Source organism: Canis lupus, chromosome 37 (genome assembly GCF_048164855.1).
Source record: "Canis lupus baileyi chromosome 37, mCanLup2.hap1, whole genome shotgun sequence".
NCBI lineage: Eukaryota > Metazoa > Chordata > Mammalia > Carnivora > Canidae > Canis > Canis lupus.
In genome coordinates, this window is record NC_132874.1 from 1,269,751 (window position 1) to 1,413,929 (window position 144,179).

Sequence of the window (144,179 nt, forward strand, 5' to 3'; positions counted from 1 at the left end):
AGTAAGGTTACCAGACAGAGACCTGGTTCTGAACTCAGGTTCAGCTCCTTACAGCTTGAAAATCAGTACTCAGAGACAGGTGATGGTGGGAAGGGAAAGCTGGCAACCTGGGAAGATGGTGGACTAATGTCTCAGAGACCATCGTCCCTGTCCAGGTGAAGCTGGAGGGCAGTGAAGGGGCAGGCATGGGGATAGGGAGGCAGCCCACCCCCCAGAGAAGCAGGTATCCAGCCTGCTACTCTATGGGGACATGACCCTGCACAGACTTGTGGGATTGTGGCAGTGGTTTCCAAGGCAGTAAGACCTTGTCTTCTGAGAAAGCCTGGACTTCACTTCTCAAGGCCAGTGGTCTGCCCAAGGAAAGTAAAGTTATTTCTGCTACAGACTTAGGTCAGCAAGCAAGGAGCACATGTGCTTGAAGTGAGTTAACCCTTAAGATCAGTTGGAGTGCTGTTACAATAATACTCCAAATATTTTCCATACCTGGTGCCTCAAAAGTGTTCCCAGATTCTCCCCAGTTGCTGTATTTTAGTTTCAGAAGCATCACTTCATATATAGTATATGGACTAGCATAGTAATTTTCAAACCTTTTGGTCTCAGAGAGCCTGGCTGGCTTAGTCAGAAGAGCATGCAACTCTTGATCTTGAGGTTGTGAGTTTGAGCCCCAGGTTAGGTGTAGAGATCACTCAAAAATAAAGTCTTAAAAAGTGTTTTTTGAGGTCTCATGATTCCTTTTATATTCTTGAAAATTAATGAGGACCCCAAAGAGCTTATTTTTATGTGGTTCACATATACATCACGATTCGTTGTGTTCAAAATTTAAAATGAGGAATTAAAAAAATTACTCCTTAAAAAAAATTACTCCTTAAAATGACAGGAATATTCCCATTACATGTTAACTTAATATACCTTATGGAATTTAATTATATCTTCCAAAACAAACAGTTAGTGAAAGGAGTGGAATTATTTCACATTTTTGCGAATCTCTTTAATATCTGGCTTAACAGGTGGTTGGGTTCTCACACCTGCTTCCTCTTTAGTATCACTGGAGAAATTCAAACCTCAGGACCAAATGTGATAAAGGGTAAGAGTGAGTCATTCATTTAAGAACTGCATTTGGGGCAGTTGGAGATCTCCCCGAGCAGGCTGCTGAGGCTTTGTCCTTTGCCTACAGCTTAATACCCACTTTCTGAAACAAGTAAAAAGGCTCTTACCAAGCAACTGAAGCCTAAGAAAGAAGTATGGCAAATTTTGAGATGACTCTGGACCTTTAAATGGAATGAGGAGGGATGCCTGGGTGGCTCAGTGATTAAGTGTCTGCCTTCTGCCCAGGGCCTGATCCTGGAATCCCAGGATTGAGTTCCACATTGGGCTCTGTGTGCATGGAACCTGCTTCTCTCTCTGCCTATGTCTCTGCCTGTCTTTCTCTCTCTCTCTCATTCTGTGTGTCTCTCATCAATAAATAAAGTCTTCAAAAAAAATTGAATGAGGAGGAGGAAAAATAAAGATAGCATTGTCTAGAAGTGAAGTATATTGAAGTTTTCCACCTCAGAGAGAGGTCCATGTTTTGGTAACTGTGTAGCTTTCCAGCCTGTCTGCCTGCTCCCTGTTCATTTCCTAGAGGAAGGCCTGTCCAAGGCCTACATATGTCCAACCGGGATTGGGTCTTCCCATTGGGCTAAGACCAGCTGCAGAAGCAGCCTCCTACAACTACAGTGGAAACACATACTACCTACATTAACCAGCACAGAACTCTGTTCTTTTTTCTTTTTCTTTTTCTTTTTTTTGACTTTGTTCTTAGATATAAGTGACACCAAACATCAGAAGACACCTAATAAAATCAAGAGCCGAGAATGAAAGGGAAGGGGCAGTTATAACATACATAGAAACAAACAAACAAACATACAAACAAAAAAACATACATAGAAACAACCCAGGGAACAGAAAACTGGAGTAATTGTAAATAATGTAGGGGAGTAAAAGCTTTCTCCCTTCTAGTTTTTTTGGTTGGCCTAATAATTAAATCAACATAAGACAGACTAGCTGAAGGAAAAAATTTTAGGGTTGTTCATATGAGAGTTCATAACAATATGGTACTCAAGGAAGTGGCCAAAGCAGGCAGCTTTTACGCCTTTTAGACAAAGAAATAATAAATTTGAGAGGAATTCACAAGATAAAAAAGTCTCGCTTAGGGTAGGAAACTGGTAAAGAAGTAACAAGGTTGTTTATAAGGTCTCTCAGCCCTGAATTTCCTGTTTCTGGTGATGAGGACATCTCTTTATTGGCTGGGAGGGTACATTCCTCCCAATACATGGGAGATTTATTTTCTGCTTTCAGGAGGGACAAAGGAGGGTCAGAGTTTCCTTTTTGTATTGGCTGTTTTTTAGGTAATTTTAATTCAAAATAATCAATAGTCCAAAGTGGCATATTTGGGGGCAGCCTGCCTTGAACTCCATCATCAACAAACAGAAAAAGAAATGGGGAGGTACAGTTAAGTAACATCATTTCAGCTGTAGGCTTTGTAGATATTCTTATCAGATTAAGAACTATCCTTCAATTACTTAATTTGCTAATTTTGAAAATTATGAATGGATGTTAAACTCTATCACCTTTTCTAAAGCTATTGAGTGTTATATTATTTTTGTCCTTTAACATGTTAATATGAATTACATTGATTTTCTCTAATGTTAAGTCAACCTAGCATTCCTGGAATAAAACCAACTTGGTTATAATGTATGTCATCCTTTCAATATATTGGATTTGCCTGAATATTAGTTTTTGCATTTTTGTAACTTTTGTTCATTAGTGACACTGTCCAAGTCAAGTTTGGAATCAAAGATATGCTAGCCTCATAAAATGGGTAGAGTATAACCTGATCTTTGTATTCTGGAAAGGTTAATATAAGAATTATTTAATTTTTGAATTTTTAAAAAGATTTTATTTATCCATGAGAGACACACAGAGAGAGGCAGGCTCCCTGTGGGGAGCCTGTTGCAGGACTGGATCCCAGGATCCTGGGATTATGATCTGAGCCGAATACGAAGGCAGAGGCTCAATCACTGAGGCACCCAGATGCCCCTATTCTTTAGATGTTTGGTGGAAATGTCCAGTGAAACCATCTGGATTTGGAATTTTCTTTATTTTTCTTAAATTCAGTTATCCATGTAAACACCATGGGATCTTATTAACAATATCACCAATTTCCAGCTTATGCCATCTTGAGAAGCTTCCTTGATTTACTCTGATGAAATACAGACGTAAAGGAGAAATCATCAGAGACAGCAGATTCTCCTTTGAAATGTTGCTGTTTTCCATGACCATAACCACTGTTCTCAGTTCTAGTTACCTCATACCTATATGACTGCAGCCTTGAGATAGTCTTTATAACTCTATTCCATCCCAGATATGGTTATACTAGATTCATGTTCCTTAAGTATCATTATCATTCCTCCATCACTGACCATGAGTGGTTCCTTCTCTCCTTATCACTAAAACAATTTTAAACTTCTTTGTTTGCCTTTTCTAAATTATATTTTGAAAGATTAAAATAACAAAATATGATAAAGATTAGAATCTACGTGTATATAAAAAAAGCTGACATCTTTATCCCCAAATGCTATTAACTAGAATGTTGCAAGAAATTCTCCAAGGGAAAAAAAAAAAAAAAAGAAATTCTCCAAGGATTTTTCACATTTCTCCAAGTCTTCTGATGATTTTTCTTTCAGGTTGTCTTTTCATAGATGCATTTCCTTTTTTTTTTTTTTTTTTTTTTTTTGATGCATCTCCTTTTGGACCAGATTTACTTCCTGACCAGGATAAAGTTTCTTTTCTCTTTTTTTAAAGATTTTATTCATGAGAGACACACGCAGAGAGAGAGGCAGAGCCATAGGTAGAGGGAGAAACAGGCTCCACGCAGGGAGCTCCACGTGGGACTCTATCTTGGGTCTACAGGATCATGCCCTGGGCTGAAGGCGGCGCCAAAACACTAAGCCACCCGCGCTGCCCCTGACCAGGATAATAAAGATAATGCTTCATTCTGGGACAAGACTGGGCAAAGACTGGGGGCCTGAGGACAAGGGAAACATGAAGCTCACAGTGTTTGTGTCACAGTGTTTGAATCCTTTGTTTCTGTCACAGGAGTCTGGTGATTTCTACAGTTCAGGATTTGTGAATCTGGCAGGTGAAATTGTTAGCTTGAGAATACTATGAAGTCTTCACAATTCTAAGCTTGAGGGGATCACTGCTCAGGTTGGAGTGCATTCTTTTCCTTCACATGCAAAAGCACAGCATATAATTACATCTATATACACATAGTTTTCTTTTAAGAAATGTGGAATACATATTGTCCTGACACTACTTTTTCCAATGACAATTTGCTATTTTAATTGCTGAATAGTATTTTATTTATTAAGATTTTATTTATTTATTTATTATTATTTTTTTAATTTTTATTTATTTATGATAGTCACAGAGAGAGAAAGAGAGGCAGAGACACAGGCAGAGAGAAGCAGGCTCCATGCACCGGGAGCCCGACATGGGAACCAGGATTGCGCCCTAGGCCAAAGGCAGGCGCCAAACCGCTGCGCCACCCAGGAATCCCGATTTTATTTATTTATTTGAGATAGAGTGAGCACGTGAGAGAGCACAGCAGAGGGGATGGGCAGAGGGAGAGGAAGCAGCAGATTCCCCACTGAGCAGAGAGCCTGACTTGGGGCTCAATCCCAGGACCCCAGGATCATGATCTGACTCAAAGGCAGGTGCTTAACTGACAAAGCCACCCAGAAGCCCCCGAATAGTATTTTATTATATAATATGGCATATGTAATTATTCTCTTATTGATAGACATGTAGATTGTTTCCTTTCTTTCTAACATTAGCAACTCCGTGTTTACTGCCCTCTAGAATGTTCCACCCCCCCCCCCCATCTAATCGCTGTGACACTTCCCCCATACTCTCAAGTCAAGGATTTGTCTCACTGTTTCTTACTCATTCTAAACACTAGTCTGTTATTCGAATAACAGGTCTCTCTTCTCAGGATTTTATCAATCTATTTATCACATTCTATTTTATATTACTTGCTATTATTGCATTTGATCTTTAGAGTATAAGTGGGTGCCTGGGTGGCTCAGTCAGTTAAGTGTCTGCCTTCAGCTCAGGTCATGATCCCAGAGTCCTGGGATGGAGACCCACACCAGCCTCCCTCCCTGTTCAGTGGGGAGCCTGCTTCTCCCTCTCCTGCTCCCCCCGCTTGTGCTTCTCTGTAACATAAATAAATAAAATATTTTTAAAAATAGAGCATAATCTTCCTCATTTAATATTCTGAGATCTCTCTCCCACTTCCAACGCACAGTGGCCCTTAAACTATGCAGATATGTGATACATTTCAGACAGGAAAAATGGTTTGATTTGTCGACTAGCTAAATTTAATCAATCTGATTCACCTTCCCCTTTCTTTTTTATTAATTCCTTCCTCCCGAGATCTGTCCTCATTCATCCAAGTAACTACTTCTCAAGAGCCTACCTGTGCCAGGTGCCCAGTCTGGTGAGAGTGCTGAAAGGAGCACATATATGAAGCTCCTTTGGACAATGACCACAACCTTGTCCATTCGTCATGGCTTGTCTGTTACTCAAGTCCTGCAGTTTACTTTTATGGGGCGGGGGGGAACCAAAGTAGCCTGCCCTCTTAGCCTTCTAGGTTTTTGGCTGAGATACCCCCAACACCCAATAAAAAGACAGGTTAACAGGAGAGAAACCGGGCAGTAACAGGTGTACCTCCTGTGCAAGTGCGAGACCCAGGAAAACTCAGTGAATCCGTGAAATGGCCCTATTCGCAAATGAAGATTTCTGGGGTTGGGGTGAAGCACAGTCCTGAAGGACGGGATTGCTACACAGATGTGTTATCTTCTGTATGACAAGAGGTTCTGGAGGCCTGGAGTCCTTCCTTCTCTTCCTCCCGGAGACATCCTCACAAATGGAAATTTCCCCTACACATGTAAATATTTCTTACAATGAAGTAACTCTCACGTGGTTTTCAGAGCTCCAGTCGTTTGTTCTAAAAAAAAAAAAAAAAAAATAATAATAATAATAATAACCAGCCTAAACTGTCCTTACATCAAAGAGGCATATTTGGGGTGGCCGGTTTTGCTTTTCTCCTTCACTTTTCTTCCACATGAGAGGTGGCGGGGCGCAGAGGCCTGTCCCCACGGCCAGTCTCGGACCTCCCGTGGAACCCTGACGATGTGGCCCGCCCCACGGTCAAGGGGCTTTATGGGAATCTACCCCGCCGCCTGACCGAGCCCTCGGGAGCCCCCCAAACCCGCCTTTCTGGTCTCTTTCAGGCTGGAACCCGAGTGTTCCTGGCCTCGGGGAGGACCGAACCCTTTTCCCGGCGCTCTTACGACTGTAGCCACTTCCGGTTACTGGTAGCTGATGGTTCCGGAGCCGCTGGCTGGAAGGGCTGGCGCTGGGGGGGGAACAGCGGCGCTTCGGGCTAGGAAACCGGCCGGAGAGAGGGGCTGCTGGTGAGTGATGGGGCAGGGGGTGGCGGGGCGGGCCCGGCGCTGGGCCGGAGCGGGGCAGAACGGCGGTAACTGGGACCGTGACGGGTTATCGTTGGAAACAACCCCCAGGGTGACGGACCCGTGAAGGGAAGTCAGTGTGGGGTTGGACGCTCGGGGCCAGTGTGCCGCCCGGGCGTCCGGATGCGGCGCCCCCCACGCGACCGCCTTCTTCCGGGGCCTTGGGGTCTCCGGGGCTAGGCAGGGAGCTGTGCGGTGCCCCAGCGGGACGCATGCGCAGCCCCTGGGCAGCTGTGTCTGCGGTTGCGTTTGCGCACCGCGTGCTCTCGGCTCCCCTCCGTAGGGTATGCCTGCCTGTCGACGCACCACCAGGCACCACCAATAGTAACATTCTCTTGCACGTGTATACCACAATTTCTCTATCCATGCATCCATCAATGGACGCTTAGGCTGTTTCCGTATCTTACCTGTCATAAATAATGCTGCGGTGAACATGGGGGCACGTGTATCTTTATTATTGTTTTTGTTTTCTTTGGATAAATACCCAGAAGTGGAATTGCAGGATCATATACTTAGTTTTTTTGAGGACTGTCATACAGTGGTGGCACCACTTTACTTTCCCACCAACAGTGCACAAGGTCTCTTTCTCCACATCCTCATCAACAATTGTTATTTCTTGTCTTTTTGATACTAGCCATTCTCGCTGGTGTGAAGTAATATCTCCCTTTACTGTAACATAAGCTAATGGGGCAGAGATCGTGTTCCCTGCTATATCCTCAGTACGTAGAATAGGGTTTGGCGCTGGAGGGGAGGAAAATTTCTTCCTGTACCCTTCGTGGTCTTCCATTTGGACTAAGAATTAAGTTTATTGGAGACAGGTTAACAGGAGAAAAGACCAGATGGAAGCCCAATAATGAACTTAAGACCTAAAAATGACCAAGGCAGGAAGTCTTTAAACTTTTTAGACAAAGAGACAATATACCTGTAAGGAATTGAGAGGACAGAGAAAACTTAACTTTGGGAGCTTCAATCAGTAAGGAATTTTAAACAGAATTTGGGCTGGGGTAGTAAATTAGTAAACAGTAACAAGGGTTATCTATACAGCCTTCTGGGCTCTAAATTTCCCATCTCTGGTGCTAAGGATGTATCCTTACCTCCTGGTACCTTTCACATGGGAGATTTATTTTCTGCTTTCAGGGGGACAGAAGAGGAGAGGAGTGTCCTTGCACCAGCTGTCTTTCCAGTAACTTATGTAAATGCTATAGTGGTACCTCATTTTGAGGCAGCCCGTCCTTGTCTCCTTATGTTTTTAAATTTAATTAAAATTAAGTGAAATTAAAATTGTAGTTCCTTAGTTTCATAGCCATGTGTACCTGGTGGCTACTATAGTGGACAGTGCAGATCTCAATCAAAAGTTTTTGTTCTTAGTTGGGTCAGGGGGCAAATGAGAGGGTGGCACCATAAGTATGCCAGGGAGGGAAGAGGAGAGTCTTGAGTGCAGATTCCCCTGGTCTTCAACAGTGAGGTATGGCTTCCTAAAGCAGATGAATTCTTCAGCATGATTGCTGTTAGTTTAGGTACTCCGTTAATCATTTTTTGGGGTAGGAAGAGGGTCTAAGCAGTGCTGGTTAAATGTACCATCTGTAAGTCGAATCTTACTGTGTATAAGGAACAGTCAGAAATCAGATTATTTTTCTACAGATAAGTTGTTCTCAACTGGGGGCGACTTTGCCCCTCAAGGGGGCATTTGATCCACCTTAAAAATGCTTGCTTATAGTTGGTGTAGTAGCATCTAGTGGTTGAAAGCCAAGAATACTGTTAAATGCCCTACAATGCAGGGGACAAGACAGTACAAGGAACTAGGTCTGGCTGAAAATGTCAACAGAATCAAGATGGAGAAAACTTGCTCTAGGGGATTTGAGGAGTTCTGAGTTCCTTCAGAACTTCAATATGACTTCCTTATGGGATCAGGGGAGAACAGCTTGTTTTGTTGAAGTATGTCAAGGTTTCTAGTTTTCATTGTTGATGGGCTTTTTGATTATAAACAAATAATGTTATGGTCAGGGTGAGGGGTGAGAATGGATACTTGTTGGATAGAGAAATAATACATGCTGTGCTTATAAGACTCTGTACCTTGGGATAAGGAGTTCATCTGTTCTCCTTTGTATGGCTTGTATCCTGTGACCCAGTCTCAAATGTGATTGATGCCTGTATGAGATTATTTTCGTTCTTTCACTTGTACCCTTGCTTCTCTTTCTCTCTCTCTCTTTTTTTAAAAAGATTTTATTTATTCATGAAAGAGAGAGAGAGAGAGAGAGAGGCAGAGGCAGAGAAAGACGCAGGCTCCGTGCCGGGTGCTCGATCCCGGGACTCCAGGATTGCGCCCTGAGCCGAAGGCAGGCACTAAACCGCTGAGCCACCCAGGGATCCCCTGTACCTTTGCTTCTCATTTACAGAGATTGCCAACAGCTTCTGTCTTGTTTTTCAGCAAGACAAAAGATAAAGGGGGAAAAGCTATCCTTCAACATCTAGCTTTATTTTTAAAATAAGGATATTTCGGGATCCCTGGGTGGCGCAGCGGTTTGGCGCCTGCCTTTGGCCCAGGGCTTGATCCTGGAGACCCGGGATCGAATCCCACGTCGGGCTCCCGGTGCATGGAGCCTGCTTCTCCCTCTGCCTATGTCTCTGCCTCGCTCTCTCTCTCTCTGTGACTATCATAAAAAAAAAAAAAAAAAAAAAAAAAAAAAAAAAAAATTAAAAAAAAAATAAGGATATTTCTAATACTAAAGATTTAATACTTTACTTTTCTCTTCAGGACCATTAAAAATCCTTTGTTTCAGATGCTTTGAAATACTGCTCAGGTACTTCTTTTTTTTTTTTTTATAAAGATGTTGCATAGTTTATTTATTTTTAAGATTTTATTTATTTATTCATGATAGACATAGAGAGAGAGGCAGAGACACAGGCAGAGGGAGAAGCAGACTCCATGCAGGGAGCCCGATGCGGGACTCGATCCCGGGATCGCGCCCTGGGCCAAAGGCAGGCGCTAAGCCGCTGAGCCACCCAGGGATCCCCTGCTCAGGTACTTCTAAGTCATAAAAACAAGTATGAGACTTGATGGTTTAAATTTTTCTACCAGTTGATGTAGACAAAGTAAATTTACATTTTTTTAAAGCAGCATTATGTTCAATAGATATAAAGGTTCAGTTTATCTTTATGGTGTTACAAGGAGTGACTTAAGATTCATATTCCAGTAGTAGTGGAGACAGAAATGACAGGTGGTTACTTAGTCACAATACAGAATTAAGTGTGTGTAATTCCTGTCTTCAGGAAGAGATTAGATCCCTTCCTGCTTGTTCTGGGGATGGCTATTCCTAGAACCATTGATTCATGGTGGTTTGATGTGCTGGGCCTCTGGGCACAATTTTTGTCATGTTATGATATTCTCAAACTAGGAATGTAAAACTGTTGCAAGTACATGAACTGCTAATACATTTCCAAGCCAAAAAGAAAAAATTGGATTGAGATAATAAACTAAGAGTGCAAGTTTCTTATCAGCATAGGTATCTGATGGGTAATTAAAGCTCTCAATTTTTTAAAAAGATTTTATTTATTTATTTATTCATGAGAGAGAGAGAGAGAGAGAGGCAGAGACACACACAGGCAGAGGGGGAAGCAGGCTCCATGCAAGAGGCCTGACATGGAACTCCACGCTGGGACTCCAGAGTCACGCCCTCGGCCAAAGGCAGGCGCCAAACCGCTGAGCCACTCAGAGATCCCCTAAAGCTTTCAATTTAGATGAGGTTATTGTATTTACTTTAATAATCTTCAATCATCCAATTACAATACACTTTTTTTAAAATTAAAAAAGTGCTATAAAGTTATTACTAAATACCTTTTTTAGAGTGTTTATATTTTATCTCCTGTTGCTACTACAGTCTCTTCATGTGTCTCTTTTACTACCTTCCTGAACTCAGAATTACACAATACCTAAATTGGAAGACGCATTACTGTTGATCGATTAGGACAGCAATGTCCCAATGATAAAAATGTGCATTTGTGCTGCTTAGTTCAATAGCTGCTAGCTGCATGTAGCTGCTGAGGACCTGTAATATCACTAAGGAACAGAATTCTCTACTTTGAGTGAATTTAATTTTAAATTTATACAGCCATGTGTGGGCACTGGCTACTCCACTGGACAATGCAGTTCTGGACCAATCCCTCCCCATCTCTCTCTGTTTAGAGGGACCTGAGTCTCAGAAGAGTGACTTATCCTCATTACTGTCATCCCCGGTCCCAGCAGCTCCTACTAATCACTTAGGCTTTCCTTTCCACTTGAACGTTTTCCTTGCCCTGCTGTGTTTTCTGATAGTTTCCTCCTTTTAAAGATTTCATTTATTTATTCATGAAACACACAGAGGCAGAGACATAGGCAGAGGGAGAAGCAGGCTCCATACAGGGAGTCCGATATGGGACTTGATCCTGGGACTCTGGGATCACACCCTGAGCCAAAGGCAGTCGCTCAACCGCTGAGCCACCCAGGTGTCCCTGATGGTTTCCTCTTTTTTAGTGTAGGCAAACAAATTCTGCAAAATGATTATACCCCCTACTTTAAGATAAAAAGGGGATTAATATTTAGGTCATTAAATCAGTAGTGATGGAAAACAAATAGTATTGTTTTAGTTTTTTTTTTTTTTTAAGATTTTATTTATTTATTCATGAGAGACAGAGAGAGAGAGAGAGAGAGAGGCAGAGACACAGGCAGAGAGAAGCAGGCTCCATGCAGGGAGCTCGTTGTGGGACTCCATCCGGGGACTCCAGGATCAGGCCCTGGACTGAAGGCGGCGCTAAACCGCTGAGCCACCCGGGCTGCCCTTGTTTTAGTTTTTAACGTCAAAAGAAGCTTTAACTTAATACAACATACCTGGTAGGCCCCTACTATGTCCTCTACAGAAGGAGAAATGAAGGCAGAGAAAAATGTGAATGCTTTCCCTAACGTCATACACAGAATGTCAAGTGAAAAGGAAAGCTGAGAAACAGAATTCACTATTTTTCAACCAGGAAACATGGTAATTTTGGGCTGCAAGTGAACAGGCTGTCAATAGACATTTCCAAAATAACCCTTAATGCTTCTTAAGAAACTGAACTAATTTAGAAATAAAAGGAAATTTCCTCAGGTATATTCTCTGGTGCCAGAGAAATGTTTAATGACTGAGGATCATTGCCTACATTCAGGATACTCACAGTTCCTAAGGCATATTCTTTGATAACTAAGGAGACCTGAGTAGCTGAAGAACTTCTGTTACTTCACCATCTTAGTAAAGCTTATTTGCAGTATGAATTCTTTGATGTCTGATCAGGGCTGAACTTACACGGAAAGGCCTCCCACACTCATCACATTCATAGGGTTTTTCACCTGTGTGGATTCTCTGATGCTGAATAAGACCTGTGCGCCCACTAAAATCTTTCCCACATTCTTCACATTTATAGGGTTTCACTCCAGTGTGTACTCTGTGGTGTCCAATAAGATGGGAGCGTTGAATGAACGCTTTTCCACATTCATTGCATTTGTAGGGCTTCTCTCCAGTGTGAGTCCTCCTGTGCTTACTAAGGTCTGAGCTGTGACTGAAACTTTTCCCACAGTCATCACATGCATAGCGTCTTCTTTCCTTCTGTTGCCACTCTAATCTACCTTCACTTTCAGTAGCATCTTTGGATTCAGGATGCTGAAGAATGTCTTTGTTAAGTCTGTCATTTATCTTCCCAAGGAATTCTGTATCCTTGGGCCTATGTTCCTTCTGGGACAGAGCTTCATCCTTAATTCTGGTTTTATTACCTGTAACAAAGAGTTCACAAACATGTCCTAATCTAGGTTTGAGAAGCAAACCCTATGAAAGAAAGAACACATAAATGTTATAAATGTATTATAAAAAATGTCGGGATGCGTGAGTGGCTCAGTGGTTGAGCGTATGCCTTCGGCTCAGGGTGTGATCCTGGGATTCTGGGATCAAGTCCCACATTGGGCTCCCTGTGAGGAGCCTGCTTCTCTCTCTGCCTATGTCTCTGCCTTCTGTGTCTCATGAATAAATAAAATATTTAAAAACAAAACAAAACAAAGTCACATACAATGCACAAACTAGATATTTGGCACCATCAAAACATATATTGATATTATAAGGAAGAGACTAAGAGGCCAGTAGGGAAGACAGCAGCAGGATACATTATTTGGGAACAGACTAAGAAGAGAGGAAAAAGGCAATGATGTGGATCAGGGGGTTATAATCCCTTGCAAAGGCAGAATGGTGAGGGACTAAGAGGGACCGATGGGGATTACAGAATAGAGATGGGGCAGAGGTAAAAGTTTGGGAGAAACATGCAGGGGCCTAAAACACAGGTGATTAAGTGGCAATAAAACTGAGTAAAAGTGGAAAAGACTGGGATTAGGAATCTAAAAGGAATGCAGTGAGTGGGAACCATCAAAGGAGGGGAATGTGTAAATAATTAATTGAAAGCATACCAAGAGTATGTAGGTTAGGAAAATTAGCAGGAAGTGACAATGGATGGTCTGGTGTGCTGGGTTGAATACTTTTTTTCCCCCTGAAACTGATCTCCTCACTCTCATCTCTTCCCATCCAAATCCTAGCATGGTGGTTCCCTCAAACTTGACTGTGCATCAGAATCACTTTGGATGACTTATTAAAACAGAACGCCAAGCTTTCTGACCCCAGAACTTCTGATTTGAAAAAGATGGAATATGGGTTAAGAATTTGTATTTTTTTTTTTTTACATTTTTAAAAAAAATATTTCATTTATTTATTCATGAGAGACATAGAGGCAGAGACAGGCAGAGGGAGAAGCCGGCTCCATGCAGGGAGCCCAATGTGGGACTCGATCCTGGGATTCCAGGATCACACCCTGGGCCGAAGGCAGGGGCCAAACTGTTGAGCCACCCAGGGATCCCCAAGAATTTGTATTTCTAACAAGTTCCCTGGTGTGATAGATATTGCTGGTCCAGGGAACACACTTTGAGAACCACAGGCCTAGCTATTATGCAAGGTCCATCTCAAATGCTCTCTCCTCCAGGAAGTCTTCTCTAATCTCCTAAATTGGATGTGCTCTTTCCCTCTTCCTGCTCCCCATGTCCTCAACCCCAAGCTTAGCACAAAATAGCACACGATAGCAAGTACTCAATATTTGTTAAGATGAATTTTATGAAAAAATAGCTGTTCTGATGATTTTGGGGGGGAAGAGAAAGTGTCACCTATTTCATCATGCTGTGACCACCATTTCAACAAATCTAGGAATCCTAACTGTGCAACAGTTCATTTAATTACTGCTTTCAGTGGTCACTTGGCATGATGGAAGCAGCAGCAAGAGCTACCAGATATTTCAATGCCTGGGCTTGGGGTGGAAAACACTAGGTTACATGGCTCACTGACTGCCATGTTGTAAGTCTGCCCTTCACTGTCATCACCATATCCCCTTGCTATACCAGTCTTCAAATCTGTTCCTTCTTAACGACTTTTTTTTTTTAAACCAGGCAGTAGACTTTCTCAAAGTTTGGATATTTGCTCTAAGTTGACATTGTTTTGGAATCTAAATGCCATATTATCTTTGGCTAGAAATGACAAAGACTAAATTAGAACCAGGAGGTCTAGATTCCAGTCTGGGAATTATCTGATTGTTTAAATTTTGGCAGATGACAACTATCTTGGTTTCTTTCTTTCTTTTTTAAAGATTTTATCTATTCATGAGAGAGAGAGAGAGAGAGAGGGGCAGAGACATAGGCAGAGGGAGAAGGGAGCCTGATGTGGGACTTGATCCTAGGATCACGCCCTGAGCTGAAAGGCAGACGTTCAACTGCTGAGCCACCCAGGCATCCCTATTTTGGTTTCCTTATCACCTCTGTGCCCTCCTTTTTACCCATAGTTTGATTAGATGAGGGGATGTATGATAAAATGTTTGTGAAAGTATAATGTATAACAGAGTATTGCTGAGTTAATAGGGTAATAATGATCAAGTGAATCATGGAAATTAGAGACACTTTCATACCATTAAGAAAAGCGTTCTCAAACATCATCATATTGGTTCAACCACTTCTTTTATATATAGCTGTCACTAGTGGTTGGCTTTCCTGTGGCTTACTGAAGATGAATATTAAAAAAAAAAGAAACAAAAGGTTTATTCTAAGGTCAGTTCACCATCTTCAGTGTAATCTACTAGTCCTCAGGATGAGTCTTCCCCCACAATTTCAGAAGAAATCTAGAGAAAAATCCCACCAGGACTTCAAAAGGCTATTTTCTTTCTTATTTTGAATACAAGGTTGGTTTTTCATGGGTCAGCAATTGAAATGACAGTCCTCTCCCTTACATCTGTACAGAACAATGTACAGAATAATATTGTATGGAAATTGTCAAATGTAAGTTTTCTCATCTCAGAGACCTGTAGTCTACTTCTTGGTCAATTGGGAGTTTCAGAGCTTTATTTATATATCTAAGTGCCAGCTAGTCTCAGAGTCTCAGGCCAATAGGATTCCAGGAGACCTTCTTTCAAAGATTTCCTTATTTGGGGATGGTGTGATGGTGGGGGGCGGGGCAGGAGGGGGAGTGCAAGGGAGAGCTTAAGTGGGAGGAGGGACAGAGGGAGAGAGAGAATCTCAAGCAGACAACTCGCTGAGCATGGAACCCAACACTGGGCTTGATCTAATGACTTGAGCTGAAATCAACAGCTGGATGCTTAACTGAATGAGCCAACCTAGGTGCCCCTCGAGACCTTTTAGAGCAGATAAAATGAAAAATATTTGGATCTAAAATCTTGTGTACAACTTGCTTCACGGTCTAGGGGAGCAAGGACAAGGTTAAAAGCTGAGTGAAGTGAATCTGGAACAGAGTTAAGGAGACTTTTATTTATTGGTAATGGAGGATCAGTGTTGTGGGGAGTAGCATGTCCAAAAAGTTCCCTTTGAGATACTTTAATTTTAAAGTATTAAAAATTAGCACATTTGTGCTACAAAGAATTCTAAGATACTCTGCTCTCCCAAGTTTTTCTGTCATCTATGAAGATAATTCTGTATTAAGGGAGTACTACTGTTTTAATTCCCAGTTATGTTTACAGAGAGTAGTCCTATTACCCTAGCCAACAGCTAATACAAATAATACCTTACTGGTATGGATAAAATGAAATTTTTAAACCAGATATAGTGTGTAAAAGTTTATTTAATGATAAATTTATTTTTGAAAGATAGTGACTAAATTTTGGTACATTATCCTGATGGCTGTTAATGATTGTTCTGGACCAGCAGGCAGGAGCCCCAGGTTCTGACTGTAATCTTAGCTCTGCCTTTACTCTTTGGAAACAGACTAAATCACAACCACTGTGGGTATATTTCTTCAAATGTAAAATGAGGATTTGGACCAGACATTAATATGCTTTTAATAAAATTGAGAGACACGTCTTGAAATGTGTTATGATTTCTGCAGGGTTTTGTTTTGTTTTTGTATTGTTTTGGTGGGTTTTGTATTTTGCTTCTCAGTTGTTTTGGTAAGGGGTGTGTTGATGGTGGTGACACAGATAAAAATTGTGTATGGCTCTTGGTGTTGTACCTTAGGGAAAAAGTCATATTCATACTGTTCAATGCAGACAAATGTATTCCCTAAAAATTCTCAGGCCTCGTACGGTAACTACATTTCAGGAAGCACCTTTCAGTAGATTAGATTAAGAAAACGCCTGGGTGGCTCAGTGGTTAAACATCTGCCTTTGGCTCGGGTTGTGATCCCAGGATCCTGGGATCAGGCTCCCTGCAGGGAGCTTGCTTCTCCCTCTGCCCCCCCACCCCTTTCTTCATGAATGAATGAATGAATGAATAAAATATTTTTTTAAATAAATAAAATCTTAAAAAAAAGACAATTCATATTTTCCCTTGGAAAGTTATTTTAATAGCAACACAGGGCAGCCCAGGTGGCGCAGCAGTTTAGCGCTGCCTTCAGCCCAGGGTGATACTGGAGACCCAGGATCGAGTCCCACATTGGACTCCCTGCATGGAGCCTGCTTCTCCCTCTGCCTGTGTTTCTGCCTCTCCCTCTCTCTCTCTCTCTCTTTCTCTCTCTGTGTCCCTCATGAAGAAATAAATAAAATCTTAAAAAAAAAAAAATAGCAACACATATAAGCCTCTACAATTTTAGGTATAGGAACTGTGTATTTTTCTGAATTTGTAACATGCTGTAGAGTGAAACCAGTCCAAAAATATTAAAAAAGACCAAGGAAAGACCATCTAGAACTTAAAGTTTTGCACAATTAGTCATAATCAATAATTGTATGTTCTACACAGAATTTAGCATGTTGACATATTACATTATTGTGATTCCCCCTTTTTAAAAAAATATTTTATTTATTTGAGAGACAGCCTGAGAAAGCATGAGCAGGGGGGGAGGGGCAGAAGGAGAGGGAAAAGCAGGCTCCTGGCTGAGCAGGGAGCCCAACATGGAGCTCAAGACCTGAGCCTAAGGCAGACGCTTAACTGACTGAGCCACCCAAGTGCCCTATTGTGACCTATTTTACGACTGACTGCATGTCCTGTCTCCTCCCAAAAGCAGAGAGAAATTTTTCTTTCTTTCTTTTTTTTTAAGATTTTATTTATTTATTCATAGAGACAGAGAGGCAGAGACACAGGCAGAGGGAGAAGCAGGCATCATACAGAGAGCCTGACGTGGGACTCGATCCAGGGTCTCCAGGATCACGCCCTGGGCTGCAGGCGGCGCTAAACCGCTGCACCACCGGGGCTGCCTGAGAAATTTCTTATAATAGGCCTGCTCACAGAAAAAAGATGAAGACTCCATATAGTTAAGCTTACTAAAGCTTATTAAAATAGTCTGCATCTTTTACCTTTTGCCTTCTGAAACTATTTTTGACTACCATTAACTTCTAAATGCCAAATTCAGTGAGTTGATGTTTATCAGTTCTTAATCCTGTGTCCTATTAGTAGCATTGGCTATAGCTGGCTGGAATTCCTGGTGTCTTTAGTGACACCACCCTCTCCTGCTTCTCTTATCTGACAGTCCCTGATCTTTACAGAATCCTCTTCATCCACCCAAACTTCAAATGGTGGCATGCCTCAGAAATTTACATGTGGCTCTCTCTTTTTTAAAAGATTTTATTTATTTGAAGAAAGGGAGTGACTCCTGGGTGGCTCAGTGGTTGAGCATCTGCCTTTGGCTCAGGGCGTGATCCCGGAATCCCGGGATCGAGTCCCACATCAGGCTCTCTACACGGAGCCTGTTTCTCCTCCCTCTGCCTATGTCTCTGCTTCTCTCTGTGTCTCTCGTGAATAAATAAAATCTTAAAAAAAAAAAAAAAAAGCATGAGCAGGGGGACAGGCAGAGGGAGAAGGAGACTCCTCACTGAGCAGGGAGCCTGATATGGTATCTGGTCCTGGGATCATGACCTGAGAGGAAGGCAGACCCCCAATCCCTATTTGATTGCAGGTGTCTCTCTTCTCCTCACTTTATATATATATATTCTTCTTGGTAAACTTCACCTATAGCCATGTCTTCTATCATGTACCCACTGAGGAATCCCAAACCTCTTATCTCCTTCTATATCTTTCTCCCATATGTAGAACCATATTTTATATATATATATATATATATATATATATATATATATATATATATATATTTTTTTTTTTTTTTTTTTTTTTTAAGATTTTAATTTGACAGAGAACGTGCGCACAAGCAGGGGGAAGGGTCCAGGGAGAAGCAGACCCCTTGCTGAGCATGGACACATTCCCAATGCAGGGCTCAATCCCAGATCCTGGGACCATGACCTGAGCTGAATTAGAGGCTCAACTGACTGAGCCACCCATGTGCCCCTAGAACCACGTATTTTTTTTAAAGTTTATATATATATTTTTAAGGATTTATATTTATTCACTTGCTTATTTATTTATGAATGATAGACACAGAGAGAGAGAGAGAGAGAGGCAGAGACACAGGAGGAGGGAGAGGCAGGCTCCATGCCGGGAGCCCAACCGTGGAACTCGATCCCAGGACTCCAGGATTGCGCCCTGGGCCAAAGGCAGGCGCCAAACCGCTGAGCCACCCAGGGATCCCCTAGAACCATATTTTAATCTGTATTGCCTACTGGATGCATGTTTTAGGGATAGAGCAAATTCACATGTATAAAAGCTGAATCCATTGTTTTCACACACACGATATTCCCACCTTCTGATTTTCCTATCAATTACTGACACCATTATCTGCAAGTTGCCCAAGTCACAAACTTGGATTTTTATTAAAATACCCCCCACTATCAGTATCTAATCAGACCTGTTCATTAATAAATGAATAACAAATATCTCTTGAATTTTCTCTTTCCAGCCTTATTTGAGCACTGGTCTATAATCTTCTATATTTGAAAGTGGTCTCCCCTCAACCCCCTTTTGTTTATTTTCTATTTACAGCGGTGTCCTCGTTTACTTACAGACTTTGGAAAATAGAGAAGAATAAGTCACCTGTGATTTCATTACCTTCAAATAATCTTTGTCTACATTTGGAGATATCCTTCCAATATCTTTGTAACTTTAAAAAAGTAGAATCATGGATAGTGATTTTTTTTTTAATTTTATTTATTTATTCATGAGAGAGACAGAGAGAGAAAGGCAGAGACAGGCAGAGGGAGAAGCACGCTCCATGCAGGGAGCCCGATGTGGGACTCGATCCCGGGGCTCCAGGATCAGGCCCTGGGCTGAAGGTGGCGTTAAACCGCTGAGCTACCCAGGCTGCCCATGGATAGTGATTGTTAAACACCAATCTGTCATCCACTCCTCTATCTCTATGTAAAATAATGTAACGGGGGCACCTAGATGGTTGGTTGAGTATTTGACTTGATTTCAGCTCAGGTCTTGATCTCAATGTTTTGAGTTCAAGCCCTGTGTTGGTGTTGGAGCATGGAGCCTACTTTAAATAAAATAATGTAACAAACATCCCTGTGATAGGATGAAATTCTGTTTCCTCAGCATGGTATTCAGGAATACCATGGCTGAGCATCTGCCTTTGGCTACTTCCCTACTGGCTTTTGATTTTTCAAAATTCTCTTTATCAAAATCAAAATCAACTCAGAGCAATTGCTATTCTTAGAATGTTATGCTTTCATGCCAGCCTTCCCCTGCCCCTAGTGTTGTAGCTCTAAGTCACCAGTGTGACTGCATTTGGAAAAGAGGCCTTTAAGAAGTAATTAAGGAGGACAGCCCAGGTGGCTCAGTGGTTTGGCGCCGCCTGCAGCCCAGGTGTGATCCTGGAGACAGAGGATCGAGTCCCATGTCCGGCTGCCTGCATGGAGCCTATTTTTCCCTCTGTCTCTGCCTCTCTCATAAATAAATAAATACCATGTGAAGACCCAGCAAGTCTGTGAGTCAAGGAGAAGCCTCACCAGAAACCAAGGCTGCTAACACCTTGATCTTGGACTTTCCAGCCTCTACAACGGAGAAAATAAATTTCTGTTGTGTAAGTCACCCAGCTTGTGGTATTTTGTTCTGGTAGCTCTAATAGACTAATACAAGGCATCAAATTCTCCTGCTCAAAATCTAAATTTAAGAGAATTTAGAACTAGGATCACCCAATAACAAACAGAAATGTATTATTAAGTATTTAAATCCCATCCCCCCAATCATTGGGCCAAAAAGCAGCTTTTAAGTCTAATGAAAAACTAAAATTTAATTCTTTCCATGATGAGGCAGTGGTAAGAAGGGGGGGATAAAATCTTCCACAGTGAGATGGAGGATTAGCAAGAAAACTTGGCAAAGGAGAACATTAAGGGAGAAAGCTCCTAACACAAGGAACCACATCTTCCCTCACACATAAACTTCTCCTTACCATTCCTTTGGGGCTCCCCGGATTCCTGCTCCTGCTGAGTCTTCTTGGGACGGAGCTGGGTAGTCAGTGACTCATGGGGCCTTCCCAAGGGGGTCAACTTGTCCAAAAGCGTGTCCTGTCTTTCTGATGTGGCTGGGAGCTGGGAACAATGAAGTATGATTGGGCTTATAAGGCAGATTTTGTGAAAGAACTTAAAAGAACTTCAGAGAGAGGATCAAAAGAAGCATTTGCCAGGGACCAGGAACACAAAAGAGAAAAATTCTCGTTGAAGTGCAGAAGTAATAATGACTAAAAAAAGTAGAGGCAGAAACTAATCTCTACACCTCAGGCCACTCTAGAGTGAAATTCAGTGTCTCACAAAGATTGGCACAGGTTCAGGATCACGGTCTTCAGACTTGGAAAGAACCTTAAAAATTATCTAGTCCAACTGCCACCCAATGGGGGCATTTCTTCTCTAACTGCATTGTCCAATAGGATAGCCTCAAGCATGAAGTGCTTACAGAGCTCTTGCAAGGTGGTTAGAAGGAATGAAGATATGTAAAGTGTAAAACATACACTGAATTTTTAAAAACAGTACAAAAAAAGAATAAAAATGAGGTATTTTACCAGGTAGCCCATTTTTTAAATAGATAGCTATGAATGTTGGGAGAACGCTTAGTTTACTTCTGAAGCCTACCTGCCTTCCTGTAACTTCTCCCAGATCCCAGCCTTCCAAACTGACTCTGAATCCCGTTTCCTGTGTCTTTACTCAGCCACACTGGAGTTATTGGACACTGGCAGCTAGGTCCCTCCCTAAGCCTTGCTCTTCGCTAGGATAACCTACTACAGACCTTCAGGTGTCCTTTCACAGCCGAGTGTCCCCTTCCCACCTGCTTGCGCGGTTCCTCCAGCTCCCTCTCCAGGTCCTCCAGCACGGTGACCGCCTCCTCTCCTGTCCTCGGGTGGTGCGCCTGCACCCACGCTTGCAGGTCCCGAGGAAGAATGCTCAGGAACTGCTCCAACACCAGCAGGTCTAAAATCTGCTCCTTGGTGTGGTATTCCGGCCTCAGCCACTGGCGGCAGAGCTCCCAGAGCTGGGAGAGGGCTTCGCGGGGTCCGGGAGCGTCCTGATAACACAGCTTCCTGAAGTGCTGCCTGAAGAGCTCCCTCCTGTGAGGGCTGTGGTTCGCGGTGATCGCGTCCTGTGCCCAGGCGTGGTCTTCGGGCTTGATCGTCACGAGTCCTTCCTGTTCTTCGGGTTTCGGGGTTGCGGCCATTCTGGTTGCGTGAGGACGGTCCTCTCTGGGGCTGGACTCCTGTTACCGCAGAGAAACGACCAAGCTGCTGTGGACAGGACACTCACGAAGGGACCAGAGCGAGCAGACCGTCTTCCAACGCTGAAGCGGGGCCACGGTCTGACACCAGGCTCTCATTTAGACCACCTGGGAGACCCTCGGGTTTCTCACGCGACTGAAGCGGCGCGCACCCGTCAGCACCGAGTGACCACGCAGATTCCACGGCCCGCGGGGCGCAGCTTCCCGGGCGTCCGCTCTCATCCCGTGCCCCTGCACAAGCGCGGGACCACGCCGAGGGAGCCCTCCCGCCTCCCTTTCCCTGCCCAGGAGACACGGCCGACTCACCCTGACGCGCGCACGGACGCAAGCGCCACGGCGGCCCCCCTCGGCCACCGGAACAAAGACCGGACTCCGCCGACCAGGGCGCCCCGCCGCGGGCCTCGGCACTTCCGGCCGCTCTAGGAAGCCGCGCCTCGTTGGTGGCGCCCGGCTCCCTTCCGGCCCCGCCCACGGGAGACCCCGAGGGCAGCCACGTACACCGGCGCGCTGTGCGGGGGGCGGCGCCGCGCCTCTCGGTTCTCAAGAATTTTTTAGGTTTACTGATTAAATACGTAGTGTAGAAAAGTAAGACATTATCACAGCTCAATGTTTAAAAAGAATACGTGTTCTCCAGCATCTAGTGTTGCCCTCCCGTGTTCCTCCGGACACACGCACCTTCCTTCCCTCCTGCACAAACGGTAGCATCTCCGCGCCTTGCTTCCGCCTTCCCAGCAGCTAATACTGGAGACGGTGCATAGAGGGTTCCCTCGAGCCTGCTTTTTTTTTTTTTCTTTTCAAGCAATTGCGTAGTATTTTTCATATGTGCCATCATTTATTAATAATTACTTCACTGATGGCCATATAGGTTGTTTTCAATCTTTATTTTGAAACGCTGCTGCAGCAAATTACTGTAAACATAAATCTTTCTCATGTGTAAGGGTATTTACATAGAATATATTACCAGAAATAGAATTACTAGAGTACAGAGTAGGGACATTGTACTTTTGTTAGTGCCAAATTACCAATCATAGAACCTACTAGAGATGTTCATGTTTACCTGTCTTTGTCAATGCAACCTCATAAAATATTTTGATCTTTGCCAATCTGATGGGTTAGAAATGCTTAGTTTTTTTTTTTTTTTACCCCTCTTTCCCTTTCTTACCCAAATACTGATTATTCATCTGCTATGCCAGGCAATTTTTTAAAAGATTTTTTAAAAATTCATTTACTCATGAGAGAGACACAGAGAGAGGCAGAGACATAGAGGAGAAGCAGGCTCCCTGCAGGGAGCCCAATGTGGGACTGGATCCCAGAACTCGGGATCACGACCTGAGCCAAAGGCAGACACGCTCAATCACTGAGCCACCCAGGTCCCCCTATGCCAAGGCATTATTCTGGAAGCTGGAACTATAGTTTAAAGGAAAATAATACCCTTACCTTCATGGAATTTGTAATTTAGTATGTGTGCTTGTGTGTATGAGGTAAGGAGGCAGACAATAAACAAGAAAAATATATAGTGTGTTAGATGGTGAGTGTTAGTGCCAAGGAGGAAATAAAGGAAATACAAAGTTTGGGGTGAGAATGAAGTAATGCAATTTTAAATAGGGTGGTCATAAAGAATCTCACTAGTACACTGACATTTGAGCAAAGATTGAGGGAGATGAATGGGTGTATCATCAGGGGTGATATCGTGGATACCTGTCCATGATACCTGTCCAAATGGTATCATTAAAAGAAGAAGAAAACATGCACTTCACATGGTTCAAAGCTGTTTCAGGGAGAGGGGTAGCAAAGGCACAGCCTGGAGTGTAGAGTGTTTGAAATATTCTAGGCACAGGAAAGATGCTCGAGTGGCTGGAGCTAGGGCAACAAAAGGATGTTGGGAGTAGAGAGAGGGTCTCTGAGATAGGAGGGTCTTGGGTGAGTTCAAGGATATATATATATATATATATATATATATATATATATTTTTTTTTTTTTTTTTTTTTTTCTTTTTACTTCAAGATGGGAAGTCATTCAGAGTTTCTGAGCAGGGGAGTAACATGTTCAGGTATAGGTATTGAAAATAAATTTCTGACTGCTGTGTTAAAAATAAATTTGTAAGTCTGGGCAAGTACAGAAGGAGGAAGATAGGTTGGGAAGCTCTTGCTACCTCAGAGTGGGGAGGGTTCTAATCATGACATAAAACCCTAAAGACACATAACTGAAAACGTATAAAAAGAAGGGCAGCTACGGTGGCTCAGCGGCTTAGCGCCACCTTCGGTCCAGGGCGTGATCCTGGAGACCTGGGATCCAGTCCCATGTCAGGCTTCCTGCATGGAGCCTGCTTCTCCCTCTGCCTGTGTCTCTGCCTCTCTTTCTCTGTGTCTCTCATGAATAAATGAATAAAATCTTTTTTTTAAAAAAGATAAATGAAACTGGTGATGTAAAAATTTGAAATTTTAAATGAAGAAAATAAAAACTAAATTATAAGCTCAGAGTGAAATGTCACCCATCTAAAGACACAAGACTGATTTTCCCAATATACAAAGACCTCTTCCAAAAAAAAAAAAAAAAGAAAAATACCGCCAAACCAATAGAAAAATTGACAACTTACATTTACAGCACACAGAGCATTTACAGAACACAAAGAGACCATTCAAGTTCACTAATAAAGAATTTAAATTAAAACAATAAAATTTTCTTAAATTATTCAGATTACGAAAGATAAAAAGATTGGTCATATTCACTATTGGAAAGTATGTGAACATACAGGCACTCTTAGGTTGTATATTTTTGGAAGGCAAGACTTTTTAAAATTAGTATGTCTGTACCTCTTGATCCAGCAACTTAGCTTCTTGGAATTATTTATATAGAAATACTTACACAAGTGGCACCTGGTTCACTCAGCAGGTTGAGCCATGGACTCTTGATTTCTGTTCAGGTCATGATCTCAGGGTGGTGAGATCAAGCCCAACTTGGGCTCTGCACTCACTGGGGAGTGTGCTTGAGATTCTCTCTCCTTCTGCCTCTCCCCCAGTTTTTGAGCTCTAAAATAAGTAAATAAATCTATAAAAAACTCACCAATGTTCAAACATATACAAAATACATTATTTAAATTGGAAAACTCAAATTTTTGTAGAATAATTATCTTAAATGTGTTCTCAATTGGGGTAAGCTCAAAGAGAACTTGATTTCTATACATTATATACTTCTATAAAAGTTAACTTTAAAAAAAAAAGATTTTATTTATTTATTCATGAGAGACACAGAGAGAGGGGCAGAGACAGGAAGAGAGAGAAGCAGGCTCCATGCAGGGAGCCTGATGTGGGACTTGATCCCTGGACTCCAGGATCAAGCCCTGGGCCAAAGGCAGACACTCAACTGCCAGGCATCCCAAAAGTTAACTTTTTAAAAATTATTTTATTTTTTAAACATTTTTTAAAAGATTTTATTTGTTCATAGAGACACACAGAGAGCATGGAGTCTGACGTGGGACTCGATCCCGGGTCTCCAGGATCACGCCCTGGACTGAAGGTGGCGCTAAACCGCTGAACCCGCTAAACCCGGGCTGCCCTAAAAAAGATTTTAAATAATCTCTCTGCGCAAACATGGGGCTTGAATTTACAACTCCCAGGGTCACATGCTCTACAGACCGAACCAGTCAGGCACACCTATAAAATTTAACATTTTACAAAAATTTACTATGGGTGTAAACAGGAAAGACACTTGTCTTAAAACCTCATCTATTCTTCACAACCCACAAACAATTTCCCTGTTTGGGGAATGTTATCAATATCCCTTTCTGAAATTCTTTGCCTGACAGGTCATTTTGTAAGATGATGTAACTCCTTGAAGATGAAAATCAGATTCAACTTCACTGTGCTTCATAGGGCAAATATAAGTGGTCAAATAAACCTGGAGGTGGCACCTGGATGGCTTGGTCAGTCAAGCATCAACTCATGATTTGGCTCAAGTTATGATTTCAGGGTCCATGCTCAGCAGGGTGACTGCTTCTCTGTCTCTCCCTCCTCTGCTGTCTCCCAGCTCACACACTCTTTAAAATAAGCAAATCTTTTAAAAAATGAAAAAATAAATCTGGAGGGGTCATTTAGGAAACACAGAAATGACTTCCAAGTAAACTAGCCTTAGACAACTGTCCTCTCTGGGAGAGAAATTTAAAAACAGCATAACCTCTGCTTTTCTTCCCATTAGAAGTACATGATGGAAAGCCAACCCCTTCCCTTGACTGTGATGTAACACATCCTCATAGCCAGCTGAGCAAATTTAAACAGACAACGATCAATTATTCTCTGCCCCGCCCCTGCAGTGCAGTGCATTATCAGCATGTTTCTCCCTCCTAATCTAATGTCTTGTATCAAATTCTCTCCCAGGTTCCAAACATAAACCCTCCTCCAGGTCCTGAGGAATCCAGAATATTCTTCAGGTATGTCCCTAGCTTCAGGCAGCCATTCACTTCAGACAATCAGCTTGCCAGAGCCTTGGAGCACTTGGCTGTGGTAACCTGAGTGGTTGGATGTCAGACAGGATGAGGCTTCCTAGTGCTGTCACAGAGCCTGGAAAAACCCTGGCTCTGGTCCTTGTCTTAGTTACATCCTTCCTTTACCTGGATGGAGCCTCTCTGCTCTCACGATTGAGGCATAAGCAGGCAGTCCTGTGTATGACAACCAGGGACCTCTTATTTATCTTCCAAAGCTACCAAAAACAAACAAAAAACCACCCCGCAAAACCACTAGTAGACTATTTAAAAATAACAATACTTGATGGATGTATATTACTTGCTTTCATTATTTAAAAAGAGAGAAAATAAATGAACTAAGCATTCAAGAAATTAGAAGAAGGAAATCCTCAAGGAAAAGTTTAGAAGAGAAATAAGGATAAAAGCAGAAGTAAATGAATTAGAACATAGAAAAAGTAACATTAATAGATCTAAGAATGAAACATTTGTAAACAAGCCTATTAAAAACCACAAACCTACAGTAAATCCAATTGAGAGAAAACCCTTAAAAATTATAAATGACAAATAGCAGATGAAGTAAATATGCTACTAACGTTTTAAAAAATATCAATGAAATTGGTGATTTTCTGGGAAAGTACCTTTAGTTCCATAATTCATCGAAGTAGCAGGAAAATCTGTGGGGCACCTGGCTGGCTCAGTTGGTTGATCTTGAGGTTGTGAGTTCGAGCCCCACGTTGGGCATAGAGATTACGTAAAAATATTTTTTTAAAAGGTAGAAAACTCTAAATAAACCAATCCTAAAAGAAATAATTGAAAAAGCTATCAAAGAATCATCTCCAGAAAGGCTCAAGTGATTATGTAGTATTTAATTTTTTTAAAGTATTTATTACATGTGTATGATGAATTCTAACTTTTCCATTTGGAATATACAGAGAAATAGAAAAGGTGAGAATCACTCCCTTTTTCTTTATCTAAATACACTTAACATTTTATCACTTCCAACTTTTAATATTTTAAGTCTATTTTACAGAATTATACTCTAAAAATACTTTTATAGGCTGTTTAACATTTAAATGTATTAAAAGCTTTTCATTTTATTATAAGCCTTTCATGAAAATAAATTATGTCTATACATTGTTTGAGATACTAGTACCTCAAAGAAGAGTGGGAACATTTACATGAGCTATAACATGATTGCTACTGGACACAACTGGTGTTCAACAGATGGCAGCCATGATTGTCAGAGTTTGCAAAGGACTTTTCCTTTTGCTACATCATTTAATTAACTTATAATGGGTATTATTATTTTATTTTATTTTTAAGATTTTATTTATTCATAGAGACACACACAGAGAGACAGAGGCAGAGACATAGGCAGAGGGAGAAGCAGGCTCCATGCAGGGAGCCGGACGTGGAACTCAATCCCGGGTCTCCAAGATCACGCCCCAGGCCACAGGCGGCGCTAAACTGCTGTGCCACTGGGGCTGCCCTATTATTATTTTAGAACACACTTTTTCCTTTTTTAGGAGGAATAGGTAAATCACATGCTTCCCAGAGAGGCCAAGAATGTATTCTTTTAAAATACATTCATTTATTTAGAGTGGTAGAGAGAGGGGGAGAGAGTGAGCAAGTAGTGAGTGAGAGCCAGCCAGGGTGGGGATGGCCAGAGGGAGAGAGGGAATGTTAAGCAGGCTCCACGCCCAGCACCTGACTTGGGGCTTGATATAAACACCCTGAGATCATGACCTGAGCCAAAATCATGAGTCGGATGCTTTAATGGACTGAGCCACCCAGGGGCCCCACCAAAAATAGATTTTTGCTCCTGGGGGAGAATCCCTCTGGTTGGCTGATTTTGTTAAGAAGGCTGAGCAGGGTTGAACGGTCTTTTCTACACCTAAAGAGAGGTGTCCCGTGTCCCAACACTCAAGAGAGCCATGCAGGGCCAGAGTCCTGAGTGATACAAAGAAACAGCAGTCAAGTCAGGTTTGGGTGAAGGTCTTTCACATTAGGCATTTGGCCTACGCGGCATAGAAATGAAGGGTGGATTAACACTCAGTGCTCCCACCTCCAGCCTCTCAAACTCCACCTCCCATTACTTTTTTCTTTTTCTTTTCTTTTCTTTTTTTTTTTAAGATTTGATTTGCTTTATTTGCTTGAGACAGCATGCACACAAGGGAGAGTGGACTACCTGCTGAGCAGAGTCCAACTCGGAGCTGGATCCCAGGACCCCTGATCATAACAATCTAACTGAGCCATCAGGCATCCCTCCACCTGTTTCTTTAAAGCCTGCTTTCTCACTTCTTGTTTTCACTGCCTTTGCTTCAGCTTCCTGTTTTGCAGTTTGTTTTTCTGGTGTCTCTGGCTTTTCTACACTCCCCTTTTATGCCAGACTGTCCTGTATTCAAAGCTTTTTCTTCTTCTAAAGATTTATTTATTTATTCATTCAGAGAGAGCGAAGAGAGAGGCAGAGACACAGGCAGAGGGAGAAGCAGGCTCCATGCAGGGAGCCCGACGTGGGACCCGATTCCGCGTCTCCAGGATCACACCCCTGGCTGCAGGCGGCGCTAAACCGCTGAGCCACCGGGGCTGCCCCAAAGCTTTTTCTTCTCACCTCTCCCCTTCTCCCGTTTGGGCCTCATCTCACGGCCTTCCCACAGCTGCTCAGGTCACTAAATGCTTCTAATCTCAAAGCTTCTCTTTCCGAGCCGCACCTCTGCTTTCAGCCCCAGAGCTTCTTACTCCCACATTCCTGTCGACCCCTGCCACGTTTGTTATTTTCATCTCACCCAAAGAACTAGCTTCCGTGGGTTTGATTCAAAGCCATTAGAGTTGACTTTCAATAATTACCTCTACATTCTATCTAAGAAAATTTTAAAGTGACATTCCTCTACCTTTAGGTGCCCAAGTACACACTTTTAAATTTTTTTAATCGAAATCTTCAAACTGTTATCAGAAAGCTCTTTCTTCAGAGAGAATCTTATTGGGGGCTGGTGTGTAAAACTAAGGAAGAACTCTTGGTGGCAAGGTGGCCTGGAATCCCCAGACCCTGGAGAAGCCCTTAGGGAGGGGCAGGAGACCCCACCGGAGGCAGTGTGGCAGTGGACCATGTCTAAAAATACAGTGGTGATGATCTGTTACAGTCAATTCTTTCCTTGTGGGAAATGTGGCATCTATGTTGCCATGTCGTGCATTTTTGTAAGAGAATCTGGAAAGTCATATTTTATGTGAAATCCCCAGATTTTTAAAAAGCTGAAATAATTGGGGCACCTGGGTGGTACAGTCAGTTGGAGGTCCAGTTCCTGATTTTGGCTCAGGTCCTGATCTCAGGGTCGTGAGATTGAGCCCTGCATTGGGCTCCATGGCTCAGTATAGAGTCTGCTTGGGACTCTCTCTCCCTCTGCCCCTCCCCCCACCCCAAATAAATAAACCTTAAAAAAAAAGCTTAAAAAAATTGCAATAATTTTATATATTATTGAAAACAAAATACCACATGGGAAAAATGCCCATGCAGGCCACATACAGCCCACTGGCCTGTTTTGCCAACTCTGGTGGAAGATATGAAAAGTCACTGGAATGTGTGTAATCTATCCTCTTGCTCCACCCTACTGAACCTTCCCATCTACACAAATCGTTCATCCCAAATTATGGAGTGTTTTTTGTATTCACAGTGTTTTTAGTGTAGGTAACTGATAGGCTGGTGTCTTTTATCAAGTTAACCTAAAATTCAGGATTTTTAAAAATGTAGATGAGATATTAAGTCTAAATTCACACTTCAGACAAGATCATCACTCAACTCCAAAGAAAACGGGGAGAAAAAACAGCAGCCATCTCTACAACCTCCCAGTACATATCTCACGGATCACTGCAGTTTCTTGAACGGTGTGCTTGTTAGTAAGCTGTCAGGTGATCATCTATTTCAGCTTCCAGAAGTATTTTCAAATGACTGTGCAAACTGCAGTGGCATCATCAGGACTTCTCCCCAGTGTGGATTCCCTGGTGTACAATGAGGTGTGAACTCCACCGGAAAGCTTTCCCACATCCATCACACTCATAGGGCTTCTCTCCAGTGTGGATTCTTCGGTGGCCCAGAAGATGCGAACTGTAGCTGAAAGCTTTCCTGCACACGTCACACCCATGACGCCTCTCTCCACTGTGGATTTGCTGGTGTCCCACCAGAGCTGAGCTGTGGCTGAAGGCCTTCCCACACTTCTCACACCCATAGGGTTTCTCCCCACTGTGGATTCTCTGGTGATGGAAGAGGCCTGAGCTCTGGCTGAAGCTTTTCCCACACTCACTGCACTGGTATGGCTTCTCCCCAGTGTGGACTCTCTGATGCTGTATGAGATGTGAGCTTAGACAGAATGCCTTCCCACAGTCATTGCACTGGTAGGGCTTCTCTCCAGTGTGGGTCCTTTGGTGTCGAACAAGGCCTGAACTGTAGTGAAACGCTTTCCCACACTCAATGCATTGGAAAGGTTTTTCTCCAGTGTGAGTCTTCTGATGCTGAACAAGGTGTGAACTGTATGTAATAAAAGGCTTTTCCACACTTATCACACTGATAGGGTTTTAATCGGTTATGTATTCTCTGATGGTCAATAAGTTGTGAGCTCTGGATGAAAGTTTTGCCACACACATTACACGAATAGGGTCTTTCTCCAGTGTGGATTCTTTTATGTCTGATGAGGCTTGAGTTTTGAGTGAATCTTCTCCCATATTCATCACACTTATATCTTCTCTCAGTTGAAGTGTGTCTCTGATATCTTTTGTCCATCCTTCATGTTCTTGAATGTCTCCACATGCAGGGACCTCTCCATTGATTTGGCCAGATGACTTTTTTGGAGACTCCATCTCTCTAGTAAGCTCATGCTTTTGAATCAATTCTCCTTTCTCAATTCTAATCACATCATCTGAAACAAAAGGAGAGATTCCAAATGTCACTGAAATTCACTGAAATATATAGGAACAAAATCAAACTAGAAGTACACAGATTAACTATACCAACAAAATAGTTTTACAACATTTGAGGAAGAAAATGGGAGTGACAAGGGAGGAGAGCACTAGCAGTGTCTGGACTGGAAGGCCATGACTTGGGCAGAGTGGAGACAAGTCAGGGAGGAGTAAGTCAACAACAGAAAAAATGATCTGAGATGAGAGCAGGTTCCAAGGGCAAGGACAGAGCAGCATAGGGAGGAGAAGGGAAGCCATGGGGGTCAGTGCTGATGTGGAGCTGTGGAGCAGCTCTGTACAGGTGGCTCTGAAGGCCTCTGGGAGTACTGAAACAGGGGGGGAGTACAGAAAGTGCCCTATTTCCAAATATGCAGACCAAGGAGGTCAGAGTCTAATCACATGGGGCGCAGAAAGATATTATTATGTAGGAGAGATAGAAACAGATTCGGCCCCAAAGACACTGCTCTTCTTGCAAAGGAGAACCTGGGCATCTGTCAAGCCTGAAGCTACACTCTGTGGGTCACTTGATATTTCCCAGGCAGATGTTCATGAACACAGAGGAGGGGTTTTAATAGACCCAGACTCCTGGCTGTCCTTAGCCAAAGAAAGCATGTTCCCATAGTTTCCCTGCTTGTTGCTCCTACAGAGGTGCCTCTGAGCAGGGTTCCCAATACCTCCACTCCTCCAGGGTGGCTGATGTGGCCACTTCCTCAATGGTCAACAGTTTCTGAAAAAAAGTGAGACTGTCAAGACGTATTCTCCCTGAAGTAATTCCATTTTAGGACTCAGAGTAAAGGGCAGGATTTGTAACCATGTAAGAAAAATGCAGGGAAAAGCAATATGCTTTGTGTGGTTAAGAGACGTTAATTGGGGGTTATGGGGGTGGCAAGGAAAGACCAGTATGGAGACAGCTGAAGACCAGGAGGTAGCGTTTGTCAGACACACTGGCTGACTGTGCCCAAACCAGTCACCTTAAGGCCACTCTGGGAGGAGAGAGGGGAAGGAGCCATGGCCCAACATCAGATGTGAGCTCACTGAGTGTGGACGAGGTACAAAGCCAAAGGCACCCCTCCTGAGGAAAGTGACAGACCCCTGGGTGTCAGGGCTCCCATTATATGAAAGTGGAGCTGAGAAGCAGTGCTGCCCAGAGTGAGAGGAGCCGTTTCCCAGGTCTCCTTCCTCACCAGACCACCTTGCCACGCTGGTGAAAAAGTTCTGTTACTGGCTATGTAAGGTTATCTTAAAGTTTTGGGGCACTTTAAAACTTCATGTTACTGCTACCTCAGATACACTTGTGTGCAGAATTCAAAGGAAAATCACACAAAGTATACATTTATGCAAGAATATAGTCTTTTAGGGAGGTCTGGGTGGCTCAGTTGGGTACATGTCCAACTCTTGATTTTGGCTCAGATCTTGATCTCAGTGCCATGAGATCAAGCCTTGTGTGGGGACTCCATGCACAGCGGAGAGTCTGCTTGGGATTTTCTCTCCCCCTCCCTCTGCTCCTTCCCCTACTTGGGTGCACATGCATGCTCTCTCTCACTCTTTCTAAATAAGTAAAATCATAAAATCTAATATAAAAACGGAAAAAAAGAAGTCTTTTAGAGCCATTAGCAAATATAAAATGCACTGCAGATGTGATCCAAAACATTATTGTACATGTAATAGAACTAAAATTCCTATCAGCATGAGAAGAAAATTTACGGATTATTGAAAAATATAGCATAGAAACACAATTTCTAAAAGACTAAAAAAGGTTGGGGAAGGGGTGCCTGGCTGGCTCTGTCAGTGGAGCACACTACTCTTGATCTTGAGGTCATGAGTTTGAGACCCACGTTGAGTATAAAGATTACTTAATAAATAAAATATTTTTTTAAAAGGTTGGGAAAGATGGTGTACTTCTAGTCAGGATGGCACAGTGAATTCATATTCTAGCCCCAAATACATGGAGTGATAAAAGTAAAAATTAATCTATAATATGTCTGTGCTAAAAGAATAAGACAGTCATCTCTGTGGGCCAGAACGGAAATAAAAACACAGAATGGCAGCTATAGTTGAAGTTGTGGTCCTGCTACGCTCCAGAGATGGATGGAGACGGTGGCTCACAGGAAGATGGGGGACTGGTACCAGCTCACTGCTGATGCCAGAGTCTGGGTGCACACCCGCAAGCATGTGGACAGCTCTGTGACCAAGGAGCCTGTCAGGCCACTGAGAAGCTTGTGGTGACATTGATGGTCTGTGTGTTATCACTGGAGCCCTGGTTCTGGGAGTGGGGGCAGGCAGAGGTAACCACAGAGCTGCTCAGCAAGGAAGGGAAGAATATAAAACAGATCAGAAAGAACTCAAAATGAGCCCAGAGATGAAAATTTCAAAACACTTGAGCAGAATGCTAAGGAAGATGGTTAGCAAAATCACCACTTGGAACATGAATTCAATCCAGATGAAATTACCCTCATGAAAAAGCGTGGAAAGAGGGTGCCTGGGTGGCTCAGCGAGTTAAGCCTCCAACTCGTGATTTCGGCTCAGGTCATGATCTCAGGGTTGTGAGATTGAGTCCTGCATGGGCTCCACACTGAACATGGGGCCTACTTCTCTCCCTCTCCCTCTGCCTCTCCCCTGCTCACTCTCATGAGCTCTCTCTCTCTCTCTCTAAAATAAATAAATCTTCAAAAAAAAAAAAAAAAAGCCTGGAAAGATTAAAGATATCTAAAAAAGGTTAAGTAATGACATAGTATCCATAGCACAAAAGCAATTATGAAATAAAACCACTAAAAATGAAACAAGATGATATAAAAACTGAATAGACAAATTTTATTTTATTTTTTTAAAGATTTTACTTATTTATTCATGAGAGACACAGAGAGAGAGAGGCAGAGACACAGGCAGAGGGAGAAGCAGGCTCCATGCAAGGAGCCTGATGTGGGACTCAATCTCGGGACTCCAGGATCACGCCCTGAGCCAAAGGCAGGTGCTCAACCACTGAGCCACCCAGGCATCCCCTGAATGGAAATTTTAGAAGTGGATAAACTGGAGACAGAATAAACTGGAAGGTAACAGGACTCTACTGGGATGTACCACAGAGACAGAGACAAAGGATATGAAAAAGTACTTACATGAAATGAATAGATTTATAAATAGATTCTAACCAGTATATTCTGGGAGTCCCAGAAGAAAAAAACATAAGTAATAAAAAAAAAAAAAAAAAAACATCATGCAAAGAACCAATAGCTGAGAATTTTCTAGGGCTGAAGAAAAAACATGGGTTCTTTGCAACAGGGCATATATGAACCAACCAAGATGAGTAAAAATAAAACCCTATCAGGATACACTTTTTAGTAAAACTTAGGATCATAAAGGCTAAGAGTAAATATAAATGCTACTAATGAGAAAAGATGGAATCCCTAAGAAAACAAAAATGGTATTTGGAAACTGTAGTAGTCATTTGTTAAAGATTTTATTTATTTACTTGAGAGAGCAGGAGTGAGGGCAGCAGAAGAGGCAGAAGGGAGAAGCAGACTCCCTGCTGAGTAGGGAGCCCAATGTGGGGCTCAATCCCAGGACCCCGGGATCATGACCTAAGCTGAAGGCAGAGGCTTAACCGACTGAGCCACCCAGGTGCGGCTTAACCGACTGAGCCACCCAGGTGCCCCGGTAGTGACTGACTGACTGACTGATTTATTTATTTATTTATTTATGTATTTATTTATGTATTTATTAATTAATTAATTAATTAATTAATGATAGACAGAGAGAGAGAGAGAGACAGACAGAGAGGCAGAGGAGGAGGGAGAAGCAGGCTCCATGCCAGGAGCCTGACGTGGGACTTGATCCTGGGACTCCAGGATTGCGCCCTGGGCCAAAGGCAGGAGCTAAACCACTGAGCCACCCAGGGATCCCCTGGTAGTGATCTTTTAAGGGCACACAACAGAATCTAGAGGACTAGCTACTGGAAGTAGTAGTACCAGCAATACTTTCAGAATGCTGAGGAAAAAAAAGGTCAATCTGAAATTTACTCTAGCTAAACCGTGATTACAAAGGGAAGAAAGGTGCTCCTGGCTGACTCAGTTGGTACAGCAAGCAACTCCTGATCTCAGGGTCGTGAGTTCAAGCCCTGCATTGGGCATGGAGCCTACTTAATATATTAAAAAAAAAAAAAAGAGGAGGGCAATGTAAGTATTTTCAGACATGCAAAGACTAAGTGTACATCCAAAGAACCTAAGATAATCATTAAAAATATGAACTCCAATTAGAGTGAAATCTAGAGGAAAGGTGTTGGACTAAAGAATGATGCTTTAGTAACTGACAAAGTATGTCTGGAAATTTATTAAACTTACTATGAAAGAAAAAAATTGATTTCACATTTTTATAAAGAAACTGGTTTCTATGAATGACCAACTATAATCTAGAATTTATAGCGTTAATAGAGTCTAGTTCCCTAGAGGAGAATTTCCATTCATTAATTTTTCCTAGTTATAAGAGAATTTTAAAGAGCCCATGAAAATAATGGAATTTAAAATCTTCTAGGGATCCCTGGGTGGCGCAGCGGTTTGGCGCCTGCCTTTGGCCCAGGGCGCGATCCTGGAGACCCGGGATAGAATCCCACATCGGGCTCCCGGTGCATGGAGCCTGCTTCTCCCTCTGCCTGTGTCTCTGCCTCTCTTTCTCTCTCTCTGTGACTATCATAAATAAATAAAAAAAATTAAAAAAAAAAAAGAAATAAAAAAAATAAAAATAAAATCTTCTGATACTGCCTTCATTTAACAAAATAAAGTTTCAAGTCACTGTGCTCTCAATTTTAATGAATTCCAAGGGAGGTTCCCAAAAATGGTTTAATAGATGTATACCAATATTGACTTTGTTGCTACTGGACCTCTTTACAGAGACTTAAAGAGGAGGTTTATTCAAGAAACTATGCTCCTTGGTGGAACTTAGAATTCAGGTCATGGCAAACATTTATTTTCTAGGAGCTACAATGATCAGATAGCCCACACTATACCCAATTTCTACAATGGTTATACTGAAGCATGCAGTTTTGTATTGTTTGTCCTAAAATTTATTCTGACTTCACATGCCATTTGTAGATGGTACCTAATCATACTTATAAATTACCAAATTTTAAAACTGCCCAAGAACTTACAGTTCTGAATATCTATCTTTAATTTCTCCACTGAATGAAATCTAAACTCATATGTTTAATATACAAGCCCTTCATGATCCACTGGGTTTTTGACCCTCAATAGTTACGCATATGAATCACTCAGAGTTAAAAAAAAAAAAAAAAAAAAAAAAAGCCCATGTTTGGTCCTCACCCCAGTCCAAATGAAACCCAATTTCCAAGGGATGGCCTAGGCACTGATCGATTTTTAAAGTCATACAGATGAGTAATGAAGGCACAATGAAGGTTAAAAATGTCCCTGCCTACTTTTCCAGTTTTATTTCCCATAACTTTCCACGTTCCTCATTTTTATCTCCCATCTTTACTACAGAGTTAAGAACATAGGCGATGAAGACAAAATTATTTAAATGCCGTATCTGCCATTTGCTAGCATGAGAGCTAGTGTCATTTTAGGACATAAGCTGATAGTCCCTCCTACCTAAAAGTCTCCAAGAGCAGCAGTGAACTGCAGATCAGAGTGATTAATCATGATCAACTTACATCTTCAGGAAAAGGATAGACTTGTGTTCAGTGTGCTACAAGAATTTGTTATACTTATCAATAAGATGCCCATTAACTGGCTAATACAATAAAGTTCTGACCTTCAAACAGCAAGCTTCAGTTCTTTAAGAAAACCCTGCATGTCAAACACCTACATTTGGGAAACATGAATTTCCAAGTGATAGTAGGATAACCAGACACACTTGTACTTAAAAGAAGTATCCTGCAGCCATTAAAAGTCCTCCCTCAGCATAACAAAGAAGACAACAACAACAAAAGTATAACTCATATTGTTAAGATGACACTCTTTTTTAAAGAAGTAGGCTCCACACCAGCATGGAGTCTAATATGGGGCCTGAAATCATGACCCTGAGATCAGGACCCCAATTGGGATCAAGAGTCAGATGCCCAACCAAGCTACTCAGGTGCCCTAGGTGACACTGTTTCTAACGGTGACATTCTTCATTTTCTCTTGAGAAGAGTGGGCATCTGTTACACCCAACAGATGAAAAGAATATTCCAACTCTGAACTCTGGATCCCTTGTTTAAGCCAGGAGGGGAGTCAGAAAGAGCAACTCTGTCATCTTTCCAGTACTTTCTAGGGCTTTAGGACAAGTGATCTAGTTCTCTTCATCCTTCCCTTCCTCTCCAACACCATTCAAAACTGTCCAACTTTTGGCCCTTATAATGTCGACTTGGAGCTACACCAAGTCTTCAAAGTAGTCTCCAATCCAGCTTACATCAACTTACATGGCACATGTTAGTTCCTGCTCAAAAACCAAAAGACAGCCAAGTGGGAAGAATAAAAGCTTTCTCAGCCAAACTGACCCAACCACATTTTCCAACCACGATCCGTATGTTTCTGCATCATTTCTCTGCTTGGACTTCATCACTCACCTTTACTAAACATTTCCTAGGGCAGGGGTTCTCACAGAACCCAGAGATAGGTCTTATATACAGTGAAAGTTAAAGATGTACTGACTTCTTACCTGGACACACAAAGCCCTTGTGTTTTGGACCCTGCCACCTCTGCTCTTCTGCCCCCCTCTCTGTGCTCCGGTCACATCAGCCTTCTTTCTTTCTTTTCTTTTCTTTTTTTTAAAGATTTTATTTATTTATTCATAGGCACAGAGAGAGAGAGAGGCAGAGACACAGGGAGAGGGAGAAGCAGGTTCCATGCAGGGAGCCCGATGTGGGACTTGATCCCGAGTCTCCAGGATCACACCCAAGGCTGCAGGCAGCGCCAAACCGCCGCGCCACCAGGGCTGCCCACATCAGCCTTCTTTCAAACCCATTTCTTTCCCACCTGTTTTTGCACATGCTCTTAGATGCATTGCTTTTCCCTCTACAACTCACCTGGCTAATTTTTACTGGCCAATTTTAGGACTTTCCTCTCATGTTGCTTCCTCAAAAAGGCCTTATCTGTCTACCTTCTTCCCCCATAAACAATCTGTTATGGTACATTTTTCTGTGTATTTATTTAATGTCTCTGTCTCCAGACTATTGTAAGCTCCAGGAAAACAAGGCTCATATATGCTTTGTTCACTATACCCGATGCCTTGTGTGGTGTCTGGCACATAGTAAGTATTAAATATATATTTGCTAAATGATAAATGACCCTGAGGTCTCCAGGGGAGCCATATGATCCAAGTGTCAACACTAACCCCAATCCTGTTGGTGTTGAGGGTCCTGAGATATACCCTTCAGTTGGATCTCCATGGGTTGAGGCTGGAGAAATGTTGCTTCCTTAGCTGGATCCAGAGGCACTGATGTCTCAGAAAGCACTTCCTCTGTACAGGCCTGGGTTGAAACCTGAGAACAAGCAGGCTCATCTGGGCATCTGAACTGCCCACAGTATACATGATCCTGAGAGCCCACAAAGGATCAGCCTGGATGCCCACTCCCAACCATCCCCTCATTGAACACAGGCGCTCTCTACCTTCTGGCCTGGTTCATCCAATTCCTTCTCCAGGTCCTCCAGCACGGCCACAGCCTCTTCCCCACTCTCAGGGTGCTGCTCCCACACCCAGGCCTAGAGCTCCTTGGGCAGGATGGTCAGGAACTGCTCCAACACCAGCAAGTCCAACATCTGCTCCTTGGTGTGGATCTCAGGCCTTAACCACTTACAACAGAACATCCAGAGCTGGCTTAGTGCCTCACGGGGTCCAGGAGTCTCCTTGTAGCAGAACTGTTGGAAGCACTGGTGGAAGAGCTCCTGGTTGTTTGGGCTGCTCCACTGTGAGCCAGATCCCGGAACCTTGGCAGGACATTTTTTGTTGTTTCCTCTGATATGCCCCTCTGGCTCTTCAGGAGCCATGCCAGCTCCAACGGTCAGAGAAGAGGAGAGCAATTGTTATCTTTCAGGGTACACTCCTAAGGTTACAAAAACCACAGCTAAAAAGAGAGAGAGAGATACACACACAGGCTGATTAAATACTTGAACTAAATCTAATGTTTCGGTTTTTTTGTTTTTTTTTTTTTAAGATTTTATTTATTCATGAGACACACACAGAGAGAGGCAGAGACACAGAGGGAGAAGCAGGCTCCATGCAGGGAGCCTGGCGTGGGACTCCACGATCAGTCCCTGGGCTGAACGCGGTGCTAAACCAGAGCCCCCGGGGCTGCCCTAATGTTTGTTTCAAAGAGCAAGAAGTCTTGACCCAAAATTAAAGATATTTAAAAATGTTTAATGTAATTCCAACCTTTTTCCAAGTAGAAGGAATGTTGGCAGGAAAGGGCATTTTTCATGATACTGAGAATATTGTCAGATCCCTGCTTTCTAAAAATAAAACCAAAACAATCCATTGATGAAGCCAAGCTGAATTTATTCTTATGCATGCTAGCACTACCTTGACAGAGTCTCAGATACTCTCCCAGGGAGAAAGGCAAACTCAGATTAATGAGGTTTCAGGGGTTTAAGGCAGATCTTTTAAAGCAGGATACGGATTGGGCAAGGATCGGGACCCAATAGTTTAGAATTGACAGACACAACAAGGTGTTTTCAGTTGAGGGTTTCAAAAAGTCTGGATCCTATCCATTAAAGGTTGGGAGTCTGATATTCATTCAGGTGGATTTTTTGAGGGGTAATTTTGTGTTGAGGGGTAATTTTTGAAGCAAATACAAATATTTGCAACTTTATCTCCTAGAGCAAAAATTTCCTGGAATAGTAATCTCATGTTGATAAAGATAGTGGAAGAGTAGCGTCACATCCAGTATAGACGAATGAATAGTAGAATCACCTTAACCTAGGTAGACAGTAGGCTGTTTGGGTGTCGATGGTTTCAATCTTCCCTCTAATAGCAGACTTAAGCAGAGCCTTTTGGCTTCAGTAGATGTGGACTACCAACTCATCAGTATGGTGGGCCATGGTAAAGGACCTGTGCTATGGATTCCAGAAGACCTGGGCTTAAATCCCACCGTGTTCTCTTACGAGTAGTGGCTTAACCTCTCTAAACCTCTATTTCCCCCTCTGTAAAAATCTTACCTTTTTTAACATACTATTTTGAAGGAAGTTAAAATTTATTGTATTTGAAAAATTTTAAGGTTTTGTTTGATAGTGAGAGAGCACAAGGACGGGGAGCGGCAGAGGGAGAGAAGCAGGGCCCCCCCTCCCCCCCCCCACCAGCAGGAAGCCCGTTGTGGGACTCAATCCCTGGACTCTGGGATCACGACCTGAGCAGATGCTTCAACGGCTGAGCCACCCAGGCACCCCAAAATAGTTTTGAATTAAAGAAAATTTCCCCAAGTCCCTACACGGCTCCCTCGGCTTCCACTCGCGTTGCCATCCTACGTGACCACAGCACAACGACACGGGCGGGATGAAAATCGGTGAACTAACCCTTCTCTCTAGATTGTTCTGAGCTCCCGCGGGTGTGGCCTCAGTCCGGGCTGCGGTCCTCGCTGCCACCCGGTCATCTGGGCGCGGCCTCGGAGCCCTGCCGCGTGTCTGGGCCCAGAGCCCGTGGTTCTCTGTGCCCCCCGGCGCTCCCCGCACACCCCGCCGCCGCCCCGGCCGGATCAGGTTGGCGGACCGCGGTGCGCTCGCAGAAAGCCTGCTTCGGGGTCGCTCACGGAGACTCACAGCAGTTCACGTCCTCCAAGGAATGAGACTCACGGCGGCGCGGCCACCCGTCCGGTCACCCGGTCACCCGGTCACGGGAGCGAACGGCAGCCCGACTCAGGCGGGTCCGCAAGCCGCCGGGACTGGACAGGCCGCAGGAGGCGGGGTCCCGGGAGGCGCGCACCCAACGACTCTCCCCACCTTGCCTCGCCCGCTGGGGGTCCCGGGCGCGGCGCTGACGTCTCGAGTCCCACGGGGCCTGGAGAAGATGGCAGTCTCCCGGCCGCCGGCGGACGTGCAACCGCGAACGCTGTCCGGCCTGCGCCTCTTCCGGCCGCCAGTCTCCCGCGGCGGAGGGGAAGAATCCCGGAAGGACTCGCACCAGGAGGGGCCACGCCGGCACGCGGAGGGGGCGGGGAGCGTCTAGCGGGGCTCTAGGGTGCAACAGTTCTGGCAGCAGTGGAATAAATCTATTCATCAGCGCTTCAGACAGTGCTTTAGGTATTAACGTGAGCAGCAGACGAATGTCTAGGCCCCAGAAATCTCTGAGCGAACTCCAGGAACGTCGCTGTTAGTGGCTGAGGTTCAAGATACACATTAAGGAGCAGATTCAGGTGCTGGAGCAAGTCTTGACCTTCCTGTGCAAAGAGCTCTAGGCCTGTGTGCACGAGAAGCATCTACAATGTGGAGGAAGCTTTAGGAAGAGTTTGATGATCTAAGAGTTGCAATCTGGATGAGTTGTGAGGTCAAATGAAGATGCCTTTTGAAAGCATTCTACAGGGCAGCCTGGGTGGCTCAGTGGTTGAGCGGCTGCCTTCAGCCCAGGATGTGATCTAGAGACTTGGGATTGAGTCCTGCATCGGGCTCCCTGGATAGAAGCTGCTTCTCTCTTTGTGTCTCTCATGAATAAATAGATAAAATTGAAAAAAAGTGTTTTATATAGGTTATAACTCTCTAATGCTCTCATAGTTTTCACTGTAATCATTGCCAAAGATCTACCGATCTCATCTGTGTCCTGGATCTCTACTGTGTGTGTTATTCTCTTGAACTGACTGTTATCTGTGCTTGATTTAGGTTGATCCATAGTATGTAATCTGGGATCATGCTTAAATCATTCTTTGCTCTTTCCCTTAGGTGTCTGTCTCAAGTTCTATCTGTGGTCTGTTTACTTTAGGTTACAAAGTAGTACCAATAAGTAGTACTAATTTACTTCTTTGGTCTAAAGGAGTAAATATTTATTTATTAAGATTTTATTTATTTATTCATGAGAGACACAGAGAGAGAGGCAGAGACACAGGCAAGGGAGAAGCACACTCCATGCAGGGAGCCTGATGTGGGACTTGATCCCACATCTCCAGGATCACACCCTGAGCTGATGGTGGCGCTAAACTGCTGAGCCACCTGGGCCGCCCTAAAGAAGTAAATATTTAGAGAAATACACATAGGCAGTACCAGCTACATGATCTGCAGGACTAGTACAAAATGAAAATGTGCGGCCCTTTGTTCAAAATGCAGGAAAAACATATTGTTAAAAGTATTAAAATATAAAATCTATTTATCTCCTACCATAGGCTCTCTCATGACTCATCATTGCGTTTTTGTTCTTTGTCATTTAAACAAAAATTAAAATTTTAATTATGACTTTTGCTGTTCACCTTTATATTGTACAATACCAGTTTTAAATGCAAATATAAAAGCATTAGTGATCACCAAATTACACACAATTCATATTTTGTAGTTTTGTGCATATGTATTTCAGATCAGTGGAAACACTGTACAGGGTGACTGACAGCTTCTTGACAGGTACACATTCTGTCAACTCGACCTTTAGGTACTGATGAGTAAGGAAAAGGAAAAAGGCAGCAGTAGTGGGTTGCTCTCTTCCCTTTCCCTTCTGCCGTCATTTCCAGGAAATGGCTACTTACCACAGGGAAGTAACACAAAAAGAACATGGTGAGTTCCTTTTTCCTGTTTCTCAGACCCTGCCTTTTACCAGCTGAGTTATAAGGAAGCTCTGGTTCCAGCAAGAAAAGTATGGTCTCACCTGGCTGTCAGCACCCCAGCTTACTCAGGTGCAGATATAATATGCCTACCTTGTACATGTAGGGGTAGGAAATTTTCCCTTCTTCCCTTTCAGGTTCTTTGGGTGGTCTAATAAATAAATTGACATGACCGGCTAAAAGGAGAAAAACAAATTTATGTACGTATAAGAGTTCCAAAGATAGGAACTCATGGGCAATTTGGGCAATTGAGGTTTATATGCCATCCTAAGCCAAGGAATGGGATAGGGTCCTGGGACTTCCTCTTCCTGGGAGGAGAATTCACAGGATAAGAGAAGTTTGGTTATTAGATGTTTGCATGGTATTCAGTTGTCTTTCAGGTAAAAAAGTTATGTCTGGTAATAGGTCTTTTTCTGGTACAGGCCCCCTATATAAATTATTTTAGATAGTTAATGGAGAGGTAAATGTTTTTCCTGAGTCTTCTGGATCATGCTTGGCTTCAGCTCAACATAATCCACAAGCCAGAGTGGTGTACTTTGGGGCAGCCTACTCTATTCCTCTTCTTCTTCTTTAAATATTTTATTTATTTATTCATTAGAGACCCACAGAGAGAGAGAGGCAGAGACACAGGCAGAGGGAGAAGCAGGCTCCATGCAGGGTGCCTGATGTGGGACTCGATCCTGAGGCTCCAGGATCACGCCCTGGGCTGAAGGCAGCGCTAAACCGCTGAGCCACCCGGGCTGCCTCTATTCCTCTTTATAGTTAGAGTCTCACTGAACTCCCATGAGTCATGGGTCCACTGGAATTTTGTGCTCATGGGGGATTGCAAATGCTATATGTGAATGGGAGAGCAAGACATACCTTCTACTCAGGTGCATGCATTACTGTCCTGTCCTTCACTTATAAAACACAAGTTCAAAGAGAACATTTAGAATGTCAAGACTGTGACAACAATATTAAACAAGCCCAAGATCTTCTGAAAAGCAGGACCCCTCTGAGCATTAGGGCCCTGCGTGATTGTATAGTTAACACATCTTGGAAGCTAGCACTGCACATCTGGCCGACTCAATGGGGAGACTTATCAGGAAGGCAGTTGTGAAGTCTTCTAACAGACTGGTGATAAATGTAGGAAAAATTTTCCCTGGAATTTAAATCTTTAAACTCAGGAGAAAGTATACTGGACAAAAAACTTATAATTGTGGTGAGTATAGGAAAGCCTTTATTCAGCATTTCCCCCTTTCTGGACATCAGAGAACTCACTCTGGGGAGAAACTATCACTGTGGTAAGTGTGAGAAAACCTTTATTCAATGCTCTCATTTTTGTTGGTCACCTGAAAATCCATGCTGGATAAAGCCCTATAGACGTAAAGAATGTGAGAAAGCTTCCAGTGCAAGTACTGGCCTTATTAAGTATTAGAAAATTTGCACAGGAGAGAGAAACCCTATGAATGTAATAAATGTGGGAGAGGTTGCAAGGTTTCTAGGTGTGTTCAGTTCCGTTAAGGCCTCAGACTGCTCCTGTGGATAGGAAGTTCTAATAATGGGTTTTCTATTCTGGCAATTTCATTAAGAATTCAGGCCTTTTTCAACAGATAATATGTTTTGGAAAAGGATGCTATGGGAAAAGCATGAGAAAAGCTTCAAGGTGTTTTTCTCCAGACATGGTAAATTTTTTCCAACATCAGACCCTTGTATGGAAATGATCCCTTAAAATAGCCATTTCTATGTTATCTGACTTATGTGCAGCTGAGTAATGTATAGAATTGTTGAATCATGTTATACACCTGAAACGATTACACTGTATGATAATTATACTTGAATAAGAAAAATAAAGGGATATGAACTTTTTAAAAAAAAGCCTTTTCTAGTCAAACCCTCATATTCTTTGCAGTATGCTACGCACCAAGAGTTTAAAGGTTTAATCATGGCCTCTGGATGAATAACTATTGATCTGGAGAATCCTGCATCTTCACCTCCTAAACTTGTAACTGCTGACAAGTTATTTAACTCCTTTATGCCCAGATTTTTTTCAATGAAATTATTATTGGATAATAACTACTATTTACCAAGGATAGTATGAAGATAAAAGAAGGTAACAAGTGGATGGCACTTTGTGTGTGTGTTGCTTTTTTTTTCTTCTTTTTTTAAAGATCTTATTTATTTGAGAAAGAGCAAGAGAGAGCAAGTATGGGCAGGGAGAGAGGCAGAGGGAGAAGCTGACTCTCTGCTGAGCAGAGAGCCCAATGCTGAACTCGATCCCAAGACCCTGAGCCACCCAGGCACCCCAGGCATTTTGAACACATGTATTCTAAATACTGATAGAAGAATGCTGTACTACAGGTTGAGTATTTGCTCTGTCATATCAAAAAGACTAAAATAAAGAGTATGACTATGAGAACAGAAATAAACAATACATACTAAAACCTCACAAATATACCACCATTGTTTTTATGAGTTCAGCTTTTTTTAGATTCCACATATAAGTGGTATCCTACAATGTTTGTCTTTTTCTGACTTATCTCACTTAATACAGTGCTCTCAAATTCCATCCATTTCACAAATGGCAGGATTTCCTGCTTTCTCATGGTTTAATAATATTCCACTGTTTATATGTACTATGTCCATTCATCTATTAATGAGCTTAGGTTGTTTCCACATCTTGCCTATGTTTTATTTATACTTATATTTAAGTAGGCTCTGTGCCACATGTGAAGCTAGAACTCATGACCCTGAGATTAAGAGTTATGTGTTCTACTGACTGAGCAAGCCAGGTGCCCTACCTGTGTTTTAACCGAATTGTTTTTGTTATTAAGTTGTAGGAGTTCTTTATGTATTTTGTCTTAAAAAAAATTTTTTTTTAAGTAGGCTCCACACTCAGTGTGGGGCCTAAACTCACAACCCTGAGATCAAGACCTGAGATCAAGAGTCAGACACTCAACCGACTGAGCCAAACAGGCATCCCAAGTTCTTTATATATACGTATTTTGGGTATAAACCTCTTATCTGATAGATGGTTTGCAAATATTTTCTCCCATTCTGTAGGTACAGGATTGGGTGGTGAGGTGGGCAAGGAAAGATGAATAAAGCAACTATCAAAAACAGATATGCACTGACTAACAAGAGTTACAATGAATGTCAAAAGTGGAAAAGATGAAAATAAGCAGAAAGTCTGGGGATGGCAGTAGAAAGCAACAGAAAAATATTTTTAAAAATATTTTTTTTGAGAGAGCACAGGGGCATGGGGTGGGATGGGTGAGGGGCAGAGAAGAGGAAGAGGGAGAGAAGCAGACTCCCTGCTGAGTGCAGAGGCCTATGCTGGGCTTGATCCCAAGACCCTGAGATTATGACCTGAACTAAAATCAAGATTCATTCAACCGAATCACCCAGGTGTACCCCAATAATTTGTTTTTTGACTGACAGAACAGATTGAAATGTACTGAAGTTAGAGGGAATGGGGCCAATAAGGAGAAAATGCTGAAGAGAGATCATGATATTTTAGGATCATTTGTTACTTTTTAACTAAAGACAGCAGGGACTAAAGGAAATACCAGATAGGGTTAGACAGTCTGAAAGATTAGGTAGATGATGTAGCTTCCATTACAAGGGCACAGGAAAGAGGTACAAAAGGGCTTTAAATGATACAGGAAATTCAGAAAAGGTCATTTTAAAAAAAAATCTTATTTATTCATGAGAGACACAGAGAGAGAGAGAGAGGCAGGGGCACAGGCAGAGGGAGAAACAGGCTCCATGCCGGGAGCCGGATGCAGGACTCAATCCCTGGACTCCAGGATCACGAGCAGGGCCAAAGGCAGGCGCTAAACCACTGAGCCACCCAGGAATCCCCAGAAAAGGTTTTTAAATGAAGTTATTAGGAATGCACGTAGACAACTTTTTCCTGAGGCTGATAACAGGGAAGACAGCATTATGTTATTCTGTACCATGTCCTTTGTTAGTGCTAATTAAGTGGGACTATGGTACTTGAGAGGACATTCAGTCTGATTCAGCACGGTGTTTCTATGACTCACGGGTTCCTAATGCTTTTCTGCCTGGATACCTACCAGAACTTTCAACCATTCTCTCTCAAGATGGATTCTTGATGCTCACCCTGCTCATGAATGGCCTGGAATTCTGGATATTTCATGGACTGGAATAATTAGTGGCTTCTATGCTGCTTTGTGAGGAAATTCTGAATGTACTCCCATTCCACATGTCCTGGCTACAACCTGAAAACACTTAAGATATGATTGAGTTTGTGAAAAGCTCAAAGAGTGAACCAGAGTTAGTATCTTAGAAGGACACCTTAGGGGACAATTCTTAGGTCAACAAATAGAAAAAAATTGACATATAGTCTGTTCCATCTTCAAGAAGAAGTAAGAAACAAATCAAAAGGATGAGAAAATGAGGAAGGCGGACACTAATACACCTAGCCTGGCTGAGTGGACTGAAGCTTTGCAACCACGGTTGTACAGATGCTTCTCTCCCTTACTGCATGTTCGCTCATTTAATCACCACTTGCTGCCCTGTGTCATCATGCGCTCTCTCCGAGCCCCCCTCAAGGTGGCTGCCTCCTGTTTTTTGGTTGATCCTCTAACATTTACACCTGCAGCTCCTCATGCGGCATCCGCTACTGACAGCAACGTTCCTAGAGTTGGTACAGAGCCTCCCAGGGTCCAGGTGTCTCCTGGTAACAGAGCTGCCTTAAGTTAGGACCAGCAGCTGCCTCCTGGTTGTCTGAGTTCTCCCGCACGGCCCACGTTCTTGGCTCCCAGTGTAGTGCTCCCCGTTGGAGATTTAATAGCCTAGGCTGTGCCAGTCATGGACTCTGAGTAAACTTCACAGGCCGTGTATATGGCAGTCTCTGCTTCAAGGAGACTGGCTTGGGGGTGAAGTGAATGTTTTTGGCTCCTCGGAAAGCAAAACAAATCATTAACTTACAGATATCCAAAAGGCTGCCGACAACTTTTACTGAGGCTTACGCTGACTGGTCGTCTTGAAATCACTGAATGAAGCACTGAAAGATTAATTCCAAAGGAAAATGAGAATCCCGGTGAACCTTGTCGTTTGTGACGAAATGCACAAACCAGGTCAGTCAATACAACTGATAACACGGAAAGAACGTGAAGCTTTAACTACAAATGGCACGAAACGAAAATATCCCACCGAACATGCCGGTGTTTTCCAGCAAAAACAAATTCACACGTGAGCAATTAGCACAGTACTTATGAGAAGAGAAACTATGCGTTCAATATTACACACACACAGACACACACATAATGGGTCACTTAGATCCTATCAGGGCTTTTCTAGTTCAAGGTAATTGAGAAATGTAAGACATTTTTTATAAAGCCTATTAGATGATTTTGTACATTAGATTATTGTAAATCTACACAGGAGGTTTGCTAGTTTTCAGATAAAGACATATGCAGTGGGGTATTATTATTATTTTTAAAGATTTTATGTATTTATTCATAGAGACACACACAAAGAGAGAGGCAAAGAGGAGAAGCAGACTCCACACAGGGAGCCCGACGTGGGACTAGATCCAGGGTCCCCAGGATCACACCCCAGGCCGCAGGCGCGCCAAACCGCTGTGCCACCGGGACTGCCCTGCAGTGGGATATTAAACCTTACATAGTTGTTTTGATTCTCACATTAGGGAAAATGTGCCTCATCAAACAGGAAAACAGTACAGCAGGATTTGCCATATATCCTGAAATCACTGGTGGAGTGGATTCCTCTTTCCACTCTTCTCAGATAAAGACCTTCTCTACATTGTCTTTTCTGGAGAGAAGAGCATCCAGCATAATGAAATAGTTTCAGGACCTTTACTTTTTTTTTTTTTTAAGATTTTATTTATTCATGAGAGAGAGAGAGAGAGGGGGGCAGAGACACAGGCAGAGGGAGAAGCAGGCTCCATGCAGGGAGTCCAATTTGGGACTCCATCCCGGGTCTCCAGGATCATGCCCTGGGCCAAAGGCAGGCGCCAAACCAGTGAGCCACCCAGGCTCCCCAGTACCTTTACTTTTAATGCTAATTCTCTCAGCCCTCTTCCAGGATTGCCAGTAGCTAGGGAACCCTGCTTCTGTTAAGAGGGCTCCTCAGAACTGAAGTCTGTCCACTTACCCCAGAGAGGTGCCAAAACCCACGTATATATGGCAGTAAGATCCTAGTTATGTTACTGTCTCCCCTAAAGTCAACTTTAAGTTCAATGTGACCACCTTTCCTCACCACTAACCGCAAGTCCTCCCTAATTTATTTCTCTCCTCTCTTATTTGAATTTCTCTGGATTCTGGCCTCTTGCCTTGGATGCTTTCCTGGCTTACCTCCTGGTATGACCTCTGGATCTAGATTTTGGTCTGCGTATTAAAATGCCACCATTGCTCAAGTCCTCTTCTTTGACATGACTTTCTAATGTAGTTTGGTTGTCCTTCATTTAAAGGAATGTTTTGAAAGCTCTGTTGTGTATTTCCCAAGTTATTCCGCTTAGAGAGCTTAGACTACCTCTTCTTGTGGAGCATCATTTACTAGTGTTGATGATCAGCTTTACCGAATCCTCTCCTCTCCACATAGTAATCATGGTTACTTCCAAGACAGTCCTTTTTTTTCTGTATCTCCATTGCCACAGAGTAGCCTATTTATTAGCTCCCCTCTAAGTTCTGCTCTTGACTTCAGCAGTCAATGGAAGAGAGGCAAATCCTGTCTCACAGAAAGCCCCCTGCTCCCCACAGGTGAAGACCATTCACAGAACACAAGCCAGAGAATGAGAAAAGAGATCATAGTTTTTCAGTCATTCATCTCACTCCATATTTTTTATTCAATATTTTTCATGTTGCTATTTCTTTCTCCTTTCCATAAAAACTTAAGTTCTTTACATTAACAGGTTTTCCCTCTTGTGAATTCTTTGGTGTTGACGAAGGTGGGAACTCTGACTGAAGGCTCTTCCACACTCACTGCATTCATAGGGTTTGTCTCCAGTGTGGATTCTCAGATGTCGAATGAGGTGTGAGCCCACTCTGAAGGTTTTCCCACATTTACTACGTTCATAGGGTTTCTCTCTGGTGTGAATTCTCTGATGCAGGATAAGATGTGAGTTCAGACTGAATGCTCTCCCACATTCTTTGCATTCAAAGGGTCTTTCCCCAGGGTGAATTCTCTGGTGTCTAATAAGATCTGAGCTCCCCTCAAAGCCTTTCCTACACTCACTACATTCATAGGGCCTTTCTCCAGTGTGGATTCTCTGATGCCTGATAAGCTTTGAGCTATGTCTGAAAGCTTTCCCACACTCATTACACTGGTGGGTTTTCTCCCCATTAAAAATTGCTGCATGTTTAATAAGGTTTGGGCTCTTGAGAGATTTTCCATATTGGTGAATTCTTTCTCCAGCATAAATTCTTTGATGCTTAATAAAATCTGGATTCCATTTGAAATTTTGGTCATAGGTACTGTGTTTACAAGTTTTCTGGTGTACCAATTCACTTGAATTTAGGTTTAAGCTTCTCTCACATCTATCATGGCCAATTTCACCTGTAAGTATATTTTTGTGGGTAAGGATTTTATTATAACCTCCATCCTGAGAAGATGATGGTCTCTGAGACCCTCCTGATTCTTTTTCCCCACTGCCTCTTTAACCTGCCTGCAGACTTACAGATGTCTTGAGGCTCAGCAGATCCTTCCGACATGAATCCTGAAATTCTTCCTGATAGAATTCTTTGTGATTCAATTTTTTCACAAATGTCCAACTTTGGCACAGATCCATTGTTTTCACTTTCCTTATCTAAAAAAATGAAAAGACAAAGTGGTAAATACCTGTTTGCTGCATTGGAAGAAAAGAAAATTTTGAGATATACCCAAGACAGTTAGTTACATATTGGTACTTGAATTGGCCATTCTAAAAATGTGGCCTTTCAGGTGATAGGTGTGATGGACAAGGACACAAAAGAGAAAAGTTGGTAAAAGCAAGTAGAATGCCCATCTATCCAACCACCCATTTCTTCATCATCCATGACTGATCAAGTTCTGTAACCACTTTCAGCTAAATGTCCCCTGAATGCATCCCCTTTTTACATTTCTGCTACTACCACCCATTCTTATCACTCTTCCTATCTAGGAGACTGTCACAGCCTCCCACTGTTCTGACTCTGAGCTGTTCTTCTTAGGCATTCTGAATACCCTCACGAGACTAACTGTTGTTAATATTCTGTCACCTATATCCTACTCAGAAACCTTCCCTCTCTTTTCTTCCACAACACACCTAACTCCTCTGCCTGGTTTCCAGAGTCCATTTATGATCTAGTCTTCACAATTCCCGCCTTCTGGCTCACAAATTTATTCTATGACTACAACTCTGTATTGTGCTGCAATCCGGCATCCCCTGTTTGTTGTAGGATTTCCTTTGTCTAGAATATGGTAGAGCAGTACTACCGCTTCATTGGCACCTCTCTCCAAATCTTCCAGTATGGTAACCACTCCTCTCCACTCTCTGGATCATGTTCCTGTACCCAGGCCTGGAGCTCCTCAGGCAGGATGGTCAGGAACTGCCCCAGCACCAGCAGCTCCAGGATCTGCTCCTTGCTGTAGGTTTCGGGCTGTAGCCACTGATGGCAGAGCTCCTGGAGCGGGCTCAGTGCCTCTCAGGGTCCAGGGGAATCCTGGTAGCAGAACTGCCTGAAAAGCTGTCGGCACAGCTCTTGCCTGAGGGGATTGCTTCTCTGGAGGCAAGTGTCCTGCCTCCAGACAAAATCTTCCTCTTTTATCTTCACTATCACAAGTTCTTCATTCTCCTGAAGGTTCTGAACTGTAGCTGTTGTCATTTTGTGATGAAATGTATTACCAGGAAACCCCTTTCTGCTTTGTGAAGGGTCTTATTTAGTTTCAAGAGCTCTTCTAAGGGATGAGAAATAACTATTACTGTCTACGAAGAAGAAAGATCATACAATAGTAATTTTCCATTAGACAGAAGTGTAGTGGGCATTTATTATACGTAAAAGCACTGAAATACTTATTTTGTGGGATATAAGTGTTACAAAATTTCTACCTTAAAGCAGTTTAAAATTTAAATTTAAAACAAAATACAATAAATAAATAAATAAATAAATAAATAAATAAATAAATAAATAAATAAAACAAAATAACTTGGGACTCCCGGTGGCTCAGTCGGTTAAGCATCTGACTTAGGCTCAGGTCATCATCTCTCAGAGTCCTGTGATCTGGCCCTGAGGCAGGTTCCCTGCTCAGTAGACAGCCTGCTTTTCCCTTTCCCTCTGCCCCTACCCCTGCTCCTGCTCTCTTTCTCATTCTCACTCACTCTCTCTCAAATGGATAAATAAAATCTTAAAAAACTAAAAACAAAATACCTTTTCTTAAAGTATTTTTTTATTCATTCATAAGAGACACAGAGAAAGAGAGAGAGAGAGAGAAAGAGAGAGGCAGAGACACAGGCAGAGGGAGAAGCAGGCTCCATGCAGGGAGCTGGATGCGGGACTCGATCCTGGGTCTTCAGGATCACGCCCTGGGCTGAAAGTGGTGCTAAACTGTTGAGCCACCTGGACTGCCCCAAAATACCTTTTTTAAAAAGATTTATTTTAGAAAGAGAGATAGAGGGACAAAGGGAGAGGAAGAGAATCTCCAGCACACTCCTAGCCCATCTTGGAGCCCAAGTCTGGGCTAAATCCCACGACCCTAAGATTGACCTGAGCAGAAATCAGGAGATGGACTCAACCAACTGAGCCACCCAGGCATCCCTAAAAACAAAATACTTCAAAATGGAAGTATTTTGAAAATAGAATATAAGATTTAGGGACACCTTGGTGGTTCAGTGGTTTAGTGCTTGACTTTGGCCCAGGGCGTGATCCTGGAGTCCTGGGATGAAGTCCCACATCAGGCTCCCTGCATGGAGCCTGTTTCTCACTCTGCCTGTGTCTCTGCCTCTCTCTCTCTCTCTGTCTCTAATGAGTAAATAAATAAAATCTTTAAAAAAAGAAAAGAATGTAAGATTTATAAATTTAAGGCAATGCTTCATGTTAAACATGCTACATGCAATTAAATTATATGTAAGTCATAAAGACAATAAGGATCAGCATAGAAAAATGACAAAGTGCTTCATAAAGTTGGAGATACAAAGGAGCCTAGCACGTTGCAATGGGCAGGGAAAACTTAATTAATGGATTAACTTCTGAAGAATGGAAAGGACTTGATAGGATGTGGAAGAGAGAAAAATAGGAAATTACAAACAAGGAAACACCCTGAACAACTGGTTAATGGTAGGATCACAAAAGTGGGAAAGCAAAAAGTTTGGTAAGTTTGTATAAGGAAATCACAGAGGCAAAGTGCTACGATAGAAAGCCTCGAATGCCAAGATCCTGAATTCAGAGTTTATCCTTTAGGTACTGGGAAGCCAAGGAAAGCTTCTGAGCAGATGACCTGACAATACTGTTTGTGGAGTTAATATGTTGTTCATTTCTAGGATGGACTACAATATAAAAAGAGAAACGCCGAGAAACGTCACGTTTGTACTCAATACAAGTGTGAAGAAAATAATAAGGTTGGAATGATAATTATTAATTCAAAATCTGGAACTAGGATTATTTATAAATCTCTTAAGTAACAAGGGTAACTTTTCTTTTTCCTTTAGGTTTTGAGTAATCTCTACACCAAACGTAGGGATGGAACTCACAACTCGAGATCAAGAGTCACCTGTTCCACCAACTGAGCCAGCTGGGTCCCCAAGGCAACTTTTCTTGAGAGCCAGGGCTAACAGTTTCCACCAGCGTTAACTCATTCTTTCCTGAAAGGTTTCAAATAGGTTTCCTTTTATCCCAACAGTTCCTTCTCTACTTTCCTAGTTTTGTGGCTCAGTTCATATCTTGGATGATGTGGGAAACGAAGGCAGAAGAAAAATTATGAAATTTCCTTACTATCCACAGCCCAATGAAAAGTCCTAAAACAGCCTTAGTGACATTCGTCTAGGGACTCAGCTGCCTCAATGTTGATACTTTGCTAAGGGCAAAAGGTAATCGACCCCCAGGACCCTGTAAGTATACTTGAACATATAGAAATTCTTTTGGAAACTTCCTTTATCTCTAAACTCCCCAGAGATACATGTTGGCAATCATCCCCCAAGCATATAAAGGTCCCTGATACACATCTGAAGGGTTTCATGACTGAGTTTTTACTAAACAGTAACAAATGACCCTAACAATAGCTAGCCTCTGCAGGATCCTGGAAACCTTGTTTCCAAAATACCTTGGAGACTTGCTTACACTATCCCTAATGCCCTCCCAACTTCAAACTATATAATGGGCCATTCCTCAAGACCCCAGTGCAGCTCTTTCTGCCCATGGGTCCTGTTCTCTGCTTTAATAAAACCACCTTTTTGCACTTAAGACATCTCAAGACTTTTTTCTTGGCCGTTGGCTTCAAATCCTAATGTCTTTCGCATGTCATTGGACATTAAGTTAAATATAATAAACTGGCACCATGACTTGCTTATCTGTCTACTATGAATCTTGTTATTAAATACCAGTTCCTAGAGTTTTATCACACAGGAATGTCTGGTTTCTGCACTGAAAAGCTGAGTAACAGGAATGTAGATATGAAGCCCTAGAGTACAAGAGCAGAATGCAAAGATCTTTCAGGGCCTTCTACTAAACATTTCACCAGTTAACTGTTGATTGTTGCACTGACATGTACTTTATTAAGAATCTGAACACAAAGAGCGCCTGGGTGGCTTAGTTGGTTAAGCATCTGTCTTTGGTTGGGGTCATGATCTCAGAGTCTGGGATTCAGTGCCACATCAGCTCCCGGCTCAGCGGGGTGGGGGGTGGGGGGGCCTGCTTGTCCCTCTGCCCCTCCCTCTCTGCTCCTGCTCCATCTCACTTTCTCTCTGAAATAAATAAAATCTTAAAAAAAAAAAAAAAAAAGGAATCAACACAGTAAAGCTCTGGGCTAGAAGTTGTACAGCAATGGTTTCCAAGAAAGTCTGAGTTTGCAGCTGATTAACTAGATAATTAATCATGTAGAAACTGTTAGATTCCTGGGATGCTGTCTCGGTCAGTCTGGGTATACCTGGAAAATCCCTATTCTGATGTACAGCTGTAAGGAATTAAATGGTGCTTGAGTTTGCGAAATAGTTGGGGGGAAAAAGGCCATAGAACCCACGTGGATTAAAAGCATTTAAATAACTTAATACGGCATATTAAATAACTCACTGGGCACGCACTGAAATGCTGACAACGGAAGGACTAAACCAGCTGGACGGTTGAGGCATCAGTACCTCACCGGGTCAGAGCAGGGAGACCGCGTAGGTGGACGTGCAAGAGCAAATACTTGCAGGGATGGAGAGGGCTGAAGCTGGACGAGACAAAGCGGGAAGAACTGAGAAGAGGGATGACGAACACAGGACGCTCGCAGGGTGGAGTACTGGATGGGACTAAGAATTCAATTCCCCTCCTTCCCACGGAGCTCCTACAGCTCCTGACGCATGACGTCTGCGGACACATCGCCTCGTCCCCGAACTGTTTTTAGTTCTGGCGGTTCCTTCCAGGTCTCGGCCCCAGGAGGACGGGGCAGCGGTACCGGGCCGCGGGCACCACGGGCTCCCCTGCGTGGACGCCCGACAGCCGTGGGCCGCCCCGCGTCTTCCACGGAAAGGCGAGGACCCCTCCCGCGAGCAGCGCGCGTGGGACGGGGTCCCGGGAACTCCTCCGGGAGGGGAGGAAGCAGCCCCACGGGGCCAACGCCGCGCTCCGAGGCCATCAGGGACCCCAGCCCGGCGCCCCGCCCCCCGCCATGACGTAACGCGCGGGCGGGTAACCATGGAAACCGAGGCGCGTTTCGGAGTAGGCGGGCGCAATGCCGTCCGCACGCATTTCCTCGGGATGCCTCCGCGGTGCTGGCTACAGGACCTCGCTGCGGGGCGGCTGCGACCCCAAATAAAGTGGCAGGGACTGCAATGCTCGGAGGGGACAAAAGGTCGGACCCGTGGATCCTCAAGCCCGGACTCCCCTCTCCTACGGGATGGTTCCGATCGGACACTTCCGGTGGGGGGACCGCGCCGCGCCGGCTCGGGGACTTTGAACCTGCGCAGAAGGAGGCCTGGCTCAGGACTGTGACTCCCAGAAGTCTTGGCGTCTTTCTCGCGCCCAGACTCGGTTTCCCAGGATGCCTCGCCGGCTCTCGGAGTTCTTAGGGCTTCCGGGGCGGGGTCCTTGCGCCCGTTTGTGGCGGGAAACTGGCTTCTGCTGCGCCGACGCGGCCTCTCCCGGACATCAGTCTGGGAGGTGGAACGGAAGCGCATGCACCTCGCTCAGACCTCACCTGGGAATCCTTCCTCGGCTTCCGGGAATGAAGGTGTGCAAAAGGGTGTGCAAAACGTGGCTGGTTGTAACCCCGCCTCACAACGGCCCGAAACGTGGACTTTCCCGAGTCGGCGGGCGGATGTGTAACTACTAGGAGCTAACTGAGGTTTACTGCTGCTCTTTCCTCTCCCTGCCTCATCTCATCTGCGGTGTTAACCAAAATTCAGCTGAGTTTGTTTGAAGGTCTTTATTTTTTAATTAATTGATTTAAAAGATTTTATTTATCCATGAGAGGCACACAGGGAAAGGCAGAACGATAGGCAGAGGGAGAAAGAAGCAGACTCCCTGTGGGATCTCAGGACCCCAGGATCACATCCTGACCACTGAGCCACCCACACCTACCCCAAAGTATTTTTTTTGCATAATATCTACTTCTCATTTTCTTTTCATTTTTCTAAAAGCTGTGAATGGATTCAAACATTGATAAAAAAAAAAAAAAAACGGTAAACTTCATGCACACAACACCTAGCTTCTTGCACTTTTGACACTATACCCAATTTGTTTCGGATATATATTTTATTTTAACAATATTTATCTTTTTATTTAAGATTTATGTATTTATTTTAGAGAGAGAGCGCACGTCTGCAAGGGAGCACGAGTTGGCGGAGGATGACAGAGGGAGAGAGGGAGAAGCAGGCTCCCCACTGCGTGGAGCCCCGCCTAGAGCTGGGTCTTAAGACCCTGAGATCATGACCTGAGCATAAATCAAGAGTCAGGTATTCAACGGACTGAGCTACCCAGGCACCCCTCAGATATATATTTTATTTTTATTTTTTTTAAGATTCTATTTATTCATGAGAGATACAGAAAGAGAGAGACAGAGACATAGGCAGAGGGAGAAGCAGGCTCCATGCATGCAGGGAGCCCGATGTGGGACTACCCGGGACTGTAGGATCATGCCCTGAGCTGTGGGTCAACAGCTGAGCCACTCAGGCGTCGCTATACTTTATTTTTATTTTTTAAATTTACTTTTAAAGATTTTATTTATTTATTCATGGGAGATACAGAGAGAGAGGCAGAGATGCAGGCAGAGGGAGAAGCAGGCTCCATACAGGGAGCCTGATGCCAGACGGATCCCAGGACTCCAGGATCACACTCTGGGCTGAAGGCAGGTGCTAAACCGCTGAGCCACCCAGAGATCCCCTATATTTTACTTTTTAAAAGAAGTGTACATTGCAGGTGCATGAGACCTTCTCTGCATTTCTGCATTCCATCTCCTTAGCTCCATTCCAACATATATTCATTATTTAGCATTCCAATTTGGGTGTACATTTTGCCATAAGTACTTGTGTTCTGTGGATTTTAAATCTATAAAAATGAAAATTGGACTGCAACTTTCACCCTTGGTTTTTCATTCCACATTATAGTTTTGAAATGTTTAAACTTTTCCATATATATGTAGTTCATTCATTTTAAACACAGTAGAATATTTCGTTGTAGAAATGCATCAAAATGTAGCTACTCAGTTCAACCATTTTCCAGATGGTGTGCATTTAATATATATACTCTTTTTTCTTTTTGCTAGAACATGTATATGTTTAGAAGAGACTATACATAGAAGAGAAATACAGAGAATATACATAGAAGAAAACATAGAAGGAAAAAGTCCTAGGTCAAAATTATGCTTGTAATATTTGCCATTCATTTTCACTATTGTAGAGTATTACCTTTACATCTTCTAAATATGGAATAATACTCTACAACAGTATGAGTTTGTCTGTTTTACTGATAATGGACGTTAAATTGTCTTTGATTTTTGGACCACACAATCTGCTGTGAACCTTCTTGTATATCTTCCCTTTTGTTTATGTATGAGAATTTCTCTAGAATACATACCTAGAAATTAAATTTTGGGGTTTTAGAGTGTTAATACCTTCAAGTCAGTAATACTGCCAAATTGTTTTCAAACGTTGTATCAATTTACATTCCCATTAGCAGCATGTAAGAGTTACAATTATTCCATATCTTACTCAACACTTGGTTCTTTGGTTATTAATTTTTACCATCTAATATGTATGAAATGATATATTTTTTAAAGATTTTATTTATTTAGGGATCCCTGGGTGGCGCAGCGGTTTGCCGCCTGCCTTTGGCCCAGGGCGCGGTCCTGGATATCCGGGATCGAATCCCACGTTGGGCTCCCGGTGCATGGAGCCTGCTTCTCCCTCTGCCTGTGTCTCTGCCTCTCTCTCTCTCACTGTGTGCCTATCCTAAATAAATAAAAGTTAAAAAAAAAAAAAAGATTTTATTTATTTATTCATGAGGGACACAGAGAGAGAGAGGCAGAGGCACAGGCAGAGGGAGAAGCCGGCTCCACACAGGGAGCCCGATGATGTGGGACTTGATCCCAGGACTCCAGGATCACACCCTGGAATGAAGGCAGGCCCTAAACTGCTGAGCCACCCAGGCGTCCCTGAAATGATATTGTTTAATCAATCTTTGTGTGGGTTGCTTTTACAAAGATATCCTTTTGTTTTTTTTCTCTAAAAAGCTTGAAAGTTTTGATTTTCACATTCCTGAAGCTATCTGGACAGATTGGATAGAGATACAATTTTTTTTTTTTTTTTTTTTAAGAGAGAGATTGAGAGAGAGCGAGAAAGAGAGGCAGAGACACAGGCAGAGGGAGAAGCAGGCTCCATGCAGGGAGCCCGATGTTGGACTCGATCCCAAGACCCCAGGATCACACCCTGAGCTGAAGGCAGGCGCTCAACCGCTGAGCCACCCAGGCATCCCGAGATACAATTTTATATATTTAACACGTGGATTGTCCCAGTAATACTTATCAAATAGCCTAAGTTTCCTACTGATCTGGAAGTCACCCTTGTCATAGAAACTTTTTATGTATGTGTAGGTATGTTTTGGGTCTCTATTGTTCCATGGTCTCTCTGCCTATCCCAGAGTTAATACCATATATCTTAATATCACATAGAAAAAGCACTCCCACCCCCATCACTGTAATTCTTCCTTAATTCTTTGTCCTTTGCTTCTCCTATTACAGTTTAGAATTAACTTGGCAAATTCAATGAAAAACTGCATTTGGATTTTTGGCTGGAATTACAATGAAATTATAGATATTTTTAGAAGAATGGACGTGTTTTTGATATTTTTTTTCTATCCATGTATATGGTATGTTCAATTATTTACATCTTATTTGATAATCTTTGATGAAGTTTTATAATTAAACCCATAAAAACTTACAGAAAATATTTTATATTTATTCCTAGGTATCTTGCTTTTTTGGTTATTCTTTTCTTTTAAATTAAACGGTTTCTTTGCAAAAGTAAATATATTTATATGGCTTAAACATGAGAAGGCACATGGTAAAATTTTTCCTTTTACCCTTGCTCTTTTCTCAATTTCCAATACTTGTCATAGATCTCCATTCCTATTAGCTTGTTGAATATCTTTCTAGTGTCATTTTATGCATACCCAAGCAAATATACATTTTTGTTTTATCCAAAAGGTAGTGCACTATATACTGATGGAGAACCAAGGCTCAGAGAAATGTAGATAAATTTCCTTACAACTTGCAGCCTATTGACGAATGCTTGAGACCGGTAGAGAATGACATCCTCCAGGAACTCCCAACTGTCTTGATGTTAATGCTTTGCTAGAGGAAAAAGTAATGTTAGCTTGACAATAGTCAGGCCTCTAGGATCCTGTAAGTCTTCTTCAACAATGTGAAAATTCTTTTAGAAACGTCCTTTATCTCTGCCCCTCCCAATTTAAAAGGATGTTAATCAATCACTCCTCACAGGCCCAGAGCAGCTCTTTCTGCCCTTGGGTCCTGCCCCTGTGCTTTTAAAAACCCACCTTTTTTTGCATTGAAAACATCTCAAGAATTCTTTCTTGACCATTTGCTCCCAGACCCCTACTTCAAATCACATGACATACATGCTCAATTATATTTAAAGAGTAAATTCTCCAAAGGGAAATTGTTGAGTCAAAGGATGTATACAGTTATATTTACAGTTTGCATATCGTCTATCATCTGTCAATTTACCAATAATAGTAATTGTACCAATTTACACCATGATGATAATATATGATACATCTCTTCACCAATGTCTCACTGAGAATATCACAAGTTCATGATTTCAAAAAGTCTTACAGATATTCCACTGCAACTTGAACTTTCACTTTTATAAGTGATGCTGAGTATTCATGTGTTTAGGAGTCATTTGCATTTTTTCTTTGAATTGCCCACTAATATTTTTGCCATTTTTCTATTAGCTATTATTCTATTCTTTATCTACTTCTAGAGATTTTTTAGGCTTTTGTCTTTAATGTGAGATGAAAATATTTTGCATTTTTTAAAAAAGATTTTATTTATTTATTCATGACAGACACAGAGAGAGAGAGAGAGAGGCAGAGGGAGAAGCAGGCTCCATGCAGGGAGCCCAACATGGGACTCAATCCTGGGTCTCCAGGATCACACCCCGGGCCGAAGGCAGCCACTGGGGCTGCCCTATTTTGCATTTTTTGATGTTCATTTTGATGTATTTGCCATGTAGAAGTTATTTTTTGTTTTTAAAAAAACTTATGTAGTTAAAACATTATTTTGTATCTTTGTGCTCTCCTCTATTAATTAGTTTAGGTGGCAGTTTCTCAATCTTACTAATTGTTTTTAAAAGACACATCTCTTAAATAAAATATCCATCTTTTGGATTTATTTTTTAAAGTTTCCTTCCTGTTATCCGATTCATTAATTTCTGTCGGAGTACTTTATTTTGCTATCCTTTTCTAATTTTTCAGGTGGATCTTTAATTAATGAGATTTCTCTACATTCCATTTATTATTTTTTGCTTTATTCTACATTCCATTTAGATGTTTATGACTGAGAATTCTCCTCGCACATTGCTGTTCCCATGCTTGCTCACACATGGTGCTTTGGTTATCTATCTTTGATTATTCCAGATATTCTCAAATATTTACATTTCCTCTGTGAACTCTAGGAGGACAGGCCTGCGGGGGTTCTCTATTCTGTACTCCCCATGGTGTTTCTGTGCGATCTGAGCCATCTGGGAGTTCTTAACAATGCATTCAAATGTTGATTTCATATTTTTACTATGATTTTCAGGCCTGTGATTAAGTTACGTAAGAGAATGAAAACATTTCAAGTGGAGGACTTTTCTGTTTCTGAATGTGTCATTCATTTTTTGTTTTACTGAAAGGTATTCAGAGAATGTTGTCTTAACTATTTCATTATAAGTGGTGTCTGGTTGGCTTCCAAGAGAATCATACTCTGAGGTAAAGAAAAGTATGCAGGAAATTTGTATGTAGTGATTTTGGGATTAACACATGTGTGGGAATAATAACACCTGTGAGGCAGCAGAACTAAATAGAAGTTGGGCTGTGATGCGCTCAGGGCCAAAGCCCTGCTGCTCGTAAAGTACAACAATGGCCCTTCAGGGTTGCCCTGAATTGGTTTGAAGGGTAAGGTTTTTACATGCCCTCAGGCGACCAGTCTTTGGATGCACCTGGCCCCTAGGGAGGGGTCATTACCCTAGACCCACCTCTTCTTTCCAGCTGAAGGTGATTTCTGAAGGGGGCTGAGGGCTACCAGCCAGCACACTCCCAGCAACTGGGAGAATAAGTCTGTCAGTCCAGAGAGGGAGTCTGGGAGGCATAGCATAGTATTCACTACAGGGGAAATCTGAGGTATTCTCATTCTCAGCCGTCTTTAAACAAACTCTAGGTTTGACCAGTCGGATACAGCTTCTCTGCAGTTTGAATCCAGGATAGTGATACACAAACAGTAGCTGTGGACCAGGCCAGCTTAGGCATCCAGTGTCTGTGAAGGCAGCATCAGTGAGTCAAGTTGAACACAGACTGTTTAATGACAGTGATGTTGGTCAACTCATAGGATCTTTACACATGTTGATTTGATTGTGGTCTGGATGGGAGCCTTGGAGGCTGGTTCTCCAATGCTGCCAGCAATTTTATGAACTATCCAACTTTTACTAAATTCTTTTATAATTAAGCAGCATTGATTTCTTTTTCTTTGCAACTAAGATATCTGATGCATACAAAGATCTTTAAAGAGATAACTAATTGGGATTTCATTGTTCCATTATTGCCATTGCTCCTCCATCCCACCACGTGCTACTTACATTGGTCCTTAGAAGCTCCCAGAAAAGTTTTCTGATCTGTCTCATAAGAAAAAAGTAAAAAAACACAAGGGTAACTTGTAATCATAAACAAAACAAACAAACAAACAAACATATTTATAGCAGGATGTTTAAAAAAGAAAATCTTTTTATCTCTATTTCTGCCTGTCAGTTACTACCTATAAGAAAATGAGCAGGGCACCTGGGTGGCTCAGTGGTTGAGCATCTGTCTTTGGCTTAGGTCGTGATCCCAGGGTCCTGGGATTGAATCCTATACCAGGCTTCCTTCAAGGAGCCTGCTTCTCCCTCTGCCTATGTCTCTGCCTTCCTCTCTGTGTCTCTCATATCCTCTCTCACTGTTTTTCATGCATGACAACATGGTTATGTCACTCCTGTCTACTCTAGGAGGACAGGCCTGCAAGGGTTCTCTATTCTGTACTCCCCATGGTATGTTTCTGTGTTGATCTCAGCCACCTGGGAGTTCTTAACAATGCATTCAAATGTTGATTTCGTATTTTTACTATGATTTTCAGGCCTGTGATTAAGTAGCAAATTTAGCTTATCACCAAGTTTATTTAGGTATTTTGTAACATCTATGTAACATCTTTGTAACTGTGGCTAGAATGAAAATGAGCTAATAAGAATTTGCCTCCTGTTGAACTCCTTTCAGTCAGTAGAAATCACTGGGAGAAGGTTTTGGTCTGGCACACAGCCTTCTTTAATGCCCCTGTCAGCTCACTGTTCGTTAGACTGTATATGAAGAGATTCAACACAGGGGCTATGACCATGAAGACCATGTTGTGCCCAAGATCGCGAATCCGAGAAACCGCCAAGGAGCCGACACCGATGCAATCACACGAGGGTTTATTACAAGCTCGAGCCTGGGATCAAGTATATCCGACGTAGCAGAAACAGGGACTTGGACCCCGAGACTAAGAAGCTTAGCAACTTTATAGGGCCCAGTGGCCAATGGGATACACAGAAAGATGCACAGTCATGTTGGTCCGCTGAGCCGGATTTCCGGTTACAGTGTGCCCTGGTCTCTGACTAGGGCGGGGCAGTATCCCTGAGCCGTATTTCCGATTAGGGTGTGTCCTGGTCTTTGATTAGGGCGGGGCAGTGGCCTAAGTAATAAGCCGGTCAGCACAAGGCGGGTGCAGCCCAAAATAGAGTCAGTCCTGCTCTGCTTGTCCAGGGGTAGGGGATTTTGTTAAATTTCCTGGGTCCCACAGACCAGTGATGTGGCTGAGTCTTTTTCAGATGAATGGTTGGATGAGGGGCTCATATAGACTCCTGTGATTGCTCCGTAGAAAAAGAATGACCAAGGCAAGGTGAGATCCACAGGTGGAGAAAGCCCTGAGTTTTCCTTGGGCAGAAGGGATTTTCATCACAGAGGAGATGATGAAGCTATAGGATGTCAGGATACACCCTGAAGGTACCACAAAGATCAATCCCACTGCAGCCAGAACGATGAACTGATTGAGACTGGTGTCAGAACAGGAGAGGGGGAGGAGAGAGTTAGAGCAGAAGTGCAGACAGGTGAGCATAAGGGTGTGTAAGAAGGGATACAAAGTGGCAAAGAACCCAGGCACAGTCACCAGAGAGGCACAAAGGTGCTGAGTCATAATGGTGGAGTAACACAAAGGGTGACAGATGGCCACATAACAGTCATATGCCATCACTGTGGGAAGGAATTTGTCCATGTTAGCAAACATCATACAGAAATACATCTGCCCAGGCAGCCAGGATAGGAGATGGTCTGAGTCTGTGCTTGGATGTTCAGCAGCATCTTGGGGACTGTAGATGAAGGAAGGCAGAGGTCTACCACAGACAGATTGGCAAGGAAGAAATACATGGGTGTGTGGAGGTGGCAGTCTGAGACGATAGCTAGCAAGATGAACAAGTTTCCAAACAGCCCTGTTAAGTAGAGACACAGGAAAAGTATGAAAAGGAGAGCCTGTCACTCTGGCCAGCTTGAGAAGCCCAAGAGAAGAAAGTCAGAGACACTGATTTGATTTCCTTTTTCTATTGCTTGGAAATATCTGCATGAAAACGAAGAGTTGAAATATTTTTGACAGAAAAAAATTTTTCCTTTTTATTTTTTTGTCCATTCACCTAATCTTGTTCCATTTACTAAATATTTTCTTTTCTTGAAGACTTTATTTATTCATGAGAGACACAAAGAGAGAGAGAGAGGCAGAGACACAAGCAGGATCCATGCAGGGGGCCTGATGTGGGACTCGGTCCTGGGTCTCCAGGATCAGGCCTTGGGCTAAGAGTGGTGCTAACCCAGGCTGCCCTTCCTTTAGGCCATCCTACCTCCTCCTGATACTCTCTTCTAAGCTTCACTGACTGTGGGTATGTCTTTCCGTTTCATCAGCTGACTTTTTATTTATCCTCCCTTACTGGAACAGCACCTCACCAGGACTTTCAAGGGACCTCCAAACCTCTCCCCTCTTCCTATCAGTGATATCAATAGTGGCTCTTGTACATTCTGCACTTTGTGTGGCTGCCTGGCTGCCAGCTGTGCATTGGAACACATCTGTGAGTCTGACATACTAACTGACTCTAAGCCAAACTATGAGATTTATTTTTACTTTTTATTTTTTTATTTTATTTATTTATTTATTTTTATTTTTTATTTATTTATGATAGTCACAGAGAGAGAGAGAGGCACAGAGACACAGGCAGAGGGAGAAGCAGGCTCCATGCACCGGGAGCCCGACGTGGGATTCGATCCCGGGTCTCCAGGATCGCGCCCTGGGCCAAAGGCAGGCGCCAAACCGCTGCGCCACCCAGGGATCCCTATTTTTACTTTTTAAAAATATTTTATTTATTTGAGAGACAGCAAGAGCAGGGGGCAGGGGGAAAGGGAGAAACAGACTTCCTGATGAGCAGGGAGCCTGACTCCAGACTCAATCCCAGGACCATGACCTGACCTGACGGCAGATACTTAACCGACTGAGTCACCCAGGTGTCCCAAATCTCACTTGAGATTTAAGTGAGAAAATTATTCCAGATGTTTATCTAATATCCTATGAAGCATCCTTCTTGGAAACTGGTCAGACATTTGCCATTTTGGATTTATAAGAAGAAGATAAACCATCTTAGCTTTTTATGATTCAAAAGAAAAATACAGTAACACACCTGACAAGTGTAAAAAGTTAAGCATCCCCCAAATAGTTTACATGAAGACTATGAGGCACATAGGAAAATACTTACAAATAAGTCAAAAAGTTATATAACACGTGTAATTATATAATAATACATGTAGATAAAACTAAAAGAACTCAGAGAAAGTTATGTCAAAGTAGGGGCAAATTTACAAAATTCCCTTTTAACGGTTTTGTATTATTTTAACCATAACTACAAAAAAAGGGGTTCATGTTTATAAGGTATCATGATTACTTTGGGTGCTGCATATCTTGGAGTTGTAGAAAACGCAATGCAATGAAGAGTTCCTGAAACTTGGATTAGGATGTGTATGAAAAATACTATCATGGAAAACAATGAAGAGGACAAAATTCACATACACAGAAGAGATAGTTGCTCATGAATGAAGGGCTCCCTGAGAGATAGAAAAGGTCTTGGAGAATGTGGGCTCTGGTTGGCCCAGTTGGAACCAGACTCTATCACTTGTGGGCTGGGTGACCAAGGCACTTAATCACCCGAATCTTAGTTCTCCCTTGTAGGATGATGGCATTTGCCTTAAAAGTTGTTGTGAAAGTGAAACGAGTCAACATGTGCAAAACTCTCAGCAAATAATGATTACTTAATAAATGCAAGTTGCTGGTGGTAGGTCAAGGTTCTTTCGCAGTCTCCACAGCAGCTGTTTTAAATCTTCCCTTCTCAAACCTCAAGCATGTGCCTTCACATTACTTCTCTTATGTTCACAGAGAAAACAGAACAATGGTCAGATGGATGTGTTCAACTTCCTGCCACCAATGCGGGAAACTTACCTGCGCCTCCACTCATCCTTCCTTCTTTCCTTTCCTCCTGTTCCAGGTCTCCAGAGCTTTAGCTACTCCTTTTTTTTTTTTTCCAAATAGGTAAATTCTACCCCCAATGTGGGGCTCAAACTCACAACTCTAAGATCAAGAGTCACCTACTCTACTGACTGAGCCAGCCAGATACCCCCACTCTTCTTTCTGTAACCTAAATGTTCTCCTGTTGTGTAGGACCCTGACTTTCAGCTAAAGTCTCTCTCACCTTTGGCTCCCCTTCCCTATCTGTGTTTACCTCTGGGTATCCCCCTGATTCTCTCCCCACTGCACAACCCCTCACGGACTTCATTTCCTCACACCCACATGCCAATCTGCTGCTGCCCCTGCTGCCCCCAATGAATTGCTTTTTGAAGTCTTGAAAAACCCTATGTTCACTTCTTAGTCCTTATGTTTTTAGACCTCCTAGAATTTTTTCCTTGAGAAACCCTTCCTTGGATTTATTTTCAGATTTCGTCAAATCTATCTGGCCATTCTTTTTCAGCTGCTTTAGCAAAATTCACTTCTTTTGACAGCCTGTAAAATGCAGGCATCCTGCTGTTTTGTTTTTGTTTGTTTGTGTCTTATGCTTGCTTTTCTTTTCATCCTACACATATTCTTGTATGATGCTATTCACTCCCATGGCTTTTATTCTATTCTATTCATATGCCAGTCTCTCCTAAATTATTTCTCTAGTACAATTCTCTCTCTTCAGACTCATATTTCCAGTGCTCTCTAGATGTTTCTACTTGGAAGTCACAGGCATCCTATGTCTAATACTTTGCAAACTGATATTCTCCCTGCTCACAGACTGTTCCTCCCTCCATGTGCCCTTTATCAACGAATAGCGCCACAATTTGTCCAGTCATTCAAGAAAAGGAAACTTGTGAGTCAGCCCAGGACTTCTCTCTCCCCTTTACGTGTACATCCAATCAATTGTTAATTCCTACTGATGTTATTTTTTGAGACTCAGAATATTATTACTAAACAAATAGGTTTTTAACATCTACCACAACTAAAACACTGTTTTAGGCATTGGGAAATAGCAATGAATAAGAGAGGCATGGTCTCTACCCTTGAGGAGCTTTAAATCAAAGCCAGAAACTTCAGAGTCATCCTGGATTCATCGTTTATGACCAAGCCATATTGATATTCTGAATTTTCTCAACCTATACTGATTTTCTTTGTTCTTAATTATACTATGTCAGACTCTCATTATCTCTCGTGCAGATACTTGCAATAATCTTCATAACGGTCTTCCTTCGTACAGTCTTCCCCTTTCAATCCTCCTTCATACTTACTAAAGAATGATTCTTCTAAAACAAGAATTTCCCTCCTTCCCTTCTTAAAAATTTCCAATACTTTTCAGTTGCCTGCAACCCAAATTCCCAATACTTTATCATGACACACAAGGTTCTTCATTACCTCTTTCTTACCTGTCTAGTCTTATCTCTTGCTGTGACTAATTTCCCACCCTTAGAATTTCATGACACACACTGAAACTTTGTCTCTCTAGCTTTTCTCACTTTGAAATCCTCTGACCACCTTACTTAAAGCTTCCCTCAAGACATTCTCTGTTGCAGAGTCCTGCTTTTTGTCTTCATATTACTCACCACCTGGAATTTTCTTGTTTCTTATAAAGTAATTTATTTGTATTCTAAAATGCATCAATAAAGCATAAGGTGTACAAGAGCAGGAAACTTGTCTTTTTTTTTAAGCCACTGTATGTGTGGAATATGCCTGACAATACAGCAGACATACTGATCAACATGTATTTGTTGAATAAATGAACATACCTCTAAGAGACTCAGGAAGCTTTTTCTTAGATAGCAGTGTCTTCAATGTATACTTTATAGTGATGTTTATTCTAGGCTATATAGCATTTGAGAATACATATATAAATAGATATAAATATTTATATATTTACTTTTGTTTTGCTTTCATGATTCTTCCTTGCTTGCAAAGTTATTTTGGAGAACACATAGACTGAATCTTATTCATCTTTGCATAGGGAAACCCAGTTTTCCAAACAATGATTTATATATGCCTATGAAGACAGACTGATTTTTTGAATGGAGTGAGCTTCATGCCAGAGTATTCAAGGCAACACCATCTGGGATTCTATTCTTGGTTCTCCACCTAGCCCCTTGTCTTGTATCTTAGCCAAGGCAGTGGAGAGTCTGGTGACAGAAACTAAAGGAAATAGAGGTAGTCTGTTGGACTATTTTTTCAGTGATTGAATAACAGAAGTGTGAAAGGCATTCTACACACTAATGTGAATGAGCCCTGGGTTCTTTGGATGCAAAATGCCATGCCTTTCTCCACCCTACGCATATGTGGTACAATGCCTCTCTGCCTTGACACTTGCTGAAACCCCCAAGAGAAAATAGCCCCTGTAGTCTTCTCTCTTCATCCATCAAAGTCCTGCCCTGTCACTCCAGGAGCTTTGCAGATGGTTGGGGAGTGGCTAGGTGAAGCAGCTTAGTTTTTCAACAGAGGAGAAAGAAAAATTTAGAATTTGGGCTATTGCCATGTTCTCCTACATGGACTGAATAACAGAGGAAACCAGCCTGCAGAGAGGGAAGAATAATATAGATGCTTTTTCAGGAAAAGTGGGGAGTCACATAGTGCTCTACTTCAACTCTGACTCATTTTTTAATTGCTTTGTCCATCTAAAAGGATATCCTCTATTTATTTTCCTTCTCACCTTTGCACCTTGAACCTTCCTGACCTAGCAACTCTTTATAAACTTACTTCTGAAGACGCAGATTCCTTCTCTTTTTTCCTAGCTTGAGCCAAGTTCATACCAATTAACATTTCGGTCCTCATTTACCCAACTCTTTCAACTACAGATACATATCTTTCGAGTATTCTTTCATTTTGACCCATCCCTATTGTTTTTTTAAGATTTTATTTTTTAAAGATTTTACTTATCTTTTAGAGAGAGAGAGAGAGAGAGAGAGAGAAACATGAGCAGGGGAAGGGGCAGAGAGAGAAGCAGCCTCCCCGCTGAGCAGGGATCCCCGACACGGGGGCTTGATTCCAGGACCCTGAGATCATGACCTGAGTCTCAGGCAGATGCTTAACCAACTTAGCCACACAGGTGCGTGCCCCAATCCAAGCCTATCGTTAACTGTTATCCTAAACTTTTTGTATGATTCTGTTAAAGAACTGATCTGAATATTGAAACATTCATTTACAGAGAATGTACAATTCCAGAAAAGAAATATCTGGAGGCAGCAGAGTTTTTCAATAATCTATAGGAGATTATCCTCAGCTATCTATCAATCACTTTTCACTATTGGAAACTTGATAAAACAGTGGAAAGTAGGTGAAATCAGCTGAGTAAATTCTGTAATTGTGTAAAAATAATAAAATTTTCACCAAGGTAGAAAAACTATAAATACAAGGCTTACCACTATCAAGTATTCTATGCCACACTAAATGTTCTCATAATTTTCTATTTCTCATAACACCTCTGTAATATAGGTCACATATCCTCATTATATAGACACTGAGTGTTAGCAGAGCCAGGACCTGAATTAATTGATTTTAAATCTAGTCCACTTTTCACTAAGCCACAACGGAATCTATAAATTTTATACCTTCACAGAGAGGGCTCCCATTTATTAATCAAATTGTTCAGCCCACAGTTGGTATTAGGCACCTACCATATGTTAGACAATCCTGATGGCCTTGAGTAGAACCTGAATTTGTCTTATTTATCTAAATAGACTTGCTTCCTCCATTTTTCTCAAATCTGCTCACTTTCTACCACACTTACCAGATGCTCATATCAGGAATCTTCTGAGAAGAGACTTTAGCTTCTAAGTCTCAAAGGTAATGGGAAAAAAAAAAAAAAAAAAGGAATATTGCTCCTCCTCCAGGATGTACAAGGATGGCAGTTGGAATGCTTCTTGGGACAGGTATAAGTGGTACAATGAGAGCTAGAATGGTATAGTGAGAGCTACAGTGACCTCAGGACTCCTCAGTGCTAGAGTTTATAGCTTCTTTGCAGTGCTTGGGAACCAAATCTTATCAGGCTCTCTCAATTCCAGTGACAATTACTTTATCCCCTTTGTGGGTTTACCAATTGTAAACCTAGGGATAATGTACCTGGCAGATAATCCTCCAGAGAGATTCAAAGAATTAAAATATCTGGAAATTGTTCCCACAGGCTCACAGGAAGAGTTGTAACATATCTCCTCCTTCACCTTCCAAGAAGTCCCAAAACAACAAATATCAAACATTATACCAAAAACATATAACCTTTTCCAGCATGGGTTGACTTATTCTTTGTCTTCCTTTATTGCAGCACTCTCAACACCACCATCCTTGGGCTTCTGTATGCTTGATTTATCAATGTTGCCTGAGATAAGAGGGCCCATTTTTTTTGACAAAGGAGATGAGACAATTGGCGCATGATCAGGATTTGCTAGTTTTAACATGTACTCCATCCCACAAAACACTCAGCCCGATATAGCAGTGAAATGGCCTTGTAAAGCCTCAGCTAATATGTCAGGTTGGGGATGACACCCAGAAGTTTGGGGATGCTATATTCCAGGATGTTGTATACACATGGAAAAATGACCATATATGGTAGTAAGTCCTCAGTGCTACAACCTGTCTAGATGCCAAAGAGTGTGTGTCTGTTAACATTTTTCTATATAACAAAACTTAGAACTTAAAGTTTTAAAACTTAGAAGCTTAAAACACCAACCATTATTTATCTCACAATTATGTGGGTCCACAGTTTGGGCTAGGCTCAGCTGGGCAAGTTATTCTGATCTTGGTTAGACTCACTCAAATGCCTGCAGTTATCAACTGGGTTCATTTAGGGCTCATTTAGTGTCCTAGCATGGCCACAGCTGGGATGACCCCTGTCTGTTCAATGTGATCTCTCATCCTCCAGAAGTGTGGCCTGGGTTGTTCATATGGTAGGGGCAGATTTCCAAGAAAGTAGAACCGTGAAAGGCGTCTTAAAGTCTAGGCTCGAAACTGGCACAGTGTTACTTCTACTGCATACTGTTAGCCAGTGAAAGTCACAAGACCAACCCAGTTTCAAAGGATGGGTAAAGACTCTACATACTGGTGGAGGAGCTTCAAAGTCACATTGCAAAAAGACATAGATTCGGGGAGAAGGGCAAAATTGTGGGCAGTTTTGCAATCAACCAAGGATGGAAGTAGGAAATATATATATTTTACCATTTCCCCAAATGATATACTTTTATTTTCATTTATTTATTTTAAAAAAGATTTTATTTATTTATGAGAGAGAGAGAGAGAGAATGAGCAGACAGAGAGAGGCAGGTGGAGAGGGGGAAGCAGACTCCCTTCTGAGCAGGGACTTGGAGGTCCATCCCAGGATCCTGAGATGACCTGACCTGACCTGAGCCAAAGGTAGGCTTAACCAACTAAGGCACCCAGACGCCCCCACAAGGCATTTAATTAGACATCAGCCAAGCTTTTTTTTTTTTTTTTTTTAATTTTTATTTATTTACGATAGTTACACAGAGAGAGAGCTAGAGAGAGGCAGAGACATAGGCAGAGGGAGAAGCAGGCTCCATGCACCGGGAGCCCGACGTGGGACTCGATCCCGGTTCTCCAGGATCGCGCCCTGAGCCAAAGGCAGGCGCCAAACCGCTGCGGCACCCAGGGATCCCCAGCCAAGCTTTTGATATATATTTCCTAGCATGTGCCTCCTTATTGTTACTTCACTTTTTATATTGAAAAAATCCATTCCAATTAACAATTTTATTTCATATATACAAACAAACACTTATTTGTGTCCCTGATGAAACCCTTCATTTCTTCTTTAGTATTCACATTACCTTCTATCTTCTTCTGGAATAAATAGCTATCAATTTTTGATTTTTTTAATCTAATTAATTAATCACTCAAAGAAATATGTGTTGGATATCCATTATGTGCAGAGCACTGAGGGAAGGTCTAGGAAGATAAAGATAACCTACCTCTCTTTCCTCCTTCCAGTAAAATCCAGAACTTCTCTTTGGGTTGAATTTGTCACCAGTAATTATTATTATTATTATTTTACATTTAAACATTTTTAAATTCAATTTGCCTACATATAGTATAATACCAAGTGCTCATCCCATCATGTGCCCTCCTCAGTGCCTGTCACCCAATTACCCCATCCCCCCACCCACCTGTTCTGAAACTCTTTGTTTCCCAGAATTAGGAGTCTCTCATTATTTGTCCCCCTCTAATTTTTCCCACTCACTTCCCCTCCTCTTCCTTATAATCCCTTTCACTATTTCTTATAGTCCATGTATGAGTAAAACCATATGATGATTGTCCTCTGATTGACTTATTTCACTCAGCATAATACCCTCCAGTTCAACCATCCACATTGAAGCAAATGGTGGGTATTCGTCTCTTCTGATAGCTGAGTAATATTCCATTGTATGTATGTATGTATGTATGTATGTATGTATCTATCTATCTATCTATCTATCTATCTATCTATCTATCTATACCACATCTTTATCCATTCATCTGTAGAAGGATATCATGGCTCCTTCCACAGTTTGGCTGTTGTGGACATGGCTGCTATGAACATTGGGGTGCAGGTGTCCTGGCATTTCACTACATCAGTATCTTTGGGGTAAATACCCAATAGTGTAATTGCTGAGTTGTAGGGTAGCTCTATTTTTAGAGGAAAAATAGAACCTCCACACTTTTCCAGAATGGCTGTACCAGTTTGCATTCCCAACAGTGCAAGAAGATTCCCCCTTCTCCACATCCTGTCCAACATTTGTTGTTTCCTATCTTGTTAATTTTCAACATTCTCAGTGGTGTGAGGTAGTATCTCATTGTGGTTTTGATTGGTATTTCCCTGGTGGCAAGTGATGTGGAGCATTTTTTCATGTGCTTGTTGGTGACATGTATATCTTCTTTGATGAAATTTCTGTTCATATCTTCTGCCCATTTCATGATCAGATTTTTTTGTTTCTTTGGTGTTGAGTTTGATAAGTTCTTTTTTTTTTTTTTTAATTTTTATTTATGATAGTCACACACAGAGAGAGAGAGAGAGAGGCAGAGACACAGGCAGAGACACAGGCAGAGGGAGAAGCAGGCCCCATGCACCGGGAGCCCGATGTGGGATTCGATCCCGGGTCTCCAGGATCGTGCCCTGGGCCAAAGGCAGGCGCCAAACCGCTGCGCCACCCAGGGATCCCTGATAAGTTCTTTATAGGTCTTGGGTACTAGCCCTTTATCTGATATGTCATTTGCAAATATCTTCTCCCATTCTGTAGGTTGTCTTTTAGTTTTGTTGACTGCTTTCTTTTGCTGTGCAGAAGCTTTTTATCTTGATTAAGTCCCAATAGTTCATTTTTGCTTTTGTTTCACTTGCCTTCATAGATGTATCTTGCAAGAAGTTGCTCTAGCCTGTGTTCTTCTCTAGGATTTTGATGGATTCTTGTCTCATATATAGACTCTCAACCATTTTCAGCTTATCTTGTGTATGGTGTCAGAGAATGGTCTAGTTTTATTCTTCCTCATGTGGCTGTCCAATTTTCCCAGCACCATTTATTGAAGAGACTGTCCTTTTTCCAGTGGCTATTCTTTCCTGCTTTGTCGAATATTAGTTGACCATAGATTTGAGGGCCCATTTCTGGGTTCTGTATTCTGTTCCATTGATCTATGTGTCTGTTTTTGTGCCAGTACCATTGTCACCAGTAATTATTCAGTTTTTGTTTGTTTCAAGTAATCTCTGTGTTCACTGTAGGGCTTGAACTCATGACCCTGAAATCAGGAGTTGCATGCTTTACCAGCAGAGCCAGCCAGGTGCCCCAGTTTTTTTTTTTTTAACCCTTGTTGGCTTTATGGTGGTTTAGCAATTCCAGTCCAACATGCCACATGGAACCAGGCTGACTGGTTCAAATTTGTTCCTTTTAATGAGACTTTGTTCTGTTTGACTTCTGACAGTCATTTTATGTTTTATTTTTTTCATTTTTATCTTTTAAAGATTTTATTTATTTGAGAGAGAGAGAGAGAGAGAGATAGTGAGAGTCAGCATATGTAGGGGGAAATGGCAAAGGCAGAGGGAGAAGCAGACTCTCTGCTGAGCCTGAAATCTGATGCAGTCTTGATCTCGGGACCTGGAGATCATGATGTGAGTCTAAGGTGGATGCTTAACTGGCCGAGACCCCCAGATGCCTCGAAATGCACAGTTTTAAATGATAGTGCCAAAATGTGGACTTAGACATACGGACTCCAAAATTATGTTCTTTCTATGGGACTTTGGAATATATTTTTTTAAAGATTTATTTATTTATTTATTCAGAGAGAGCAAGAGAGAGGCAGAGACACAGGCAGAGGGAAAAGCAGGCTCCATGCAGGAAGCCCGACAAGGGACTTGATCCCAGGTCTCCAGGATCACACCCCGGGCTGCAGGCAGCACTAAACCACTGCACCACTGGGGCTGCCCACTTTGGAATATTTTTAATTGCTTTAATAAGCCCTAGTCTTATCAGGTAGAGACTAAAGTCACCAAAAGGCAGTGACCAACTGCTCTTACTGTCTTAGCTTGCTGAGTGTTTAAAGATCTCCTCATTGTGATTAAGAAGCGTAATGTTTATAATTTATAAGATTAAGGTGTTAATAATATTGAGAATTTAATTACACAAGAATTATAGGGTTGGTCCCCAAATGACCAAAGGTAAAAGAATTTTAATATATGAAAATAGAAATTGGTTCAAAGTATTTTTTCTTGTCAACATTCAGCAGCCTGAACAGGAATTTGTTCATGTCAAAAATGTTCAAAGAAGACATTGTAAACCAAATTTTGGAAGCTTCCTAATGCACGTATTTTGTGTGCATGAACATGATTATGTGTTTGGGAGTGGGAGGGCATGGATGAAGGAAATGTAGCAAGTGTTCTTTGACTTCTTTCCGCACATTTGGACTTATAGTGCTCTCAGTTATATCCTCATCACAGTCACTATACCTAGTTGGCTTAGGTTCCATAAAATTCCCACAAAGATGAAATAGTTTGGGAGGATCCTTCAGGAACCCTACAGGTGCAGTGGATTGTCCAGCTTTAGGCTTGGAGAATGTTTCCATGAAAGCCTCAGAGTTACACCTTGTGCAGAAGAGGGTGAAGGGCTGTGTGGTGTTGAAAAAGGAATGAGCTGGTTTGTTACCACTGACTCTGGGTGGAAATGGAGATGAACATATGCAAGATGTCCTACCTTTTGTGTAAGATGAGCATGTGTGTGAAAGTCCTTTCTAGATGTGAACTCTCAATATGGAATAATTACACAAGATGCTTGCTCTGTAGTCTGGCACTATGTTTTACCTCATATGTAATGACTTCAACCCATTCTGAGCTTTTTGAACTTTGAGGTTTGTATTGCTCATCATTTTATTGTATTTTCTCATTTTCCTTCTGTTTTCACTTTTAGGGAGTATTCTCTGTTCTCTGTATCACTGGCATCTTTGTATGTATGTCCTGTCTCCTTCAGCTTCTCTTATTTGTCCTTCTAGATTTGTATTCTCTGTCTTTTCCCACTTAGTTTGTTTATCCATTTATCTAGTGGTAACCACAGATCCCGACCCAGGGCCAGTGTAGGGGCGGTACTGTCTCTTAGTAGGAAGGCTGGGCTGTTCCCACTGTTTCCCTCAGATGGAGGACAAGTAGTCAGGAAGAGGATCAGACTGTTGGGAGCAATTCAGAGACCAGAAATAGTCCCTTGGAGGATATGCTGAGCAAGTTGGCAAGGTGGCAAGTTGGATCTTTCAGATGAAAGACTTTCCTCACAATTCCAGCTTTGCAGAGAGGATGGTGTCCAGGCTCCTGCTGGAGAAGCATTACTGCTCCTACTTTTTCCAATTATGTTACTTTTCTATAATATCTTATTTCAACTGGTATTCCTTTTAGTCCACCTGTCTGATTCCTTACAAATCCCTAGTAATATTTCTTTTTTTGCCTAAACTTAGCTTTTCCAGATATGTTTATTTGTTTGTTTATTTATTTATTTATTTATTTATTTGATAGAGAGAGAGAGAGAGAGCATGAGTGGAGAGAGGGAGAAGCAGACTCCCTGCTAAGCAGGGAACCCCATGTGAGGCTTGTTCCCAGGACGCTGAGATCATGACCTGAGCTGAAGGCAGATGCTTCACCAACTGAGCCACTCTGGTGTCCCCAAAAATGATTTTATCAGCTTTCATTCTTTCAAAAAATACTCCTCATAATTAATATTATTTTTATATAGTCTCTTTATTTTCTGCTTTCCTATTGTTATATGTATAACACTGGGTACAACGCTATCATATAAAAATATGTTCAGTTTGATAAAAAATGGAAAAGTGAATGGTCCTGATATTAATACCCTTGTCAACTACAACCTGGATAGAACCTCAGACTCTACTCAGCTGCATATCTTTCTCTCTATTTTGATCTTGACTTTGTTATAATCAGCCTTTTGATACCATTTTTAGTTTTTAATATAACTTTTTTACTGTAACTGTAGTCTTAACACCCATATTTGAATTCATAAAAAATAGTTTGTCTTACCTGTTTTTGAGTTTTATGTAAAGGGAAGGATTACTTTGTAACTTGGCATCATTTGCTCAGTACTTTGTGTGAAAAGCATTGTTTCTACCCCTTAGCTGAAATTGTTGTTGTTTTTAAGTAGGCACCACACCCCAGGGTGGAGCCCAACACAGGGCTTGAACTCATGACCCTGAGATCAAGAACTGAGCTGAGGAAAAAAAAAAAAAAAGAACTGAGCTGAGTTTAAGAGTCAGATGCTAAACAAAATGAGCCACCCAGGTGCCCCTGTTTAGCTGTAGTTTTATTCATATTGTTATAGAGTGTTCTTTTGTAAGAACAGGCCACAGTTTATCCAGTTTACTGATGATGAGCGTTTAGATTGTTTCTAGTTTCCATAAATACAAGCAGTGCTATGGTGGAGCATTCTTATATGTGTATCTTGGTGTAGGTGGTAGAGCAGTATCCTAGATAATATTGCATCTAGGAATTTAAGTGGGGGTCAGCATCGCTAGATAATGCCTCACTATTATCAAAATGATTTGAGCATGTAAGTCTGCCAGTGAGCGTGGCCTGGGATGCAAAGCATTAATAGCAGGTCTGTGATTTCCTCCCTCTTTAGGACACCCAGAGTGTACTGTCTTTGCCAGTTCTCCCTGTAATTATGAGGATGGGACCTACCTGGTATGGGAATAACTGAGAAAATTCAAATATAAGAATGTTATTTTTTAAAAGAATTTATTTACTTATTCATGAGAGACAGAGAGAGGCAGAGACATAGGCAGAGGAAGAAGCAGATCCTTCATGCAAGGATCCTGATGTAGGACTCGATCCCAGGACCCTGGGGTCATGATCTGAGCCAAAGGCAGATGTTCAACCACTGAGCCACCCAGGTGCCCCCAGAATTTTTATTTTTTTATTTATTTTATTTTATTTTTTATTTTTTTATTATTTATTTATTTATTTATTTATTTTTTATTTATTTATTCCCCAGAATGTTTTTAACAGGAAGTAGTTTATCTCTTTTGGCTAAACATGATAACTGAAACTGTTACTTACAGAACTAGGAGAAACAGCCACAAACAACTCAACAACTTCCTTCCATTTTTCTGTAGTAATTATTTTAACCATCCTGGTAAAGTCAGAATGATTTGGAACTTAATGCAAAGAAGGTTGAAATTAAATAAACCATGCATGATTTAATAAAAATGTGGATAATTTTAAAAAATTATTTGAGTACATCATTAAAACCTGTGGATAGGGGATGCCTGGGTGGCTCAACGGTTTGGCACCTGCCTTTGGCCAATGGTGTCATCCTGGAGACCTGGGATAGAGTCCCACATCGGGCTCCCTGCATGGAGCCTGCTTCTCTCTGCCTGTGTCTCTGCCTCTCTCTCTGTATCTCTCATGAATAAATAAATAAAATCTTTTAAAAAAATAAAAATAAAACCTGTGGATATAAACTGAAGAGTGTTTTAAAGGATTTGAGATTGTTTTTCCTTTGCTGCATTAGAAGTTTGGTAGAATTTGGTTGTCCTCCTTTATATTCATAAAGATAGAATGAAAGATTAGAATGTGCCTATTAGCTCCGTGATCCCATATAAATTGGTTATGACTGAAGTTAAGAATTTATTTTCATATTTACATTAAAAATTAAGTAACTTGGGATGCCTGGGTGGCTCAGCAGTTGAGTGTTTGCTTTTGGCTCAGGGCGTGATCCTGGAGTCCCGGGATCGAGTCCCACATCAGGCTTCCCGCATGGACACTGCTTCTCCCTCTGCCTATGTCTCTGACTCTCTCTCTCTGGGTCTCTCATGAATAAATAAATATAATTAAAAAATTAAGTAACTGAATGGATACTTACTTATATATTTATATGCAAATATTTTAGGCAAATGTGACCAAAAATCTTCAGTATTTTAAAAAACATGTAGGTAATTCACAGGTGAGAGCTAAGGTAGCTGGAGATGTCTCCCTCTAGCTGGAGGGAGGTATTTGTCCTCTGTCAAATTTATGAAATAACAGAAGAGATAGATGGCATTGTCCTTGATTATCTTCCTCCTTGAGGATTGCCATCTCTGGACAAGCTCAGTGACGGGCTCATTAACTCTGTGGGGCATCTGTTCCTCAGAGATCTCAGCCAGGGAAACACATTGGGTTCTGCACCAGCCCAGCCACAGCTGAGTGTCACAGCACCCTCTCCTGTGCTCATAAGGCACTGTCATCAGGCAGATCTTGTATTTAGGAAACCACCTTAGGGTTTGCAGTTGGCTCCATTTCCTACCTTCTAGAGGCAAATGCAGATCTCTGGTATCACATGAAGACATGTGAGGTCATCATGAGAAAGCATCCTTTTGCTTAGACATAATGTATGGATAACCCAGTGCTGGTATAGTCAACCTTTGCATTTACTGCATACAACTGGTCCTATATGTCCAAGTGCCAATCCTCAGTACTGTCTTTAGATAGTGACTTGGAATGAAGGTAGAGAAATTGCTTAGAATCTTCAGAGAGGGATCCCTGGGTGGCGCAGCGGTTTGGCGCCTGCCTTTGGCCCAGGGCGCGATCCTGGAGACCCGGGATCGAATCCCACATCAGGCTCCCGGTGCATGGAGCCTGCTTCTCCCTCTGCCTATGTCTCTGCCTCTCTCTCTCTCTCTCTCTCTCTCTCTGTGACTATCATAAATAAATAAAAATTAAAAAAAAATCAGTCATAAGAATCTTCAGAGAAGGCGAATAAAGGTGAGTGAAATGCAATTTGGAAGTTAGTTTCTTATCAGTTGGGATTATTCTTGAAAAGCTGTGTTGGTTTGCATATATGGTCCATTTTCTGGAGAAACAGACTATGGAAGTTCATTAAATATAAGAACTAAATTTAATTGTACATTATAGACTCCACCAAGTCGTTCTCAGACATTTTATTCTACTGTAGTATATTCATTATACCTGTGTATGCACATGTGGAAAATAGTTTAATTATGCATATTTAATGGTAATAAAATACGGCCTTCGGTAATAGAATAAGAGAGTATGAGTATCCTTCCATGCTTTCCCACTGGTTCTTATTGTTGTGAAATTAGACAATGTTTATTCTCTATACTTAAAACTCATTGTCAGTATTCATAGTTTCTAAATGATCATTTTCTTCCTTATAAGTTACCAAAATACTTAAATGTACAGAATTTTAATACCTAAATGTATTTAGGTATTAAATACCTAAATACCTAAATGTTTAATGTAATGTAAATACCTAAATGTTCAAATACCTAAATGTTTTTATTTAATTTAAATTTATTTAATTTAAATTTAAATAAATTTTAATACCTAAATTTAATACCTAAAATGTACAGAATTTTAAAAAGGCTATGTCAGAAATAGAAGAGGGTAGTTCGGGGATCCCTGGGTGGCTCAGCGGTTTCACTCCTGCCTTTGGCCTAAGGCGCAGTCCTGGAGTCCCGGGATGGAGTCCCATGTCAGGCTCCTGGCATGGAGCCTGCTTCTCCCTCTGCCTGCTGTGTCTCTGCCTCTCTCTCTTTATGTCTATCATAAATAAATAAAAGTTAAAATTAAAAAAAAGAAGAGGGTAGTTCCACTTTGTAAATATTGTGTCAATGCATCTTTATTTTGACATTAGTGTTAATAAGAAATGATATTTTGTGTGAGTATAAATATCAATCTGAAGAAGACAAGGTAGGAAGAAACCTGAATGTTTAATTTTTTTTAAGATTTTTTAAAAAATTTATTTATTCATGAGACAGAGAGAGAGAGAGAGGCAGAGACACAGGCAGAGAGAGAGGCAGGCTCCATGCAGGGAGCCCGACGTGGGACTCGATCCAGGGACTCCAGGATCATGCCCTGGGCCAAAGGCAGATGCTAAACGGCTGAGCCACCCAGGGATTACCACCTGAATGTTTAATTAATGATAATTTGGGCAACTGACAAGTTGTGTGTGTGTGTGTGTGTGTGTGTGTGTGTGTGTGTGTGATTGCCCCGAAGTGATGTGTAAAGTACACTGTGTTCCATCCTTCTATCCTTGCACAAGATCATGAAGAACTCTTGGATGAATGCTGTTGGTGCCCTGCACAGATGTTCTTTATCTGGCTGGTGCTCTGATCCTCACCGTATTTGTTAGGAATATGGGCTGCAAGGTTCATAGCCAATCCTTTCTTCAGAGATTTGCCCTCAGCTGAAAGGGAGCCACTTTGCCAGGGGGTCTCAGGAGCAGGGTGGAGGCAGCTCACACCAATGACAGACTGATGGGGTAGACAAAAGGCTGCCAATGCCAAGGCAGGACTAAATCTGATGCAATTCATGCTCCTCTTGTGCTGTCCATACAAGCATAAGTAGCCAGAGGAAGTCCCTTAAATTTAATTAATTAAAATTAAATCAAATTTAAAATTCTGTTTCTCACCTAAGATATCTTAAGTATTCAGGTAGAGACATGTGGAAAGTGGCTATTATATCCGTGAGGACAGAGTATTTCTACCAGCACAGATGGATACTTGCATTGGAGAGTCTGCTCCAGCTTCTTATGGGATCAGGCTCAGGCCATAGTCCACTTGAGACCACATCCTTGCTTAGCAACACTCTCTGCTCTGTTTTGCTTCCCTCATCCCCTTTATCCTGCTCTCAGGATAAAGAGACTGTCCAAGTCCATTAGATCTGCCATTTCCAGTGTTGTGATAGCTGTATTCCCCCTCATTAGCTCATCCTGCATTGTCCCTGGGGACCTGTTCTGATATATCTGGGGTCAGCTCAGACCTAGGAGACAGAAACATTATTAAAGCAATAGGGATTCATTCCTACCAACAACATTATTTCAGGATTCATTCAGGAACTGGATAAGGCAGAGTTTGTATGTCAAATATGTGAGTGAATGTTATATATTTGAAATATCTTCAATACAGATGTTATCTTGAGATCTCTGGTCTTTAAAATGTGTAGTTTGCATACTGAACATCTGGTTTTATTGAAATACGTATTCTTCCATTAAAATTTTTAGACTTATATGTGAGCATTGAGCACTTAGTTAATTGCTTTATCACCTTATGTATGCTGCTACTAAGCATTATAACCTCTTTCATTTGATGTCTCTTTTCTTTCTTTTTTTATTTATTAAGATTTTATTTATTTGAGAGAGCAAGTGAGAGAGCATGAGAGAGGGGGAGAGGTAGAGGGAGAGCAAGAAGCAGTCTGCTCTCTGAGCAGTGAGCCCGATGTGGGGCTTGATCCTAGGACCCCTAGATTGTGACCTGAGCTGAAGGCAGATGCTTAACGGACCGAGCCACTCAGGTGTCCATGATGCCCCTTCTCTTGATTATTGTATAAATGTATTTTTGAGAGATGTCATTTCCCATTATATTCTTTTTTGATGGTAATTATTACGTAGAATACCATCTTCTTTAGTTTGTAGAATCTATTTATTGTTATTTTACCTAATAACATATTTTCTCTTTCTATGTATAACTTGTAGTTTTTTCAAGTATTTATTTTTTTGTATGCAAAGTAATAATTTCTGTGTGGATTTTTAACTGGATTTTCTATACCATATCATATCATGATAGTTACTAGGGACACCATGCTGTGTTCCTGTACCTAAGATGGATGTGTTCAATATTTCCAGCCAGAATCATTTCCACAGTTTGTTTAAGAAGCATTAATCTCTCTTACTGGATTCAGTGGTTTGATGTTTACCTACACATAGATGATGGTTATTAGTCTAATTACATAATCCTTTAAATTTGATAAGAAAATGAAACAAAATTTCTTATTAACCTTAGTCTAAACATATTCTTTCTCTTGGAAGATTGTGTTCTGTGGTGGTTCGCGCAGATTAGAGAGGGATGGATGCTGAGTAGGGGATGAGGAAGAGAATAGAGTGACCCAGATCAGCAGAACATGCTCTTGAGAATCGATGGGATAATACAATGCATGGCCTACTGTTTCCCATATCCAGTGTTACTAAAGGATAATAATTTTCCTGAATGGAATGAGAAAAAAAAAAGTAAGATGGTGGACTATGAAATGAGTATCCTAGTTTCCTCCCAGTGTGCTCTGCAGGATGGTACTGGGAGCAATTGTAACATTTGGAGACAATCACATTCCTTTTTCTCTTTTGGCATGCATCTCCTTTGCCTGTTATTTTATTTTTCAACTTAAAATCTTATTCGTTATTATACCTGTAAGATAGGTAGTCATTTAGCAGTCTTTTATATATATATATGTACACACATACACACACACACACACATATAATCCTGTAAAGCAGCAAAATCATTTGTAGAGGTTCGTGTCCAGGGTTTTATCTTATCTCATCTGCTTTCTTAGTCCTTATTGATTTGTTAATGTTAAAAATACCATTATTTTATTCTAATGGTCCATTATTATATTGGTGTTTTCCTTGGATTAGTTAGCATTTTATGTTTGCCCTCCTTCACTTTGGTAAGTACATCCTTTATAAGGCACATTTAAAAAGTTGCCAGCAATTTATTTCAAATCATTTATCTGTATTTGTGCATGTATGCAGGAGATTGAATCATGGTTTGTTTTTGTTTGCTCCTATGAGCAGGTGTGAGTCAGGGGATGCTTTTTTGTTGCACATTTACACTGTCTCAAATACTTTTGTAATTAATTCTTTTTTTTTAAAGATTTTATTTTTTCATGAGAGACACAGAAAGAGAGAGAGGCAGAGACATAGGCAAAGGGAGAGGCAGACTCCATGCAAGGAGCCTGATGTGGGACTCCATCCTGGGACTCCAGGATCATGCTCTGAGCCAAAGGCAGGCACTCAATTGCTGAGCCATCCAGGCATCCCACCTTTATATTTAATTCTATCAAGGAAATACTTGTGTATAAATGTTTTTTCTTGTGGGTATCACTGATCACAACCTTATAGAAAGGTTGTAGAATATAGGATATATAATTTCTCTATTCAGATTTTATTACATTTATTTATGCCAGGTTTGTACCAGTTTCTTTCATACATCCATGGGTTTACATCCAAACCCGATATTCAGATTTTAAAAGTCTTAGAAGAATTAAAAATGTACTGTATGCCTAACCATTTGAACAAGAGAGAACTGAAATGCTCATTTTCTGATGCCTCTTTGGTTGGTGTATAACTATGCTTCTTTAGTACTAAGCAGCTGGATAATGATGGTCATCAGACTCGCCTGTGTTTGAACTAGTTGTGACTAGTTCATACTATCTCTGCAAGATAGCTCTAGGGAGGTGATAGGCTAATGCTGATGGATGAGATTCTGTATAATATGAAAATATCCTTTTCTTTATGCATTTCCTTGTAGTACTTTAAGGTTTCCATTACAGTGCTTTGACTTGTCTTTGCTTTAAGAATGTTTCTGTCTTACTCTCTATGTATTTATTTATTTAATTATTTTATGATAGAGACTGATGTAAGGCATTGCACATTGTACATAGATTATACAACTGGATTACTTTTTAAGTGTTTATTCTGACTAGAAATGTTGATAGTGAATAATCCTTCCTCTTTCAGGATTTCATGAGCTCTACGTGGTAATGTGTGAAACAGAAATCTGCAGAAGGAAGAGGAAAGTCTTGGCCCCTGGATTTTAAGGTTCTGAATCCAGCAGATATGAAGGACCAATGAATTTTTGGAGTTTCTGTTAAATTAGTATGGTAATTTTAAGCATCTTTAGGGAAAAGTTAAGCACTATAATTAGATGGTGATGTTTTTTGATTCTCTGTGATTATTTATTGTTTTGCTACCATACCAAAAAACCCCACCAAAAACCTAACAGTGCAGCTTTCATAAATATACTTACTAGCTAGAGTCAATTATGCTAGATTTTTATATGAAGAGCTAGTAGTGATATTTTGAATGTAATTGAATTCTTTGTATAAGTACATTCTAAGTCATAAATTCCAATCTCTGAATGCATTTTCAAGTTTATGTTGTATTCTATTCTATTCTGTGTGAGGTGTGTCAAATTTAGTTGTGTAGAATCATGAGATACATATTTACAATTACTTCTCTCTCTTTGTCTGCATCTCTTTCGGATTCATTCTTATTGCTCTCCCTCTTTTTCCCTCATCACCATTTCTCTCTAAAATGTATGTAAATACTTATACTACTTTAAGTCTTATTAAGCTCAGACTGAAAGACCTTTTGTACTTATGACTAATACAAACACAAGGCCCATATTTCATTTTTCTTACATTAAATATCAGTGGTATACTTTTTGTGATAATGTGGAACTGTATTGGTATCAGCTATGTCAGTTTCAATAATTTATTGAAATAGTTACTGATAAAATCCCATGGCCATGTCTTATAACATGATAGATCCATCCCCTGCCAACTGTCTTTTTTTTTTTTTTTTTTTTTTGAAGATTTCTTTTAAAAATTGCTAAATGCTTGGTCCTGACAGGAAACATGTGCTACCAGAGGATGGAACAGAACAATGGTAGTTCTTTCACTGGGTTTATCCTGCTGGGTTTCTCTGAGCGGCCTCAACTGGAGCTAGTCCTCTTTGTGGTTCTTCTGATCTTCTATATGTTTACTCTGCTGGGAAACACAACCATCATTGCCTTGTCCCACCTGGACCCACTTCTTCAGACTCCCATGTACTTTTTCCTCTCCAACCTAAGCTTTCTGGACTTGTGTTACACGACCAGCACTGTCCCTCAGCTCCTGGTTCATCTCAGGAGAGCAGACAAGTCTATCTCCTTTGGTGGCTGTGTAGTTCAGCTCTTCATATCCCTAGGGTTGGGATCCACAGAATGCATTCTCCTAGGGGTCATGGCACTTGACCGCTTTGCAGCTGTCTGCAGGCCCCTGCACTACACAGTGATCATGCATTCCCGTCTCTGTGTCCTGATGGCTTCTGCATCATGGTTCATTGGTTTTGCCAACTCCTCATTGCAGACAGTGCTCATCTTCCTTGTACCACTTTGTGGGAGAAATAAAATAGATCATTTCTTTTGTGAGATCCCCCCACTGCTCAATCTTGCCTGCGTTGACACCACTATATATGAGTCTGAGATCTTCTTTGTCAGTGTGATCATTCTCTTTATACCTGTGACATTAATCACCGTCTCCTATGGTTGGATTGTCAGGGCAATCTTTAGAATAAAATCATCTGCAGGGCAAAGGAAAGCATTTGGGACATGTGGGTCCCACCTCACAGTGGTCTCCCTGTTCTATGGTACAGCCATCTACGCTTACCTCCAGCCCAGCAACAACTATTCCCAGGATCAGGGCAAGTTCATTTCTCTCTTCTACACCATCATCACCCCCATGGTCAATCCTGTCATATATACACTGAGGAACAAGGATGTGACTGGAGCAATGAAGAAGGTGCTTTGGCGAGTCCTAACTCCAGATGACTGGGTGGGAAAGACCCTTTGATGGGAGACTTTGAATGCCAAAGTTTTAAATATGTTTGTGTCCTGCATGTGTCATGGAAAATTTCTCCTGAAAATTCTCAAGGAAATTTCCTTTTTTTGCCCTACAGCAGCTTTTATCTTTCCCTAAAATGTTCTGTTTTCCCAAATTCACTCCTTTAGCTGAGATACAAATCAGGTGTCTTTTATTTATTTTTATTTTTTTAAAGTAGTCTCCACACCCAAGGTGGGGCTCAAACTCACAAACTGGGATCAAGATTCAGATGCTCTACCAAGTGAACCAATGAGGTGCCTCTACACGTCAGGTGTCTTTTATAGTGCCCAAACTCATACCATTCTCATAAGTGCAGATACGAATTATAATGAGCTGAAGAATGCATGAACTTAAAAGTGAAGGTCACTCAAATCCTAGTGCTCCTGTTTGCTGAGAAAGGGGAAGGATTTTGCTAGTAAATTCTTTTTTTTTTTTTTGCTAGTAAATTCTTGAACTAAGTCCAGGCAAATATGGTCTACGTCCTCATTTTGTGGTGGTTAATTATTTAAAATATTACAAGATGGCTTATTCAAATCTAATTTGTAGTAACGAGACCCTAGTGTTTTGTAAAAGTTTGTTGTTAAGATTCCTAGATCAACTTCATTCCCTAATTTCCTATTCTACTGTCTACACTTTTCTTTGCTTCATCCATCTTCTTTTCTTTCTAGAAATTCCCCAGGACAATCCCTAACAAAACTGTTAGTCCTAGTGTTGGATTGGAGGTAAATTTATCCAAAAATCCTTACGTCTGTGAATGCCTAGAGTGTAAATCTAGTGTGCTAGATGGGCTCCTGAGCAGTGGAGTAGGTGTGGTTTGACGACCTTTCACTCCCACCAGGCTCAGTGCCCCCAGCATTACCATATCAGAGCCAGTGAGCCACCGCTTGGTATTTTCCTGGAACTGCAGCACCCTGGACCAGGGACCAATCAGAGCATCATCTCTTTTGTCCGAGTGGGCGTAGATAGTATCATATATCAGACTCCACATAATTCCAGAAAATAAAGAGGCAGGCAAAGAGATGGATCACAGGAGCCCTTGGTAGCTGACCATCCAGTAATGCCCGCCAATTAAAAGTCAACCTCAAGGCTAATTGAGGTCAATATGTAATTCTTTTCATTAGTGGGTAGGGGATGAAGGGAAGTAGGATGCTGCTCCCAGAGCTATAGAGTAGGAATTCAGACAGAGAACACCCAGTGCCAAAGTCAGCTGTTCCCGGAGGAAAAGAAAGGATTGAAAAATTGAACTGTCTCCAGCAGCTATGGGGCCATTTGTTGATATAACCGATGGACTTGTCCTACCATATGAGGCGCAAGTAGATTATGCAGAGGGTAGGATGCAAGTTCACAACCCCCACCAATAGGCTAAGCCAATGCATCCGGTCCTGGACCAAAAGAAGGCCACAAGTGCCCAGTGGGGGTAGTCGCTCAGCCTCTTGACCGCTTCTTGACCTGCAGGACCCCTGGAGGCCTGCGGGCCACAGAGTGTGGCTCTTGAGAGCTCTCAAGGGAATTTTCTGAACCGATCCTTTTATGCAAGCAAGTGCTGAAAATCTAAGTCCATGGATGCATGCATGCTCCAGAGATGCTGCCTTAGTATTCCTAGAGCACCTGCATCATATTATTATTTTTAAAAGGACCACAGGTTTTCTTTATCGCGCCCCCCCCCATTTGGGAACACTGTTTCCATTTTTACTTGCAAGGAGACATTTAGGCACATACCATAAAGTCAGGTAAGAATACGAACCACAAAACAGTATAAGAAATAGTAACATTTTAGCATTTTTAAGCAATTGTTGGAGGCATATCAAATGTTCTTGCATTTTGATCATGGCTCTATGACAAGGTCCATAGGTTGGGGTACTGCAGCTTTTTCCCAGAAGCAGGTTGGAAAAACCTACTTTTACTTTAAGGAAACACCTGCTAACATCAATCTTGGAAAAGCCATTCAGGTATTAGGCCCTAGTGTGATGTCACCAGTGTGACAGTAGTTTTAGGTAGCATTCATATTATAGAAGGTGGAGGGCATGGTGCATACCTGCCAGTGATAATGGGAGCATGAGATGATAACTACAGGTGCTTACCTGTAATTTTGTGCATAGTCACAGAAGTGCCAACGTGAGGTATGCAAATTGTTTATTTAGCTTGTGAGCCATGGTGTTGCTTAAAAATGACATTTGAAGACTATCATATCTGAACAGTACATGACTCAGATCCTATTTAATATTCTACCCATTCTACCTACAGTAATACAGCAAAAGTTTCAAGCATAAGATACATTTAGATACTGTTTTCATGTCCTTTTATAAATTCTTTGATCCGAGTATCATCTGATCAATGCTTTTGTGTCTCACAACTGCCAAGGGCCCCATACAATTTGAATTCAGGAACATATTATAAAAATATGGGAAATAACCTCTTATTCCCAGGAAATCCCATGTTCTGTGGAGCTTACCAGATGCACCAGTGAAAATTTAAGGAAAAAAATCAAATGTATATTAATTACTAAGCATCTAAATATGTCTAAACTTTACAAATATCTTAGTATGAACTGTTACTGAATTCTGAATTAATATAAACAAATATAAACATCTCAAAACAATTAAATCTGACATTTGAGCCCTTAGATCTTACCTGAAGCTCAGTTTGCACATAAATATGTTTTGGGTTATGGATCTGGGTTTTTGTATTTATGTATTGCCACAGACCGCGTATTTTCCCGTAGAGGTTGGACCTTTGGCAATGCTATCATCATAGAAATGTTTATGATTTTGGTAGGTTTGCCCAACACATAGCCCAGTGTAGGTAAATGTATTTGTGTCTTGGACCACACACATATACCCATAACAACTGTACTCTTCCCTATTCGGACAACTAACCAGCATCCTCTAGTGCCTTGAACCCCTGAGATGGTCATGCTCATGACAAATGATCTTGCTACAGAGACAGCATTTGGAGGCTGGAAATGACAACCAGGAGAGATCATGCACATGGTCAGGTTCTACCTGTGTCACTGACAACATCACAGTATTCTCACTTGAGATCAACACCTGGGATATATCTTGATACCATAGTGATGTTTCATGTAAACCAGTAGGAAAACAGTTTTGTAATACTGTTTATATCCAATGGTGACAAATTTACATTCTCCATTGTATTTCTCTTTTTTTGTTTTAAAGATTTAATTAATTAATTAGTTAATTAATTAAGAGAGAGAGAGAGAGACCAGGCAGGATAGGGAGACTCTGCACTGAGCATGAAGCCCAATGTAGGGCTTGATCTTATGAAATCAAGATCATGAGCTATGATCTGATTGAAATCAAGAGTTGGATATTTAACTTACTGAGCCATGCAGGTGCCCCTCCACTGTCCATTATGTTTCTTTTTTTTTTTAAGATTTATTTATTTATTTATTCATTTATTCATAGACACACAGAGAGAGGCAGAGACACAGGCTAGAGGGAGAGGGAGAAGCAGGCTCCGAGCAGGGAGCCCGATGTGGGACTCGATCCCAGGTCTCCAGGATCACACCCCAGGCGGCACCAAACCGCTGCGCCACCAGGGCTGTCCATTATGTTTCAACCACATCCTAACAGTTATATCCAAATGGTTACCCCAAAATCCCTCAAATGAACTGTCTTTGATGCAAAAAACCCTCGAGGTCTCATAAAGTTACAACCTATTGTTCTGGGTGAGCAACTACTTCTCTACTTTTACAGATATACAGAGCCCTGGGGTGAAACAGATTTATTTCCTCTAAGTGAATGTTTGAATGGCATTTGCATGTTTGTTATATGGCAATAAATTATGACTACTAAAAATCTGTGGAATCCATGCTAAAAGAAATCACCAAACGCAAGTTCAGAATTGTTCTGTAACATTTTTCTAATGTTAAGAATCTGTTTCCCATGTTCTCAATGCTTTGTAACAGACTCCATAGTTGTGTAAATTGTCACCAATATTATTTGGATCATTTCCTTTTATATTTTCACCAATAACTCTGCATGGCTGTAGGAGTTGTACCCAAGACTTGGCTAAATTATTTTATTCCATCTTTAGCACCTGCAGGTCATGGCGACCATTATGCTCTAGAGCAATTCATGGATTCCTCCAGCTTTTTTGCTTTCTGAGGAACATAGGGAACACATCATCAGCTCGGATAGTGAGTGATGTAGACCCCAAAATGTCAGTCATTCATGTGAAACACAGTTCTTTTTTTGTTTGTTTTAAAGATTTTTATTTATTTGAGAGAGAGAGAGAGAGAGAGAGAGAGAGAGAGCAGCGTGAGAGAGAGAAAGCACAGGAAGGAGCAGAGGGAGAGGGAGAAGCAGACGCCCCCCTGAGCAGGAAGCCCAATGTGAGACTTAATCCCAGGACTGTGGGATCATGACCTGAGCCAAAGGCAGACATTTAACTGACTGAGCCACCCAGATGCCCTGAAACACAATTCTTAACCAGCAGAAGACTTATTACCAATTAGCAAAGGATACCAAATAGCAAGAGCAGGAGGCCTCTGACCCTTCAAACACAGCTTTGGAGTCCCCTTCACCGCAATGGAATGTGGGCACTAACTTGTGTGGTACAAGTCAGCACAAAGAGGCTTGGGGGATTCTCGATTTATGTGTCCCTACCTTCATAGCCCTGTTCTGGCTCTAGGACTGTCATTTATTAGCATATCTGCAGTGTGTATAATGTAGGTTTCCTGCGTTCTCTCCAGACCCTCTGCATCGTGCTGAACATTTTGGGATTTGCCCTGGGCACCTATACTTGCTCTGTTTAAAAAATTTAATTGTATTGATTTCCATTGTTGTATGGATTTATTTTAACCATTTGAACTGAATGAAATCTCTGATCTTTAAGAAGTATAAAGATTCTTGTGATTAGTCAACCATTTCTGAGGACAGTTTTAATCTCTTTTTGAGAGTGAAATTGTTCAATATTGTATCTATTTCTTTAGTCTCAGTGGAGCATCCTGGACATTTCTAATGATTGAGTTATTTTGGATCCTCGTGATCAATAGGATGCCATGTTCAGTTGTCAAAACCTTGCTCAGGAGCTCCCCTGATTTTGTGGTGGCAGATTGCAAATAGTGCTTTATATGTATTTTTAAATTCCTTTTTCGGGCAGCCCCGGTGGCGCAGCGGTTTAGCGCCGCCTGCAGCCCGGGGTGTGATCCTGGAGACCGAGGATTGAGTCCCACATCTGGCTCCTTGCATGGAACCTGCTTCTCCCTCTGCCTGTGTCTCTGTGCCTTTCTCTCTGTGTCTCTTATGAATAAATAAATAAAATCTATAAAAAAATTAATTCCTTTTTCAAGTATTTATAAACAGCGAAACAGTTTTGCAAGATTCTTTTTGGAAAACTTCTTTATTAATTTATCTATGGAAATGAGAACTCTGTTTTAATGTATTTATTTATTTTTAAAATTTATTTATTTATTATTATTTTTTTGTTTTAATGTATTTAAAGGAAATATCATGGTATAATGTGTCATTTTAGCATGAATTCAAACTCTCTCTTGATTCACTGCTTTTTTTGGGAAAGACCATTTTATACTGAAAAATGTTTCTCAAATTCTACAGAACATGTCATTTTGGCTTGCATTTAGATTGAAGTAACATATATAGTAGTATAATATTACACATATATAAGATATGCACATGCACAAATAATGTACTCCTCCTGCAATCTCTTGTAGTTCTTCAGACTTCTTATCCCATTTATGAAGATGAATAGTAGAAGAGAATATGTTTCCTTTAGCTTATCCTACTTTGAAGTGACAGAATTATAAATGATGTGATTATAAATGATAAATGATTTCAAAATTTTTGAAATGTGTACAAGTATACCCAAGTGTGTATGGTAACAGTTTATTTCTGCAGGTCACATTGAATAGAAAAAAACAAACTCTTAACCAGGAGGTGGTGGAGGTATCTGCTCTTGGTAGAATCTTACATCACTAAAGAGTTGAATAAAACAAACAATAACCCTTTTGCTGTCATAGTAGATACACATATGTTGAAGAAATGCTATTTCTTCAAAGTTTGGAAATGCTATTCTTTCATTCTCTGGATTGAAATTTGGATCGGAAAGAGTGGGCTGTGTTTATATATAGGGCATTTCTACAACATTCTCATTTAGTAACTTGGTAAAGAGAATTTTGTATTAAACAGAAGTAAAAATATGGTCTCAGGAGAGGAAGAATAGTGGGATGAAAGAAATGAATGATATCTTTAGTATTTATTTATTTTTGCCAGATATACTGAGATGTAATTGACATATAACATTGAGCAAGTTGTAGGAGTACAAATATGAATATATGCATAATGAAACAATTGCCATTGTAGTGTCAGCCAACACCTCAATCATGTGACATAATTACCATTTCTTCTTTGTGGTGAGAACATTTAAGATCTGCTTCCTTAGCAACTTTCAAGTCTGTAATATCATAATATGAACTATAACTACCATGCTATACATTAGGTCTTCAGGACTTATTCATTTTATGACTGGTAGTTGGTGCCTTTTGCCCTACATCTCCCACTTCTCCTACTCCTTAGTCCCTGGTAATCACCATTCTACTGTCTGTATCTACAGGTTCAGGTTTTCTGGACTCCACAGTTACATGAGATCACATAGTATTTGTCTTTCTCTTCTGACTTATTTCACCTAGCATAATGTCCTCAAGGTCCATTCATGTTGTCCTAAAAGGCAGGATTTCCTTTCTTCTCCTGGCTGAATAATATTCCTTTAGATATGTATGCCACATCCTCTTTATCCATTCATCTGTTTGGATACTTAGGTTATTTCCATATCTTGGCTATTGTGAACAATGCTGCAGTGAATATGGGAGGGTATATATCTCTTCAATATCCTGACTTCATTTCCTTTGGATGTGTGCCTAGAAGTTGGTTGCTGGGTATCCAAGTAGTAGTTCTATCATTAATTTTTTGAGAAACCTCCATACTGCTTTCCATAGAGGCTATACCAGTTTACATTCCCACAGTCAGTGTCCCCTCACCGACTCTTGTTATCTTTTGTCATTTTGATGATAGCCAGGCTAACAGGTGGGAGGTGATATCTGATTGTGGTTTTGGTTTGCATTTTCCTGATGACTAGTGATGTCAGATACCTTTCATATATCTATTGGCCCTTTGTATGTCTTCTCTGTGAAAATATCTATTCAGTTCCTCTGTCCTTTTGAAAACAATGGAATTACTGGTTTTTCTGCTCCTGCATTGCATGAATTCCTTATATATTTTGGATATTAGCCTCTTATCAGGTATAAAATGTGTATTTTCTTACATTCTATAGGTTGATCTTTCATTTTGTTGATTGCTGCTTTTGCTGTACAGAAGCTTTTTGTTCAATGTAGTCCCACTTCTTGATTTTTTGCTTTTGTTGCTGGTGCGTTTGGTGACATATTCTGGCTTTGGATTAAAATTTGGATTATAAAGACTAGGCTGTATTAGTAGATAGGATAATGCTTAGACCACCCTCATTTGGTAGGTAGCTGTCAACGTGTCCAATATCATGAATCTTTTCCTCTCTGTTGCCTTCTAGGAGTTGTAAAGTTTCGGGTCTTATATTTACAACTCAATCCATTTCAAGTTATGTTTTGTGAGATGTGTAATAACTCCAATTTCACTTCCCTGCATGTACTTACCCAGTTTTCTTGGGACTATTTATTAAAAAGACTGTGTTTCCCCATGAATATTCTGAACTCTTGTCAAATATTAGTTGTCTATATATGGGTGGGTTTATGTTTGGGCTCTTCATTCAATTCCTTTGGTGTGTGTGTCTTCAGCCAGTACTATATTGTTTTGATTACTTCTTTATAATATAGTTTGAATCAGGAAGCAGGATGCCTCAGGCTTTGTTCTTCTTTGTCAGATTGACTTTTATAATTGGAGACTTTTGTCTATACATATAGATTTTAGGATTGCTTTTTTTTCTATCTGTAAAAAATAATACTCAAATTTGATAGTGATTGCATTGAATCAATGGTTGAGTGGTGTGGACATCTTAGCAGAATTAACTCTTTTGACTCATGAAAATAAGATATCTTAATTCTTCAAATTCTTTCATAAATACGTTATAGTTTAAAGTATAGTGAACATTTGGCTCCTTTGTTCAATTTATTCTTAAGTGTTTTGCTTTTGATGCTATTGTGGATGGGATTTAAAAAGTCTTTTCACATGTTTTTTCTTATGGTATAGAAAGGCAACTAATTTCTTTATGTTGATTTTCTGTTTTGCAACTTTACTTTGTTGATGGCTTCTAATAGTTTTTTGGTGGCACCTAGGATCTTCTCTAAATAATCATATATATAATTTCTAAGCAAAGACAATTATACTTCTTTTTTTTAATGTTTGGATACCATTTATTTCTTTTCTTACCTCATTACTCAGGCTGGGACTTACAGTTCTGTGTTCTGTATGAGTAGTGAAGGCACGCATCATTGTCTTGTTTCTAATCTTAGAAGAAAAGCTTTCAACATTTTGTCATTGAATGTTAGCCATGGGTTTCTCATATATGGCCTCTATTATGTTGAGGTACATTCCTTCTACATCTATGTTGTTGAGTATGTTTACTATATAAATATGTCATATTTTGTTAACTGCCTTTCTGCATCTATTGAGATAATTGTATGATTTTTATCTTTCATTCTACTGTGTGGTGTATCATATATGCTGATCTGTGTACTTGTCTCTTCCTGTATCCCTGCTATATATTCCTTTTGATCATGGTGTGTGAACCTTTTAATGTGCTTTTGAATTTGGTTTGCTGATACTTTGCTGAGAAATTTTGCATCTATATTCACCGGGGATATAGGTCTATAGATTTCATTTATTCTTTTTTTCTTTGTAGTATTTATCAGTGTTTAGTGTCAGGATAATGATAATCTTGTAAAATGAGTTTGGAATGTCCTTCCTAATTTTTTGAAGGATTTAAGAAGAATTGGTGCTGATTTTTTTTGGTAAATGTTTGAGAGTGGAGGGGTAGCTAAACATAAATTAGACAAAATAGATCTTAAAACAAAAGTGGTAACAAGAGAAAAAAATACATCATTATATGAAGGGGTCAATTAATCAAGAAGATATAACTGGTAAATATTTAGAACTCAAGATTCAATCACATAAACTTATTAAGCAAATGCTAACAGATATGAAGGGGGAAACAGACAACAATATAATAATCATAGCGACTTCAATATTCTAATATTAACAGTGGATAAATCATTCTGACAAAATCAATAGGAAAATATTGGATTTGAGTCAGACTTTAGACTAAAAAATTTAATAAAGATATATAGATCATTTCATCCAACAACAGCAGGATACACATTCTTGCCAAGCACATTATCTGGGATAGATCACAAGATAATTTACAAAACAAGTCTTAGCAAATGTTTTTTAAAGATTTATTTATTTATTCATTAGAGAGAGAGAGAGGCAGAGACACAGGCAGAGAGAGAAGCAGGCTCCTCGCAGGGGGCCTAATGTGGAACTTGATCCCCCGACCCGGGGTCACACCCTGAGCAGAAGGCAGATGCTCAACCACTGAGCCACTCAGGCGTCTCAAGTCTTTTTTTTTATATATATATATTTTATTTATTTATTCATGAGAGACAGAGAGAGAGAGAGAGAGAGAGAGAGAGGCAGAGACACGGAGAAGCAGGCTCCATGCAGGGAGCCTGATGTGGGACTCGATCCTGGGTCTCCAGGATCAGGCCCTGAACTGAAGGAGGCGCTAAACCCCTGAGCCACCTCGGCTTCACCAGGCGTCCCAAGTCTTAGCAAATTTAAGAAGATTGAACTCATCTTTTTGTGATCACAGTGATACAAGATGAAGAAGCATAACAAAACAAAAGCTGAAAAACTTCAAAATACATAAAAATTAAATAAAATCCTCCACCCCAAAACCAATGGATCAAAGAACATCAGAGAGAAATCAAAATATCTTTAAAAATTGTGTATACAACACCAATTACTAAAATTTATGGGATACTGCAATCTCAGGGGAAAGTATACCACAATAAAACCCAAATTAGGAAAAAATTCTCAGATAAATAACCTACCTTCACTCCTGTAGGGTAGTAAGAAAAAAAAAAAAAGCTCCAAGTTATCAGGAGGAAGGAAAGAACAATGATCAGAATGGAAATGAGATCAGAAAAACAATAGCGAATCAACCTGGAAGGAAGAAGAGACCAGAACTCACTGAACAAATGATCTTTGAGGTCTTCAAAGGAAAGCCAGGTAAAGTTCATTCTCATTGGTTAAATATTATGGATATCAAACAGTTTCGATTCTATTAGTTCAGCACATTGGAAAGAAATCAGATGGATCATTTGGAATAGAAAGCCAGATCGAGTTTGAAAGGAACACAAATCTTACTGTGAATGTTTAGTATCATAATATATATTAATATCTAGTTTATTTCAAATGTTTTAAAAGTAAATGGTTTGACATACAACATACAGAGGGTGGAACTAGAGTCAGCGTCAAGTTTGATGAATTTTCCAGTATTGTATACCTTCCATAAACAGTGACCAGACCCAGAATCGAATATAAGCAGAACCCCAGAGTTCCCCTCCCTCATTTCTCCTTCTGATAAAAAAATCCCTTGTGATTCCACTATTCTGACTCCCAATACCACAGGTTCTTTGTGCCTGGTTTTGAGTTTTACACAAATAAGGGGTAAATTTTATACAATTAAATGTGAACAGTATTGATAGCCCAAGATGGTGGAGGAGTAGGAGACTTAGTTTTGTCTGGTGCCAGGAATTCAGATAGATAGCTATTAAATTATTCTGAACACTTGTGAACTCAACTGGAGATCTAAGAAAATAGCTGCAACTCTACAAATAGAAAAGTAACCACCTTCTGCAATAATGACAAGATGAAAAAAACCTTAAAAAATGAACAAGAGTCAATCTGACTACAAGGGATCTAATTTGTATGGATATAAGTAAGATGTCAGAACTAGAATTCAGAATAATAATTATAAAGATACTAACTGGGCTTGAAAAAAGCATAGAAGACACTAGGGAATCCCTTTCTGGAGAAATAAAAGAACTAAAATCTAGTCAAGTAAACATAAAAAAGGCTATTAATGAGATGCAATAAAAAATGGAGGCTCTAACTGCTAGGATAAATGATACAGAAGAGGGAATTAGTGATATAGAAGACAAAATTATGGAGAATAAAGAAGCTGAGAAGAAGAGAGATAACTACTGAATCATGAAGGGGAGAATTTGAGAGATAAGTGATCTCATAAAGTGAAACAATATTAAAGTAATTAGAATTCCAGAAGAAAAGTAAAGAAGGGGGCAGAAAGTATATCAGAGCAAATTATAGCAGAGAACTTCTCTAATGTAGGGAAGGAATCAGGCATCCAAGTCTAGGAGGCACAGAAAACCTCCCTCAAAATCAATAAAAATAGGTCAATACCTTGACATATAATAGTGAAACTTGCGAATCTCAAAGAGAAAATTGTGAAAGCAGTTAGGGGGTGGGGGAAGTGTAGGGGTGGGAAGAGGCCCATAACCTACAAAGGTAGAAACAGTAGACTAGCAGCAGACCTATCTGCAGAGATCTGGCAGGCCAGAAAAGACTGGTGTGATATATTCAGGGTGTTAAATGAGAAAAAATATGCAGTTAAAAACACTTTATCCAGCTAGGATGTCATTCAAAATGGAGAGATGAAAAGCTTCCAGGAGAAACAGAAATGAAAAGAATTTGTGATCACTAAAGCAGCCCTGCAAGATATATTGAAGTGGAACTTTATTTATTTATTTATTTTTTGAAGTGGAACTTTAAAAGAAAAAAGACCCCAAAACTAACATAGACCAAAAAGGAATGGAGACAATTTACAGAAAGAGTACTTTATAGGTAATACAATGGCACTAAGTTCATATTTTTCAATAGTTACTCTGAATGCAAGTGGGCTAAATGCCCGATCAAAAGACAGAGAGTATGAGACTGAATATAAAAGCAAGACCCAACCATATGCTGTCTATAAGAGACTTATTTTAGACCTAAGACACCTGCAGACTGAAAATGAGGGGGTGGAGAACAATTTACCATGCAAATTGACCTCAAAAGAAAGCTGGAGTAACAATCCTCATGTCAGATAAATTAGATTTTAAACCAAGACTGTAATAAGATATGAGGAAGGACACTATATCATAATTAAAGGGTCTGTCCAATGGGAAGATCTAACAGCTGTAAATATTTATGCTCCTAACTTGGGAACAGCCAATTCTATAAACCAACCAATAACCAAATTAAAGAAATGCATCGATAATAATACAATAATGGTAGGGGACTTTAACATCCCACTCACTGCAATGGACAGGTTATCTAAGCAGCAGATCAACAAGGAAGCAAGGGCTTTGCATGACACATTGGACCAGATGGACTTCATAGATATATTCAGATATTCCATCCTAAAGCAACAGAATACACATTTTTCTCAAGTGCACATGGAACAGTCTCCAAAATAGATCATATACTGGGTCACAAATCAGGTCTCAACCAGCATCAAAGATTGGGATCATTCCCTGCCTATTTTGAGACTACAATGTATTGAAACTTGAACTCAGTCACAGGAGGAAATTTGGAAAGAACTCAAATACATGGGAGCTAAAGAGCATCCTACTAAAGAATGAATGGGTCAATCAGGAAATTAAGAATTTTAAAAATTCATGAAGGGGAAGAGAGGCAAGATGGCAGAAGAGTAGAGGTTCTGGTTTCATCTGGCCCCCTAAATTTGGCTCAATAACTATCAAGCCATCCTGAACACATATGAATTCAACCTGAGATTTAAAGAAAAAAGGCTGGAACTCTGCAAATAGAAAAATTACCACTTTTTTCAAGGTAGGAGTGTGGAGAAGAGAAATAGAGGGGATATATCAGAAGATAAACAGCAGGGAGAGGGAGCATTTGTAAGCTGGCTGCAGGAAAATGATACAGCCCTGAACTCAAAATTGGGACCTTTAGAAATCTGCTCCTATGAGAGACCTCCCTGCCTGAAAGGTGCTCAATGATGAAGCAGGGCAAAATCCCAAGAGGGTGGCGTGGTGGTGTGGTCTCAATATTCCCAGAGGCATAGAAAGAAGAGGGGCGCCTGAGCCCCCAAAGTTCCCAAGCATTGGAGCAAGGGAAACAGGTTTAGGTCAGTGAGCCTGGAAGGAGGCTCAGTTTGTCATGCTATAAACCACAAACCTCAGCAGGATCTGGTGACCACTCTCTGTGGTGGGTCCCTACAAAGGACTGGAATGCAGTAAACTTCCACCTTTCTCTGGGAAAGATGCAGGTGGACACTCCACCAGGTGACCACTCTCTGCGCCAGGGTTCTGTAAGGGACAGAAATGGGGCAATGCTCTGCCTCCTCCAGGAAGGGTGAAGTGGGTGGACCAGCAAGCAAAGGCTCTTCCTGTCAAAATCCTACAAATTACACAAATCAGTGTCCTCCTCGCCTGCCCCTGGAGGGTTCTGAGTGGGCATGTACCATAGGAGTCTGCAGAGTTTGGCAAATACCACCATCTCTCAGCTCTGGGGATTGAGATCTGGGCACAGCCATCACAGCCATTCCTGCCCCCCCCCCCCCCCCCCCGCCCACTCACCCTCAAAAGAGGTGCAGAAAGCCTTCAGGGAACAAAGACCTCACACAGCAAACAGCTTACACTGAACCCTGCCCCCTGGCAAGGGGCAGTACAATTCCCCCCAGGCAGAGACATACAAGAATCAGCACAGCAGTCCCCTCCCCCAGATCAGCTGGAATAACAGGGGGACTGCAAGTTTACTTACCAAACAGGACTGCATAACTCCAGGACTGAGAGTAAATAGTATATAGAACCCAAGTTTTCTCTCTTACGATTTATCTTTCAGGTTAAAATATTCCAATATCGGGGATCACTGGGTGGCTCAGTGGTTGGGCATCTGTCTTTGGCTCAGGGCGTGATACTGGAGTCCTGGGATGGAGTCCCAGGATGGAGTCCTGGGATCGAGTCCCACTCAGGTTCCCTGCATGGAGCCTGCTTCTCCCTCTGCCTGTGTCTCTGCCTCTCTCTCTCCCTCTCTCTCTCTCTCTCTCTCTCTGTGCCTCTCATGAATAAATAAACAAAATCTTAAAAAAATTCCAATATCATATCAACTAGCAGAGTTCTTTATTCCCATACCAACTAGTTTATTTTATCAACTCCTCATTTTTAAGTTTTTTCTTAACTTTTATTTTTTTACAATTACATGTATTAGATACATTCTTCAGTTGTGGCTTCCTTTCACTGTATTGAATTTTATTTTTGTATATATATAAGTTTTGCTATTTTATAATTTTGGAATTTGGTATCTTCTAACACACAGTCCAAAATATACTCAGAACCAAATGGATCACCCTGTTTTGTCCAGTCTTTGAGATTATATTCTCTCTCCTATCCCATTGCCCCCCTTTTTTTGTTTCTATTTTTAAAATTTGTTTTCCTTTTTTTTCTTTTATTTTCTGGTTTCTGACATCTCTGGAATTTTTCTAGTGTGTATTTTGCATGGGTCATGTTTGATATTTTTGACTCTGCTCACTCATACAGCCATTTTGCACTCAACAAAATGATTAGAAGGACAAATTCAACACAAAAGAAGAAACAGAGGTAACACTACCACAGATCTAATGGAAATGGATTTAAGTAAAATGTTGGAATTCAGGGCTACAATTAAAAAGTTACTAGTTCGGCTTGAAAAAAACATAAAAGACTCTAGAGAATCTCTTCCTGCAGAAATGAGATCTAATCAGGCCAAAATTAAAAATACTCTGAGATGCAGTCTAAACTGAATGCTCTAACAAGTAGGGTAAATGAGGCAGAAGAGAGAATAAGTGAGACAGAAGACAAGCTGATGGAAAGGAAAGAAGCTGAAGAAAAGAGAAAAACAACTAAGAGCCCATGAGGAGAGTCTCTGAGAATTAAGTGATAGTTTGAAAAAAAAAAAAAGTAAGCTGTATAGTATTAGAACTCCTGAGGGTGGAGAGAGAGAGAGAGAGAGAAAGAGAGAGAGAACCAGGAGGTATATTTGAGCAAATCATAGCTGAGAACCTCCCTAATCTGGGGAAGAAAACAGGCATTCATATCCAAGAAATAGAGAGGACCCCTCCCATAATCAACAAAAACAGTTAAACTCAAACATATAATAGTGAAGTTTTCAAATATCAGAGATAAAGAGAAAATCCTGAAAGCAGTGAGAGACAAAAGATTCCTGGCATACAATGGAAGAAATATCAGACTAACAGCAGACCTATCCACAGAGACTTGGCAGGATAGAAAGGGTTGGCATGATATATTCAGGGTACTAAATGAGAAAAACATGCAGCCAGTAATACTTTATCCAGCAAGACTGTCATTTAGAATGGAGGGAGAGATAAAGAACTTCCAGGATAGACACAAACTAAAAGAATATGTGACTACCAAACCAGTTCTGCAAGAAATATTAAGGAGGATCCTGTAAGCAAAGAGAGAGCCCAAAGAAACAGAGACAATATGCAGAAACAGGGACCATACAAGTAATACAGTAACACTAAATTCATATTTTTCAATAGTTACTCTGAAAGTGAATGGGCTAAATGCTCCAATCAAAAGACACAGGGTATCAGACTGGATAAAAAAGCAAGACCCAACCATATGTTGTCTACAAGAGACTCATTTTAGAACTAAGACACCTTCATACTGAAAGTGAGGTGGTGGAGAACAATTTACTATGCAAATCGACCTCAAAAGAAAGCTGGGGTAGTGATCCTCATATCAGATAAATTAGGTTTTGAACCAAACACTGAGAGAAGAGGAACACTGTATCATACTTAGAGGATCTATTCAACAAGAAGATCTAACAATTATGAATATTATTTGCCCTTAATGTTGGAGCAGCCAATTATATCAATCAATTAATAACCAAGGTAAAGAAACATATAGATAATAATACATTAATAGGAGGAGACTTCAATACTCCACTCTCAGGGCAACCCGGGTGGCTCAGTGGTTTAGTGCCGCCTTCAGTCCAGGGCCTGATCCTGGAGACCCAGGATCGTCGGGCTCCCTGCATGGAGCCTGCTTATCCCTCTGCCTGTGTCTCTGCCTCTTCTCTTTCTGTGTCTCTCATGAATAAATACATAAAATCTTAAAAAAAAAATAATCCACTCTCAGTAAAAGACAGATCTTCTAAGCAGAAGATCAACAAAGAAACAAGGGCTTGAATGACACACTGGACCAGATGGACTTCATAGATATATTAAGAACATTCCATCCTAATGCAAGGGAATATGTTCTTCTCAACTTCCATAGAACTTTTTCTGGATTAGACCACATACTGGGTCACAAATCAGGTCTCAACTGATACCAAAAGATTGGGATTATTCCCTGCATATTTTCAGACCACAATACTTTGAAAGACCTTAATCACAAGAAGAAATTTGGAAGGAACTCAAACACTTGGAGATGAAAAAACATCCTACTAAAAGATGAATACGTCAAACAGGAAATTAGAGAAGAATTAAAAAGGCTCATGCAAACTATAAAAATGAAAGCACAACTGTTCAAAACCTTTGGATTACAGAAAAGGTTGTCCTAGGAGGGAAGTACTAACTATAGAAATGATTCCTGAAAGTATAGTCTTTAGGAGGGAAGTACATTGCAATACAAGCCTCCCACAAAAAACTAGAAAAATCTCAAATACACAAGCTAACCTTACACCTAAAGGAGCTGAGAAAGAACAGCAAATAAAACCTACACCAATCAGGAGAAAAGAAATAAAAAAGATTACAGCAGAAATCAATGAAATAGAGACCAGAAGAATAGTAGGACAGATAAACAAAATGAGGACCTGGTTCTTTGAAAGAATTAATACAATAGATAAACCCCTAGTCAGACTTATTAAAAGAAAAACGACTCAAATTAATAAAATCAAGAATTAAGGAGAAGAGATCATACCAATACTAAGGAAATGAGAATGATTCTAAGAACATATTATATACCAACAAATTAGGTAAGCTGGAAGAATGGACACATTCCTGGAAATTACCAAAACTAAAACAGGAAGAAATAGAAAATGTGAACAGATCAAAACCAAGAAGGAAATTGAAGCTGTCATCAAAAACTTCCCAAGAAACAAGAGTCCCGGGCTAGATGGCTTTCCAGGGGAATTGTACCAAACATTAAAAGAAGAAAGAATACTTATTCTACTGAAGTGGTTTAAAAAAAAAATAGAAAGGGAAATAAAACTTTCAAATTATTTCTATGAGGTCAGCATTACCTTGACCCCAAACCTGAACAAAACCCCATGAAAAGAGAATTATAGGCCAACATCCCTGATAAACATGGATGTCAAAATACTGACCAAGATACTAGTTAATGGAATCCAAAAGGATTATTCACCATGACCAAGTGGAATTTATTCCTGGGATGCAAGGATGGTTCAACATCCATAAAACAATCAACATGATAGATCACATTAATAAAACAAAGGATAAGAACCATATGATCCTCTCAATTGATGAAGAAAAAGCATTTAACAAAATAGAGCATCCTTTCTTGCCTAAAACTCTGCATAGCGTAGGGATAGAGGGAACATACTTCAATATTATAAAAGGTATCTATGAAAAGCCTACAGTAAATATCATTCTCAATGGGGAAAAACTGAGAGCTTTTCCCCTAAGGTCAGGAGCAAGCAGGGATGTCCTCTTCCATCATTGTTGTTCAACATAGTACTAAAAGTCTTAGCCTCTAAAGAATCCAGAGACTCCACCCCAAAATGCTAGAACTCATCCAGAAATTCAGCAATATGGCAAGATGCAAAGTCAATGCACAGAAATTAATTGTATTTCTATACGCTAACAATGAGGCTGGAGAAAGAGAAATTAAGGAGTCAATCCCATTTACAATTGCATCAAAATCCATAAGATACCTAGGAATACACCTAACCAAAGATGCAAAAGATCTGTGCTCTAAAAAATACAGAACACTTATGAAAGAAATTGAGGAAGACACAAGAAATGGAAAAATATTCCATGCACATGGATTGGAAGAACAAATATTGTGAAAATGTCTATGCTACCCAGAGCTATTTACACATTCAATGCAACCCCTATCAAAATACCATGCCCTTTCTTCACAAGGTTGGAACAAATAATCCTAAGATTTGTTTGGAGCCAGAAAAGACCCCAAATAGCCAGAGGAATGTTGAAAAAGAAAACTAAAGATGGGAGTATCATAATGCCTGACTTTCAAGCTGTATTGCAAAGCTGTGATCATAAAGACAGTATGGTTCTGGCACAAAAAAAGACACATAGATCAATGGAACAAAAGAACCCAGAAATAGACCCTCAACTCTATAGTCAACTATCTTTGGCAAAGCAGGGACGAATATCCAATGGAAAAAAAGACAAAGCAGGAAAGACAATCCAATGAGAAAAAAGACAATAAATGATGTTGAGAAAATTTGACAGTCACATGCAGAAAAATGAAACTAGACCATTTCCTCACACCACACACAAAAATAAACTCAAATGGATTTGAGACCTAAATGGGAGGCAAGAATCCATAAAAATTTTAGAGAAGAACACAGGCAGCCACCTTAGTGACCTTGGCCACAGCAACTTCTTGCTAGACAAGTCTCCAAAGGCCCGGGAAACAAAGGTTAAAATGAACTATGGGAACTTCATCATGATGCAAAACTTTTGCATAGCCAAAGAAACAATTGACAAAACCAATAGACACCTGACTGGATGAAAGAAGATATTTGCAAATGACAGATCAGATAAAGGGCTAGTATCCAAGATCTATAAAGAACTGGTCAAACTCACACCCAGAGAACAAATAATCCAGTCAATAAATGGGAAGAAGACATGAACAGATATTTCTCCAAAGAAGACATACAGATGGCCAACAGATGAGAAAAAATGCTCAGCATCTCTTGGCATCAGGGAAATACAATCAAAACCACAATAAGATACCACCTCAAACTGGTCAGAATGGCTACAATGAAAAAGTCAGGAAATGAAAGATGTTTGCAAGGATGTAGAGAAAGGGGAACCCTCTTACATTGTTGATGGGAATGTAAGGTGGTGCAGCCACTCTGGAAGACAGTATGGGAATTCCCCAAAAAGTTGAAACTAGAGCTACCCTACAACCCAGCAATTGCATTACTATTTACCCCAAAGATACAAATGTAGTGATCCAAAGGGGCACCTGCACCCCAATGTTTATAGCAGCAATGTCCACAATGGCCAAACTATAGAAAGAGCCCAAGTGTTTACCAAAAGATGAATGAATAAAGAAGATGTGATGCACGTGCTCGCACACACACACAATGGAATATTACCATAAAAATGAAATCTTGCTATTTGCAACAACTTGGAAGGAACTCCAAGGGAATTATACTAAGTTAAATAAGTCAATCAGAAAAGATAGTTTTCATATGACTTCACTCATATGTGAAATGCAAGAAACAGAGGATCCTAGGGGAACAGAGGGAAAAATAAAGGAAGATGAAATCAGAGAGGGAGACCATTTTATATCTTATTTCTTTCAACATTGTGTTTTTGAGAATCATTCATGTTGTTGTTTGTACTTATAATTTGTGTATTCTCATTTTTGTAAAGTTTTCCAAGACATGATATTCTCATGGTTTTGTCTTCTTTCTCTTTCTTTTCTTTTTTCTTTTCTTTTCTTTTCTTTTCTTTTCTTTCTTTTCTTTTCTTTTCTTTTCTTTTCTTTTCTTTTCTTTTCTTTTTTTTCTTTTCTTCTTTTCTTTTCTTTTCTTTCTTTTCTTTTCTTCTTTTCTTTTCTTCCTTTCTTCCTTTCTTTTTCTACATAATCTTAAAACCCATATTCTTTCCACTGGAAGATTTAGCTCCATGGGGACAGTGGTGTTTGCTGTGGTTGCTGACACATCTCAAGTCCTAGTTTACCACCTCATCCAGAACAGATGCTGTATGAAGATCTGCTGAATTATGAGAGAACCCACTTGGAGTCACCCAGAAGTCCCCTCGAGCACCAACTGTCAAGCCTGCGAGCCTGCATTAGCTCCTTCTGGAGTCCATGGTCACCCTCAGCAGTCTCCTCAGTGCCCCTTTGACCTCTTTGTTTCTCAGAGTATAAATGAGGGGATTCAGCAGGGGAGTGACCAGTGTGTAGAAGAGTGCAATGCTCTTGTTCACATCCTGTGAATAACTGGAGGGAGGCTGGAGGTACATTGAGATGAGTGTGCCAAAGAAGATGACCACCACCATGAGGTGGGAACCACAGGTTCCAAAGGCCTTCTGCCTCCCCTGGGCTGACTTTATCTTCAGGACTGCCCGGGTGATGTGGCCATAGGAGAGTAAGATGAGAGACAGGGGCACAACGAGGAAGAAGACGCTGACCGTGAAGAGTTCAGCCTGGTTGAAGGAGGTGTCGGCACAGGAGAGCTTCAGCATCACCGGAACTTCACAGAAGAAATGGTCCAGCTGGTTTCTCCCACACAGGGGAAGAATCATGGTCAGAGCCGTTTGTAGCACAGAGTTGCCGAATCCTGTGAACCAAGCAGTTAGCACCAGCCACAGGCAAAGCTGCGGGTGCACGATGGCCAGGTAGTGCAGTGGGCGGCACACGGCGGCATAGCGGTCATAGGCCATGACGGCCAGGAGCACACACTCCACGCCCCCAAGCCCCAGGGCGATGAAGAGCTGGGTCACACAGCCACCATACGTGATGGTCTTGACCCGCCCCTGGAGGTTGGCCAGCGTCTGAGGCACCGTGCAGGTGGTCAAACAAAGATCCATGAAAGAGAGGTTGGACAGGAAGAAATACATGGGGGTGTGCAGGCGAGGGTCCATCCAAGACAGAAGGATGATGGTGCCATTGCCAAGAAAGCTCAAGAAGTAAACGATCAGGATGAGCACAAAGAGAGGCGTCTCCAACTGAGGCCTGTTGGAGAATCCTAGAAGAAGGAATCCTGAGAAGGTGCTGTCATTAGCTCTTTCTCTTGCACTCTGCCTGTGCAAGAAGGAGGACTCCATTGTTTTATCTTGTGTGTTCCATCCACCTCTGTTTTCCTACAGCAGGTGGCTGGAGTCTGGTTGGGAGCCTAAGTTTGCACAGTGCCTTCCTTGTGGGTGAGGAAGGGGGTGATAAATAGCCACTGGACAGAATCCTCTTCCGTGTTTCAGGCTCTTCTCTCAGCGAGTCAGTGAGGTTGGCATGTACATGATCTCCGTTGAATAGATGAGGGAATGGAGGATGAAGGAGATTCAATCATTTTCCAAGGGAGACTCACCAGGGTTCAGACAGCACTCTCCAATCCATGAGCTCTTAACCACTAGGGATATTGTCTTTTCATCATTGTATGAATTCTGAGGCTCACTGTAGTTTCTCCAAAAATTAAATCAATTTGTTCTGAATCAGTTGCCCATTTGTACTGCCTCTATTCCTTTCTCTATTTTCCATCAAGAATTGAAATACATCAGACTGGCTCCCCTACTTCTGCTTTGTGTAGAGAAAAATACATTTTTTCTATAAATGCATAGGTAGCAAAATTTTCCATTACTAATTTTATTCAAAGAGAACAATGTATTTTTATGTATAATCTAATGAAACATTTGGGAATGGAGCCTGAAATTATAATTATTGACTGGGAAGTGCCTATTGGAAATGATTGAAGAATTCATTGTGTCCAAACTTTGTGTTACAGGAGGACTAATGCGGAGTAATCATTACTGACACTAATTTCAGTAAAATCTGAGAAAATCACCAATCCAATGTTTAGTCTTTCCTTCTCTCTTACATTACAATTCCATTTAAAATTTTTTCAATGTAGGGTGCCTGGAGGCTTAGTAGGTTAAGTGGCTCAGTTCATGATCTCAGGTTCTGGGATTGTCATGGCTCCACAATCAGCATGGAGTCTTCTTCAGCATTATCTCTCTCCCTCTCCCTGGGCCTTCCCCTGCTCTCTCACTCTCTCTGTAAAATAAATAAATAAATAAATAAATAAATAAATAAATAAATAAATAAATCTAATACAAAACAAAAAAATAAAATTTTCATATTAGATGTAATGGAGCAAAATATTTTTTCAAAATCCCAATCTCTATTTCTATAAATACCAGCCTCACAGAAATCATTTTGTTTTCTATAAAACATCAGGCTTGTTCTTAGAAATAACCTCCTTCTCATCCCCACAACCTATGATATAAGTCTGATAGTGAATACAACTTAAGAGTAATATCTCATAGTATCACCATAGCCTCGAAAAGAGTCTGGCATGTAGTAGAATCACAAAAAATGTTTGTGGAATAAATGAAAATATGGAAGATTAAGACCTGTAACAAGTTATTGAAAGTGAGCCTAAGGGGTATCAGAAATTCAGAGAGAATACCAAAGCAAAGGAAATCTTGAACAATAGATAATAAATAGCCTTGAATATTCAAACTGTGTGTGTGTGTTTTTTAAACCTGTGTTGTCTAGAACTTTGCAGGACTTGGTCTATCTTCTGTAAATGTCACTTTTCTATCAGCAAAATCCATGACCCAGCAAGAGGATATTCGACCACCTCTCTCTTCTGCCTTTTCTGTTGGATTGTCAGTCCCCTTCTCCTTTTATTCCTAAATCCTTTTGGTGATTATTTTGTTGGCTGTTGTTACGGTGTTGCCAAAGTGTAGAATTAATTTGGAATAATATGTTTCAAAATGCAATTAATGGGAATCAGGATACTTGGATTTTAAGTACAAATCTACCGCTATTAATAAGCTTTGACATATTGAAGGCTGCTCCTCAACTCCTTTCCTCCTTCCAAATAAATGAGGTGATATTACTAGCTTTTAGTAAGAAATGTAAGATATAATGTTTTTAGCTCTTTACTGAAACCTGGTAGATTTATGGTTCAATAGATCCGTTGTCTGTTTCAAAGAAGCACCTGTCACTCCCTGTATGCTCTTAAGCGAAAACATGGGTTTTAAATTTCTGTATCTTCCACATTATCAGGCCTTGATCCGAAATATCCAGAATCAAACAACAGGCATTAGTCAGTGGAATTTGTCTTACTAGATGTTATTGAGGCTTAGCTCTGGTACTTCCCTCTCTCTTTGTGCTTTAAGAGTCAGAGAAGGGTGTCTCCAGTCCATCATGGTCTCCAGTGGAAGTCTCTTACAGGGCTTTCAAGTCAGTTGTTTTTTCTCAGGAATCACTGACATATCTCATAACTCAGTCGAGAATACGATTTTAAAAGATTTTGTTCTTGTCAGTGATGCACAGAAACTGATTGGAACCAAGAAAGCATATATTCTGATAAGGAACATCTAAAATTCATTGTAACTAGAAAAGGAGAATTAAATGGCCATGGACATTTTAGTATAAATTTCAATATGTAGTATTATTTTCCTAGACTTCCATAACAGAGTCCCGCAAAGTAGGTGGTTTGAGAGAACAAGCCTTACTGTCTCATAGCTCAGGAGAATAGAAATCCTAAATGAAGACATTAGCAGGGCCTCTTAGGCCATATGGAGAATACATCCTTGGGCCTTTGTAGCTTCTGGAGGTTTGTTTACTGGCAGTTTTGGGGGTTCGTTGGCTAGCAGCTATAGCACTTCATCTACTGCCTCCATAGGCATATGACAGTCTCTACTGCCTGTCATCTCTTGTTCTTATAAGAAATACCAGTTGTATTGGATTAGAGCACACCCTATTGAGTGTACCATCATCCTAATTTGAATACATCTGTAAAAATTCTGTTTTCACATAAAATCCAGTTAACCTAAACTGGGGTTAGTATCTCAACATACTTTTTTTAGGGGGGCAGGGAGGTTGTGGGCAGATGCAATTCAACCCTATAGCAATAGTATAATGCAATTATGCCCTTCAAATGACAACAAATCTTTATTATAAATAAATGCCTGCATGCAATGCTAAGACCAAGATGCAGGTATTAGTTCTATCCTATGCCAAGTTCTCTTATTCTCTTATTCATATTGCAGAAGCCTACAGTAATAGGAAAAACAGATCTGCCTTGCGTGGTGTGAATAATCAATGAAGACTTTTCTCCTATACATTTGTTACACTTTACAGATCTGAAACAAAAACACAGATTGCATGCTTGTAAGTCCTACCACCTAGCATTTGGTTTGAGCTGGAAGAGAAGCTACGTTCTATAATTTCACTAGTGAAGTGGTATTCAGCTAATCTAGAGTTCAGATTTCTCTTCTGTCTGCAAGTGACTCTAAGGAAACAGCAAACTCACCCATAGACACTACTTCTGCAGATAACATCACCACCTTTTTGGGTCTAAGTTCTTAGGAGCAAAAGGAACAACTTCATCTCATTGTAGGAGCATTTGAATGGATGTGAGGATAAGAATATAACATCTTCTTCCTAGGAAGAATAACAAAGATTATGGATATCCAACTGCCTCTCGGAAGAAGAAAGATGATCTTTGAAGGATCAGTACAGTTGAATGAAATGAGGAGATTAGCATATTGATGGCAAAGTGAATGTCTGCAGATGAAAGTGCATGACTGCTGGTCCCCCAGGATTGCTAATGCATACAGTGATTGCCAAGATGTTTATGGTCATGGAGTTGTAGAAATGTGTTAGGGGATGAAAGAGAACAGAATTCTTAGAATAAATACAGATTCATGTATTTAAAGTATGCCATCCTTGGAGAGGATAATCTTTGAAAATGGTGAATCTAAAAGTCAAGGGAAGTAAAAATTACTTCTCCCTCAAATTCTGTTAATGGTAGTACCAAATCTCTTTACAACTAATGTTAGCATAAATTGTCTCATCCTCAGGGTTTACCCAGGAAGACTGTCCACTCATTTAAGTGTTTCAGCACAGAAGAGGAAAGACAAATTAGAGTGGACAAATGAGTCACAGCAAAACAGAAATTGGAATCTGTGAATTCTATGGAATCTGCCCTTGAATAGAAGGGCTACTATGATGTCTGAAGGATATTTTTATAAGTCATCAAAGTCAAAGTACGTGCTTTAGGGACTGAGGATGTGTTTATTTTTAGTAGCCCCAGGAGTGTCCTGCTCCATACAACTCATTAGCCTCAGTTGAAATAGTCAGTTTGGTTCCCCAGAGGCAGCCAAAGAGGAAGGCTCTGGAGAGGTGACATCAACAGGTAGTCTATGTCTTCCTGCCAAATTGACTGGAGTGAAACTATCTTAACTTCCATTTACCAATCCTATTTAATAGTATTAGAATATTTTTTGCTAGTCTCAAATTCCTTTTTAATATTGAGATACAATTGTCATCATATAACATTGTGTTAGTTTTAATCATACAATGTAAGGATTCAATTCTTGTATATATTGTGAAGTGATCAACACTGTAAGTCTAGTTACCATTTATGCTGCACATTCTTCCCATTATTTTCTTGTGAGGAGAACTTTTAGGATCTATTGTCTCAGCAATCTTCAAACATACAATATAGTGTTATTAAGTATAGTTTCCATGCTGTAAGTTACATCCCCTGGGCCAGTCTCTAGATTTTCCATCCTTATTTTCAGAACTGTCATCTTTTCCTACTTGAAAAAGGACATTTCTATGCCTTTCCCCTCTCCTGTTAGTCATATCCTTTCTTTGTTAAAGCACACCTTTCATATATAAAGCTGTGTTTATTTTATGGACCCTGTAGGTGTGGGAACAACACGATACACTGGAAATCAACTCTATTGAAACTTCCAACTTTTTTGAGAACTTATTACTCAGTTATCTTTAATCTGTTCTTTCTTCAGCTTTTTATAGCCCATTATCTGTTTGTTCATAGTCTAAAAATACGCTCCTCTCTCTTATCAGAAAAATAAAGTTAGAATGAGACTCTCCTTCTGCCCTACTGTTTTCTAGATATCCTCGTTGTTAATTTCATCTTTTTGACTATTCATGTTCTTTCTTCTCCCATCAACACTTCCAAATGCTCTTTTGACATCTTCCCCTACCACTCTGGTGAGGCTGCTTTCTGTAAAACATTTAATAGTCTTCCATTACACAAAGTAGATGGGCTCATCATTATCTTAGTTGGTGTAATATGGCATTGATGACGTTTCCCTCCTTCACGAAATTATGCTATCGATCAGCTTTTCTCTGTTTTCTATTATTTCCTGGGTTATTGATTCTCAGTTCTTTCTTCTTTCTCACTGGGCACAAATTTCAATGTTCCAATTTCCCAAGATTCCATCCTTGGCTCTTCTCTCTCCAGTGAGATACTTTGTCATTTCTTGGTATGAATTGCCATCTATCTATCAGGTAAATCTCTAAACCACATCCATAATTTATTTTATTTTTTTTAAAAGATTTTATTTATTTATTCATAGAGACACAGAGAGAGAGAAGGAGAGAGAGAGACAGGCAGAGGGAGAAGCAGGCTCCATGCACCGGGAGCCTGACGTGGGATTCGATCCCGGGTCTCCAGGATCGCGCCCTGGGCCAAAGGCAGGCGCCAAACCGCTGCGCCACCCAGGGATCCCCACATCCATAATTTAGACCCTTCTTGAGTTCCATACTAAAAGCAAGTGGAATCTTGGCTATGTATGAAAATTATTTGTGAACTCTAAAATTTCCATGGTTTTACAACCTGATGTATCATATTCTAAAAGCAGCTGCTGTTTTGCATGTCAGACTTTCAGAATCTCAATACCAAACCCTTAACAACCTCAGTAAGACTCCCCTGAATTATTCCTGATTCTTCCCTCTGTTTTTGTTCAACCACTGAACCTATGCCTTGCTTATTCTTTCTGACATAGTTTTAGAATAGATTCACTGTGCAGTGCACATTTTCTATTTGTTATCAAGGTTTACTTAAGCTCTTTTTACCCTTGTCTAACCCATTAAATTAATCTCCTAAGAGATCCTCCAACCACACCAACCCTAAGCTTCTATAGCATTATCTGAATTATTTTTTCTAAAACTGACACAACCACATCATTACTTTCTAAAAATAGTCTTGGTAACCACTGTCTACAAGATTAAATAAAAAGCACACCTTCAATATATAAAGCTGTGTTTATTCCATGGACCCTGTATGTGTGAGAACAACACTGGAGCAAACATTCCATTACACATTTATTATTCTACTATTTTGCTTCATTTTAAAGGTATTATCTTATTCTATTTTCCCATACACCATATTCCATTACTAATTCAAGATTTTGCTCAAAGATTATAGTCCTTTTTTAAATTTTATTTTTGAATTAGTGGTTTTTATTATGCAAAAAATTTCACATACCCAGTATATAAATTTTTGTTATAATAGTTCTTAAACATGGGGACTACATTCACTCTTTGTTAATAAAAACTTCATTTTCAGGTGTCCCAATGCAATCCTTTCTGCTCCCTCAACTTTATTGAGGTACAGTTGACAAATAAAACTAAGATTTTTTTTTAAGACTAAGATTTTTAAAGTCTTCAACATGATGTTATACATATACCTTATGAAAGGATTTCCCCATGGAGTTAACACATCTGTCATCTCACATATTTATCTTTGTGTGTGTGTGTGTGAACATTTAAGTTCTGTTCTCTTAACAAATTTCAATTATACAATAGTGTTATTAATGATAGTCACTGTGCTATATGTTAGATATCAGAACTTACTCACATAATAACAGAAAGTTTGTACCCTTTTACCAACTTCTCTTCATTTCCACCTCACTCCCCACTAGCAATTCTCCAATCCCTAGCAAACACTTTTTTACTCTGTTTTTATGAATTGTACTCCCCCCTGGCCACCTGTGAGGGATACCATGCAGTATTTGCCTTTCTTGGTCTGGCTTATTTCTCTTAGCATAACATCCTCCAGGTATACCCATGTTGTCATAAATGTCATAAAAAGGATTTCCTCCTTTTTAAAGGCTGAATAATATTCCATGGTATGTATATACCACAATTTCTGTTTTTAAAATGGTTTATTTATTTATTTTTGAGGGGAGCGGGGCAGAAGAAGAGGGAGAAAGGAATATCAAACAGACTCCTCACCAAGTAGGGAGCCCAACACAGAGCTCAATCTCACAGTCTTGAGATCATGACATGAGCTGAAACCAAGAGTCAGATGCTTAACTCACGAGCCACCCAGGCGCCCTATACCACAATTTTTTTATGCATTCGTCCATTGGTGAACACTTAGATTGTTTCCATACCTTGGGACTGTGAATAATACTACTATGAACATGGGAGTACAGATATCTCTTTGAGATAATGAGTCATTTCCTTTGGATAAATACCCAGAAGTGGGATTTCTAGATCATAAGGTAGTTATATTTTTAATTTTTTGAGGAACTTCCATACTATTTCCCATAGTGTCTGTACCAATTTATGTTCCCACCAACAGGGCACAAGGGTTTCCTTTCTCCACATCCTGGTCACTAGTTACTGTCTCTTGTCTTTTTGAGAATAGCCATTCTAACAGGTATGTCCATTGATGCATGAATAGATAAAGAAGCTGTGGTATGTATATATAATGGGATATTATTTAGCCATAAGAAAGGAAATTTTGCCATCTACAACAACATGGATAAACTTTAAAGGTATTTTGCTAAGTGGAAAAAGACAGGCAAAGACAGGCAAATACTGTATGATCTCACTTATATGAAGAACTTAAAAACAAACAAAAATGAGCTCATAGATATGGAAAACAGATTTAACAGATTGGTGGTTGCCAGGTGGGGAGGGTAGGGGGTGGGTGAAAGGGATCAAAAGATACAAACTTCCAGTTATAAAATAAATGTCATGAGTGTCTAATGTACAGCAAGATGACAATAGTTTATAATACTTTATTGGATATTTCGAAGTTGCTAAGAGAATAAATGTTAAAATTTCTCATCACAAAAATAATTTAACTATATATATATGTTAACTAGATTTAATGTGATGATCATTTCACAATATATACAAACATCAAATCATTTCTGTACACCTAAAACTAATACAATGTTATGCCAATTATATCTCAATAAAAAAACCAAGACAGTTATTTTTAAAAGGCTATCAGAGACAGAGAAAATTATAAAAGCACTCTGAGAGAAAGAGCAATTCTCAAGTTTTCTCAGACCACAGCATGGATTTTGGTTGCAGATATACACATTGGCACTCTTGAAGTTATAAATTTTCAGGATAAAGCCTTTTCCTCACCCACCAGCCACTCCATTATTCTTCAAAGTCAAGAGGAGCAAGTTTCTTTTCTGTCTTCTGCAATATGGATGCATTTCTTATGCACCCTTACCCCAAGGTGGTAGGCTTTTGAGGCCCCAGCTCTGTGTGATGGTCTCTTGTCAGAATTCCCCTACCTTTGTGGGCCAAGTAGGTATAGAGGGATTTCTAGAAGGAGATACATGTCATATTACTTACACATTACATGATCATTTTCTTTTTTTTTTTTTTAAAGATTTTATTTAATTAATCATGAGAGACACACAGAGAGAGGCAGAGAGACAGGCAAAGAAGCAGGCTTCATGCAGGGAGCCCGACGTGGGACTTGATCCCAGGTCTCCAGGATGAGGCCCTGGGCTGAAGGCAGCGCTAAACCGCTGAGCCACCTGGGCTGCCCCATGATCATTTTCATAAGAAAAACACAGGGTAATAAACTTTTTTATTCATTCAACCAGCAAATATTTGTATAATGTCTTTTACATGCTAAGACCAGAGTGATTTTGATCACTGAGGATTTCAAATGAAGGCAGAGATAGAAGCCAAGAATGTGGCTAATGTTTTTAATCTTTGTAAACATTCTGTCTGTTGGAGGAAAGAGATGAATTGAGACAAAGAAATATTTTGCTTTATGAAGGATGAGTTTGATTTATAAAAGTTAAATTTGTTCACACAGGTATGATTTAGGCCAGAAAATAATCGGAAATATAATGGCTGGTGTTTGGAATCAACTTTTATTTTTATTTTTTAAAAATATTTTATTTATTTATTCATGAAAGACAGAGAGAGAGAGAGAATGAGAGAGAGAGAGGCAGAGACACAGGCAGAGGGAGAAGCAGGCTCCATGCAGGGAGCCTGACGTGGGACTCGATCCTGGGTATCCAGGATCAAGCCCTGGGCTAAAGGCGGCCCTAAACTGCTGAGCCACCCGGGCTGCCCTGGAATCAACTTTTAGCATGGAATTTGGATTTGTGGGTTGTTGGCCTAAGAGGGAAAAATGAAGCAATGTGAACTGTCTGGTGGGAGTGACTGTGGACAGGAAAGTAAGGGTCTCCAGTTACAGAAACCCCTTCTTAATTGAAAAGTAAAGTTGTCTTTATCTGGTTTTACTCCAGGAAATGTCTCCTTTGGCATTTTTTAAAATAACCTTTACTATTTTTCTGCATGGATACAAAAGGATGCTACTTAATGTGGTATCTAGCCCATAATCCTACTTAATATAATTTTTAAGAAAATTGATATAAATAAACATCTCCAGTAAAAAGAAAACAAAACAATACAATTATTTGGTTAACTTTTATTTTATGCTTGCTCCAAAGCTATGTCTAGCACTGACTACTTGAAATTTTTAATTCACAAAGTACCTATTTAAAGAGCTCCCTAGGATAAGACCCTTATTCTTAAGCTGAATCAGAGTGAGAAGACACTTTTGAATTTCTTTCTTTTTTTTAAAAAAAATATTTATTTATTTATTTATTTATTTATTTATTTATTTATTTATTTATTTATTTAGAGTGCTAGTGAGGTGAAGGAGTGGAAGCAGAGAGAGAGGGAGAATCTCAACTAGACACCAGGCTGAGCATGGATCCTGGCCCAGGGGCTCGATCTCAGAGCCCTGAGGTCATGACCTGAGCTGAAACCGAGAGTTGAATGCTCAACCAACAGTGCCACCCAGGTGCCCCTTGAATTTATTTCTAAGGAAAAATTAGTCACTTATAACTTTGTAAAACTTTCCTAAGCCTTGTGTGTGTATAAAGATCTAAACATGTGGTGGCACATACATGGTTTCCATATTTGTTTTTATCATTGCGACTTTTTATAAGCCTTTCAATAAAATTTGGATTTAAAAAGTGTGGACATTTACACTCATTCTGATAATTCAGATTCTTATGTTAAAATTTTAGCTCTACTATATTTCTCAGCTATAAAAAAGAATGAGAAATTTTTAAAAAATATTTTTAAATGTAAGTATAGTTGACACATGATGTTATATTAGTTTCAGATGTACAACATAGTGATTCAATTTATCTGCACATTATGCTATGCTCACCACAAGTGTAGCTACCATCTGTCACCATACAACGTTATTACAATATCATTGACTATATTCCCTATGCTGTACCTTTCATCCTTGTGACTTAAAAAAGAATGAGAACTTGCCATTTACAGCAACATGGATGGACCTAGAGGGTATCATGCTAAGTAAAATAAATCAGACATAGAGAGACAAATACCATATGATTTCACATATGGTATTTCTAAAAGACAAAAACAAATGAATGAACAAACAAACTAGAAACAGACTTATAAATACAGACAACTAGTGGTTACCACAGGGGAAGAGGGTGGGAGCATGGGCCAAATAGGTGAAGGGGATTAAGAGATACAAACTTCCAGTCATAAAATAAATAAGTCACAAAAATGGGAAGTACAGCATAGGGAATATAATTAGCAATATTATAATAATGTTGTATGGTGACTATACTTATGGTGAGAGCATTGAGTAATGTATAGAATTGTTGAATCCTAATGTTTTACACCTGAAATTAATACAACATTGTATTAATTAATTAATTAATTGTCAACTATACTTCATAATATAATAAAAATATGTCACATAACAATAAAAAATTTTGGCTCCATTATTCATGTGTCTGTTTGATTATAAATATGTTTCACCATGCCTCAGTTTCCTAATCTGTCAAATGGAAGGATCTGGAATGGATTATTTGTTTTCAAACTTAAATCCATGTTAAAACAAGACAGTTTTCAACACAAATATTTCTAGACTTACTAAAATGAGAGCTTCAGTGACTGAGCCTTGAGAATCTGTATTTAAATCAAACAAAATATCTGTCCAGATCATTGTAATATAGCTGATCAGTGAAACAAAGCTGAGTTCAAATAATTTAAATATCAGGGGCTGTGTTTAGGGTAATGGTGCTATCTTCTCCAGACAGTGAAATTTAAAGCTATTAGAATACAAAAAGTATTGTATTTTGGCACTACATTGGCCTAATTCTGTGATAAAAATGATAATTACACAAAGTACCAATGAGAGGAAAGATCCTTATACAATTTTATTTGGGTATAACTTAAGCCAGTCCACTCTCAGCCCACAGTACTAAAGCATTGATTCATAGTTTTGTTGGATTTTAATTAGATGTGACCACTTGGAAAGGAGGAGGAAAAATGATTTGAAGGGGACATAAGGTATTATGCAAATTAAAATTTATGTCCAACCTAGTTTATCATCAGCATCATATTGGGGCTTTATAATATATATTCCCAAACTCCATCCCTGGAAATTTTTATTGAGTAGGTTGGAGGGTTTGTTTTTTATTTAATTTTATTTAAATTCAATTAACTAATGTATTACTATACTTAGTTTCAGATGTAGTGTTCAGTAACTTATCATTTGCATATAACACTCAATGAGGTTGGAAGGTTTAAACGAACTCTAGAATTACATTTCAAGCATTATTTATTTCTGGTAACTAAGTAAAAGAAGGAGACTTAGAAAAAGTCATGGTCAGCTCACTTTCTGGACATGAACCTCCTCAGGGTACCCTTTACATCCTTGTTTCTCAGTGTGTAGATGACAGGGTTCAACATGGGGGTGACCAAGTTGTAGAAGAGGGTAAGGAATTTCTGAGAAATTTCTTTGGTTCTGAGAAGAATTATTTTCTGGCTGCATATACTTATAGATAATATTCCCATAAAACAAGATCACAGTGAAGTGGGACCCACATGTGTTGAAAGTTTTCCTTCTTCCCATAGCTGACTTCATGCTCAGCACCACCAGGACAATGTAGCCATAGGAGACCAGGATGAGTGCCAGGGGCTGCAGGACAATCATTACTGATAAGATGAAAACAGTGCTTTCCACAGCCACGGTGTCCACACAGGCAATTTCACATAGGAAATGTTTCACCTTACTATCTCCCACTTTATCCTTTGGATAAAGTCTACGTCCATTTTAAAGAAACATTTACATTACTTTGAAGTAATTTTAGATTTACAGAAGGGCTGCAGCACAGTATAGAGCTTGTATGCTCTTCCCCTGTCTTCTACTATGGTTAAAACTTTATATAACCATGGGTTTCTATCCTTTTGGCCTGTCCCCATCATTCTTTGAAAAATTTCTTGCTTCTTCCTTTTTTTTTTTTTTTTTTTGCTTCTTCCTTTTTAAAAAAGATTTTATTTATTTATTCATGAGAGAGAGACACACACACACAGAGGCAGAGACACAGGCAGAGGGAGAAGCAGGCTCCATGCAGGGAACCTGACTCGGGACTTGATCCTGGGTCTCCAGGATCACATGGTGGGTTGAAGGCAGGCGCTAAACCATTGAGCCACCCAGGGATCCCCCACTTTCTTGCTTCTTAATGCAAGCTATTCCAAAATCATCTTATCCTTCTCTTATTTATTTATTTGTTTATGAGACAGAGAGAGTGCATGAGCAGGGGGCAGGGGCAGAGGGAGAAGCAGACTCCTCATTGAGAAAGGAGCCAGATGTGAGACTAGATCCCAGGACCCTGTGGTCATGGCCTGAGCCAAAGGCAGATACTTTACCGACTGAGCCACCGAGGTGCCCCTTTCTTATTCTTCTCTTGTCCCAACTCTGGACTCAGCCATTTCTATTAAGGGTCCTAACCCACAAGGATTGGTGGCAATTTGTCTCCACTTTGTGAAATCAATCTTTTGCCAGTTTCCAGATATGACTAGCACACAGAATTAGAGATCACAGAACTAGAAAGAGATTGGTTCCCATTGAAGAAGGATGTACACTGTCACAGCGTTTATATGAATTGAGGCTTTGGCTGGTCTTTAGCAGCTATCTCCCCAGTTCCTCCTTGAATGGTACTGTGGCAGCTTACCAGGTTGACTACATATGGGGAAAGGGAAATGCTCAGAGTTTTCAAGGATTTTTGGTTATGGGAGCGATATAACATTGACACCAGGAGACATAAAATGCCATCGTGGGCCCCCTGTTAGAGTGGAGACACATGTTAACCAATTGATGAATGGAGTTGTGGCCCAAGTCCATCTCAAAATGGGTCTGTATTAGTTTTATATTGTGGCTTTAACAAATCATCACAAACTCAGTGGCCCAAAACACCACCGGTTAATTAACTGAGAGTTTTATAGGTCAGAAGTCCAGCATGGGAGTCACTGGGCTAAAATCAAGGTGTCAGGGGGACTGCATTCCTTTCTGGGGGCTCCAGGGGAGAACCTACTGTTTCCAGCTTCTAGAGACCGCCTATGCTCTTTGGCTTGTGTTCTGTTGCTCCATCTTCAAAGCCACCATTTGATTGAGTTTTTCTCATTTTGTCTGTCTAAGTTTTCTGTCATTGCACTCTTTCTGATCACAGCTGGGAAAGAGTCTGCTTTTAAGAAGTCATGTGGTTAGGGATCCCTGGGTGGCGCAGCGGTTTGGCGCCTGCCTTTGGCTCAGGGCGTGATCCTGGAGACCCAGGATCGAATCCCACATCGGGCTCCTGGTGCATGGAGCCTGCTTCTCCCTCTGCCTGTGTCTCTGCCTCTCTCTCTCTCTGTGACTATCATAAATAAATAAAAATTAAAAAAAAAAAGAAGTCATGTGGTTAGATTGGGTCCAATCTAGATAAATCAGGATAATCTCTCCATTTCAAACTCCATATCCCTAATCATGTCTGCAAAATCCCTTTTGTCACATATGGCAGCATTCACAGATTCTAGTGATATCTTTGGGGAGCTATTACTGTGCCTGCCAGAGTTCAATGGATCCATGGGACAAATGGTGGTCATTTCCCATGCTCCAGAGCATAACTGGGATGAACTGGTTCACATTGGTTCTTTTTTTTTTCTTACTAGATTATCAGTTGATTAAAAAAGGACATAACTTAGGAAAGGTCAGATGGGAGAGATGCATAGGACAGAGTATGAGAAAAGGATGTGGAGTTTCCACATCCTCTCCAAGGGCACCCCTGTCCTCAAATCTCCACATATTCATTAACCCATTGGTCCTTAACTTGTTTCCTGGGGTCCATTGTGGTATAAAAGGCTAAAAGGAGGCCCATAAAACTTCCCCAACCCCCAGTCACAATAGTATATCAGAATCAATACCACATTACAACTGAAGTGGAAGATTAATGCCACCATCAAGGACTTAAAGGTATAGGGATAGTGGTTTCCATCATATTCCTATTCCATTCACCAGTCTGCCTCCTGCAAACATCACATGGACTGTGGTGGGTGACAGTGACCTACTGCAGGTTCACCAAATGGCAGCACCATTGCAGCTGTGGTGTAAAAAATGAAACAGATTGGCACACACATTGGTCATTTTTACACACTCATTGATCTTGATAAGAATGCATTCTTATCAACATCCAACAATACAGACAAGTAGAGGCAGTTTGGTTTCATTTGGTGTGGACAACACCATACACTTACAATATGTTTCAGAGATATGTTACCTATTTTGTCCTCATTGATAGTAGAGCCTGAAGGGAGCTTGATTTTCTGGACATTTTGAAGAACATCGTAATCTTCACCATACTGATGACATTATTATAACTGGTCAGGTAATCAGGAAGTGACAAGTACTCTAAATGCTTTTTAGGATACATGTACTGCAGAGAGTGGGAGATAAATCCTACAAGATTTAGAATTCATCAATAACATTTTTAAGTGATTGGGGGAAAATAGATAGTCCAGATTCCTATGCCATTTTCTTTAGCTTTACCAATGCCTCTCTCTCAACTTAGACCAATACATTAATGTGGGGTTCACTAGGACCGTCTGAAACAGAAAGGAAAGCACAGACCTGGTTAACAGGGTGTCTCAGGAAGGCACTGGTGAGAGAAAATCCTCCCAATGGGCAGAGCTTCAGGCCAACCACCTAGTCATCCACTTCATATTAAGAAAACATATGTCTGAGGTAAGGATCTGCTCTATTCCTGGGCGGAGGTGAGTGGGTTTGGCTGGTTTCTCAGGGACCCGGAAGAAATAAAATTGGAAATTTGAGGACAAGAAGGTCTGAGAAGTAAATAAATATCTGAGTGGATCTGTAAGAATGGCCACACAGTGTATGCATCTCTGTATTACATGGTGATGATCAGCCAAGAAATCTTCAACTATAGAGGAGGCAATAAATAATGCACCATGCTTGGGCCCAGTAAGGGTTCCCTCTCACCAGCATTGAGTGAACTATGTACCTAAAGGAATTGAAAGTACACTTTTGGGGAAATGTCTATTGAAAATAAAAATTGAAGTGGCAATCTATTTAAAATTGAAAGACAGGGCAGCTTGGGCGGCTCAAGGTGCCGATCATTACTGAATAATAAATTTAACAGAATATTTTTTGGTATCAACACTTTTACTTTATATCCTTTTAAGCCTTTTGAATTGCTTTTTTAAAGATTTTATTTATTTATTCATGAGAGAAACAGAGAGAGAGAGGCAGAGACACAGGCAGAGGGAGAAGCAGGCTCCATGCAGGAAGCCCGACATGAGACTTGATCCCGGGTCTTCAGTATCACACCCTGGGCTGAAGGCAGCGTTAAACCGCTGAGCCATCCGTGCTGCCCAAGTCTTTTGAATTATATACCAAATGCGAAATATATAGACGGAGGAGAGAGGGGTCGGGAAGGTAAATCTTTTCATATTTATGTGGAAAGTATTCTGTTGGTGAGATGTATCTATTCCAAGACTTTTTTTTTTCACTTTAAGTTGTAGATGTGGTAAATTTTATTTATTTATTTATTTGTTTATTTATTTATTTATTTATTTATGAGAGATACAGAGAGAGGCAGAGACATAGGCAGAGGGAGAAGCAGGCTCCCTGGGGGGATCCTGATGCGGGACTTGATCCAAAGACCCCAAGGTCATGACCTGAACCAAAGGCAGCTGCTCAACCCCTGAGCCATCCAGGTGTTCCTAGATTTCATAAAAGTAAGACTTCTTTGCTTTGTTGGAATAAACTCTATTTATTCATTTTGTAAATTTATTTTTCTTTATACAGATTCCATTTATTAAAATTTTATTTGGAATATAAATAAAATAATTAAATTCCATCTATGCTCATAGCTGAACCTATTTTTTTTTTCTTTTACTATCTTGGTCTGATAATAATAACAGGATGATTCCAGCCTTATAAATGACTTGGGCAACTTTGTCAGTTTTTGATGGTTTGAAATGATTGTGGAAATCATCTGTTCTTTGAAAGTTTGATAAAGTCATTCATAAAATCACCTGTGTGTCTTTGAGAAATAGATATGTATTACATTTCCAATTACTTTTATGGAATTATGTACTGAGTATTAATGTTTTCACATTGGGAGTCAATTTTGGTAAATATATTTCATAGAATATTGCTCATATTGCTCATATACTAGATAATTCTAGTACCTCTCTGATTGATAGGGAGTTGAACAACATTCTCTAATACTTGTTTTATAACCTTTGTGAACCTTTTTTCATGCTTCTGATTTTCATTCGTGTTACTTTGTTAATCCTTTTTCAAGATCATACTAACCAATTATCTATTTCATGCATCCTTTGAACAGAAAATATTAGTTATATGGACTATTTTTCATTTTCACCTTATTTCACCAATTTCTCCATCAGTCTTCTTTTTTCTAGTCTTTCCTCTTTTATTCAATTTCCAGTTATTTTCCTACCATTTGGAATTGAAACTTTAATTTATTTTTCCCATTTTGTTTGGCTTCCATCAAAAAGATTTAATGCTATAAATCTTAACTCTTTCCTTTGGTTTTACACTATAGGTATTCATATAGAATGACTTCTTTGTCTCTCTATTTTATTTTATTTTTAAAAATATTTTTTAAATTTATTCATTAGAGAGAGAGAGAGGCAGAGACACAGGCAGAGGGAGAAACAGGCTCCATGCAGGGAGCTGGACGTGGGACCCGATCCCGGATCTCCAGGATCACACCCCAGGCTGAAGGTGGCGCTAAACTGCTGAGCCACCGGGGCTGCCCGTCTTCTAAAGTTTTATAGGTTTAAAACGGACTTATTAACACACACATTTCTAAATTTACTTCCCAAAATACCCCATTCCTTCAAATGCTAATTATTGTGTAATAAACTCAACATAGCACTTATCCATGTAGATACTTGATTCTCTTCTATTGATTGCCTTTTTTCATGTTAATATCACAATTTCAAATATTATAAATGAATTGTATGCCAACTCATTTTTTTATTCTCTTTCAAGTATGGTTGATCACTCCTACATACTTTTTAAATATAGTTTAAATTTAGTTTGTTAAAGACTTTGAAGTGGAAAAAAGTACATTAAGTAGAAACAAAGGAAATGTAAATAAAGTATGATCTTTGGTTAATAATAATGTAAATGTATTAGTTTGTTAGTTATGATGAATGTTCCATGTTATTGTAATATATTATTAATATAGGAATATAGGAGGGGCACCTGGGTGACTGAGTTGGTTAAGTGCCCAACTCTTGGTTTCTGCTCAGGTCATGATCTCAGGGTCCTGAGATCAAGCATCATGTGGGCTCTGTGCTCAGGACAGAGTTAGCTTGTCCCTCTCCTTCCCCCCTCTGCCTCTACTCTGCTGGTGCTTGTGCACCCTCTCTACCTCAATAAATAAAGAAATAAAATCTTTTTAAAAAGCAATAGAGAAAATTGGAGGTGAGCCTACTGGGAACTCTCTGCACTATTTTATAAATTTTCTGTAAATTTAAAACTATTCTAAAATAAAATACTTATTAAAAAGTTAGGTTTTCCAGTTTCTTATAATATCCTATGATTACTTTTTAATTGAAACTTCCATTTATAATTTAAAATTAGTTTTTCAAGATTATTTTAAAATCTTACAATAATATTTTATTGTGATGGAAGTAAATTTATAAATTCATTTAAGAGAAATTAACTTTATATTTTTTAAAGATTTTATTTATTTATTCATGAGAGACACAGAGAGAGAGAGAGGTAGAGACATAGGCAGAGGGAGAAGCAGGCTCCATGCAGGAAGCCTGATGTAGTACTTGATCCCAGGACTCTGGAATCACACCCTGAGTCAAAGGCAGCCATTCAACCACTGAGCCACCAAGGCGTCCTGAGAAATTAACTATAAACTACTAAGACTTCTCTTCCAAAACTATGGTATATTTCTGTAGTTACTCAAGACTTTGCTGAAGTTGATATTTTCCTTCATAATTTTCACTCTTCCTAATAGAATTTTTTAAATTTAGTGTCCAATGGTTATTTCTGGTATACAACAGCAAAAAAGGCTTGTCATTGATTTTGCATGTTCCTCGATTTACCTTACCAAATGTTCATCAGTTCTAATAGTTTAAGTGCTAAATTTCTTGGGGTATTAAGCATATCATCATAACACTAGACAATCAACATCTTTATTATCTCAAGTACTTTTATTGTTTTATTCTTCTCTTACCTATTTTCAAGGCTGCAAAGCCCACATAAAACTAGGAGTGGCAGGTGTCTTAGTGAATCCATAGGAGACATCCCACGGAGTGAAAGTGTTATCTAGCAGATAATGGAACAGAAATATAGACAAAGTTTAGGTTCTATCATAATGTTGTTGACTCATTCACCAAACCTGAACTGTATTTTTGTAGGTGAAATACGTAAACATCCAATTGTTTAAGTCACTCTACTTGGGTTTTCTTGTGGCCTGCCTGTCATTGTATTCCTAATTCATGGACCGATCGAGTCCCATGTCGGGTTTCCTGCATGGAGCCTGCTTCTCTCTCTCTCTCTCTCTCTCTGCCATGAATAAATAAATAAAATCTTTTAAAAAAACTTTAGAAGACTAAGTATCAGAATATTTCCATAATTTTAGAGGAAAGAAGGCTTTATTAAATAATATGCAAAAAAACCCCAAAAGTCATAAAGAAAATGATCAATTGTAAAGGAAAACCCCTCTACATCAACTAAAGGAAAACTTCTTACTTCACTCACAGAATCCTTCTGTGATCAGATGTATGTTTTTTTTCTCTACACTGACCAATTCTCCAACACCAGCTGGGTGTCCTACAACTCAAGTCAGGTCTGACACTGTCTGCCTGGAGTTAAGGGTCAGATTCCATAAGTTAAAGGCTCAGTCCTACTAGACTACCCCACTTCAGACACAAATTGCAAGTTTCAAGCTATTGTCCGTGCTTCTGACTGGCTAATTATAAATCAGGGTTCCAATAGCCCCCACCTCATATTCCATAATTTGCTAGAAGACTCAAGAACTCAGGAAAACAGATATGCTTACCAATTTATTACATAATAAAGGATATGGAAAAGGATACAGATAAACAACCAGATGAAGAGATACATAGGGCAAAGTCTAGAAGGGTTCCAGCACAGGAGCTTCTATCTGTCCCTGTGCAGTTGAGGATACACCAGCATCCCAGCACCTGCATGGGTTCACCAACCCAGAAGCTCCCCCAAACTCATATGTCAGTGATCTTTATTGAGGTTTCATTAATCAATTATTAAGTCAATCTTAAGCCCCCTCCTTTCCCTGGAGGATGGGTGGTGAGGTAGAAAAGTTCCACGCTTGTAGTCATTGCTCAGTATTTCTGGTGGCCAGCTCCCATCTAAAGCCACTGTGGAGCCCACACTTGTCTCATTAGAACTAAAGTCCTAGGAAATTCCAAAGGATTTTAGAACTCTGTGTCAGGGACTGGGTTCAAGTCCAAGCATTAGAATAAAAGATATTCCTTGTACCTCTATCACTCAGGAAATTACAAAAATTTGGGGGAGCTTTGGCCAGAAGTCAGGGACAAAGATTTTAAAATATGTATTTCTGGGATGCCTGGGTGGCTCAGCGGTTGAGCATCTGGCTTTGGCTCAGGGCATGATCCCACAGTCCCCGGATTGAGTCCCACATCCAGCTCCCTGCATGGAGCCTGCTTCTCCCTCTTCCTACGTCTCTGCCTCTCTCTCTGTGTCTCTCATAAATAAATAAAATCTTTTTTAAAAAAGAGTATATTTTAAAAAATAAAAATATGTATTTATTATATTATAGTATCATGTTAATAAATATGATTACAAAAAATATGATTACATTGCTTTATGCACTCAGTACAAAAAATACTTTATTAGTAAAAGCTTTAAAAAGAACAACAACAGGAGAAAATATATACAGTAAAATAAACCTGAAACACCTGGGTGGCTCAGTCACTTGACTGACTCTTGGTTTCAGCTCAAGTCATGGTCTCATGGGTCATGAGATCAAGTCCTGCCTGGGGCTCCGTGCTCAGTGGAAAGTCTGCTTGAAGATTCTCTCTCTTCCTCTCCATCTGCCCCTCTCCCCACTTGCATGCACTTTTTTTCTAAAATAAATAAATAAATCTTTAAAAAAAATGTATGGAGTTTAGAATCCTGAATATGTAACCAATCAATTCAGCAGGAAAAAAACAAATATCAATGGAAATGGAAAAATATATTAATTGTGATTCACAGATAAGAAAATTCTATTAGCCAATAAAATATTTGAAGATTCTCAAATTCAAAGTTAGTCAATGTGATGCAAATTCAAACAATAACTTACCATATTTCACCTATGAAAATGAATTGCACTGGCACTGTGGGGTATATTTTAGAAGGGATTGCATGTTAATATCATGTAGAAGGCAGAGTTCAGTCTTCCTGTTGACATATGGTATGAAGTAATCAATAAATGGGAATAAAAGAAAAGGGACAGTCTAAGAGATATTTCAACAATATAATTGAAAATCCTTGATGTGTGCTGGTAATAGAGAAGACAGAATAGTTAATTGTTGCATAATAAAAGAAATGCTGTTCTCCAACATCTAACTTAGCTATTCAATGGTTAACTTGCAGTAATATAGGAAGAAAGTGTATTTTTCCAGAAGAGAAGTAACCTACCTCATGGTACTCTACATGGAAAATATAATGAGCTTCAATATACTCCAGAGAAGTATTACAAAGATTATTCATTTGAAACTAAAAGAAAATATAATAATTGAGCTTAAATATACTCCAGAGAAGTATGGGAAAGATTTAGTCATTTGAAACTAAAAGAAATAATGTACACACACTAAAGGAAAGCCCAGGAAGAGATGAGAGTTGACAAAACTGAAAAAGCAAAAAAATAAAAAAAGCAGAGTGATCCTAGAAATGAAGAATAAAATATGATCTTACTACTTCTTCCTTAGCTATTTGAAACTATGAATTTCATGTAAGCACTGATTTAGAAAAATCCCAGAAAATAATATTTAGTATCTTGTCAGTAGTTTCTACATGTTTTATAATTGGTAAAATGAATACATTCATAGCCTTTGTAGAAAATTCTAGCCACGGCTTATGTCTGTTTGCTTTTAAAATTTGCTATTAGGTTTTACTTCTGATCGTGATCAGAAAATTATGCCTTTAATATTCCTGCTTTTTAGAATTAATTGAAATGTTCTTTCTGGTCTAAGACATGGGCACTTCTGGCAAATGCTCTGTTTTAACCTGTAAATTTTTAAATAAATTTTCATTTAGAACAGTTTTAGATTTACAGAAATATTGTAAAGATATTACAGAGAGTTTCCAAATAGCTAATATCCTGTTTCCCCTATTACAAACATATTAGTATGGTATATTTGTCCCAATTAAGAAGCCCATATTGATACATTGTTATTATCTAATGTCCATGTTTTCCTTAGTTTTACCTAATGTCCTTTTTCGGGTCTGTGATCTTATCCGGCACACCACACTATTTAGTGGTATGTTTATATCTAGTCATCATATTGCCTTAGGACTTTTTTTGGCTCTGAATTTCTCAGATTTTCCTTGTTTTTGATGACCTTCATAGTTTGGAGGGCTTCTGTCCCTCAATTTATATTTGTCTGTTTTTTTCCTTATAATTAGACTGAGATTATATGTTTCTGGGAGGAAACACATTCAGATAAAGTGCCATTCTCACAAAATCCTATCAAGGGCACATACTATTGACATGACTTACTCTGTCAATGTTGCTCTGAATCACCTGGCTGAAGTGTATTTGTCAGATTTCTCCACTATAAAGTTATCCTTTTTACCACTGTTTGCATAACTTCCGTACACTTTGGGAGGAGATCATGATGTGAATATCAGAGTTAGAGTTGTGGATCCACCTCCTTGAGGGTGGAGTATTTACATAAACTATTCAGAATTTTTCTGCATGACACCTATGTCTATTCTCCTCATGTATTTACTGCTCATTTATTTATATCAATATGGATCACATATTTATTTTATACTTTGGTTTATAACTCAGTACATTTTATTTATTTTTTTGCTCAAATTGCTACAGCATTGGCCACTAGGAGTTCTTTCAGTTGCCTGCCATGTCACTTTGATACACTCCTCCCATCATTGTCTTGTCTTTAAGTACTTCTTTACTTTCTGGTACTATAAAATGCTCCAAGGTTATCTTGTATATTCCCTTCCTTAGTTCCAAAATTGGCTATTTTCTTCAGAAATCTCAGGTTCCTTTTATTGAAGACAAGTGTTAGGAATCAGGACGTGAGTGAGTTTTGCTCACAGTCCTTGGGACATTAATGCTTCTAGACACTCTGAGTTGAGAGAACAAATATATGTGTGTTATTATCTGGTTTTGGTATGAGGGTAATGCTGGCCTTATAGAATGAGTTAGGAAGTTTTTCTACTTCTTATAATTTTCTAGAGGAGGTTGTGGAAGATGAGTATGAGTTTGTTAAGTGTTTTGTAGAATTTACCATGTAGCTAGTGGGGTCTGGTGCTTTATTCTTTAGGAAAGTATTAATCATTGATTCGATTGTATTAATAGAAATAGTTATTCTTTAGAAATTACCTATTTATCCATATCTGAGTTTTGTTAATTTGTTCTTTCAAGGAATTGGTCCATTTCATCTAGTTTATCAAATTCATGGCTAAGTCTTAATTCATAGGGGAGAATCCACGGTGGCAGAAGAGTTGGAGACTCTTAGTTTTATCTGGTCCCAGGAACACAGCCAGATAGCTATTAAATCATTCTGAACACCTGTGAACTCAACCATAGGTCTAAGAAAAGAATAGCTGCAACTTTACAAAAAGAAAAATGACCACTTTCCCACTTTCTGAAAGGTAGGAGGTCCTGAGAAGTTAATCTGAGGCAATATATAGGAAGATAATAGGGTGTGAGAGGGGGCCTCCATAAGCTGGCTATGGAAAGTGATATAGCAGTGAAGCACAAAATCAGAACTTTTAAAAGTCTGCTCCAATTAGAGACATCCCAGCCTGAAAGGTGCTCAGGCAGTGAAGCAGGGACAGAACCCTATGTGGGACATTGTGGTCTCAGGATCCTTGGAGTCACAGGACAGAGGGTACCTGAGTGTGGCAGAGGTCCGAAGCATCAGAGTTCCCAGGCATTGGAGCAGGGAAGCTAGCTGCAATCAGCCAGCCCAGGAGTGGGCTCTCAGCTCGGGGTTGCCACAAACCTCGAACTTCAGGACAGTTGGCACAACTGCTCTCGGAGCGGAAGCCCAACAAGTGGCAGAACTGGTGAGACACCCCCTTCCTTCCTGGAGAGAAACAGCGAAGGAGTGGGTCACAGAAGTCTGCAGGGTTTGGAAACTCCAAACAGGATAGCATGCCTTAGATAGAAATGCTCAGTCACAAGCTGGGTGAGCATGGAGTGCAGATGGAGACCAGGGAGACAGGAGTGACTGATTGCTTTCTCCTGAGGGTGCTCTGAGGAGTGGGGCCCAGAGCTTTTGGTTCTGGGGCTGGAGCTTGGGAGGCCGCCATTTTCAGTCCCATCCTCTAAAGCTGCATGGAAACCCTTCAGAGAACAAAAGCCACATAAAGCAATCCAGAGCAGATTATTAGCCTGGCTCACTGGCAAGGGTGGTGTAATTCTGCCCAGGGCAAAGACACTTGAGAATCAGTGCGACAGGACCCTCCCCCAGAAGATCAGCAAGAATATTCAGCCAAAACTAAGTTTACCAATCAGAGAGAACTGCAAAACTCCAGTTCTAGGGGAATACAGCAAATACAATTCATGATTTTTCCCCCCATGGTTCTTTAGTCTTTCAATTTTAAATATTTTTTCTTACCTTTTATTATTTATTTCAACTCTTTAAAAAATCATTTTTAATGTTCATTTTTACAGTTACATTCTATCCTTTCATAGTATTTATTTTGGTATATATAAGTTTTTCTTTATTTTTAATTTTGGGATACAGTTTCTTCTAAGAGACCAAAATATACCCAGAATCTAGTATATGACTCTGTTCTCTTCACCTGTTTGATCATATTTGCTCCTTTTTCTTCTCTTTTTTGTTTTGTTTCTTCTGTTAGTTTTTTTGATTTTCACCTTTACAGTTACATGTTATTTTTTCAATGTATTTAATTTTATTTTTGTATATATTTTTCTTTCTGTACAATTTTGAGAAGAGTTTCTACTAAAAAAATGACCAATATACACTCAATATATAGTGTATTCCTCTGTTGTCTTCACATGTATGTTTATATTCTTTTTTCTCTTTTAATTTTCATTTTTACAGTTATATTCTATTGTTTCATTGTATTTAACTTTTATATAAATTTTTCTTTTGTAACAATTTTGATATTTAGTTTTCTTTTTTAAAGATTTTATTCGGGATCCCTGGGTGGCGCAGCGGTTTAGCGCCTGCCTTTGGCCCAGGGCGTGATCCTGGAGACCCGGGATCGAATCCCACCTCGGGCTCCCAGTGCGTGGAGCCTTCTTCTCCCTCTGCCTGTGTCTCTGCCTCTCTTTCTCTCTGTGTGACTATCATAAATAAATAAAAAAAAAATTTAAAAACAACGTATTTTAGGGATCCCTAGGTGGCGCAGCAGTTTGGCGCCTGCCTTTGGCCCAGGGCGCGATCCTGGAGACCCGGGATCGAATCCCACGTCGGGCTCCCAGTGCATGGAGCCTGCTTCTCCCTCTGCCTATGTCCCTGCCTCTCTCTCTCTCTCTCTCTCTGTGACTATCATAAATAAATAAAAATTTAAAAAAAAAAAAAAAAAGATTTTATTCATTTATTCATGAGAGACACACACAGAGAGAGAGGAAAAAACACAGGCAGAGGGAGAAACAGGCTCCATGCAGGGAGCCCAACATGGGACTCAATCCTGGGTCTCCAAGATCAGGCCCTGGGCTGAAGGCGACATTAAACCGCTGAGCTACTCGGGCTGCCCGATATTTAGTTTTCTAACAAATAAACCAAAATACACACAAGATCTAGTGTATTGCTCTGTTCTGTTCACCTGTCTGATTATATTCTCTTTTTTAAAAATTGTGTTCGTTTCAAGTCTCTTCTTATTTGTTTAGAGTATATTTCTTTGGGCTTGATGTTGCCATTTTACTATTTTGTTCTCTTGTTCATCTGTTCTTCTCTAGACAGAATGACAAGGTGGCAAAACTCACCTCATAAAGGAGAACAAGTGTCAACATTGACTATCAGGGAACTAATCAGTATGGATATAAGTAAGATGTCAGAACTAGAGTTCAGAATAATGATTATAAAGATACTAGCTGTGTTTGAAAAAAGCATAGAACACACTAGAAAACATTTTTCTAGAGAAATAAAAGAACTAAAGTCTAATCAAGTCAAAATCAAAAAGGCTATTAATGAGATGCAATCAAAATGGAGGCTCTAACTGCTAGGATAAATGAGGGAGAAGAGATAATTAGTGATACAGAAGACAAAATGATCAAGAATAAAGAAGCTGGGATCCCTGGGTGGCGCAGCGGTTTAGTGCCTGCCTTTGGCCCAGGGCGCGATCCTGGAGACCCGGGATCGAATCCCACGTCGGGCTCCCGGTGCATGGAGCCTGCTTCTCCCTCTGCCTGTGTCTCTGCCTCTCTCTCTCTCTCTGTGACTATCATAAAAAAAAAAAAAGAATAAAGAAGCTGACAGAAGGAGAGATAAACAACTATGGGATCATGAGGGAAGAATTTGAGAGATAAGTGATACCATAAAGTGAAATAATATTAGAATAATTAGGATCTCAGAAGAAGAGGAAACAGAGAGAGAGAGAGAGAGAGAGAGAGAGAGAGAAGGTATTTTGGAGGATATTATAGCAGAGAACTTCTCTAATCTGGGGAAGCAAACAGACATTCAAGTCCAGGAAGCATAGAGAACCCCCCTCAAAATCAGCACCTCAACATATAATAGTGAAATTTGCAAATGTCAGAGACAAAGAGAAAATCCTGAAAGCCTGTTGGGACAAGAGGTTCATAACCTACAAGGATAGAAACATTAGACTGGCAGCAGACCTAACCACAGAGACCTGGAAGGCCAGAAAGGACTGGCGTAGATTAGATATAGATATAGATGATATAGATAGATATAGATATAGATATAGATAGTTAGAGTGTTAATGAGAAAAATACGCAGTCAAGAGTATTTTATCCAGCTAGGATGTCATTAAAAATAGAAGGAGAGATAAAAAGCTTCCAAGACAAACAGAAACTAAAAGAATTTGTGATCACTAAACCAGCCCTGCAAGAAATATTGAAAGGGACACTTTAAGTGAAGAGAGAGCCCAAAAGTAACATAGAACAGAAAGAAACAGAGACAATCTACAGAAACAGTGACTCTACAGATAATACAATGACACTAAATTCATATCTTTCAATAGTTACTCTGAATATAAATGGACTAAATGCCCCAATCAAAAGACACAGGGTATCAGACTGGCTAAAAAAAGCAAGACCCATTGATATGCTGTCTGCAAGAGACTCATTTTAGACCCAAAGCACCTCTGGATTGAAAGTGAGGGGGTGGAAAATCATTTTTCATGCTTATGGACAGAAAGTTGGGGTAGCAATCATATCAGATATATTTTAAACCAAGACTATATTAAGAGATGAAGAAGGACACTATATCATAATTAAAGGGTCTGTCCAACAGGAAGATCTAACAACTGTAAATATTTATGCCTCTAACATGGAAACAGCCAATTCTATAAGCCAATTAATAACCAAATTAAAGAAATACATCAATAATAATACAATAATAGTAGGAGACTTTAGCACCCCACTCATAGCAATGGACAGGGCTTCCAAGCAGATGATCAACAAGGAAACAAGGGCTATGAATCACATACTGAATCAGATGGACTTCACAGATATATTCAGAGCATTCCATCCTAAAGCAACAGAATACACATTCTTCTTGAGTGCACATGGAACAGTCTCCAGAATAGATCATATTCTGGGTCACAAACCAGGTCTCCACTAGTATCAAAAGACTAGGATCGGGGATCCCTGGGTGGCACAGTGGTTTAGCGCCTGCCTTTGGCCCAGGGCGTGATCCTGGAGACCCGGGATCGAGTCCCACGTCGGGCTCCTGGTGTATGGAGCCTGATTCTCCCTCTGCCTGTGTCTCTGCCTCTCTCTCTCTCTCTCTCTCTCTGTGACTATCATAAATAAATAATAAAAAAATTAAAAAAAAGACTAGGATCATTCTCTGCATATTTTTGGACCACAATGCTTTGAAACTGGACCTTAATCACATGAGGAAATTTGGAAAGAACTCAAATACATGGAGTGGAGGCTAAAGAGCATCCTACTAAAGAATGAATGGGTCAACCAGGAAATTAAAGAATTTAAAATGGCATGGAAACAAATGAAAATGAAAACACAACTATTCAAAATCTTTGGGATGCAGCAAAGGCGGTCCTAAGAGGGAATTATATGACAATACAAGCCATTCTCAAGAAACAAGAAGGGTCTCAAACACACAACCTAACCTTACATTTAAAGGAGCTGGAGATAGAACAGCAAATAAAGCCTAAACCCAGCAGGAGAAGAGAATTCATAAAGATTAGAGCATCAATCAATGAAATAGAAACCAAAAGAAGAGTAAAACAGATCAATGAAACTAGGAACTGGTTCTTTGAAAGAATTAGTAAGATCCACAAACCTCTGGCCAGACTTATCAAAAAAGAAAAGAGAAATGATCCAAATAAATAAAATCACAAATAAAAGAGGAGAGATCACAACCGACACTGAAGAAATACATATGATTAGCAACTATGTGCCAACAAATAGGTAATCTGGAAGAAATGGATGCATTCCTAGAGATGTATAAACTTCCAAAACTAAAACAGCAAAAAATAGAAAGCCCGAACAGCTCATAATCAGCAAGGAAATTGAGGCCATAATAAAAAATCTCCCAACAAATAAGAGTCCAAGGCCAGAGGGCACCTGGGTGGATCAGTGGTTGAGTGTCAGCCTTTAGCTCAGGTCTTGATCCTGGGGTCCTAGGATCAGACTCCCTGTGGGAAGCCCACTTCTCCCTCTGCCTATGTCACTACCTCTTTCTCTCTGTGTGTCTTTCATCAATCAATCAATCAATCAATCAATCAATAAAATCTTAAAAAAAAAATGTCCAAGGCCAAATGGCTTCCCAAGGGAATTCTACCAAACATTTATTTTAAAAAATATTTTATTTATTTATTTATTTATTTATTTATTTATTTGAGACAGAGAGAGACAGAGACACGGGCAGAGGGAGAAGCAGGCTCCATCCAGGGAGGCTGACGTGGGACTCGACCCCTGGTCCCCAGGATCAGGCACTGGGCTGAAGGTAGCGCCAAACCGCTAAGCCACTGGGGCTGCCCCTCTACCAAACATTTAAAGAAGAATTAATACCTATTCTTCTGAAGCTGTGTAAAAATAGAAATGGAAGGAAAACTTCCAAACTTGTTCTCTGAGACCAGTATTACCTTGATACCCAAAACAGACAAAGACCCCATCATAAAAGAGCATTACAGACCAATATTCCTGACAAACATGGGTGCCAAAATTCTCACCAAGATACTAGCCAATAGAATGCAACGATACATTAAAGGGATTATTCACTGTGACCAGGTGGAATTTATTCCTGGGCTGCAATGGAGGTTCAATATCTGCAAATCAATTAATGTGATACCTCACATTAATAAAAAGAAAGGACAGGAGCCACATGATTCTCTCAATTGATGCAGAAAAAGTATTTGACAAACTACAGCATCCTTTCTTGATTAAAGCTGTCCACAGTGTAGGGATAAAGGGAAGATACTTCAATATCATAAAGCCATCTATGAAAAACTCATATGGGATATCATTCTCAATGGGGAAAAACTGAGAACTTTTCCCTTAAGGTTAGGAACACAGCAGGAATGTCCACTATCACCAATGTTATTCAACATAAAACTAGAAGTCCTAGCCTCAGCAATCAGACAACAAAAGAAATAAAATCATCCAAATTGGCAAAGAAGAAGTCAAACTCTCACTCTTTGCAGATGACATGAAACTCTATTTGGAAAACCCAAGAGACTCCACCCCAAACTTGCTGGAACTCAAACAAGAATTCAGCAAAGTGGCAGGATATATATCAAAGCACAGAAATTAGTTGCATTTCTGTACACTGAGACAGAAGAAAGAGAAATTAAGGAGTCAGTACCATTTACGATTCCACCCAAAACCACAAGATATCTAGGAATAAACCTAATCAAAGAGGCAAAGGATCTGCACTCAGAGAACTATAGAACCCTCATGAAAGAAACTGAGGAAGACACAAAAAAGTGGAATAATATTCCATAGTCATGGATTGGAAGAACAAATATTGTTGAAATGTCTATGCTACCCAGAGCAATCTATACATTCAATGCAATTCCTATTAAAATACTATTAGTTTATTTCCCAGAGTTGGAACAAATAATCCTAAAATTTTCATGGAACCAGAAAAGACTGGGAATAGCAAAAAAAAAATGTTGAAAAAGAAAATCAAACTAGTGGCATCACAACTTCAGATTCAAGTTCTATTACAAAGCTGTAATCATCAAGACAGTGTGGTACTAGCACCAAAACAGACAAATAGATCAATGGAACAGAATAGAGAACCCAGAAATGGATCTTCAATTCTATGGTCAACTAATCTTTAATGGTCAACTAATCTTTAACAAAATAGGAAAGAACATCCAGTGGAAAAAAGACAGAGTCCTCAACAAATGGTGTTGGGAAAATTGGACAGCCACACGCAGAAGAGTGGAACTGGACCATTCTCTTATACCATACATAAAAAATAAACACAAAATGAATGAAAGACCTAAATGTGAGACCAGAACCCATTAAAATCCTAGAGGAGAACACAGGCATCAACCTTTGTGACCTTGGTCACAGCAACTTATTAGACATGTCTCCAAAGGCAAGGGAAACAGGCAAAAATGAACTATTGGGACTTCATCAGGATAAAAAGCTTTTGCACGGCAAAGAAAACAGTCAATAAAACGAAATGATTATGGACAGAATGGGAAAAGATATTTGCAAATGACATATCAGATAAAGAGCTAATATACATGATCTGTAATGAGCATATCAAACTCAACATCCAAGGAATGAATAATTCAATCAAGAAATGAGCACGAGACATGAACAGACATTTCTCCAAAGAGGACATACAAATCACCAACAGACACATGAAAAAATGCTCCACATAAATGCTCCAAAGCAGGGAAATACAAACCAAAACCACAATTAGATACCACCTCACACCAGTCAGAATGGCTAAAATTAACAAATCAAGAAATTACAGATGTTGGCAAGGAGGTGGAAAAAGGGGAACCCTCTTACACTGTTGGTGGGAATGCAAGGTGGTGCAGCCACTCTGGAAAACAGCATGGAGGTTCCTCAAAAAGTTGAAAATAGAGCTATTCTATGACCCAATTGTACTACTGGATCTTTTCCCTAAAGAAGCAAATCTGATCAGAACAGGCACATGTACCCCAACATCTTTGGCAACAATATCCATAGTCGGACTATGGAAAGAACCCAAATGTCCAACAACAGATGAATGCATAAAGAAGATGTTGTATATATACACACAATGGAATGCTACTCAACCATCAAAAAAAAAAATCTTGCCATTTGCAATGACATTGATGGAACTAGAGAATATTATGTGAAAATTAGAAAAAGTGAAATTAGAGAAAGATAGTTATATAATCTCACTTACATGTGGAATTCAAGAAAAAAAGAGGAAAAAATAAAGCAAGTTGAAATCAGAAAGGGAGACAAATCATAAGAGACTCTTAATCATAGGAAACAAACAGGGTTGCTGGAAAGGAGTGGGGTGGAAGGACGGGGTAACTAGGTGATGAGCATTAAGGAGGGCCTGTGATGTGATGAGCACTTGATATTATATAAGGTATAAGACTGAGGAATCACTGACCTCTACCTCTGAAAACAATAATACATTGTATATTAATTAATTGAATTTAAATAAAAATAAATATTTTTTTTAAAAAAAGACTTGTTCATAGTATTCCTTTATTACCCATTTAAGGTCCCTGAGGTCAGTGCTCATGACCCCTCTTTCATTTCTGATTTTGGCAACTCATTTTTTCTCTCTCTCTCTCTTTCTGTGTAGTCTGACAGGAAGTTCATCAATTTTATTGATTCAGGCTTTGATTTCATTAATCTTTCTGCATTGTTTTCGTGTTTTCAATTTCCTTGGTTTGTACTCTAATTTTTCTTTTCTGCTGGTTGCTTTTAGCCTGTAGCATTTAAACTTATAAATTGGATCCACATTTTATTTTATTTAAAGAGTTATTTATTTTAGAGAGAGCATGAGTAGGAGGGGCAGAGGAATAAGGAGAGAGAATCTCAAGCAGACTCCATGTTAAGCATGGAGCCTGACACAGGATTCAATCTCATGATCCTGAGATCATGGCCTGAGTTTAAATCAAAAGTTGGTTGCTTAACCAAATGTGCCACCTAGGTGCCCCTGGATCCACATTTTAAATTATTGGATATCTCTCTTTACTTAGTTTTGTCTGTTTAATTTGTTAATGACTGTGCAAGTTCAATTTAATTTTCTTACTGAAAATGTTTTCATATTACTTTCTTTTAAATTCTTGTAGTGTAGCTAATGATAGATTGATGCTAAATAATTTCATGGGACATCTGTATTGTATATAGAAAATATATACAATATACACTCATTATGGGATGGCTGGGTGGCATGGTTGATCAAGTGCCTGACTCTTGGTTTTTGCTCAGGTCATTATCTCAGGGTCATGAGATCAAGCCCTATGTGGGGCTCCACGCTCAGTGGGAAGTCTGCTTGAGATTCTTTCCCTCCCTCCTTTCCCTCCCCCTGTTTTCTGTCTCTAAAATAAATAAATAAACCTTTAAAAAAAGAAAGAAAGAAAATCCCTTTGTTATCTTGTTCAATATTTTGAATCTTTTTTTTTAAGATTTTATTTTATTTGTTCATGAGAGACACACACACAGACAGAGAGAGGCAGAGACATAGGCAGAGGGAGAAGCGAGCCTGATGTGGGACTTGATCCCAGACTCCGGGATCATGCTCTGAGCCGAAGACAGATGCTCAACTGCTGAGCCACCCATGTGTCCCAATATTTTGAATCTTAATTTAAACTTCTCTGCAGCAATATTTGAACTCATTATAAATTTTGCATATGTTTGATGTGCCTTTGAAATGGTTTAAGGTCAATCTGTGTCATTTCATTGAGAAACTGGAGAAGATTCATGGAAAGTTATTAGTTTAACATCTTATCTCTGTACTTTTTTTTAAAAAGATTTTATTTATTTATTTATGAGAGACAGAGAGGCAGAGACACAGGCAGAGGGAGAACCAGGCTCCATGTAGGGAGCCTGATGTGGGACTCGATTCTGGGACTACAGGATCACAACCTGAGCCAAAGGCAGATGCCTAACCACTGAGCCACCCAGGCATCCCTTATCTCTGTTCTTAACCTCAAAATATTCATCCTACCTGCCAGAGCTAACTTTTGGAACCAGCAGACAGATGGCTTGAGTGAGATTTTAGGCTCTCTTAGAAATCCAGATCATGTACCTTGAGGGCTTTGTCTCTAGAAGTCAGTAAAATGAGAAAAAATTTAGTGACCCCTAGATCCGATCCTAAAAAGATGTCAACTCTCAGATATAAATTTACTGGTGCTCAAACCCATATGTTAGGAGTGTCTCCACACTGCAATTGAAGTGATATTTACAGATGCATTATTATCATGTTATCCCTGGGCAGATAGCATCTCACGGCTTTCTGTTATACTTGAAATATAAACTCCTTAACATGTCTTCTGAGTCCTGTGTGTTGTGATTCTTACCTACTCCCCCAACGTCACCTCTCTCCCCACTGCATCCACACTACCAATGTCCAAGTTCTTTGACAAGTAAACCTTTTTCCCTCCTCCTCTTCTTGAAACCTGTTTTTCTCTAAAACTGTACTCATTTTCTGTCTGCTTCTTTAGCTGAATGATACCACCTTATCCTTTAAGGACTTATGAAGAGAACTCACAGACCCAGAGCACAATGGTGTTTAGGAATGTGAACTCTAGATCCAGGTGGCATGGAGTCAAATACATCTCTGCCACCTAGTTGTGGGGTCATGGTATACTTAACCTTTCTATGCCAGTTTTTCCACCTGCAAAAATATAAATAAGAGGAACTAAGTCATATATTTTTTTTGTGAGGATTAAATAATTCAATATATGAAGAGCTTAGAACAATTCCTGGCATGTAGTACACTCACATGTTAGCTATTAGTACTATTGTTGTTATGGTAAATTGTACCTATGGACTTGTATGTGAATTTGTGCTTACTGTTTTCTCCCATACTGCTCTAGTAGTTCCCAGAGAGCAGAGAATGTGATCATTGCTCTGGAGTGTCTTTAGCAGCATCTAATAAATTAATAGTTGCTAAATGACTTAATTAACATTAGAGTCATGAAATGATTTTGGCTTTCCTACATCAGTTAATATTCTGCAAGATAACTGTTATGAGACTATGCGAGGTGAAAAGTTGTAGACGATGACAAGGATGAAATTACTGGGGATTTTTCTACTTAACACCAAATAATTTATTCAATCTGGTAAGAGGTTATTAATTAAAACACTGGCTTTCAGCTATTAAACCAGAAGGACTAATAGGGTCAGTACTTTTCAGGAATATGGTGGAGATATGGTTCTCTTAGTTACACCTGAGTGTGATCCTGCAGGCACTTCAGAAACTATAAAGGGATTGGGATTAATTACAATTTGGCTTCAAAATAAGAAATGTAGAGTTAAAAAATTCCCATTTACTAAGACTGATTACTTCTTACAACCCGAAATATATATGACATTTAGAGAGGCACTGTCAAAAAAAGACACTTCTGTGACCCCACTAGTCAATAGCAAGCTGCTTTACATCCTCATTCTCACTGACTAATATCAGAACACCAAAAACTATTTGTGTGGGAAGTACCAAAGCCATAATTTTCTGTTCCTGCATTAAACTGGGTCCAGACACACTTTGCACCCCCATTTTATTTATTTTATTTTGTTGTTGTTGTTTAGGTTTTCTTTTCATATCACAAATCTAACTCTGCAATCTTGCTAGACTTGTAGAGGAGTAAAGAAAATATGGTTATATTTTCTTGTGTTAGAAATAACACAAAGGATATAGGATGTTTCAAGGAGATGGAGATGAAGGGGTGCTCTCCTGAGCTACAGAAGGAATAGTCTGGTGGTCGAGATAAAACACAAGTCAAATTTATTTGGTTTGTCCACAGTCAGTAATGGTGATCTTCTTGCTGATCTTGCCATTCCTGGACCCAAAGCACTCCACGGCTTCCACAATATTTCTGCCCTCTCATACCTTGCCAAAGACCACACACTTGCCATCACACTTAGTCTTGGCAATACAGGTGAGAAACTGGGAGACATTCATGTTGGGTCCAATGTCGGTGATGGACAAGATGCCAAGACCGTAGGCTTCAGGATGGAATTCTCATCATTAACTTCTCCCCACAGATGGAGTTGCTGCCAGTGCCATTATGGTGTGTGAAGTCACCACCCTGGCACATAAATCCTGAAATAATCCTGTGAAAGCAGTAATCTTTACAGTCAAATCCTTTCTCTCCAGTGCTCAGAGCACAAAAGTTTTCTTTTCTTTTCTTTTTTTTAAAGATTTTATTTATTTATTTGAGAGAGAGAAAGCATGAGTAGAGGGGAGGCGCAGAAGGAGAGGGAGCAACAGTCTCCCAGCTGAGTATGGAGCCCCACTGGAGACTCCTCCCAGGGCCCTGAGATCATGACCTAAGCCAAAGTCAGACAATTAACAGACTGAGCCACCTAGGTGCCCCAAAGCACAAAAGTTTTCTGCTGTTTTTGGAATTTATCTGTTAACGAACAGCAGCATCTGCAAGGCTCCAATCCTTATTTTAAACAACACCGAGACCAAGCAATAATAAGTTAGCTGCTTGATCCAGGAAATAACAACTAAACAGCTTACTTATCAAGGTTTCCTTCAAGACTTTTGCCTTGCTATGCGCACCAATCCAAAGCTACTATTTTTGAGCTCTGCCCAAACTCAACCCACTCTCTGTTTTGCAAAGTTCACCTCATAATCACATCCCAGGCCTGAAAACTTTATAAATATCCCCCCTAATTTTTCCCTTTTGAGACACCAATAGCACTGTCAAGAGAGTATTTTCCATTTCTTTGATGGGTGTGATAAGTTCAGCTTACTTGATCAGCAGCTGTGAATGGTGGTCTTTCAGGGATTTGACACTGAGTAGATACAGTGTAAGTTTTTGGTGAGCAGACACATTAATTCTTATTGAATATATGCCTAGGGATAAATTTTGTGGTCAGAGAATAGGCATATGATATCTTGTCAAGTAATGGCCTCCTCCCTAAATCCATGTCTTATAGTTCCCCCACATATTAGCTATGTGAGTAGCTTCGGCCAGTGGGACATTATAAACATGACATTAGCGGAAATTTGAAAAGTGAGTGTCCTTTTGTAACACAGATGCCATATGAAGAAGCCTGGGTTAGTTTGTTGAAGACATATAATCAACAGCCATCACTAGACATATGAGTGAAATCATTTTAGAATATCTGGTCCCAGATGAGCCATAATACTGTAGTGTCATTACCCAGTCTTGTCTTCCCTGAACAAGGCTAGTTGGAAGAATCATCTGGCTGAACTCAGCTCAGGTAGCTGATGCAGGAAATCATAAACAAAGAATTACTGTTTTAAGCCACTAAACTTTGAGATGGTTAGTTAATATGGCAATAGATAACTGATATGGTATATACTAACTTTAATGGAAACTGCCAAACAGCTTTCTGAAACGGTTGTACCATTTCAACACTCTCATTTAGCATTAGAGGAGAGTTCAAGTTGCTTCACATTCTCACCAACACTTGGTGTTGTTCTCCTTGTGTTTTTAGCCATTATTCGTAGGATCTTATTGCACTTTTTTGGATGAGTACTGAGTTGAGCACCTCTTCATACATTTGCTAGCCATTTAGATCTCTTTCTGTGAAGTTCTTGTTCAGGTTAATTGCCCATTGAAAAAAATGTCAATATTTTTCTTTTTAGTATTGATGCTGGAGTTCTTTCTAGTTTAGGAGTCTATCAGGTACATGGAAGGGAAGTATTTTCTCCAGTACTCAGTGGCATGCCCTTCGCTGTTCTCAACAGTGTCTTTTAATGATCGGAAGTTTTAAATTTTGATGAATTCTAACTTATTTTTTTCATATATTGTTAGTACTTCTTATATCCTGTTGAAGTCTTCATTTACCAAGGCTATGAAGACATTTTTCTATGTTCTCTTTTCCAAGCTTGTAGTAGGGTGTCATCATGATGTTCACCAATTTTTTCTTCCCCATGTACATATAATGCCATTCCCCTAATAATATATGCACATACTGCCATTTCCCCCCTTGAATCTGGATTGGCTGGCCTACTGGCTCACCTGACCAGTAGTATGCTGTGAAAGTAGACATTCTGGAACTTTGGAGTTTTGGTCATAAAAAGTTTTAAAGCTTACACCATT

At 40.2% G+C, this 144,179-nt stretch overlaps 4 protein-coding genes, 2 long non-coding RNA genes and 3 pseudogenes across 8 annotated transcripts; 2 read left to right on the forward strand and 7 right to left on the reverse strand.

Moving 5' to 3' along the window:
- Positions 1 to 5,291: 5,291 nt before the first annotated feature.
- On the reverse strand, positions 5,292 to 6,795 carry LOC140626167 (uncharacterized). Of its 2 annotated transcripts, none has more exons than XR_012025367.1 (2): positions 6,399 to 6,795; positions 5,292 to 6,052 (listed from the first exon to the last, which is right to left on the reverse strand). It is a non-coding gene; the product is annotated as an uncharacterized lncRNA (long non-coding RNA). The 2 variants fall into 2 exon arrangements; XR_012025366.1 differs by having other exon boundaries at positions 6,321 to 6,795.
- Positions 6,225 to 54,305, forward strand: LOC140626164 (uncharacterized). Its single transcript, XR_012025359.1, has 3 exons — positions 6,225 to 6,521; positions 53,284 to 53,361; positions 53,452 to 54,305. It is a non-coding gene; the product is annotated as an uncharacterized lncRNA (long non-coding RNA).
- On the reverse strand, positions 9,280 to 22,230 carry ZSCAN16 (zinc finger and SCAN domain containing 16). 2 transcript variants are annotated; one of them, XM_072813743.1, is made up of 4 exons: positions 22,006 to 22,230; positions 21,217 to 21,681; positions 20,387 to 20,525; positions 9,280 to 12,354 (listed from the first exon to the last, which is right to left on the reverse strand). In XM_072813743.1, exons 2-4 carry the CDS (start codon positions 21,640 to 21,642, stop codon positions 11,834 to 11,836), a joined length of 1,086 nt encoding a protein of 361 aa, XP_072669844.1. In that variant the 5' UTR covers positions 21,643 to 21,681; positions 22,006 to 22,230; the 3' UTR covers positions 9,280 to 11,833. The 2 variants fall into 2 exon arrangements, with proteins under 2 accessions (XP_072669844.1, XP_072669843.1); XM_072813742.1 differs by having other exon boundaries at positions 21,256 to 21,681; positions 22,006 to 22,129.
- Positions 29,601 to 30,929, reverse strand: LOC140626141 (uncharacterized; annotated as a pseudogene).
- Positions 46,481 to 55,899, reverse strand: ZNF165 (zinc finger protein 165). Its single transcript, XM_072814095.1, is given in 5 exon segments — positions 46,481 to 50,433; positions 50,435 to 50,595; positions 51,188 to 51,286; positions 51,289 to 51,704; positions 55,028 to 55,899. Coding segments are annotated over 4 exon segments (1,347 nt in total). The 5' UTR covers positions 51,632 to 51,704; positions 55,028 to 55,899; the 3' UTR covers positions 46,481 to 49,689.
- Positions 55,900 to 85,194: 29,295 nt separating this feature from the next.
- On the forward strand, positions 85,195 to 86,169 carry LOC140626072 (putative olfactory receptor 2B8). Its single transcript, XM_072813686.1, has one exon. The coding sequence runs from the start codon at positions 85,195 to 85,197 to the stop codon at positions 86,167 to 86,169; it is 975 nt and encodes a 324-aa protein (XP_072669787.1).
- Positions 86,170 to 86,806: 637 nt separating this feature from the next.
- LOC140626073 (4-hydroxybenzoate polyprenyltransferase, mitochondrial-like) lies at positions 86,807 to 90,269 on the reverse strand (annotated as a pseudogene).
- Positions 90,270 to 102,739: 12,470 nt separating this feature from the next.
- On the reverse strand, positions 102,740 to 102,857 carry LOC140626505 (small nucleolar RNA U3; annotated as a pseudogene).
- Positions 102,858 to 106,260: 3,403 nt separating this feature from the next.
- LOC140626074 (putative olfactory receptor 2B8) lies at positions 106,261 to 107,238 on the reverse strand. Its single transcript, XM_072813687.1, has one exon. It carries the CDS (start codon positions 107,236 to 107,238, stop codon positions 106,261 to 106,263), a length of 978 nt encoding a protein of 325 aa, XP_072669788.1.
- Positions 107,239 to 144,179: the final 36,941 nt, after the last annotated feature.

Bases quoted from the DNA above. Each gene is read 5' to 3' on its own strand.
- ZSCAN16 (XM_072813743.1), bottom strand. From the start codon at position 21,642: ATGGCCGCAACCCCGAAACCCGAAGAACAGGAAGGACTCGTGACGATC. The intron at 20,526-21,216 runs GTCTGTAGTAGG...CATTGTTCCCAG, and splicing joins CTGTGAAAGGACACCTGAAG to CTCCCAGCCACATCAGAAAG. The intron at 12,355-20,386 runs GTAAGGAGAAGT...TCTTTGTTACAG, and splicing joins CGGGGAGCCCCAAAGGAATG to GTAATAAAACCAGAATTAAG.
- LOC140626072 (XM_072813686.1), top strand. From the start codon at position 85,195: ATGTGCTACCAGAGGATGGAACAGAACAATGGTAGTTCTTTCACTGGG.
- LOC140626074 (XM_072813687.1), bottom strand. From the start codon at position 107,238: ATGGAGTCCTCCTTCTTGCACAGGCAGAGTGCAAGAGAAAGAGCTAAT.